General features: G+C 54.8%; 1 protein-coding gene across 5 annotated transcripts; it reads right to left on the reverse strand.

Moving 5' to 3' along the window:
• Positions 1–5,045: 5,045 nt before the first annotated feature.
• Pde5a (phosphodiesterase 5A) lies at positions 5,046–100,493 on the reverse strand. 5 transcript variants are annotated; one of them, XM_047566450.1, is made up of 21 exons: positions 100,069–100,493; positions 86,566–87,154; positions 78,010–78,099; positions 68,691–68,762; positions 67,241–67,330; positions 65,796–65,933; positions 62,923–62,987; positions 55,259–55,367; positions 54,340–54,427; positions 47,980–48,155; positions 46,771–46,830; positions 39,832–39,978; positions 32,709–32,834; positions 31,151–31,245; positions 24,187–24,274; positions 21,438–21,538; positions 19,079–19,156; positions 16,750–16,813; positions 11,414–11,488; positions 10,750–10,833; positions 5,046–8,892 (listed from the first exon to the last, which is right to left on the reverse strand). In XM_047566450.1, the coding sequence occupies exons 1-21, from the start codon at positions 100,185–100,187 to the stop codon at positions 8,755–8,757; spliced, it is 2,592 nt and encodes an 863-aa protein (XP_047422406.1). In that variant the 5' UTR covers positions 100,188–100,493; the 3' UTR covers positions 5,046–8,754. The 5 variants fall into 5 exon arrangements, with proteins under 5 accessions (XP_047422406.1, XP_047422409.1, XP_047422407.1 ...); XM_047566453.1 differs by lacking the exon at positions 100,069–100,493 and adding an exon at positions 99,556–99,609; XM_047566451.1 differs by lacking the exon at positions 100,069–100,493 and adding an exon at positions 99,552–99,602.
• Positions 100,494–141,822: the final 41,329 nt, after the last annotated feature.

Below are 141,822 nucleotides of genomic sequence, written 5' to 3' on the forward strand. Positions count from 1 at the left end.
AATTATCGTTGTGGTACTAAGAAGTGCGGCCGTTGGGAGGCACTCTCAACGAGGACTCTGGCCTCTCAACGGACTGGCGCCCTTGGAAAACGGGGAGAGGCTGTCCAGAGCACTCTCTCCCCATGCCCTCCACCAGACCTCACCAGACACAGATGCTGGCTGGCACCTGCGTCCTGAACTCACAGCCTTCAAAGCAACGAGAAATATGTCTCTTTATAGAGTCTCCAGTCGGTGGGATTTTATAATAGCAGCACCGATGGACTGAGGCAACCAACACAAACTGCTCTTAGGAATTAAAAACGTGATGGGCTGAGTGAAAACTGAACGAAGGAGTTAGAAGACAAAGCTGGAGAGAAGCAACCAAAGGTACACAACAAGCAGAGCTCGGAAATATGCAAGAAAAGAAATTAGAGGGCCAGTCCAGGAAGGAGGCGCGACTCGAATAATGAAAAAGTTTCAGAATGTGAAAAGAGAACGTGGAGCACAGGGAAGTACTTGTCCGATAATTTAAAAACCTTTCCCCAGAATGAGCAGCAGGAAGCACGTGGCACAGTGGTGAGAGGGGACTGCTAAGGGACACGGACCTGACACTGCTGGGGACCAGGACACCAGGGGCCAGCAGTTCCTTCTCAACTTGACTCCCTCGGGGTTGTCTGGAGATGGTCAGTGTGTCCAGGAGCACAAGTTCAAGCGTCCAGTTGTTTACAAGAACATTCCTTCATCTGCAACAAATCCTCAGGAGGCCGTGGTCCAGGGAGTCACCCCGGGAGGCAGGAGGCAGCAGTGATGTCCACCAGGCAATGCTGGCCCCATCCATGTCCTCTAGGGCTCGGAGATGTGGGGCCATGGCCCTTCTGCCAGGAGCAGCCTTGCCCTGGGCTCAGGGCAGGTGGGCCCCGGGACTGGACAGCTCCCCACGCTCTGCTCTTTCAAGAGCTCTTCCGTGACTTTCTTCCTGTCCTAGTGGCAAAACTAGCAGGCCAATCTCAGAAAAAGCAGGACATACTGAAAAGTAAAAACGACTAAATCATGAACACTTTTTTCCAGAGACTGTTGTTAGTAGCAGCTTAATGTCTATTCAATCATATTCTTTACAAAATATTTAGTCCTATTAATAGAGTTTTTAAATCTATTTTTAAGCTGAATACATTCATTTCAACAGAATTATTTCTGAATTATATTTTTAAGTGGCTGTGTGGTATTCTTTTGTAGAAGTGTATTATAATTTATTTAATTGGTTCTCCAAGAGACAGATATTTTTATTGTTTGCTACTTCCATTATTAGAACATTGTACGGATTTTAAAACACACACCTTAATTTCCTTAGGAGGAAATTCCTGAAGTAGAAACATTGGAGAAACAGACCTAGTGAACTTGCACTTGAGAAGGTGTGCTCCTGCCCTGGTCACGTCAGCAGGCTGGGCTGCCGCAGACGCTGTCCTCCTCCTTGGGCCAGCCGCCAGCTGTGGCCCGGCCCAGGCCCCGCACGGGCTCTGTATGCACCGCGGTCAGCGTGGCCAGCCTGTGAACCATGAGCTCAGAGGCCTTGTTTTGACCGAGGCCATGCCGACACATGACTGACGGGCGGCAGATCCTCGAGGCCCCCAAGCCCCTCCAGGGCATGTGAAGGAGGGCTGGGTTCTGCTGAAGCAAGCAGAGGCAGCAAGTGCGCGGGGACAGCTGGGCGACCACTGCCCCCTCAGCCCCTTTCCTCAGGTGAGAGGGAACTGAAGCACGTTCGCCAGGTTTCTGCTGGGATGTAGGCACCTCGTGGAGAAAGAGGGGTGAGAGCAGGAACCACCGTACCCGAGAGAGCAGCCCCCTGGCAGCCTTGGTCCCCGGCCCTTCTGCAGGTGGCGGGAGACACCACGGGAGTGTCCCCCAGGAAGGCACAGGTAGTGTGGCGTGTGCACTCTTGTCTCCACTGGCCTGTGGGTGACGGGGCTGGAGGCGACGTTGCTCTCAGAGACGGGTGCCAGCACTGTGGGGAAGGGCGCCCGGGCCTGGGGGCTGGAGCGGCCCACCTCCCAGCTCTGTGGCCTGGAGCCAGGGACCTGGCCTCCTCTGCCTCCTCTCCTCCCCTCCCATCGGCCCCGTGCAGCACTGTGAGCAGGACTGAGCTGCTGGCACGCGGTCCCGCTCCAGGCGTCCCTCCTTGCCTGTGCTCTGCTGGAAGCTCCTCAGGCAGGGAACGGCGGGCCAAGGGTGCTGAGAGTAGGGCTCCCCTGCAGCGTGGGAGGCAGAGGAGCAAGCAGGGCCAGGCCACTCGCCCTCCTTCTGGCCAGGGCGGCCTGCTGCCCCTCAGCTGGAGTGCTGTGAAGAGGCGGGGAAGGAGGGCAGCAGGAGGCCGAGGCCCGAGGCCCAGCCCACCCTGTGCTCCCGCTGAGAGCTCCCGGCCTCGCCTTCTCACCCGTCTCTGGAGACACGATGCACTCAGGACAGACGGCTCTTTCTCAGGGTTTGCCCAGCTCCTCCCCAGGGCCCCTTCCAAAGCTGGACTACTGCTGTGTCCTGTGAGGAGCAGTGAGTGCCACTTCCTCCCAGTCACTCCCAGTGCATCAGAACGCAGCGAGGTGAGAAGGGCGCCTTTGTCCTCTACTCCCAGGTCCCAGGAACCGTGAGCCACTGGCGGCACTATCAGCACCAGGAGAAAGGCAGCTCTCTGCCTCTGCCCTCCCGGCCTGACTCGCGCGCAGGCTGCGTCCCGTTTGCCTTTTCTCCAATCGTGAGAGACTGACTCTCGTCACTCTGGCCATCTGCAGTGAAGTGACCTCCAAGGACGAGACCTCTGGGGGGAGGAGGGCTGGCAGTGCCTCTGACCCCTGCAGGAGCCGGTCCAGAGGCCTCCGCTTCCCTTTCTGTCCCTGCGTAAACAGACTCTGCAGTGTTTTTGTTGAGATGAAAAATCCAAATAATTTGAGAGCGTGAGCTTGCTGTTGAACCATGTAGGAGTCTCTCTGATAAAATGTGTCCTCCTGCGATCACCTGGCCCACTGAGTGGGGCTGCGTCTCAGTCCTCTTTACTCCAGGGATCCCAAGGAATCAGAAGAAAACCGCCGCCTCTTAGGTCAGGGGCTTCTCGGAGCGCAGACTGCAGCCCCCTCTGGTGGGCCTGGGGCTTTTAAATTGCTCATTCATGTACCGAGACCCTGGCCTGTGGGACCCTCAGGTGGGGGCGCGGTTTTGTGACAGTGGACCCGTTAGTTAACGCAGGAGACTGCCAGGAATGGCCGCAAGGTCGATGCCTCGCAACCGCTGAGATCAGGAGGCTCCTGGAGAGGTGTGCGGATGGCAGAGCGCATTCCACCTGGAGCGGCTTCCAGACGCGCCCTCCATGGCATGGCAGCGACCCAAGAGCAAGCTTGTACTGGAACCCGGGACAGAAGCCCTGACCAGAATTAGCACCACAGAAGGACGTGCCCCATGCTGCAGGTCTACTCTCTGCTTTCAGCTGCTCTTTCTGCACTGAAAATGTAAAACTTTTTTTATAGTATTCAAACTCTCCTGAGATCTATTTTATCATGTATATTCTTTACTTACTTAAAAGGAGTGTACTGAAAGGATGGAAGTTTTCTTGAAGTCTCCAGGCAGCGGAACCTGCAGGGTATAAAGGGACTCCATCTAAATACAGGATGAAATGCAGGAAAGTATGTTACCCGTGGTCCAGCACACCACAGAGCATTACTCACTGCTGAACAGAAACCCGCTACCAAGCCGTGAGCAGACGCGGAGGAGACCGAGTTTACTAAACGAAAGAAGGAAGGAAGGAAGTCCACTGGGGGGCGCTGCTGTCCCCATCCAGCCACAGGGCCGCGGAGGGTCAGCAGCATCGGGGATTGGAGCGGGTGGAGCACAGAGGACTTCCAGGCAGTGGAACTGCTCCCCGCACTGCGTAGGGGTGGACACAGGCTTTGTCCACTGGTCAAGACCCACAGACCTCCCCACGGGCAGAGTGGACCCTTCACCACGGGCACAGTGGAGGGGGCGGGGAGCTGGGAGAGGGCATGCCAGGCTCCCTGCCAAGTACCCTGCACTCTCCAGCCAGTTCTGATGTGAACCCAATGACTAAAGATCAAGCCGATAACAAAACCCCACCAACGGGTGCGCAGGCAGAGGCTGTGCGGAACGTGCCAGCCTGGGGCAGGAGGAGTGGGCTGGCACAGGCGTGGGCACAGGCTGCGGCTCGCGGGCGTTCTCGGACGCTCCGGCTCCTGCGGGAAGGGCTCAGAGAGTCCACGTTCCCCACATGTAATTTCATTCTCCTTGGATTCTCTTACTTCCTTCCCTTCTCTTTTCCCTTCTTTCTTTCTACCAGAAGAGTTCCTATTCCTTCTTTAGGGCCAGGAACACAACTGGAAATCGTGCCTCTGCTGGTCCTTATTGGAAACCGTTCCTGCCTGGAGGCACGATGTCCCCCAGCCTGGACCTGGAGCAGCCTAGACATCCCCCAAAGGCCTGTGCAGCAAACGGTGAGCTCACAGACTCCGCGCCGTCCTACCTGGAGGGGAGAGTCCCCGGGCGCAGCACCAACGCTGGTGACGCTGGTGTCGGATGGAGGCTGCCACTCACCAGGCGAACAAAGTTGAGGAGTGGTCTGTGAAACCAGTGGAACCAGACCAGGTGCGGAATATTCAAGAAGCCCACCTGACCCGGGCAGAGCCACGTGGGCCCTCTAAAATCTAAAGCTCAGCAGGAGAGTGAAGTGGAGTGGCACCTGCTTTGAAACCCTGAGGGGAGGTCTCAGCTCCTGAGCCTCAGCTCCTCAGGTGGCAGGAGGCTGGAGATAACTGAGCCAGGGTGGTGTGGACCTGAGGAGTGGAGGCAGGCACAAGAGGCTGTCCTCAGATGGGCAGCAAAGGCCCTGCCAGGAGGGAGGCCACCATGGAGACAGCACAGGGCGGGGGCAAGGGCCGGCTAAGCCACGTCCTTCTTGCTGGTATGACTACAGGTGAGTTCCACCTGTGTCTCAAACCACTGGTCCATTTCCCCAGCCCAAGACCCAAAGTCCCCGTCAGTTCTCAACTCGGAAGATTCCGAGTCCCCTAATAATCACACGGCACTCCAGGGACCCATTCATTCTTTATTCTACCAAGCACGGCAACTCCAAGAAGCAGACAGGTGAGTCTGCACAGTGCAGGGACCTCCCTGGCCGGCTTGCGACTGCACAGTGCCAGGGGTGGGTGGGTGTCACAGAAGAGCCATCGGGGGCTCTTGGTGGGAGAAGGCGGCGATCGACTTTCATGACGATCACTGTGACTGCAAAGCTAAATGGTGAGGTACACAGTGACTCCTTCATCCTAGTATAAAAATAGTGCCAGAAACTATGTATTTGTCCAAACATATTGAAAAGGTATAAGAATACAAATAGATTTAACAGTGGCTAGTGGTGATTCACAAGGTCTCCTTTCTTAAGCTGTCCCAGAAATTCCTATTCCCACTATTTACATGGCTTCCAGCTACATTCACAGGATACGGCCACACAGGCTTTGGAGGGGTGTGGAGGGCGCCCTGAGCACGGGGGTCAGCACTGCCCAGTTCACAGCCCCAAGAGTCACACGGGGACAAGGGACGCGATCTGACGGATCCCGCGGGAGCCTGGGGCGAGGAGGAGGCCTGGTGTGCAGGCGGCGGGGAGCGGGCAGGCAGCTGTGTGCTGGCCCCACATGGGGCGGGTGGGCAGCCCTTCCTGCACCTGTGCACAGGCTCACCTGCCTGTGGCAGGGCCACCCTGCCCCTCCTCCCTCCCAACTACCCCGCAGCTCTCAGGAGGAGACCGCAGCTGCCTTTCCCCTCATCTCAAATCGGTCCCGTTTAAAAACACAACAAAAAACAAAGCAAGCGCATCACGTGAGGCGGCCTGGTGAGCTGCGGGGCCACCTGGAGCCCTGTGGCGCCTGTGCCACCTGCTGAAATGAAGGCACTTCCCTGCTGGCCGAGCCTCTGGGGCCCTGGTCCTCCAGGAGCCCGGCCCTTCAGACTGTTCTCACTCTTAGCTCCAGGCCTGCATGAGAGGACCCCGGTCAAGGGGAGGAGCGAGGGACAACGCATCGCCTCAGTCTGTGCCCCGGCAGGGCGCTCAAAGGGCCTGAGACCACACCCTGCAGGACCCGCCGTTTCTCCTTCTTGGAAACTCAAGTGCCAGGACCTGTGGGCTCTGAGCTTTCTCTGGCCCTGTGCTCCGTTCCCATGGGTCTCCGAGGCCCACTGGGCACCCCAGGGCTGCATCCTTGTCCCCCCTAACTCTGCACAGGCCTAGAAAGGGTGCACACCCTCTGAATTCACATCATGGTGACTAGAAAGGCCAATACTCTGAAAAACAGGAGGCCAGAAGCTGTGCAGACTCTTCAAACCAGTCAGCAAAGTACTGGGGCTTTTCTGGCTGAGAACTGAAGTTAAGTGGTATCACATTCGTCTGCTATTCCCAACCAGCCAACCTACCAGCCTAGAGCAAGAACAATTTCTTACAAGTCGTGGGTACTATAAGTACAGGGTGGGGTCAGGAAGGACTCTGCTGTTTCCCAACGTGAAGGTCCTGGAAAGGAAGCATTTGCAGAACAGAATGGATCTGGGCCCCTGGCCCACGGGTAGCAATCCTAATCTGCAACGATGCCCACCAGTCAGGACAGCGGAGCCAGCCAGCCCCGCAGACACCTGGGTTCCCTCTGAGCTGCAGCGCCAGCATCAAGGCAGAGCAGCAGGCCCTGCCTGACTTCTTTGCTGTCCAAACCAATGAAATAAAAACTGCTATCTAAAAACAAGCCAACGCCTTACCCAAATGCTTGCTGAAACACACACACGAGTCCTCCGCGTAGAACCTGTCTCAGTAGCACACGTCAGGGGGGTCTGAATAAACTGCCCGAGAGTGTGGCTGTGTATTTTGGCATAACTGGTAGATCATGGGGGTGTGACGGAAAGAGCTTATCAGAGACTCTACTCTAGGGAATTGTGCAAGCGTGCACAGTGTGTTCAGTATGCAGGCACGACTGTTGCTGGTGAATCTGTGTAATTCACACTCCAGGGCCACCAAGAGGCAACCTTAGCTTTCATCTGTGTCATAAAATAAAGCCACATGCTGAAGGTCCAGTCGTGTAGCAACACCAGTGGGGGCTTCCTGGACACGCCCCCCACCAGGGACGGCCGCGCCCTTCGTCCTGCCTCCTCTTGATTGAAGGGCAGGAATAGAGCCCGTGCCTCAACACATGCACCACTCAGAGGGACATGCCGAGGCCTAGGGAGTAAGAGGATTGAACGGAGCCACAGGCCCTGGAAGGCTTGAGACAGCGGCACACCCCTGCCCAGGGGGCCTGGCCCGCCTCGGTGACAGCCTCCCAGAGCAAACACCTCTCCTCTCCTCACAGGAAGGTGGGAGAGCGTGCTGTGGCTGCATGTGAGGTGTCCCCAGAGCTCCCGTCGGGGCAGGGACATGCGGAGGAGAAGTGGATGGATGGCAAGAGGCCCGAGCTGGAATGGACCCCTGGGGTGGTGACTGGCAGGTGGGGTGTGGGGAGGAGGTGGGTCACGGGGGCTGCCCAGGGGTGCTCTTGCCCAAGGCCCTTGCCGCTCTTCCCAGCTGCAGGGGGCCGAGCGGCCTCCTCCACCATGATGCTTGCCCCACACCAGGCCCAGAGCGGTGAAGCCGTCACCAGGGACTGAACCCTAAGCCCGCTCTTCCTGGGTCTTGTCAGGTGTCTTGTCACAGCGATGCACCTGACCAAGGCAGGGTGCTGGGACAGACCAGACTTCCTGCTCCCCCGATCTGAAGTCTGCACACATGGAGCAGAAGTCCTTTCCAAGGGCGGCTTCTCCACCCTGCTTTCCCAGCGCTGGGCAAACAGGAACTCAGGGGCGCTGCACTGGGCTCAGACCCCAGGAAGGTGTGCACTGTGCTGGAAGCCGTGGGGGGGTCACCCGCACTGTGGCCAGCGGGGCGCCGAGCCTCGCTGGCTCAGGCCGGACTTGCCCTGTGAGCCAGAACACGCAGCGTCCCAGTGCTGCCGATCTCATTTGGCTGAGGCTCCTTTCCTGTTCCTGCAGCTCCTGTCTGGAGAGTGTCTGCTGCTGACACGAATAGGACTTTCCTCCAGGCTGCACCTGGCAGATGAAACGAGAGACAGGCTCCGTGCTCCATCATCGAGCCACGCCTCCTCTAGGTCAGCGCCTAGACCACTTTTCTGTTGAGATCTAGGACGCTGATGTACAGACTGTGGTTTTAAAGGAGATGAAAGATGAGAAAATTATTTTCAAAAAGTTCAGAATTCAAACCACTGCTTCTCAGAAGGACCTCCTGTGGGCATTCCTCTGGCTGGTTGCAGGATCGGGCCCCTCCTCACTCCCCTGCTGACCTCGGCCAGTGAGGCTAGCATGCCCTTGGGGGTCGTGGGGTGCATGCCCCAGGATGCAGTCAATATGCTCCTAGCCTCCAGTGGAGAAAAGCAAGATTCCAAACCTTGTTGAAAGACTGGCAACTCAGAAAACACAGGAACCAGTTATTATAAACCCGGAGCAGGAAACAGCTGCGGAGCAGCACCTGCACCCCAGCAGGGGGCCACCACGGCTTCAGTCCAGCGGCTCGGACACGTGTCCAGAAGCTGTGGAAATGTCCCCTAAAAGCACACCATGCTGTGCTCTGGAAAGTCGTGCAGAAACAAGAATACAGCAGTGGCCGCGTGTGGACAGGATGTCTGCACGGTGCACAGGGGGACGGGGGCTCCGCAGAGGTGCCCTCTGACTCTTCCACACCGCGCCAGCGGCCCCTCAGTTCCGCTTGGCCTGGCTGCTTTCCCCGTTGACCAGCGTCTTCTCCTGCTGCTCTGCCAGGGCCTGCCACTTCTGTCTGTTCCTCCTGCAGCCCTCCAGCAAAGGCCAGCAGTCCTCCGACACGTGGGTCAGGGCCTGGAGAGAGAAGAGAGCAAGCAGTGGGAGGAAGCCGGGTGGAAGCCGCCAGGGCCCGCGCCCTCCCTGGTTGTGAGCCCACCCAGGCTGCGCTCACTCCTCTCTTGGGGGCCCTGACCTTCCCAGCGGGGTGCATACACAGGAGCCGGTAGTGAGGGAGGCCCCTGCGACGCCGGGGTGTGGACCAGGCTGAGTGGGGCCGGCTCTCTGGGGTGCAGATGGCTCTGGGGTGGGACCTGCGGGCCTTCTTGGCTGTAGAGATTTCCTGCAAGGTGATTTTATGCAAGGCACGGCCGGGGGTGTTCATCGAAGGCCACGGTCAGGGTCAGTTCTCACTCAGTGAGGCACCGCTGTCTGTGTTGAGCCACAGCAACGTGCAAGGAGGATTGCCTCCTGACAGGGAGAACCAAACATGCCCAGCACCTGGTGGCGCGGCAGGGCTGGGCGCTGCGCATGCCGGCGTGGCGCTTCCTCACTAGAGACATGGTAGCGGAGACAAGGTCATGGCCAGGACGCGCTATGGGCCCTGCAGCGCGGCCCTGCTGGGGAAGCGCGGGGTGTGCACACAGCTGTCACTCTGCTTCCGGCCGCTCCCCGCGAGGGCCGGGTGGCTGTGCGACTCGCCGCTGCCGCAGCAGTGGACACGCTTCAGCTTCACACCGCGTCTTCTATCCGGCCTGAACGCAGGGGTCCCGACAGTCCGCGACACACGGGGACGCATGGGTCCCGCACGAGCGTGACGCAAGGCTGTGAAGCCTGCCATGGAGATCTGACACGTTCCCACCACCTACAGGGACTGGAGAGATCCAGACAGCCCGTCCATATTTTCAGCTGGGAACTCTACCAGCCAGCAAGGAGGTGGCAGTTGCGCAGGGTGCCGCGCTCAGGTCGCCTGGCACTCCCAGGACTGGCAGGCAGGGCGGCAGGCAAGCAGGAGGGGCGGCGCTGGTGCCCTGGAGGGCTCCTCTTCCTGGCTGGCCACTGCTTCCCTACCCCATTCTCTGCTTGGACCCCAGATGTGGTTCAGGGGTCCCTGCCTGGGGTGAAGAGTCCATCTCCCTGGAAGACGCACTTCAGAAATCCAGTCTCTGAATCAATCCCGGCAACGCCCAGGTGGAAACCTTCCAGGACTCTTTTGGTCTCGACATGCTGTGGTAACTCCATGCTAAACACTCTTTTTCCAAATAATTAAATGCTAAAAACAGTTTTCTGTTTGAAAGATGAAGACAGAATCTAGTTTCTGCACTTGGGTCATAAGCATCTAAACTGGTAAACTGGGTTGGGGTGGTGGACCTTTTCACGTGAAAACTAAGCAAAAATCCCCAACTCCTAAAAGTCCAAAGAGGCCAAGCCAGCTAAGTGTGGGAACAGGAGCCTGCAATACCCTTAGACACTTCCTTCCTGTCCTCAGAACGAGTCTCTTAATATCCCAATCCGGCGTGGCAGAGGGAAAAAGTCCAGAGGCACTTTCCTCATGGAGGCCCAGGGTGGGGGTGTGGGCGGCGAGAAGAACCCTGAGCCAGCTCAGCCCCCAGGGGCAACTCCACACCCTGCTCCAAGCACTCCCGGAAGAGCTCGCTGGAGCCCAGCACACAGCAGGTGCCAGTGCGCTAGCACACAGTAGGAACCCGTGGGCCTGCACACAGTGGGCATTTAAGCTGAGTGAACTAAGGTTTTCGAGAACAGCGAATATAAAATGTGTTCTGTGCTCCGTGCAAACATTTATCAGCAAAAGAAGCAAGACTACTAACACTTTCATTTCTTGTTTCTTGATTTAGAACAAAAAATACGTGCCTAGTGCCAATCTCTCTGATTTACTTAAGGTTTTAGTTGACAGCATGACGTAAGCGTAAATACCTCGTAGAGCTGCAGGCAGACGGCGTCGATGAACCCAACCTGCATGCTGGGGATTTTGTTTTTCTTCTCTCTGTTCATCAGATCCTGGAAACACAGACAGACAGACGACCATTTATTTGCAGAACACAATGAAATTTGGCTCTAAAAAGATGAAACGGGCCAGCTTAGGAAGTCAGGTAGCAGCCTCATGCACGCCCCACCCAAGGACGGAGAAGACCGGGTTGGTTTCTCGTGGTGGGAGCAGCTTTCCGTGGTTTGAGATCCGTGCTTGGTATAAAAGACACCCCCAGTCTCGTGCTCCCTTCTGGGAACGTCCTGACGGTGAGAAGGGCAGGCACACGCTCAGCATCTGCTCTCATCACTGTGCCGCAGGCGACGCGGACTGCGCACGTCCTAAGTCAGAGCGAGCGTGGCGGCGGCTGTAGGTGCTCCACGCAGCCACGAACACCAGCGCCTGGGCATCTGAATGGCAAGCTGCTAGCAAGCCGGAGGGACAACTGGGACTGCAGGCGTCCCCTCCCTGCTCCCGCCTTCTGTGTGACATTCATGCTTCTAATCGGACAAGTGCCGAGCAACCTAAAGAGCCACCGTGTAGCCCAGGGAAGGCCCCACAGAAGTGCGAGAAGGACACCCCAAGGGCAGGACCAGGAGGCGCTGTTCTTACCGTGGGCTCGATGTTGAGTTCCTTCCTCTCTCTGTCTCCTTGGTCAAAAAATTCAGCTGCTACCAGTTCTGCTATCTGGAACAAACAAAAGACTGAGTTTAGGCCAGGAGAAGCACGCGGGTCTTTAAAACAGAGACCCGAATGGAGAGAACTCCCGCTGCCACGCCTGTTTCACCCACACCAGAAACCAGAACAGAGCGTGGCAAGCGACGCAAATGGCACGTGACTCACTTTACATGAGGCTATCACTGGACGAGCCATTGGGACTCTGTAAGGAAGCATTAAAGCAAGACGCGCTTCTGCTCGGCCAGCTAGAGGGAAGCGGGGCCCCTGGGCAGGATGCGGCAGCTGCTCACTCAGCACCTGCTACCCCAAGGTGCGGCCAAGACACAGCACCAGCAGGCCGTGGATGGTGGGGGGTGGACAGACCCCTTACGCTACTTCTCATCTACAGGTCCTTCTCTGGGGTTTCCTCAGTTTCTCCTTCCGTCGATGGGTAAGCTGGGTTGCTGTCCTGCAGTTCCCTGCAGACTGCACTCACTGATGTTGCTGGCAGGTCTGGCCCCTGCGTCTCCTTCAGGGCCATGCAGTTTGGAGGCCGGTGGGCCGAGACCAGCTCTCCCGGCCTGGCTCCCGCGTGGGCAGTGCTGCACTTCACCCGTGGCTCTAGAAAGCCCAGGTGCTTCTCTTTCTGTGACACTGGCGATCATCACGCTCTCTGCCCACATTCGTTGGTTCAGGGGCTGTGGAAGGTGATGGTCAGAGCCAACACTCCTTTTTGCTTTATTAGTTAAAACAGGTGAGGCTTCCCATGCCAATTATGGAGTTGTCCTGAAGTACGGTTCATGAAGAGAAAGGAGAAATGCCCGATTTCCCACTTCACCACTTTAAAAATGCCTTTGCTCTCAAGACCACCGTGGAAGGCTTTGTTTTCAGTACCTTAGTGTTACTTTGAATTCTTGGGTTGAAACATGTTTATGCACTTCCATCCTGGTTCCAGGCTGGCAGCTGGGGCTCACTGAGCTGGGTCCTCCCTGGGTCTTTGGGGCCCCCTTGCTGGTGTGAGAAGATACTCTCCCAGCTCGCCCGTGAGCTTCCTGTGGGTTCCAGCCCGCATGGCCATGTTCAGCCCTGCTCCTAGAGGACAGCAGTTTGGAGGTCTCAGCTGGGCTCCAGGTCTGCTCATGGCTACTCAGCCCCCAGAGGCCTGAGTTCTATTCTAAGCCTAATTTGAGTTCTCCAACTCAGATTCAGGACAAGAGGGTTTTAGCAAGCCGCAGACTGTCAGGTCTCTCCACCAGCGCTGGTCTGTCAGGTCTCTCTCCACCAGCGCTGGTCTGTCAGGTCTCTCCACCAGTGCTGGTCTGTCAAGTCTCTCTCCACCAGCGCTGGTCTGTCAAGTCTCTCTCCACCAGCGCTGGTCTGTCAGGTCTCTCTCCACCAGCGCTGGTCTGTCAAGTCTCTCTCCACCAGCGCTGGTCTGTCAGGTCTCTCTCCACCAGCGCTGGTCTGTCAAGTCTCTCTCCACCAGCTCTGGTCTGTCAGGTCTCTCTCCACCAGAGCTGGAAGTCCTGACTCACCACTGGTAAAATCCCTCCTTTTCCTTTTGCCACCTTGCCCACACTGTGGTCATCACACAACTGCCCCTAACAACATGGCCACTCCAAGGTTCCTGATGGCTGTTTGGTTCTACCGCAGCAGGTCTAATGTCTCTTGGAGTGAATCAGTACTCCCCAGAGCAGGTCAGCACTAATACTGAGTTTGCTTCATTTTACTTCCATGTTTTTGTGATATTAGAAATATACTCACTTTTATGTTACAATCAGGAAAACTGCTGACACGGTCCCAGAGTGTGACCAACGTGACCAGCAGAGCCCTGAGCTCTGGGCTCTGGCTAGGACACACTCCCTCCATCCTGCCTGGGAAGCCATTCACTTCCCTTTGTGGATAAACCTGGTTTTGTGTTTTTTAATATAAACATTTATATAATACAGATATTAGCATTTGCTCCTTCTTAGGTGATTAGTAGCGTAACATTCACATTTTTCTCCAGCTTGCTTTTTTCACAAGTACAAATCTGTCTTTGTACTCACTGCAGAGAGAGAATCCTCATTTCTATTCACAGTTGCATGGGGCTGGTTGTGTGAGATGGGCCACGATTCATTCCATCACCACTGACGAGTACGTGGGCTCTTTCTCGACTTTGCTATTACAAACAGCAGTAAAATAAGCACCTGCATAAGAGACTTTTACGCTCTCGCCAGTGTCCTTGGGATAAGATGCCCACAGCAGTGGAAAGGGCACAAGTCTGAACACTCCTGAAGGCACTGTGCATTTGGTGTCCCCAGCTTCCCCAAGTGAGCATGCTGTGAAACTTACGGAAGTTTGTCAATCTGACTGCTGAAAAATGGTGTCTGTGGATTTTCACTGATGGAGGAGCAGCTGCGTAGAGCTGAGCGCAGAGTTCACATGTTAGCAAATGCATGGGGTGCGCACACACACCCCGCCTGAGACAGAAGGAGCCCAACGCGGCTTCCCAGTGGTCCTCTGCCCTTCCTTTCTTTCCCTCCCAAACCACCATGATGATTCTCTCACCTCACCAGTTGGCCTGTTCTAGAACTTTCTACTGATGAATCAGGTGTGTCTCCTTTGCTGGGCATGTTTCCAAGTTATCTGGGATGCTGCTTTAATCGCCTGCTGGTTTTCAGGGCTGCACGGCACCCCACAGTGTGATGGGATACCTCGCGACACACTGATCCACTCTCATGCTGTTTCTAGCATCTGAGTGTTGGGAATGGCACTCCACAAGATTCCGTGCAAGTCTGCTATGTTGGTGTAAGTTTCGCTTTATATTTTCTCTTAGGATTGAGGTTCTGAGAACCTTCTCAAAAGTAAAGGTGGTTCCCATTCTTTCCTATTAACTCTGTTCAAATCTTCAGCCCATTTTTCTACAGGGTTGTTGGCCTTCTTCTGCTTTTAGTTCCTTATCTATTAAGAATATTAACCATCAGACATACGTGGCAAGTAGTTTTTCTCCTTTCCATGCCCTGGTATCTTTGGATGCACGTGCTCTCTCCTTGTGGGATTGAGTCTGTTGGTCATTTCCTTTGCTTCTCTGCACACTGAACCCCAGTTGTGGACAGGTCCACCATGTTTTTATCTAGTCCTCACGTGGGCTAATTCCCTGCATGGAATTCTCTGCTTCGTCTGGAGTTTACACGTGTGGACTAGATCCAGTGTTCTCTTCTTCCACCTGGTTATTCACTCATTCCAACACTGTTTTGTAAGTCTCTTTCCCCTATTTGAATATCTCCCTGTATGTGAAATGCTATCTTTATTATATAGTAAACACTATGCAATTCTAGATTGTCTGCTCTTCTGTGTTCCACCGATCTGCCACTCAAACCAAACTCTTCTGATTTGGAGATTTTGTAGTTCTGTTTCTATATTGGAACAATGAATTCCTTCAACTTTTCAGGAATTTTGGGGGTCTTTTTGCTTTTACTCCCTCTTAAGTGAATTTTGAAATCAATTTTTCTTGCTTGAGAACAAAAGTTAGTGTGATTTTTATTGTAATTGCCTTAAATATAAAAATCGGCCTACAGAGGGAGAAACCATACCTTTCCACGAAGGATTTTTTCTCTTAAGAACATGCTATACCTTCTCATTTATATCAGTCTCATCTGTACTTTAGCAACACAAAATGTTTTCTGACTTCTCTCATATGGTTTTTGCATTTTTGTCTATTCTAGGTATTTAATAATCTCATTTACTCTTCCCCATAATAAACAGTCTTTTCTTCTGTCTTACAGCTGATTTGCTCATTTACCTTTCCCTTGCTTATTTTGGGCTTTCCAGATGTATGATAATTTCATCTGCAAATGGAGACAGAGGTTTTACCTCTTTATTTAGAATTCGCATGATTCTTAACCACTTTTGCCTATTTAATTCCATTGGCTACTTGCTCAACACAAAGTCTCACTCCTTTTCTGTCTCTTGGAGTAAACTATTATTTTTCTTTTAAGGAAAGTGTCCGTTTTGAGTGAGAGGCTGGTGATCCTGACACGTGTCGTTGCTACCTTTGTGGGCAGGACCTTGTGTCCTTTTCCTTCTGATGTGGTGGAGGTCCCGTCTACAGGTGGAGCACTTCACACGGCTGTGCGCTCAGCGCCAGGAGCAGCCATGTTGGGAAGAAGGACACCACATGGGCAGAGCGGCTGGAGAGCCCGCGTGGCTCCACTCTGCAGAGCAGTGGAGAGCACGCCTGTGCCGTGTGCCAGGCTGGCCCCGCCGTCCAGGCTGGGACCATCATGGGGGGGCCTGCATCTCCACTGGACAGATGGGCACACAGTTCCAGGGTCACAGCTGCTGAGGAACCCCGAGACAGAAGGAGGTGCGCCGCCCAGGGGACTCTGCATGAGGACGTTAGCCTCTTCCCACTACCAGCAACCTCTCTCCTTGGTAGCTGCCAATGGTTCTTTTTATTTTATTTTATTTTAAAAAAACACTTTCTTATTTTGTTTTCCTTCAACAAAACCCCAGGTAGTTTCATTCAGAAGAAAGGATAAATGGAAAGACAGACTCCCCTCTTCCACTTCCCTTCTATTTGGAAAAGGGCCTGTAATCCCATTTCACAAGGGCAGGGTGGTGGTGACCACAGCCTGTCTGAGCGCCAGGGCCTGCCAGTGCCGACACTCACTCGGAGGGGGCGTCGCCTTGCTTCTCAGCGAGCTGCACTGCATGAGCCTGCTCTGGCTGGGCTCCAGGACCACGCAGCCGGAGCTGGACACACAGAACATCCACTCCTTCCGTGTGCGCCAAGACTGAGCACACCCTGGAAAGACGAAGCCACCACGTAGACAGCTCTGCATCCCAGTGATTATCCTGAGCCTTCCCCACCTCTGCAAAATGCTACGGCAGTTATGCTCACCTGGAGAAGCAGGTCCTGAGGGCTCCCTCCTGACATCCTGCGTCAGCACTTCCCACATCTACAAGCCCCAGGAACACACTCCACTCGCTAAGCCCACTGAGAGCAGAGGGTAGCCTAGTAGGCGAACCATAAGAAAATTACCTTCCTTCTTGTAATTTTCAATATTTTAAAAGGATGTGCTTTTAAAATCCCAAAATGAGCCCAAATAGTGCTGAGACTAAGCCTCCCCAGCAGCCAGCTTTGGCTGTGTTGATACAGATGCTTTCTCGACATCTGAATCTTCTAGAAAGGAAGGGCTTCCCTGTTCAGTGATCTGCTTTACAGTGCTCGAAGCCCGGGGACATGTGCCGTGAACGTGCAAAGGCTCCTTAGGTGCAGGCTGCCCTGTCACTGCTGAGCCACGTACCCGCTGCTGGACGGGCCAGGGTTTCGTGATGGCAGAGAGGTCACAAGCCGTCATCAGCATGGCTCTGAAAGGCAAAAGAGACGGGCTTCTGTTGCCCTTCACAGGAACCCAGCCCGGTACTCAGCACAGAGGGGCAACGCAGGGCCCTCCGTCAGGAACGACAGAGCAGTCACACGAAAGCCAGCGTGCCCATGACAGCCCAGCCACTGCGTCCCTCTACCCTGCCTCCAACAGCCTGGCCAGCATGGAGAGAGGGGTTCACCTCTGGGGAGAGCCTGCCTGTTGCTGCCACCACCTCTGCCTGGCGGCCGCCCTTGGTGACATCATGAGGACGGCAGTACCGACAATTACCGCCAAGGGTGACCGCAAGCCCCGCGTCAGGAGTCGGGCGGTCCTAACCCCTGCTGCACCTGACTCCCCTGAGCGCGGGGCCGCCCGGCCTCTGACAGACGGCTCTCCCGGCAGGTGGGGGCAGCACAGGAGCTCCTGGGCCTTCCCCACCGCAGACCTGCATCCCCACAGCTTCTGGAAGAGTGGCAGGTGACGTGGAGGCACTCCTGTGTCCAGCACTGTTCCCGTGCTTGCCGCTGGAAGGCACAGGCAGAGGCCACTTCTGCAACAGCCACCGCAGGCAAGGTGTCCCCAGTCCCTTCTAAGCCTCCACAGCGCACCTTCCGCCTACCCACACCAGGAGGAACCAGTGCGCCGGAGGTATCTGGGCCACAGAGGACCACGGTCAGAGGCCTGCCAGCACCACAGCCTCCCCAGAGCGCAGGGAGGACCTATGTGAGCCCAGCTGCCAGGCAAGGGCAGAGGGTGCTCAGCGCCGGGCCCAGCGCCTACTTCTCCTGAGTCCACCTTAGGAGAGGCAGCACAGAAGGCTGCCTGGCCAGGCCTGGTGTTTCTGCTGTGCTGCTGAGCATCCCTGTCACAGGCTGCAAGCTTCGGAAGATGCTGGAGGCGGCGAGGTGGGGGACTGCAGCACAGAGAGCCCCGGGCGCCCCGTGTGCAGGCTGTTGTCTGTCTGCAGCTCACCACCCTCAGCTGTCTACGCGACGCACGCCAAGCTGCACCAGCTCCCCTCCCAGCACCAGGGCTGCCATGCACTGTGGAGCCTGGGCGTGTTCAGTGACGCCGTTCCTGCCACTCCAAAGCTGGCAACAGTGGCCGTGAGGGTGGCACCAGGCTGGGAGGAGGGACAGGAGGTGACATGGAGACCAGGACCCTGGAGCAGTCAGAGTGACAGTGAGGGTGGCACAGGCCAGGAGGAGGGACAGGAGGATGACATGGAGACCAGGACCCTGGAGCAGTCAGAGTGACAGTGAGGGTGGCACAGGCCAGGAGGAGGGACAGGAGGTGACATGGAGACCAGGACCCTGGAGCAGTCAGAGTGACAGGGTGGCACAGACCAGGAGGAGGGACAGGAGGTGACATGGAAACCAGGACCCTGGAGCAGTCAGAGTGACAGGGTGGCACAGGCCAGGAGGAGGGACGGGAGGTGACATGGAGACCAGGACCCTGGAGCAGTCAGAGTGACAGGGTGGCACAGGCCAGGAGGAGGGACGGGAGGTGACATGGAGACCAGGACCCTGGAGCAGTCAGAGTGACAGGGTGGCACAGGCCAGGAGGAGGGACGGGAGGTGACATGGAGACCAGGACCCTGGAGCAGTCAGAGTGACAGGGTGGCACAGGCCAGGAGGAGGGACAGGAGGATGACATGGAGACCAGGACCCTGGAGCAGTCAGAGTGACAGGGTGGCACAGGCCAGGAGGAGGGACAGGAGGTGACATGGAGACCAGGACCCTGGAGCAGTCAGAGTGACAGTGAGGGTGGCACAGGCCAGGAGGAGGGACAGGAGGTGACATGGAGACCAGGACCCTGGAGCAGTCAGAGTGACAGTGAGGGTGGCACAGGCCAGGAGGAGGGACGGGAGGGGGACATGGAGACCAGGACCCTGGAGCAGTCAGAGTGACTGAAAGGGTGATGCCAGGGGAGGAGGACAGGTGGGTGACGTGGAGGAGGAGCCCTGCCAGCCCGGCTGTGCTGCCTGGCTCAGGGTTGTCCTCTCAGCTCCTATACCCACAGCAGGGAGGCCAAGAGCTGCCCCATCTTGAGCTGAACCCTGCTCCTCCATCCCATCTGACGTCTGTGCAGAGCAAGGGGACAGGTCCTTCCCTAGACCCCACTGCTCTTGGTCAAGGGGATGTCCTTGTCCAGCTCCCTCTCTGTGCTGCAGAAGGCTGGCCGCCTCAAGGAGCATGATGTGGCCACAGCTGACATGGAAGCTTGGGCACCGGGTAGGACACCTGCTGTCAGGAAAGTGACTTACAGAAACAACTCCTTCTGATGAGGGTCTTCCAAGTTGAATTGATTCTTTTCTATCAGTTCAAAAAATTCTCCTCGCCTCCTTGAAATTCAGAAAAAATGAGGCTGTTACAAAGGTCCTTGTTCCTGCCCCCATGACCTAAAGGTTCATGGGTGTATCCCTCTTGTGACCCAGGAAAAACCACCATCTGAAAATACTTCATTCTCCCCTTTCCCTCTGCTCATGTGTTTGGGAGGAAAATTAAACTTCTCCTGATTTTTAACCACTCAACAGAGTGGCCGTTTCAGTTCTGGAATATTTTAATTAATAAATGAGTGAAAAGTGTGACATCAACTATGATTTAAGCTATGTTAAGTGGGGGTAGAAATGAGTCTACAGGCGTTCCTAGGTACTGAACGTGGCGTTCCTACGTACTGAACATGGCGTTCCTAGGTACTGAATGTGGCGTTCCTGCGTACTGAACGTGGCATTCCTAGGTACTGAACGTGGCTGTATGGAACATTGCTGAAGTGAACCAAACAACTCCCATTTTGCTTTCTGACCCCATTTTGTGAAACTTATGAAAAACATGTTGTTTGCTGTGATAGATCAAAACAAAATGTGTGTGTAGCGTTAAGATAAGTAAAGTCACGAGCAGTGACGCACACAGTGACTATGCAGTCACTGAGAAAAACATTTGGCAGTTTGTTTACACCAAATTTACATTAGTTTTAATGGTAAAACTGGTAAAAATATTTACTAGATGAATTTGCAGAATTCAGGACTTGAAAAACAAATGAGGTAATGTGTGAACTTGTTTTGATGTGACTATATAAACTGGAGACTGATCAGGAGCGAGCGGGCACTACTCCACCGACAGAGTCTGTCACTATGTCCCGCTGACAAGTGACAAGATAGTGCTCCCCAGCTCGAGGCCCCTGGTGTTACTCCGATGACTGATTGCCGTTTGCTGTGAACCAAGCATCAATAAAACCTCATCTGAGGACCAACGACCGGCTACGTGAGTGTTATCTTATTCCTACCCGGTTCCCGATCCAGTACAGGCCGCAAGTGTTACGACGTGCTCGTGACAGTGGCGTTCCTAGGTACTAAACGTGGCGTTCCTAGGTACTGAACGTGGCGTTCCTGCATACTGAACGTGGTGTTCCTGCATACTGAACGTGGCGTTCCCAGGTACTGAACGTGGCGTTCCTGCGTACTGAACGTGGCGTTCCTAGGTACTGAACGTGGCGTTCCTGCATACTGAACCTGGCGTTCCTGCGTACTGAACGTGGTGTACCTACGTATTGTGAAGTAGGGTGCAGGAGCGCTGTGTCTGGAGGGGCTCGGGAGCCAGGAGAGGCCCAGCCGGGTCAGTGTGACTCTGGCCTCTCCGTGGGCTGGCAGGGTTCAGCTTGCCGTGCTGCCTGTGTGCCCAGCACTGCTGAGGTCGGGCAGTGCTCCGGGTCCAGCTGGACACAGCTGGACACAGACTCCAGGACAGGAAGGCCATGTGACAGCGCTGACTCTACCTGCCCAGAACCACAGCAGGCAGGTTTTATGGGGTCAGGGTGAGACCCAAGGCCCGGGAGGGTGGGGAGTAGTGAGGCACAGAGTCCTTCAGATTCTTGGCCACATGGCGACCCTTCCTCAGAGGTTGTTTGAGTGAACAGAAGTTCACTGTCTTTCCTTTTGTTCTCCTTGACTCAATGTCCACCCTTTGCACAGCGGGCGCTGCAGGTGCTGCTGGGCACGGGACACGGGCCATCTGGCCTAGGCAGCTGCGGGCTTGTTCCTCTGCTTGCTTTCCTAACAGTGGCTCAGACTATGCCCGAGAACCCTAGCCTGCACGGGGGCCCTCTGACGGTCCAGCTTGGGGATGCGATCTAACTGTGCAGACGCGTGGCCACCAACACCTTTCATGCACAATCTCATTTTAGAATCGGCAACTTCGAAGTTGTACATGCATGTCCCCTTCCTCAGCCAAAATCTAATTAAAAGAAACCCAAGCTGCTCTTTTGGCTCTGACCGCTTTTCCCACCCCTGGGCTTGGATGGTGGTAAGGAGGAGGCTGGTGGCAAGACAGGAAGGCCACGGCCCCAGAACCTTCTGCTGGGCCACCTTGGAATGACCTTGAATCGGAGATCTGACGTGAGCACAGCTTCAGAGACACAGCGGAGATGAACAAGGAAACGGCTGTGTATTCTGTGAGTTTCAGCACTTGGTGAGCCACGGGGCAGTTCTCTGGCTTCTAAAATTAAGCTCCCCCACCTGAGGGCAGCCCTGCTAGGCGTCTGTCCCCACAGCAGGAAGGCTCCCCGGAGGTGCCGAGGCCAGAGCAGCACACTGCAGACTTACCTGGGAGGACATTTCCTAAACTTACTTGACGTACAGCGCCAGGTCTGTGGCCAGGATCGCCTGCTTGATCATCTTCAGCGTGGCCTTGTATTCTTCAACCGAGAGTCCACTGAGAATCTGGTTGCCCTTTGCATTAAAAAAGAAAAGAAAAAAAGCAAAAAAAAAGCTTCATTAAACACTGCAGAGACGCAGCGGAGAACACGCCATCTGGAGCTCAGCCACGGTCTTGGCACGGGCTGGAGTTTCCTTGGGAATGCCCGCTTCCCCCGAGTGGCACGGGAGATGACGTCCCCTCTGCTCTTCCCCACCACCTTGGGTGACGTCCCGCTCGCTCCCTGGGCCTCAGCTCAGGCAGAACACCTGCTGGCGACCTACTCTTCCTTCCCGCAGGCTCACGGCTACAATCTAACAGCAGGAAAAACCAAAACGTGAAGAGATGTCAAGAGCAGTGCTGCAAGGATCAGACCGGTTTTCCAGGTCACGTCCTTGTGGCTTCCGCGAGGAACCCAGAGGACTCCTCCTGTGAACTGACACACCTTGGTAGCTCTCTAATGTCGAACTAGGTAAACACTCAGCCCAGGCCCAAAACACGCTCAGAGCATGTGTGAACCGAGTCAGATGTGTCATTAGTCAGGGCCAAGAAAAGCCCAGAGGTCTGGGAATGAGCCAGGAGGCGGAGGACTGGGCAGCTGCTGGCCACCCAGGCCAGAGAGAGTGCACTGGCTGGAGAAGGCTGAGGCACTGCAGCTGTGGCATGGGCCAAATTAATGGTGAAAATGGGTCATTACAGCCACAGACATAGACGTCACCGAAATACTAAGTGGTTTCAAACTGTGGGCCAAGCAGAAAATTACCCAGAAAAATGTCAGATACTTGTATTTGAGATAAAACAATCTCAAGCACCACAGGAGGTGTCTTTGGTGCTACATTCTTATTTTTCCTGCCCAAAGCAGAGACTTTACCATTTTGTATAATGTCCTTAAAAGACAGACTATACAGGCCTCACTGTTGGAGCCAACCATACGTATATAAGCAGGTCCCATGTGTTACGTGACAACACAGACACGGTGACGTGTTATTGAGTAAAGGAAGGCCTGACAAACCACTACAGACGACTTGCAGAGAGCTCGCGTGTCTGCGTGCTTGGGGCCTGGACCTGTAAGGATGCGCAGAGCCTTCCGTCTGCTGAGAGGACGGCACAGGCCTCCCACTACCGCAGGACACACTGCAGAGCCTGGTCCTGGACAGCTGCACACTGAGAACCACCTGCTCCCGGGGAGACACCCACGCGCAGAGCCAGCGCTCTGGAGGTAACTGGGTGCCTCGCCGCTCCTGAGACCTGAGAGTGCACAGAGACCAGCAGGGAAGTGTGGCCCTGGGCCCTGGGGGGAGGTGAGGGGACAGGGTGGCCGTGGAGCCCTGGGGCTGCCGTCAGGTGGAGCCAGGCGAGCACCGTGGTCCTGTGCTTCATGTTCTTAAAACAGAACCTGCCCGCGGGAGCCAGGCCAGCTGCAGGGGAGCCCGGGGGGGCTTCCTTCTGGGCTGAAGTCACAACTGTGGCTCGCTGTATAAGGACAGCTTGTGTAAGAACTGGCACAGCGTCTGCAGCACTGGGCCACCCACAGAGGCGCCTGAATCTTGGCCTCTGCCACAGCAGGTCACCAGGAGGGCACGGGTCCTCGCCCTCAGGTGAGAGCCTGAGGCCCTGTGCACGGTCCAGCAGGTGAGCAGGACTCACCAGGACCTGCGTCCCACCCACCCTGGGAAGGGCCAGCAGGCGGGCTCCCACGCTGAGGCCACCATGGCAGGCCACAAAGGGGGCACTCTGCGGGAAGAGCTCAGCGGGACATGGCCTGGCACGGAGGCCGGCCATCAGAACAGGCAGCTGCGAGCACTGGCCCCTCTGCCTGCTCTCCACGCTGCAGAGGTAGGACAGTACGGGCGGGTTTGGGGAGGAGGGAGTCAGCAGAAGCACACGGTGAGGAAGAGAGGAGCCCCTGTGCAGCAAGCGGGGACCGGAGACTCCATGTCAAGTTCCCGTCACCCAGGACTGGCCGACTTGGCTTCTGAATCGAGAACCAGGCACGACATACTGGGACCTAAGGTGCCCAGAGCACTTTTAATCACAGGAGGGACAGAAACCATTGTGGGCTCTGAGTCTGTCCCCAGGCTCAGGGCGCACTAGCCCGGAGGCCAGCTCAGATGGGGCGGTGTGATGGCTGTAGGGTCCCCCAGGCCAGCGCTTGTCCAGGACAGACCGCGTCTTCTGTCATGTGGGCGACACATGCAGACAACAGAAAACGAGAACCACGAGCCAACAGAAACGGAAAGGGGACATGCCCTGACAGCCTAGGCAGACACCACCGCGGACGCTCGTTTCCGCGCTGGGGCTGGAGGCTGCGCCGCAGGGCACAGGTCTGCTCACCAGATCGAGGTCAGGGACCAGGCCCGTGAGCGGCTCTCCTCCTTGACAAAATGACTGTTGATCGTGGAGAGAGGGCTGTGGTGCTTCCTGGTGGCACAGCAGTGCTCCACCGCGTAGCCCACCGGCGCCCAGCGCCACGAGGGAGCAGAGCTGATTCCCAGAGCAAAGGCGCTGCAGAAGCACAGGCAGCCCCGCCGAGGAGCCAGGGCAGCACCCAGGCCTCCCTGAGGAGAATCTGAGGCAGCTGGACTGCCAGGCCCCAGGGGCCCATCACCTGGCTCCGCTGTCCCTGCCCCAGGAGCCAGCAGGGTGTCGGGCCGCGGCCAGGCACCTCGGGGTGGAGACTCACCGGGCTGTTCAGAATCATCAGGCACTGGTCGAAGTGGTGGTGCTCCATGATGGAGTGGCAGTAGAGCTGGGCCAGCGGGTGCTCAGTCCTGCAAGGTGGGGACAGTCCTCCATGTGGCTGAAGGGACAGCTGCTGCACACAGTAGCCAAGCCCCAAACCACCCTCCCCGCGGTCAGAGACCTCCAGGCAGACAGACCGCCCCACAGAGCGGGACTGCCATGGATACCGAGTGTGAACAGCCTCGGAGTTTTCAGCACTGCGTGGAACAGCAGGGTCAGGAATGTGGAGAGAGCACTTCCCTGGGGGTGCAAAAGATCTAACAGGGAGAAGAGACACGCTGGTCCTACCCAACATTCCCTCCTCTAACAGTGGAGAAGAGACACACTGGTCTTACACAACATTCCCTCCTCTAACAGTGGAGAAGAGACACACTGGTCTTACCCAACATTCCCTCCTCTAACAGTGGAGGTGAGCCTCACTGGTCTTACCCAACATTCCCTCCTCTAACAGTGGAGAAGAGACACACTGGTCTTACCCAACATTCCCTCCTCTAACAGTGGAGATGGGCCACACTGGTCTTACCCAACATTCCCTCCTCTAACAGTGGAGGTGGGCCACACTGGTCTTACCCAACATTCCCTCCTCTAACAGTGGAGATGGGCCACACTGGTCTTACCCAACATTCCCTCCTCTAACAGTGGAGGTGAGCCTCACTGGTCTTACCCAACATTCCCTCCTCTAACAGTGGAGATGGGCCACACTGGTCCTACCCAACATTCCTTCCTCTAACAGTGGAGGTGGGCCTCACTGGTCTTACCCAACATTCCCTCCTCTAACAGTGGAGGTGGGCCACGCTGGTCCTACCCAACATTCCCTCCTCTAACAGTGGAGATGGGCCACACTGGTCTTACCCAACATTCCCTCCTCTAACAGTGGAGGTGAGCCTCACTGGTCTTACCCAACATTCCCTCCTCTAACAGTGGAGGTGAGCCTCACTGGTCTTACCCAACATTCCCTCCTCTAACAGTGGAGATGGGCCACACTGGTCCTACCCAACATTCCTTCCTCTAACAGTGGAGGTGGGCCTCACTGGTCTTACCCAACATTCCCTCCTCTAACAGTGGAGGTGAGCCTCACTGGTCTTACCCAACATTCCCTCCTCTAACAGTGGAGGTGAGCCTCACTGGTCTTACCCAACATTCCCTCCTCTAACAGTGGAGATGGGCCACACTGGTCCTACCCAACATTCCTTCCTCTAACAGTGGAGGTGGGCCTCACTGGTCTTACCCAACATTCCCTCCTCTAACAGTGGAGATGGGCCACACTGGTCCTACCCAACATTCCCTCCTCTAACAGTGGAGATGGGCCACACTGGTCTTACCCAACATTCCCTCCTCTAACAGTGGAGAAGAGACACACTGGTCTTACCCAACATTCCCTCCTCTAACAGTGGAGGTGGGCCACACTGGTCTTACCCAACATTCCCTCCTCTAACAGTGGAGATGGGCCACACTGGTCTTACCCAACATTCCCTCCTCTAACAGTGGAGGTGAGCCTCACTGGTCTTACCCAACATTCCCTCCTCTAACAGTGGAGATGGGCCACACTGGTCTTACACAACATTCCCTCCTCTAACAGTGGAGATGGGCCACACTGGTCTTACCCAACATTCCCTCCTCTAACAGTGGAGGTGAGCCTCACTGGTCTTACCCAACATTCCCTCCTCTAACAGTGGAGATGGGCCACACTGGTCCTACCCAACATTCCCTCCTCTAACAGTGGAGATGGGCCACGCTGGTCTTACACAACATTCCCTCCTCTAACAGTGGAGGTGGGCCACGCTGGTCCTACCCAACATTCCCTCCTCTAACAGTGGAGATGGGCCACACTGGGCTTACCCAACATTCCCTCCTCTAACAGTAGAGGTGGGCCACACTGGTCCTACCCAACATTCCCTCCTCTAACAGTGGAGATGGGCCACACTGGTCTTACCCAACATTCCCTCCTCTAACAGTGGAGATGGGCCACACTGGTCTTACCCAACATTCCCTCCTCTAACAGTGGAGAAGAGACACACTGGTCTTACCCAACATTCCCTCTTCTAACAGTGGAGATGGGCCACACTGGTCCTATCCAACATTCCCTCCTCTAAGAGTGGAGATGGGCCACACTGGTCTTACCCAACATTCCCTCCTCTAACAGTGGAGAAGAGACACACTGGTCTTACCCAACATTCCCTCCTCTAACAGTGGAGAAGAGACACACTGGTCCTACCCAACATTCCCTCCTCTAACAGTGGAGATGGGCTACACTGGTCTTACCCAACATTCCCTCCTCTAATAGTGGAGGTGGGCCTCACTGGTCTTACCCAACATTCCCTCCTCTAACAGTGGAGAAGAGACACACTGGTCTTACCCAACATTCCCTCCTCTAACAGTGGAGATGGGCCACACTGGTCTTACCCAACATTCCCTCCTCTAACAGTGGAGGTGGGCCTCACTGGTCTTACCCAACATTCCCTCCTCTAACAGTGGAGAAGAGACACACTGGTCTTACCCAACATTCCCTCCTCTAACAGTGGAGATGGGCCACACTGGTCTTACCCAACATTCCCTCCTCTAACAGTGGAGGTGGGCCACACTGGTCTTACCCAACATTCCCTCCTCTAACAGTGGAGATGGGCCTCACTGGTCTTACCCAACATTCCCTCCTCTAACAGTGGAGGTGGGCCTCACTGGTCTTACCCAACATTCCCTCCTCTAACAGTGGAGAAGAGACACACTGGTCTTACCCAACATTCCCTCCTCTAACAGTGGAGAAGAGACACACTGGTCTTACCCAACATTCCCTCCTCTAACAGTGGAGAAGAGACACACTGGTCTTACCCAACATTCCCTCCTCTAACAGTGGAGAAGAGACACACTGGTCCTACCCAACATTCCCTCCTGTAACAGTGGAGATGGGCCACACTGGTCTTACCCAACATTCCCTCCTCTAACAGTGGAGGTGGGCCTCACTGGTCTTACACAACATTCCCTCCTCTAACAGTGGAGAAGAGACACACTGGTCCTACCCAACATTCCCTCCTCTAACAGTGGAGATGGGCCACACTGGTCTTACCCAACATTCCCTCCTCTAACAGTGGAGGTGGGCCTCACTGGTCTTACCCAACATTCCCTCCTCTAACAGTGGTGAAGAGACACACTGGTCTTACCCAACATTCCCTCCTCTAACAGTGGAGATGGGCCACACTGGTCTTACCCAACATTCCCTCCTCTAACAGTGGAGGTGGGCCTCACTGGTCTTACCCAACATTCCCTCCTCTAACAGTGGAGATGGGCCTCACTGGTCTTACCCAACATTCCCTCCTCTAACAGTGGAGAAGAGACACACTGGTCTTACCCAACATTCCCTCCTCTAACAGTGGAGATGGGCCACACTGGTCTTACCCAACATTCCCTCCTCTAACAGTGGAGATGGGCCACACTGGTCTTACCCAACATTCCCTCCTCTAACAGTGGAGGTGGGCCTCACTGGTCTTACCCAACATTCCCTCCTCTAACAGTGGTGAAGAGACACACTGGTCTTACCCAACATTCCCTCCTCTAACAGTGGAGATGGGCCACACTGGTCTTACCCAACATTCCCTCCTCTAACAGTGGAGGTGGGCCTCACTGGTCTTACCCAACATTCCCTCCTCTAACAGTGGAGATGGGCCTCACTGGTCTTACCCAACATTCCCTCCTCTAACAGTGGAGAAGAGACACACTGGTCTTACCCAACATTCCCTCCTCTAACAGTGGAGATGGGCCACACTGGTCTTACCCAACATTCCCTCCTCTAACAGTGGAGGTGGGCCTCACTGGTCTTACCCAACATTCCCTCCTCTAACAGTGGAGATGGGCCACACTGGTCTTACCCAACATTCCCTCCTCTAACAGTGGAGATGGGCCACACTGGTCCTATCCAACATTCCCTCCTGTAACAGTGGAGATGGGCCACACTGGTCTTACCCAACATTCCCTCCTCTAACAGTGGAGGTGGGCCTCACTGGCCTTACCCAACATTCCCTCCTCTAACAGTGGAGAAGAGACACACTGGTCTTACCCAACATTCCCTCCTGTAACAGTGGAGATGGGCCACACTGGTCCTACCCAACATTCCCTCCTCTAACAGTGGAGGTGGGCCTCACTGGTCTTACCCAACATTCCCTCCTGTAACAGTGGAGATGGGCCACACTGGTCCTACCCAACATTCCCTCCTCTAACAGTGGAGGTGGGCCTCACTGGTCTTACCCAACATTCCCTCCTCTAACAGTGGAGAAGAGACACACTGGTCTTACCCAACATTCCCTCCTCTAACAGTGGAGATGGGCCACACTGGTCCTACCCAACATTCCCTCCTCTAACAGTGGAGATGGGCCACACTGGGCTTACCCAACATTCCCTCCTCTAACAGTGGAGATGGGCCACACTGGTCCTACCCAACATTCCCTCCTCTAACAGTGGAGATGGGCCATGCTGGGCCTACCCAACATTCCCTCCTCTAACACTGGTGATGGGCCACGCTGGCCTGGCCCGTCTCCTTCACAGCACTCAGAATCCACCTGCTGAACCAGGCAGGACTCAGTAGATGCCCTCTGCACTGATCGTCATCATTTGCGGGGACTGTGGCCTGAGGCGGAAACCACACCTCGCCTGTGCAGCTCTTCCTGTGAGGCGTCTGCCACCCTCTAGTGAGCGCTCACTATCCTCGGCCTGCCGCTCCGGATAGGTGCCCTGTAGCCTTTCATGGTCACCGACGCTGCATGCAGTCAGACACCTAAAGCAGTCCTATTGTGCTGATGCAAGCCTACTGCAGACATTCTCTAACCCCATGTCACACCCGTGCTTTCCTAGCAGAGGCCTGTACTTCACGCCTGTGTTCCTCCTGCTGTTTTCCAGTGACGATTCCACCTGCACTGGACCTCTTCCCCTTACCCACCCGTGCTGTGGCACAAGCAGGCACGAGCAGTGACTTCTTTCCCCGTACTTCACTGGTGCCCTGCAGGCCCTGCACCGCTGACTTCCTAACCATGGAATGTGAGACACAGTGTCAAACAGACTCAGGGACAGCCTGCCTGCGAGGACTCCCCTGCTTCAGAGTGGCCTGCTGCGTCGGCCCCAGGAGAGTGGCTCCCTGGGCTCGGGTCCCACACGCACCGAGCTCTTTCTGCATGTGCTGCTGCCTCTGTGCCTCTTGGGACTCTGTCTCTGCAGAGGAGTCGGGATGCATAGCGGGGTCTGCACACGGTACCCCTGGAAGACAGGGCTTCCTGTGGGAACGTTCATGTGCTCTTCCTCCCCAGAGTCCCTGGAGGAAGAGCCGACTTTAAGTACCGCCCATCTGCTAATAAGGAAGGAGAACCCTGGAAAATTCTTGGTTTCTTCTTTGAAATCCATAGGGCTTCAGGAAGAGATGAAAGTCTCTGAAACTTTTTTAAGAAAGCTATTATTTGGTCCTGGTCTGCTCTGTGGTGTGAGAGCAACATCCTGCAACCTACGACTTTTTCCCAGGATTTTTTGTTGTTGTTAAGAGAGAAGATGACACTTCTCCGGATGTTTATCCAGTAATTATTTTTAAATAAACAAAGAAGAATAGTTGAGTGTGTTTTCTTCACTGTCAGGCAGAGCAGCGGGGCACCGTGGAGCGCTGTGCCAACAGTCGTGACGAGGAGGAGAGGCGGCCCGGTGGGGGGGCGGGCGCTCACAGCTCACGCCCGCTGCTCTGCCCTCACCGAGGCTCGGCTATGCTGGGATCTTTTCTTGTGCACGTTTCCTTTCGCAGCTTCTCTTCACTTCAGGATCACACCCAGGATGAAGCACAGGGGACAGAGGACATGCCACCCCTCCAGTTCTCCCAAAGCTGGGTTTTCAAAAGGGACCGGCCTGCCTGTGACTTTCAGACCAGAGCACGTGATCTTTCCCCACCTCAGGCCAGCTCAGGACGTGGTTGCCACGTCACTGACTCTCCACGGGAAGCTTTCTGGTTATGCACTGAGCTCAGAAGCCTTCTCAAGACGTGGGACACCTGGAATTCCTCCACTCGCTCCATCCCTCGGACACTGCAAGATGCTCATAGAGAGGCTTTGCCATCAAGATGTGGACTTTTCAACCAAGTTGCTGCAAGAACATGACGGCATCACAAGGGCTCCGACGTCTGATGACAAGTGAAGCCACTTCCCCATCTGGCCTGCAGCTGGAGCACCACGTGCCCGCAGCCTTGAGGTCAGCAGCTCCCGTCCCAGGCTTCCGTCCTCTCTCAGGTCCGCCAGGGAGCAGCTTCTGGTGCCACTCGGCGCCTCCAGCATCTGCTGCTGGACTCACGTGACGTGCCCTGGGCCCTCCCCTGGGTCTGGAGCGGTGGTCTCTCAAACCCAAACCACCCTGTGGTGGGCCTGCATTCTGTCCATCTGCAGATTGGGAAATTGAGGCCCGGAGAGAGCAGCCCCCTGGCGCAAGGCCTCCAGGGACTGTGCGGTGGAGTGGAATTTGAACTCAAGTCTGGCCACAAAACCCTAGCTCTCCAGAACCGCACCAGGTGCCGCCCCTGACCCTGACCCATAGCTGCCTTGTCCTGAGCAGGGCGAGCTAAGAGTGAAGCACATTTCAACACTGTCCTTTCTGCTCAGGGGGACCTGCCCCCTGGGCATCTAGAGATGCTCCTACACCAGGCGGGCACACACGGAGGCACGGCTCCTGGCTCTGGCTGATGGAACAGATCCTCACAGAAGCACCCTGAGCCTGAGGCTGGGGAGCCAGCCAGCAAGATGCTATACCTTGTTGCTCCCCTAAATGCAGCCCGAGTGTGCAGAAGGAGCTCAACCAACCGAGACTCCCACCACCAATTTCTTTCTGTGGCCGTAACTTTGAAAACACGCCCCAGAGTCAGGGAAACACCTCCGTGGGGCCGGGCAGCCTCTCACCGCTGTATGTAGGAGTTGTTCACGCCGCGGTGATCCAGGTCGTGGCTGAGCGCGGCGATCAGCAGCGCCAGCACCTCCAGGTCCGTCAGCTTGTTCTGTGGGGTGTGGGGGGAGGAAGAGAGAGGCAGTGAGGGCGCTGCTTCAGCAGGACCCACCCCATCTCCTGCCCCTCGGGGAGCAGCGTGCTGCCACCCGCCGTGGGGTGCCACCAGTGCCGCTCAACAGAACTCGAGATGCCCCGAAACAACCATCGGTCCACACAGAGGAAATGCCGTCATTTTGGGGGGCAGTGCTGGGGAAGGATCCTAGAGCCAGCCCAGAGCTGGAGCCGGCTCCACGCGCTCAGTCCCGGGCCGTCCCCTCCGTCTACGGGTATGAGGAAGGTCATGAAAGCATTAAGTGCTCTTTTCCTCATTTAGCTCCCTGCAGACGGCCCTCCTTCTGCTATCAGATGCTGCCCATTAAGAAATGCAGACGCTGAGAACGCAGGGCAAACAGCAGGAACGAGATGACCAGGAAGGAAACCTGGCTTTCACAATTTATAAAGTTCCCAGGCCGAGAGCGGGTCTGTCCGCGCCTGCCGGCTGCCTGCCCGTGGGCCTGCCGCTGCTCCCAGAGGCGAGTTAATGTGCGTGGGCGCTCCTGCAGACAGGCTCAGCACTAGGAACCGGTCTCAAGCATGCCCAGAGATCTCAGCTGTGAATACGCTCAGGTAAGTGAGTCCTACGTCTCATACGTATCTGCTACGCAGGGCGAGCGCACCCCGCATCGCGCACGGCCTCTAGGACAGCAGTCACTTCTGCGAGTATGCTCTGCTCCCTGGCGGTGCTGGGGCTGGAACGGGGCCTTGCGGGGGCTGGGCAGGCGCTCCACCACCTAACTGCAGCCCACCTCTCCTGCTTTCAGATCTCGCCAGTTAAAACGTGGCCCCATGAAAGCAAGATCAGACGACATCTGCAGGCTTTATTAAAGCAGAATGGGGATGCTCTGAATTACAGTAGGCGTGGGATGGATGCGGGAATCGCCCAGGACTGAACCCTGCTGGGCGAGGATCTAAGCACAGAGAGCGGTAAGATGCTGCGGGAAGGCGCCATTGCTTGGACGGCTTCTGCACCTTCTTCCTCCCAGTCCCGGCTCAGTGTAGGAGGCAGAACCCTCTCTACACAGTACCACTCAGAGAATCATCTGAGTGCTCCGAGGAGGCTCCTCTAGGAGGCCCGTCTCAGACGTGGGTGGCCCCGGGGGCCCTGCTCTGCTCAGGTGGACGGGGGCAGGAGGATGTGAGACTGTCCTAACCAGGGTTGCCTCTGCAGATGTTTATTCTCCTAACAACCCTTCTGGATAACACGAGGCTGTTCTGAAGGCTTTAGCACGTCATACACATGATCTATGAAAGAACACGAGCAACTGGGCTTTTTGCCACACTAGGCTTTTCAACAAACGCTGCTCTCTAAGTGGCAGAGAACAGGTCTCGGTCGCACTAGTGCATGTTAACACAGCTTGGAAGAGTCTGCTCAGCCTCACTACCCTGCCGTCCCGGCCGGGGCGGACTGCGCACCTGGAGCTTGCCGGCCCTCAGCGCGGCGAACATGCACTGGGCGGTGTTGAAGGCGTGCCTCCAGTTGTGGTAGGCCACGTTCTTCCGGTAGTTCTTCTTCACGCTCAGGATCCACCTGCACAGCACCTTTGGGAGAAGCACAGGGGTGACAACCACCCAAGCACGGGCACACGCTGCGGTGCCGGGCTCTGGAGGCCAGCCGGCCCTCCAGAGAGGGGAGGTGACCACGCCCATCACCCCAGCAGGAGGACCTGCACTGCAGAGGCCAGGCCTCCAGAGAGGGGAGGTGACCACGCCCATCACCCCAGCAGGAGGCCAGGCACTGCAGAGGCCAGCCCGCCCTCCAGAGAGGGGAGGTGACCACGCCCATCACCCCAGCAGGAGGACCTGCACTGCAGAGGCCAGGCCTCCAGAGAGGGGAGGTGACCACGCCCATCACCCCAGCAGGAGGCCAGGCACTGCAGAGGCCAGGCCCCCAGAGAGGGGAGGTGACCACTCCCATCACCCCAGCAGGAGGCCAGACACTGCAGAGGCCAGCCAGCCCTCCAGAGAGGGGAGGTGACCATGCCCATCACCCCAGCAGGAGGCCAGACACTGCAGAGGCCAGGCCCCCAGAGAGGGGAGGTGACCACTCCCATCACCCCAGCAGGAGGCCAGACACTGCAGAGGCCAGCCAGCCCTCCAGAGAGGGGAGGTGACCATGCCCATCACCCCAGCAGGAGGCCAGACACTGCAGAGGCCAGGCCCCCAGAGAGGGGAGGTGACCACTCCCATCACCCCAGCAGGAGGCCAGACACTGCAGAGGCCAGCCCGCCCTCCAGAGAGGGGAGGTGACCACGCCCATCACCCCAAGCTCGAGGAAGCTCCTGGCCAGGGTCTGCTTTCGCGGCCAGGACCCAAGCTGGACAGTTCCACGCTGGGGCACGCTGACCGCCGGCTAACCAAGTCAGACGTAAAGGCACCTTGGCGGGGGCTCTGCTGGCCGGCGTTCACTGTTAACACATGGCCCTCGTAGGCCACAGTGAGTTCACACAGGCACCGTTTCCACGTCCCCGTACTTCTCCTCTCCTCCGCTCCCCCTCCCCCAGATCTCGTTCCTCTCTGGTCTTCCTTCTATGACGTTTATCTGCTGCATTACAGATACACATCAAGCGGACTCCACTGCCGTCTGGTCAGAGATGGACACAGCCCAGGGTGGTCAGTCCCCTTTCCTTCCCCTCCCCCCACTCCCCTTCCTCTTCTGCTCTCCCTTCTATTTTCTTGGTATTTCCCATTTTAAAATTCCTATTTCTCTATAACTTCTGTACATGAGAGAGCTCACCCCATCCTTGACTTTCCAGTCTGGCCCTCTTCCCTTGGTATGATGTTCTCCTGGTCCACCCATCTACCAGCAAAGGCCTGATTTCCTTCTTCACGGCTGAGTAGAGCTCTACTGTGTATATATTCCACAGTTTCCTTATCCATTCCTCTGTTGATGGACACCTGGGCAAGTTCCCTAACTTGGCTACTGTGAGTGGTGCTGCTATAAACACTGATGTCCCTGAATCACTACAGTATGATCACTTTAGATCTTTCGGATAAATACCAAGGAGCGGGGCAGCTGGGTCTTGTGGTGGTTCCACCCCTAGTCTTCTGAGGAATTTCCACGCTGCTTTCCAAAGTGGCTGTATTAACTTGATGCACAAGTGAACCTTTTCCCCACAACCTTGCCAGCATTTGTTGTTATTTGTAGTCTTGATCATTTCCATTCACACGGGAGTGAGATGAAATTTCAGAGTTTTGATTTGCATTTCCATGACTGCCTGGGATGATGAACGCTTTTCATGAGCTTGTGGGACACTTGCCCCTTCACAGAGTGGGCTCTTTGCATTTTTGGTGTTGAGCTTTTTGAGCTCTCTGTATTTTCTGGATACTAATACCTTGTTGAAAGAGCAGCTAACAAAGATTTTCTTAATTCCGTAGGCACTCTCCTCAGGCTTGCTTCCTTTGCTGTGCAGAAACTTTTTAATTTGATGCCATCCTATTTATTGACTCTTGGTTTTGTTCTCGAGGTTTAGGAGTCTTATTGAGGAAGCTGGCGTCTGGGCCAATATGGTGGTGTTGACCTATGTTTTCTATGGCAGTCAGAAAGTTTCTGGTCCAATTTCCAGGTCTTTGATCCACCCTGAGTTGACTTTTGTATGGGGTGATAAGCGGGGATCAAGTTTCATTCTGCTGCATATGGATTTCCAGTTTTCATTTCCAGCACCATCTGCTGAAGAGGCTCTTTTCCCCTCCACGTTTCTGGCAGCTTCACCGAGTGTCGGATGACTAAGTAGATGGGTTTGCCTCTGTCTTCTCTTCCACTGGTCTTCACGTCTGTTTGAGGCTAGTACCGTGCTCTTTTATTTCCACAGCTCTGTGGTATGATCTGAGGTCAGGTTTCATGATTCCTCCACCATAGTTCTTGGTGCTCTGGATTGCTTTTGCTATTTTGGGTGCCTTATTCTTCCACATGAATTTTAGGGCTGTTTTCCTACTTTTGTGAAGAATGTCATTGGCATTTTGATGGTGTTGCACTGAATCTGTAGACTGCTTGCTAAGACATCCCACTCTGGGCCAGCAGTCAGGAGAGCCTAGGGGCCACACCTGTGTGAACTCTCTTGCAGAGAGCAGGCGCTTCCTGGCTCACATGCTGTGTGCATCTGCAAAGGCAAGAGGTGCCAGGCAAGCCCACGTCCAGGGACACACTGGAGCTCCAGTCCTACCACGTGCCGATTATCTCTGACCTTTCAAACTCTGCCTGAGTCTCCGGCAGAGACTTGCTTAGCTGCCAAAAGCTAAAATTCTAAAGACAGCATACATGAAATAAAGCTCTGGGTCCAGAGGAAAACAACAACAACAACAGCAAAGTGGTTTAAGAGAGGGGGGAAAGAAGGCTTGACTTTGGAGCAAGTACCACAAACTGCATCTGATCAACTTCAGGGGGCCTGGAACAGAGATGCCCAGGGACCCGGGCCCTGAGCATGTTATTCTGGGTTTGTTGGCGTCAGAGTCTGCCTGTCTCCAGATCTGAATGATTTACTGCACTTCTGGGGATCTGTAAAAATAAACCGTGTGCTTCTCCCTGCGTGTCTCACTGGGGACACTTCAAACGCAAAGAGCACGGCCCAAGGGAGGAGGATGGGGAAGCGCTGCCCCACTGCTCAGCACAGGCCAAAGGGCTCCCAGCTTGCTCCTCGCGGTGGAGATGGCCTGCGTGAGTGCCTGGGAGGAGCCCTGTGCTCCCGGTTGCCTGCCTGGCCCCTCTCTCCTCTTCCAGGGCTCAGCTCACAGGGAGCTCCAGCCTCAAAGGACCTGCAGTCTCCTGACCTGCTGGCCTCCGAGGACTTCTGCATGCCAAAGAGCAGCGTGCTCACCCCACGCCATTGTAAGCCTGTTTGCAGGACCACTTCGGAATCAAGTTCACAGGAACGTGATAGAGCAATCTTACCAGCAGAATTTTATGAAGAGCTAAAAGTTTCTTCGATATGTTTAAAAGGCATGTGCAGAAAATTACCTGTAATTAAAGCAGCAAGGAATGACCAGAAATTAACATTTGGATAGATCTTTCAATAATTGTAACTCAAGATGCACCCAACAGAACTGCATCGCCTAATGGCTGCAGGGGCTGGTGACTAGATTTACAGACAGTTTTGGATCCTTTTTCCAGAATGCTCTCAGCAGCAGACAGGAAAGTTATGGTCCCATCTGGAAAGTCCTTGGTGTGTGCTTGGCAACATACAGATTTGTACGAGCATTTTGTACAGGGCTGTTGAGCGGTCACTTGCAGTCCATGTGACGCTAGAGAGCATGCTCGGCACATAGAAGGAGCCTCCAGTGACTGTGGAAGGCTCACGAGGCCGAGCAACTCCAGCCGCTCAGGACAAAAAGAGAAAGGGAGCAAGCAGCTCAGCAGCCACCTCCAAGAAACTCACCCAGGGAAATCAGCAAACACTCCTCTATGAATACTCAGTAAATGGGCATGAACCCAGAGCAGGAGTCCATCAAATGCCCCGGGCAGCAGTGCACGGGCAGGAAGTCAGGCCCAGAGCTCCTGCAAACAGGCTCCCGGCCCGGCTCCAGGGAGGAGCAAGTACCGGTGCTGGCAGCTCAGAGCAGAGTCCTGTGAGTGACAGGAGGGAGAGGGAAGCACAGCCAGTGGATCTGTGGCTCAGAGGCAAGACTCTGAGATCAGGAAGAGGCCAGGAGGGACGGGTGAACTGAAGATGCTGGCCCTGGAGGTCATCTTCCAGGATGGAACACTGCTGTCAGGGCGGCTGCAGGCCAAGGCCTCTCCAGCAACAGCACTGCACTGTGATCACCCTCAAGCTGCACTTCCAGCAGTCCCTGCACCTGGGGGCTCCCAGGCATGGGACCACCAGAGGAACTGCGCTGCTCAGGCCGTGCTGCGGAGGGCAGCACTCAAACCCGGAAGGGAAAGCAGACGAGTCAGATCGGAGGGAGCGATGTCCTAGGCACAGGACCGCGATTTCTCCTGGGACCTGCGCCCAGCCTGCAGCGCCATCTAAAGGCAAAGGGGTGGAGTGGCCCACTTCCGGCCCAGCCCTTTCTTTTTTTTTTTTTTTTTTTCCTTTTTTTTTTTTTATTATAAAATTGTAAACAAATGGGATACATGCTGTCTCTCTGTCTGTACATGGCGTAAAGGCATACCATTTGTGTAATCATAAATCTACATAGGGTAATGTTGTTTGATTCATTCTGCCATTTTTTCCCTTCCCCCCCTCCCCTCCCACCCTTCCCCTCCATCTATACAGTCCTTCCTTCCTCCATTCCTGCCCCCCTCCCTAAACCCAACTCCAACCCCAACATTAACCCTTCCCACCCCCCATTATGTGTCATCATCCACTTATTAGCGATATCATTCTTCCTTTGGTTTTTTGAGATTGGCTTATCTCACTTAGCATGATATTCTCCAGTTTCATCCATTTGCCTGCAAATGCCATAATTTTATCGTTCTTTATGGCTGAGTAATATTCCATTGTATATATATACCACATTTTCTTTATCCATTCATCAATTGAAGGACATCTAGGTTGGTTCCACAATCTGGCTATTGTGAACTGAGCAGCTATGAACATTGATGTGGCTGTATCTCTGTAATATGCTGATTTTAAGTCCTTTGGGTATAGGCCGAGGAGTGGGATAGCTGGGTCAAATGGTGTTTCCATTCCAAGTTTTCTAAGGAATCGCCACACAGCTTTCCAGAGTGGCTGCACTAATTTGCAGCCCCACCAGCAATGTAAGAGTGTACCTTTCTCCCCACATCCTCGCCAACACCTGTTGTTGGTTGTATTCTTGATAATTGCCATTCTAATTGGGGTGAGATGGAATCTTAGGGTGGTTTTGATTTGCATTTCTCTTATTACTAGAGATGTTGAACATTTTTCCATATGTTTGTTGATTGCTTGTATATCTTCTTCTGTGAAGTGTCTATTCATTTCCTTAGCCCATTTGTCGATTGGATTATTTACATTCTTGGTGTAGAGTTTTTTGAGTTCTTTATAGATTCTGGAGATTAGCGCTCTATCTGAAGTATGATTGGCAAAGATTTTCTCCCACTCTGTAGGCTCTTTCTTTGCATTGCTGATAGTTTCCTTTGCTGAGAGAAAGCTTTTTAGTTTGAATCTATCCCAGTTATTAATTCTTGCTTTTATTTCTTGTGCTATGGGAGTCCTGTTGAGGAAGTCTGGTCCTAAGGCCCAGCCCTTTCAGCAGAGGCACTTCTAGCTCCACGTGCTGGTGTCCTCCGGAAGAAAGGGTCTGCGACCCTGCCAGGTCTGCAAGGCCCTGCAGCTAGCAAGAACTCTCGCTGAGCCCACAGCTGGGCTGCAGAGGCCTGGTGGTGGTGTGGCGGTCATCTGCTTGGGCGGGACAGCTAAGCTGAGCTGCACCCTATTCCTGTGTGACATGGGCCACCGACGTCAGTCCCACGGGGTGTGCAGATGCCCTGATGCACACACGACCCCCAAGAGACTTCCAGGGGCAACACCATCACCCTGAACCTGGAGGGTAGAGACGGATGGCCCAGGTGGCTCTCTGGAGGGCTGCGGGGTCCTCCCCGACGCTCCTCAGTTGTGCATGGCCAGTCCCCCGGTTGTGCCGTGGGGACTGGGGACAACCAGAAGCCCTTCTTGAAATCATGGGTGAGAGGCAGCCCCGGCAGCCCGCAGCAGAAGGCAGCGGGCGAGTCTGTGGGCCGTGTCCCCGCTCTCCCCCGACACAGTGACGCGGCAGGACATGTTCCCTCAGAGGACCAGGCTCAGAGCTCGCGGTGTCTGCCCACCTTCCTCCCCAGCTGCAGGCCGTGAGGGCCGGCCGTGCACAGGCGCGGAGGGCATTTCCACGGCGGCGTTAACAGGCAGAGAGAGGTTGCGTGGCGCAGATCTCCAGGAAGGGCAGCGGTCCCCGCAGGGGCGATCACCTGATGGGTGACTCTGGGGTGGACGCCTGGCTGTCTCCAGAGGCCTTCTGGTCGCTCGGCTTCCCACAGCACCATGAGCAAACAATCCTGGTATCTCCAGAGCCAACGAGAGGTCCTGATTGGAGTCTCGGGAGGCCACACGGACAGGTCAACCGGCTCTTGTCCTCACCCACAGGTGGCCGTGGTCGCAGCTGGCCTCACGTGAGTGCCCGCACCTCCGCTGCAGACGATCTCACGACTGTCCTCCTCGGGGTGCGGCAGCCGAGGGGCCCGGCCATCACCCCTCCCAGGCCTCCTCCCACACCGCTGGCTCAGGACAACGGCTCCTGGGTCCCGCACCCGGCTCCTTACCCTCTCTCACCCATCTGCCTGCCACCAGCCTTCTGTATCCCACCCACATCCCGAACATTATCCCCTGTCCTCCAGCCTGGAGCTGGACACCTGATAGGGGCACACTACAGGTCTTTTGATGGACAATGGCTTTTCTTTTAAAAAACCTAAGGAAATCCCAGTGATTTGGGAGGCTGAGGTGGTGGAATTTTGAGGCCAGTCTCCCAACCTAGGGAGACCCCATCTCAGAGGAGACGCACGCCTCTTGGGACCTAAGAGGCCCCCGGCCAGGCTAGTACCCAGCACCACCTCCCTGATCAACACTCCCACCTCATGCTTCATCTGGAAGCTCTGCACGAGGCTGAGGTCCGTGAACATCCGGATGGTGCACAGCGCCGTCTCCAGATCCGACAGCTCGAAGTCACTGAAGCCAAAGTCTGTGATCCTGAGGGTCTGAGCAGACGGCACCACAGCAGCCTGGGGTGAGAGAGAGGGAGAGAGCGGCTGTGGGCTGCGCAGCAGCAGCTCACAAAGCCTTTGCACTTCACTCTAGGGAAACAGGACACTGTGTTTACTTTTCTCCTTTTTGGCACTGGGGCTTGAACTCAGGGCACTTGGCCACTGAGATGCATCCCCAGCCCTACATTGTATTTATTTAGAGACAGGGTCTCATGGAGTTTCTCAGCACCTCACTTTTGCTGAGGCTGGCTTTGAACTTGTGATCCTCCTGCTTCAGCCTCCCGAGCAGCTGGGATCACAGGCGTGGCTACCTGCCCAGAAAGGCTAATTATTTACTTATTTTAATATGGCTACAGTTTGGATTATGAAATGCCCCCCAAAGGCCCCTGGATCAGTGATATTAAATCAAAGCCAATTGCTCTAAATGCCGTCTGACTAATAAGGAACTCAATATCGGGCTGACCACCAGCTGGCCAAGGTCCACCATACCTGCACTGCAGCATCAGCTGAAGGTCACAGGAGCTTAGGGGTGGAGGGAGCCTCCGCCGCTGGGGATTCCAGTCATCCCGTTGCCTGGGCAAGGCGGTCACCTCTCAGTCCACCTGTTCCCACTTGCAAAGCCAGCAGGCTGGAGTGGACTGAGGGTCCACGTTCCCAGAGCTCCAGGACTTTAGCCTCTGTCCACAGCCCTCCACACCCCTCTCTACCGCCTCACTGTGGGGCCGATGCAGTACGGCGAGCTGCGGGGGCCTTCCCGGGAGGACCCACGCTGCCCCACTTGTCCTGCTCTGAGGAGGTGGGTAGGCGGGTGCAGCCTTGGCCAGAGCCCTGCCTAGAGGGACCCTGCCCGGTGTGTGCTGGGCAGGAGGGTGGGCTGGAGGGTGCAGCCTCCCTCCTCTCTGCAGGAAGGCTGGTTCACACCCAGGCTGCAGCGTGGCTCTATACATGGAGCCCACATGGGAATGAGCCAGGCACAGCCGTGCACAGGGCTCGGGAAGGGCACCCTCCCTGGGGCTGCGCTTCTGCTGGAGGTCAGCCACCAGCACCAACACTACCAGCTAAGGCGAGCGTGCCTAATCAAAGCAGCAACAGCCAAGCGGAGCTCTGGAGCCTCCCAGCCGGAGGCAGAAGGACCCAGTCACCGTTGTGACTGCCAGCGTAGCCCATCAGTTGGTGGCACGGCCCACGGTGCAGGGGCCAGCTCCTTGTAAGTCACCTGCTCTAGGCTTCTCAGGGTAGGCTGGCTGCCCACAGAGGTTCTCCTGAAGCAGGGGCAAGAGTGTGACCTGCCCACCAGCACTGACGTGGCCAGAGACCTGGGCCACTCTGGTCCTTTTCAACACTGTCCCCTGCACTGTCAGGCAGCTGGATCCTCACGGGCTGGTGCCACGTGGCTTGGAAGGTGAGGGTCAGGAGGCCAGCCCTGTCTGGACACCCTGCCTCAGAGCCCGGTTTCTGCCCTTCTTGCTCTTGGGCGCGGACCTCTCTGGACCCCTGGTCTGTCTGCTCTGGACGCACCACCAGTGGCTACAGACCCCGCAGGGAAGCGCAGGCAGCAGTGCAGTGGTGTGGCTCTGGGGGGAGCCCGACCAGCGTGCTTGACCTCACTGCTTCTCAGCTGGGCAGGCGCAGGAAAGGCAGGCGCTGGTCAGGCCCTCGCGCTGTCCGGCAGCTGGACAAGAAATCCACGTTGTCTCATACCCATGTCTTAACTATTAACTCTCTAGTAACCAAAGCAGGGCAGCAGGTTCCTCCTGTCACTCCAACCGCTGGCGACTGAGGGTCATTCAAAGAGAGCCAGCAGAAGGCTGGGCTTGAGGTCCTACTTCCATCACACCCACTTCTACACCCAGAGACGGCAGGCTAAAAACGGGATTAAAAACTCAAGTACAGCAAGGGAAAAAAAAAAAAAAGGATTCTGAATTCCTTTTCAACTAATGATTTCACCCAAACTCGAGAACGTTTCTGAACTCGGACATGAATGTGTAGTATATCTCCACACGCTAATTCTCCTGAGAAAAAATTCCACCAAAAATAAAAGTGAAGGAAACACTGGACGGCCTTTCACTTTAAGTTTTAAAGAGAGATCCACAACGACATCACGGAGACAGCAATCTTGGCAATTCTGTGGGCGGGGGGCAGACACCTGTGAGGTCGGGATGCAAAGGAGCTTCACTCAGTCAAGCGACAGAGTAGAAGCCAGTTGTTGAATTTCAACCAGTTTCAATGAATGACTTGCCCTACAAGTGCTGTGACCCCGAGGTCCTCGCTGCAGCTGCCAGAATCCACTTTCCCAATGGAACAACAGATGGTTTTGAACAATACACAATACAGCAATTTTCAGCTATTCCAGAGTAATTTCTCTCTTGCTAAAATTATAAACATAATTGAGGAAATGTTTTTCAGATTCTTGTGAAAGACTACACTACTTTCAAAATGAAAAGCAAAGTTTGGTATTCTGGTGGTTTTTTTTTTTTTAACATTGTCCTTTTTAAAAAAGTCTTTATTTGTTTTTAATTAACTTTTAAAATTTGTTCTAATTAGTTGCACATGACAGTAGAATGCATTTATACTTTTGATAGATCATACATAAATGGAGTGTAATCTCATTTTTCTGACTGTACCTACTGTAGGTTCACGTCGGTCATGCAGTCACGTATGTACACGAGGTAACAATTTCACTCTCCTATTTACTCATTTTTTAATGCGGTGCTGAGAATGGAGCCCAGTGCCTCACAGGTACGAGGCAAGTCCTCCTCCACTGATCTACAACCCGGGCCCCCTCCTTATCTTTACAAATTACTCCACTTGGCAGGGAACCTGGCCTGTTTCACTAACCTGTAGTTTGGGACAAGCACCCCGCTGTGTCCTCCCAAGGGGTGGTCCTAGCTGGCGCCTGCGCTGGTGGACAGCTGCCCCTTGGAGGAGCAGGCAAGTGGCCCAGCCAGCCGGGCAGTGATCCTCCAGACCACGGCACCTTCGCAATAGTGGAAAACTGCCCACTAACTCCAGTGCTATCGGGGGCACCCTCCATAGAGGGCCCGTGCCACCCAGAGCCAGGCCCGGAGGCTGTCCTTCCAGAGAAGCCCGCTCCGCCAGACTCTCTCCTACTCACTCACGGTGTGCTCCAAGGCCTCTGAGTCCGCCTGCCCCCGCCTCCCAGCACTGGGCGCTGCGCCCTGTGGGCTGGAGCCCCGCTACGTGGCCCGGGAGGAGTCTCCCGCTTCCCTAGGCACCAGGGCCCCTCACAGCACAGCGTGCAGTGTCCATGAGAAACGGGCAGAAGGCTCAGCCTGTGGAGACGATAGACGCGGAAAAGCCGCTCCCTCCACTCCCCAGGCGGCTGGTCACACCTCCCCGTCTGTCAACCGCACGGACATCAGAAGGCCTGAGTGCACAGGTTCCAGGCCCCCACCCAGGCAGTGCCGAGAGGACCCCGAGCATGTCCACGCCCCCTTCCCCCCGGTGGGCTCAGCAGCACTGGCCAGCGTGGGCCCTGCTTCACACACAGCAGGCACAGCCACAGGGTCAGACGCTAAAGCCACGCAGCCCTCGATGCCATGGCAGACTAGAAAGCCTTGCCACCGTGCCGGTCACTGACTGCCCCGGGGCTGCCCGTGCCCAGCGCCCCGAGACTGGAGACTACACTTGGCTTTGGCCTAAGCAAGACGTACGCTGGCAGCAATTGCAGGAGAACCCAGCGTAACAGGTGCCACAAAGCCAGCTCATCCTTAAGGCTGCTCTGTGACACGTGACTGCCCGGGAAGCAAGCAGAGCTGAGGAAGCAAGTGTCTTCCGCGGCTGGCGCAGGCGTCCACCCTAGCGGTTAAAGTCAAGGCCGCACACGTCCCACGCAACCTTCCACCCAGGGGTCAGAGTTGAGGCCCTATGAGTCCCTCGCAAGCGTCCACTCAGGGGTCAGAGTTGAGGCTCTACGAGTCCCATGCAAGCGTCCACCCAGGGGTCAGAGTTGAGGCTCTACGAGTCCCGTGCAAGCGTCCACCCAGGGGTCAGAGTAGAGGCCCTATGAGTCCCACGAAACCTTCCACCCAGGGGTCAGAGTTGAGGCTCTATGAGTCCCGTGTAAGCTTCCACTCAGGGGTCAGAGTCGAGGCTCTGCGAGTCCCTCACAAGCGTCCACTCAGGGGTCAGAGTCGAGGCCCTACGAGTCCTGTGCAAGCTTCCACTCAGGGGTCAGAGGAGAGGCCCTACGAGTTCCTTGCAAGCTTCCACTCAGGGGTCAGAATCGAGGCCCTGCGAGTCCCGTGCAAGCGTCCACTCAGGGGTCAGAGTCCAGGCCCTGCGAGTCCCGTGCAAGCGTCCACCCGGGGGTCAGAGTCCAGGCCCTGCGAGTCCCGTGCAAGCGTCCACCCGGGGGTCAGAGTCCAGGCCCTGCGAGTCCCGTGCAAGCGTCCACTCAGGGGTCAGAGTTGAGGCTCTACGAGTCCCGTGCAAGCGTCCACCCAGGGGTCAGAGTAGAGGCCCTATGAGTCCCACGAAACCTTCCACCCAGGGGTCAGAGTTGAGGCTCTATGAGTCCCGTGTAAGCTTCCACTCAGGGGTCAGAGTCGAGGCTCTGCGAGTCCCTCACAAGCGTCCACTCAGGGGTCAGAGTCGAGGCCCTACGAGTCCTGTGCAAGCTTCCATTCAGGGGTCAGAGTAGAGGTCCTACGAGTCCCGTGCAAGCTTCCATTCAGGGGTCAGAGTAGAGGCCCTACGAGTCCTGTGCAAGCGTCCACTTGGGGGTCAGAGTCCCCTATGAGTCCCTCTCAAGCGTCCACCCAGGGGTTAGAGTCGAGACCCTATGAGTCCCATGCAAGCGTCCACCCGGGGGTCAGAGTCGAGGCCCTACGAGTCCCGTGCAAGCGTCCACCCGGGGGTCAGAGTCCAGGCCCTGCGAGTCCCGTGCAAGCGTCCACCCGGGGGTCAGAGTCCAGGCCCTGCGAGTCCCGTGCAAGCGTCCACCCGGGGGTCAGAGTCCAGGCCCTGCGAGTCCCGTGCAAGCGTCCACTCAGGGGTCAGAGTTGAGGCTCTACGAGTCCCGTGCAAGCGTCCACCCAGGGGTCAGAGTAGAGGCCCTATGAGTCCCACGAAACCTTCCACCCAGGGGTCAGAGTTGAGGCTCTATGAGTCCCGTGTAAGCTTCCACTCAGGGGTCAGAGTCGAGGCTCTGCGAGTCCCTCACAAGCGTCCACTCAGGGGTCAGAGTCGAGGCCCTACGAGTCCTGTGCAAGCTTCCATTCAGGGGTCAGAGTAGAGGCCCTACGAGTCCCGTGCAAGCTTCCATTCAGGGGTCAGAGTAGAGGCCCTACGAGTCCTGTGCAAGCGTCCACTTGGGGGTCAGAGTCCCCTATGAGTCCCTCTCAAGCGTCCACCCAGGGGTTAGAGTCGAGACCCTATGAGTCCCATGCAAGCGTCCACCCGGGGGTCAGAGTCGAGGCCCTACGAGTCCCGTGCAAGCGCCACCCGGGGGTCAGAGTCCAGGCCCTGCGAGTCCCGTGCAAGCGTCCACCCGGGGGTCAGAGTCCAGGCCCTGCGAGTCCCGTGCAAGCGTCCACCCGGGGGTCAGAGTCCAGGCCCTGCGAGTCCCGTGCAAGCGTCCACTCAGGGGTCAGAGTTGAGGCTCTACGAGTCCCGTGCAAGCGTCCACCCAGGGGTCAGAGTAGAGGCCCTATGAGTCCCACGAAACCTTCCACCCAGGGGTCAGAGTTGAGGCTCTATGAGTCCCGTGTAAGCTTCCACTCAGGGGTCAGAGTCGAGGCTCTGCGAGTCCCTCACAAGCGTCCACTCAGGGGTCAGAGTCGAGGCCCTACGAGTCCTGTGCAAGCTTCCATTCAGGGGTCAGAGTAGAGGCCCTACGAGTCCCGTGCAAGCTTCCATTCAGGGGTCAGAGTAGAGGCCCTACGAGTCCTGTGCAAGCGTCCACTTGGGGGTCAGAGTCCCCTATGAGTCCCTCTCAAGCGTCCACCCAGGGGTTAGAGTCGAGACCCTATGAGTCCCATGCAAGCGTCCACTCGGGGGTCAGAGTCAAGGCCCTACGAGTCCTGTGCAAGTGTCCACTCAAGGGTCAGAGTAGAGGCCCTACGAGTCCCGTGCAAGCTTCCATTCAGGGGTCAGAGTCGAGGCTCTGCAAGTCCCTCGCAAGCGTCCACCCAGGGGTCAGAGTCGAGGCCCTACGAGTCCCGTGCAAGCTTCCATTCAGGGGTCAGAGTAGAGGCCCTACGAGTCCCGTGCAAGCGTCCACCTGGGGGTCAGAGTAGAGGCCCTACAAGTCCCGTGCAAGCGTCCACTCAGGGGTCAGAGTTGAGGCCCTACGAGTCCTGTGCAAGCGTCCACTTGGGGGTCAGAGTCCCCTATGAGTCCCTCTCAAGCGTCCACCCAGGGGTTAGAGTCGAGACCCTATGAGTCCCATGCAAGCGTCCACTCGGGGGTCAGAGTCAAGGCCCTACGAGTCCTGTGCAAGCGTCCACTCAAGGGTCAGAGTAGAGGCCCTACGAGTCCCGTGCAAGCTTCCATTCAGGGGTCAGAGTAGAGGCCCTACGAGTCCCGTGCAAGCGTCCACCCGGGGGTCAGAGTAGAGGCCCTACAAGTCCCGTGCAAGCGTCCACTCAGGGGTCAGAGTTGAGGCCCTACGAGTCCCTCACAAGCGTCCACTCAGGGGTCAGAATTGCCTCCACGTCACGAGTCATAAGCCTCCACCCCACAGGGTCAAGGTCCAGGCCCCCACTCCAGGGGCCGGTGTCCAAGGAGCAGTCCAGTAGGACCAAGGATGCAGCCCTGGTCGCAGGCTCTGAAGGAAGGAGCGCTTACCGCCAAGGCCTGCAGCTCCCTGGTCTCCTCCTCGGCCGCCGAGGCGTGATAGGACAGGACCTGCGGGGAGGAGGGCAGCGTTAAGCAGGCGCACCAGGGGAAGGACAGGAGTCGACTTGGGGCCTGCTGGGCCTCCTGGGAAGGTAACCGGCTCCTCGGAGCACCAGACCCCAGCGGCTGCCCACTCCATGGAGCGAAGACCACTGCTGGGTTCCCAGCTCACCTCGGAAGCCAGAGCTGCGCTCCTGTGCTGCATGAGAACCCCTGAAAACCTTCTTGACTGGCTGACGCAACCACCACACGTGCGGGTCACTGCAGAGTGACCCCTGGCTTAAACTGGGAGGATTTATTTTGAACTGGTATTTTAAAAAGCAAAACAAAACAACAAAAAAAATCACTGATTTTCGTTTTTTTTTTTTTTTTTTTCCCTTCTGTACAGAAATTAAGCAAAAAAGACTGCATAAGCTGACATTTTAAAGTTGACATTTGCAATGAACAGGGCTTTCGAATGGCCCTCTGATGGCCCTGTGAGGATGTGAGGCTGCAGAACTCACAGGGCAAAGCCGCATGTGGACGCAAGGGTCCCTCACCTCGCTAATCAGGCCAAGGGCACAGTGGACAGCAAAGCAGCCCCGACATCGCGCTCAGGCACTCCCACGGAGAGTCTTGGCCAGAGGGAGGACCAGGGCCTGGACACGGCTCTCGCCTACCCACTAAGTGTCCCCCCACGACAGTCAGGCCCACTCTTCCCTACTGACCTCGAGACTTCTAGCTCCTTTTCCACCAAGGGAATGGTGTCCTTTAGAACGTCTAATGCGGTTTTTAAAATAACAGTGCTGAGGTTCTGTTCTGATGAGGCCACAGCCCCAGCGCCTCCGCAGACTTGCTGAATCAGAGCCTGAGGCGTGGGGTCCCGGCTCTACCCCGACAGGGAGACTCTTCTTCCCCCAACCCTTCCCTCGTTCTAATGCTCAGGCGTGCCTAGCAGTGTTGCTGTTTGGGTTTTTAAACACTTTTCACAAGTGTCCCTATGGAGGGGCGGGGTCAGCTCTGGGCAGGGGACAGGCCATGGGGTGGCAGACCCTGTGTTGGTGGCCACATCAAGGGACCCTCTGCAGAAAAGCCAGGTTGGTCCAGCACAGGTGGCCCAGGCCCTCAAGGGTCCTGGAAGGCTCTGCCTGAGTGTCCCTGGCGCGCACTGCGGCCCACCTCCAGGGTGACCATCTGCTTGGCCATGGCTCTCTCCACCGCCTCGTACATCTGCGTGTTCTGGATGCCCAAGCCACAGAAGATGACGAAGGCCTCCAGGAACTGCTCGTCGCTGCGGCTGAACGGCTGGGTCTCGCCCGTGTTCTCGGCCCTCTTGTTGACCAGCTGGCAGACCCCTGTGAGAAGGGAGTGCAGCGCGTCAGGTGTGGCCAACCTGGGCCACCCGGGGCCCTCTGCTTTCTTAGCAAGCCTGCATCTCCCTCCACCAGCAGGGGCAGCTCCGTTTCCACAAGGGCTGCTCCATGCAGTCCCAACCACACTGCTGTGTTCAGAAATTCTGAGGGCTATTTCCTTCCAGCTCGGCGTGGAATTTAGATCAGTCGAGTCCCCAAAGACAATCTGTCCTTTAGAAACTAATTGGATTTTTGAGCACTTGCCAAGGGAACGATTCTGATGTACACTGGAATTCTGGGTCACAGACGGCCCTTCTCACCAAGACACCAGAAGCTAAACTCAACAGCACACAGAAAGGGTGCCGAAAACAGGCACCTTGCACAGGCAGCCTGCAGTCTCCAGGATGCCCTGGAGCATTCGGGAGGTTTGCAGATGCCATCTGATACTGCAGATAAACGCAAATAAAGTACCATCTACGCAGGAACAGCAGATCTGACCATCGTGGAAGAGATCATGACCTCCCAAGTCCTGACCTGCCTCGAAAGCCAAGCCTGTGGGAATGGAAGCCTACGTCAACGTCAGGAGTCTTTCCTGAGCTGATCACGGGAATCTGAGCCTGGGGTGTCTCCAGGAGACACTTGGTGACGTTGCCTGGGTTTGTTGTTCTCACTCTGTGTCTGAGTGTATTGTTAGACCTCTAGCCAGGAGTGTAGCATTGTCTGTAATCCCAGAGGCTGGGAAGGCTGAGGAAGGCACCAGAAGTTCAGAGCCAGCCTGAGCAACTTAACAAGGCCCTCAGCGTCTCTAAATAAAATATAAAAAGGGCTGGGGATGTTGCTCAGTGGTCAGGCACCCCTGGGTTCAATCCCTGGTCCCCAAAACAAAACAAAAACCTCTACCAGTTTCCAACATAGACAGGCCCTGTCTGAAGTGCTCAGATGATACACATCTCTGTGTTTCAAACATCCACTTTCTCTGCATTTTAATATTTTTGAAGTTATCTTACAATCAGTGGCTTCTCATAGTTAACTGAAATCATTTTTTTTTCCCTTTCATGGAAATAAATAAAATGTCAGTCAACCAATGGCATCAAACAATGAAATGTGTTCTGTTACCTACAGCAGCCCAATTAAACACTCCAGACTGGGGTCTGCACTTAGACACTCTCCTCTTCCATGAGTCCTGCAGTGTCTGCTGCCAGGTAAAGCACACTAATTATGTTACTCTGACAACTCCATTTGAAGTTTTGATAAGGCAAGTCTGCATCCATCAACTCTGATTCTTTTATATCTTCTGGATGAAATGTTGTGAATATTGATAAATATCTTACAAAGGCACTTGTTAAAATCACTGTAACTCTAACGTGGGAGAGTCAGGATCTCAGAGAACAGGTTCTGAACTTTCAGTCATCGCACTTGTTACAGATCTTTAGTGCAACTCACTTGTTTCAATGTAGACAGTACGTATTCTGCCCAAGTTCACTCCTTGACACTTTGTAAGTGGGAATCTTTGCATTATTGTCCTCTGACAGGCTGGTCTTGGCCTGTATTCATGCTGTTCATCTTCAACTGCTGACACCAGTCCCTAGGCTCCTGACAGGGCCCTCCAGCGGCCCCTGTCACTTCACAGCCACGTCACCGCAGCGCTACATTAGCTCCTCTGGGAGGGTCCACTTGGCCTCATCTCTTCTGCTGCTTGAGGGGATCGACTTTCAGGCAGCTTCACCTTCAACAGCTCTGAATGTGGCTTTGTCAGTGGCCGCTGTGGACACAGTTAAGCTCCTTGATGGGTCTAGCGTTGCCTAGCCTCACAGCCCCTCTCTGTTTGAAGGACCTTCCACGGCTCCTCCCCCTGTCCTGTAGCCCCTCCCCCTGTCCGCCTGCTGCCCCTCCCCCATCCTGTAGCCTCTCCCTCTGTCCTCCTGCATCTCCTCCCCACCTCCTCCTGTGGTCTCGCCCCTGTCCTTGCTCCCTGCAGTTTCTCTCCTCAGCCTCCGGGCAGGAGACCTGGTTGTCACCGGCTGCCCTGAGCTCTGGTCACCTCTTCCCATGTCCCAAGTCCACTTTTCAGCTCCAAGCTGTTCTCCCTCTTCCCGTTTATGCATTTTGGAGAGGCTGCACAAAGGCAGGAAAGAGGAAGGACTGCCCTGGGCCTTCTTCCCGTGAATGCCGTGACAATGACTTCAGAGCTCCTTGATCAATGACACTCAGAGAAGACGTTTTCCTCTGAGCGTAGCTTTATGTGACATTGAAATGACCATTAACTTTCTGAAACGGCATAACTTGCTTTGCACTTCTGATTTCCTTTTCGCCATCAGGGAGATGTTTCCAGTTCCATGTGAGTCTCTTCCCTGCAGCAACCCTTCAACACACACTTCCACCTAAGCATGCTGCAATCCAGAGACGCCCCTGCTCCATTTTCCAGGAATCTCGACTCCTTTGTGTGCGTATGTCATCAGCATTTAATGTCAGATGGACGCGTGACAAGAATTCACATTTAAACTGTGCAACACAGGTGCAGAGCCCCCTGTGCCCACCAGATCTGTTTAATTCCTAATACTAACCAGGAGTCTCTGAAGGGCCGGCTGGGTGCTTCCGTTTCTCCTGCTCTCTGAGCACTCTGGGTTTTCGCCATTACCTCGAGTTCTACTTGTGTCATGTCCACGCTGCCACCCGACTCAGTGTCTGCCCATCTGTGTACAACGCGCTGGGAATGGTCCACACTCCCTCCCACAGGAATTCCTCAGTGCCTGGCTCGGCTCTGTTCCACGTTCCCAGGTCCCAGGGAGGTTCTCCTTGGTTTTCTGTTTCTTTGGTCAGTTCCGGAAGCTGCAGCCCCATGTCTACTTTCCTGTGCAGACTCATCTTATGGCCTTTGGCCATGACCTTCGTTTTATCTTCTTCCCGCTGCTTCTGCCCCCACAGCTCCATTTCCTGGTGACCTTGTCCCTAGGCACCATTTACGATTCTCTAACCAGGAAGACACTGGGGACTTTGGTAACACAGCCACAGCACTGCGGAAGGCGACCGGGATTGAATACTACTTGCTTCAGGAAAACGCTGACGGATGTTTCACCAGCAAATAAGCAGTGATACCACCAGGGACAAAACTGGATATAGGAAAATCAAATGAGGGAGTGGTTCACAGCTGGCAACTCGGGAATGCCTGTTGACGCTGCCAAGGCAGGTGAGCAGGTCACCGCCCTAATGGTCACCATCCGAAGCCCACACCAAGTGCCCAGCAGACAGGAAGATGCAGCGTCCGAGGCCCACGGGAGCACTCTGTGACATGCCCGGGCTGGCTAAGCAAGGCATCCTCCACAGTGTGGCAAAGGGCAGGGCTGGGGCAGCCCCACAGGCCAACACACATGGCCGCTGACCCCGGAGTCGGCCTGCGTGAGGCGGCCACGTGACACTGCGGGTGCACTTTCGCTAAGGTGGCCGCGATGACCCGTAACGAGGCTCACTGTGGGTGCAGCCTCCTGTGCAGTCTTGGCAGTCAGCGCCTGTCAGACGCAGTAGGAAAGGTTGCGCAGCACCTTGCTGTCCTGAGGGGAGGAGGTGGCAGCCACCTCAGTGGCACACCCGGAGACGGATGCAGGTCCCCGCTCTCTTGCCACGCCATGGCCGTGTGGCCGCTTGACGCTCACTTTTGGACCTCTTCTGTGTGCTCTGCCTTCTGCAGCAGCTCCACGGGCCCTGAGTCACCCAGGACGCTGAACGTCAGACCCACTGGTGCCACCAGACTCCCATCTTCACCCCTCTCCTCAGTTTATAGAACAGCAGGAAGCTCTCTCACACTCGGGGTCAACCGAGCACCCCTCCTGCCTCCACACCCACCATGGAGAGGATTTCTCGCTTTCTGTGTACGGGGACTCTTCCCTCTGCATGCCAGGCCTGCTCACTCTTGGCTCTGTCACCAAGCAGACTGACAAGCCATGTGTGCCTGAGAGAACACTCCACTGCCTTCTAAAACCACTGTGCTCATCTGTCTAAACATGGGCAGATCTCAGATGTGAGTTCTTTGCAGAGACCTAGAAGTCACTGAGTTCCCTCCGCAGGGGCCACCCAGGACCACTGCAGGGAAAGGGTGCGGGGCGGCCTGCTGCGGGTCCTCTGGGGCCCTGCAGCTCCCAGCCAGTGCCTATCCAGGCCCCGCTGGGCAGAGTGAAGGGGTGGCTGGGGCAGCAGGCACCTGTCTCCCCTCTGGCAACTCCTAGGGAGCAATGCTTCTCCAGGGGTTCCATCGCCCATCTTCCAAGGTCAAAGGCAGCTTCCAGCGAACCTCCCCACTCACAGGAGACGGGTCTCTAGAAGGGAGGCACAACATGACCAGCCTTCCTCTCTGCCTGGCGGTTGACCGTGTTACCCTGCCCTGGTGTCCCTCTGGAGGCCTCCTCCCTCGTCCCTCCAGAGGACTTGCGGTCTTCTTGAACCTGCTGTGCTGGGGGTCTGGTGGGTGTTAGTTGCCTGCTGGATTCTGAGCATGGCAACTGAGCAGCTGACCAAACAGACCCTCAGGCATTGGTGGCAGCGTCCAGCAGGCTGGGAACATGCCAAGTTAAGAGGGACGGGCTTCCACCCTGGCCTAGATGCCAGACTGGCATGCTGATGACACGTCCGCCCTGTGTGGAACGACAATGATGAGTGGACAGGACTGATTTATGAAACCATCATCGTCTCTGTGCACGACAAAGAAAGGTCGTTCCCAGCCTCGCCAGGTCCAGTCCACGGGCTCAGGAAGTGACTTTCAGAATGCCAGCAGGTGGAGGGCACATGAGGCTGCGTTCTCTCCAGTGCACCCCCGACGGGCATGTTCCGTGGCAGCAGGCACTACAGGGAGGCAGACCAGCCCAGGGGCTGGAGCTGAGGAGGCCACTGTCTGCCCTGCCCACTCCCACTCCACCAAGGGGGCGCGGGAGTGGGGCGACGCGGAAGGGCGGGGCCGCGGAAGGGCGGGACTTAGGAGCCCTGCGGGGGCGGAGCCGCGGAAGGCCGGGGCTTAGAGCCTGCGGGGGGGGGGGGGGGGCAGGGCTTAGAGCCCTGCGGGGGCGGGGCCGCGGAAGGGCGGGGCTTAGAGCCCTGCGGGGGCGGGGCCGCGGAAGGGCGGGGCTTAGAGCCCTGCTGCCGCGACACTGGAGCGGCACTTCTGCTGCTGGCCTCCTCCTGCTTTCATCAGTGGTGCCTCTGACCCCTCCTTCTGCAGATGCTCTGCTCTAGTCACATCCCAGGCGAGTCTTGCACCCAAACGAGTGGCGCTTTCCCGGGCGAATTTACTAAGTGTTGCTCCAGTTAGGGTTTCGGTTCTGAAGTTTGCTCTTCAAGAGGCACTTATCTTCCTTTGCCTCCAGGTCCTTGAGGGAGACTTCTCACCAAGTCAGTCATGATGACTGGCATATAGAATCACATGCCTTCTGCCCTACACTGAATATGACCTAAAATACCAGGGAAATACCAGGAGGCTTCACAGGGCCACTTTTGGGCATGCGCCTCCCACCATCCTGAGGTCCAGGTTTTCCTATAACCTCTGCATGTGCACGCAGGGTCCCCAGGGCAGGGATTTCTGCTCTGCTCACTGAGCTATTCTGAGTGCTAGAACAGCCTATAGCTGTTATATATCTACTGAATGAATAAATGAATACAACCTATAATCTAAACTACACATTCAAAAAATCAAGACTAAGAAGCAGGATTAAAACACACACATTCAACTTGCTTTCTCTCTCGCTTGGACTACTAACTTTCAACACATTGCTTTTAAACAATTCTGATGAAACTGAATTATAATAATTACAAAAATGAATTTTTTCTCTTGTACTGGGATTGAAGTTGTAGACCTCTGCCACTGAGCTATACCACAGCCCTTTATTTTTATTTTTGGAAGTTTGAGACAGGATCTAGCTAAGTTGCACAGGCTGGCCTTCAACTTGCAATCCTCCTGCCTCAGCCTTCCAAGTAGCTAGAAGTGGTGTGCACCACTGTGCATGGCCAAAGACACATTATGGTTAACAAAATACCTAATAAATACCTTGTTGGCATTCATCAACACAATTATGTCAAGATACTTATATCATTCCAACTTTTACAGCTTCTCAGACACTTTATTCCTTAAATTTACATGAAGAAGTAGCTGGAAAGACATTTTTTAAAAGCGGGTGCAGAGAACAGGTTAGTGGAAAGACTTTACCTATGACTTTATTCTTCTTTCCATTTTTTATAGGTGTACACAGCAAACTTGTAATGCGCCGCTGGTTCACACTTCCTGTGTTTTCATTCTAGGTAAAAACAGAAGTGAAGCAGCCAACACGATAAGAGGTCAACCTCCCGCTCGAGGACCCCAGAGCCACACGGCTCCCTCGAGGCCACGACATTCTTATCCCTGAACTGGAGATAAACATGGAGCAGGAAAGGTGCAGACTGCCTTGAAATCACACATGAAGCGGCGGTCTTACTACAATCACGTACAAGGTGTCCCGTTACTTTAACTTTCCCACTACTTTGCAGCAATTTAAGTAAATATTTCCTCAGATCTGTGAGACTGTGAGGCTCACGTCTCAGTTTCAGTAGACCTGCCGCGTCCACATGCTCTGCCCGCCCCAGACGGCCTGCCTCCCACTGTCCCGCTTAGCAATTCCCCTGCTCCTGCTGCCTGGGTGGCCATCTTTGACAGGTGTCCTGGGTGGGCAAGAGCACAGGACACAGGCGGCTTCCTCAGAGCACAGGTCCTGCTGAAACGCGACCACAGAGCCACCAACGTCTGAGACAAGGTCTCTGCTTTCCTGTCCACAGAGATCTGCGTCCACACAGGGCGGCTCACCAGGGTGGGCCACCGACTGCAGGACTGGGAACCAGAGGGGCTTCGTGTTTGCGTGTGGAAATGGAGACCTCCAGCCATGCTCCCAGGAGGCCACAGGTCTGAGGGACGGCTTCAGGCCTGCTCTCTAGCAACCGACTGTACGTGTTGTAACAACGAGCACGCAGAGGCAGCCCGGCCTCGACAGACGCCTGGTCCGCGCCACCCGCCCTCGCAACGTGGCTGCAGGGTCTCCGGAGGAGCCGCCAGGCCGACCGGCAGCAGGCCAGCCTGAGTCGACAGCAGTACTCACCGTCCAGGGCAGCCTGTGGTCCTTGGTGACGTCGGGGACATTAAGTGGCTCCATGGTGTTCTTGACATACTGAGCGTACATGTAGTTGATTTTGCCGGCATCGCGCTCCCTGTGGAAAGGCAGGCGTGAGCGCCTCCTCCTTCCACCCAGAGCTGGGGGACCACAGCAGCGCGCCCACCGGGCAAGAGCTGCACCCTCAGATCAGGCAGCCTCGCCCCCACTGGGATCTAAGGTCTGGGAAGCTCGAGTGGCAGGCTGCTGTGACACCTGTGTGCACCGGGACACTGGGACACCTGGAGGGCTCACTCCACCCCGCAGAGCGCCCGGAGCCAGGGCCGAGCTGGAGGCCCCCGTGGTGGGCAGCCCCAGACGCGTCCCAGACTGCCTTCGGGCGGGAGTGCAGGGTGTGCACGCCCTGTGTATCTGGCCGGCTCCCCCAGGATGCGATCACTACCTCTGAGTGCTGGGGACGGGCGAGGACCACTGTAAATGCGGTGATCACGGCTGGGTTTCCACAGGACCAAGGCCTGGTGCTCCCACCTCCCCAGTTACCCGCCTCACAAGTGGCACCCCAGCAGGGCCACGGGGACGCCTGGGAACACCTCTCCAGGCTGTCCCCTCCTGCCCCTTCCCAGGACCTCCCCTCGCCTCAACCTCTCTCTCTCTTCTTCTTTTTATGCTTTGAGGTCTTTGTGACCTTCGTTGAAATTTAAAAATCATCTTCTTCAAATTTTTTTTTAACATAGATATTTCCACTGGTGTTTTCCAGTCTCTTGCTGAACAGGTTGACCACAAAGACTCACCCAATGGGGCGATGCAAAGGGACCTGCAAGTGCTGGGAGGGACAGACAGAAACACTGTCTTCAGACAACGGCAGTGTTCTGGAGGAGGCTGGGGCTGTGGAAACGGATCCCTGGCCTCAGGACCTGCCCGTCGCCCTGTGGCCTCACAGCTGCACACGGGTCCTAGCAGGAGGGATGTGCATACGCCACAGTCCAGGACGGGAGGAAGGCCTCTCGCCCCCATCCTCCCAGCTCTAGTCGGCCTCTCTGTCCTCCACACCCGGCCCACCAGCTGCCCCTGGGACAGTGTCACTGTGTCCCGGAGCCCTGGTGGCTCCTCTGCAGGGCTTCCCAGTTGCTGGCCTCTCTCCTGGCCCAGGTGCGTTAGCCTTCCCTCCCCTGCTCTGACTCCAGCTCAAACCTAGTGCTCAGACCAGCCAGGACCAGGACCGGTGTCAGTGAAAGAAGGAAAACGGAAGGACAGTGGACCTGGAGCAGATGCACACCAGACGGCTGCTGCTAGGGACAGGTTGCACCTGGGAAGGGGAGTGACCAGGGCCCCCTCTGCAGAAGTACTCCTGACTCTGCTTCCCATTTGCCACACATGGCAAATGCTCAAGAAAAGTTCCTGAGTGCAGGCTGAGGGCCAGAAGCAGTGTGTGAGACCACCACCACTTTACAGCAAGGCCCTAGGGAAAAGGTGACGAGAAGCAGCCAAAGATCAGATGCAAAGGCAAGCCAGGTGTGGTGGCCACACCTGTGATCCCAGCTACTTCAGAGGCCGAGGCAGGAGGATCCCAAATGCAAGGCTGGCCTCAGCAACTTAGGGAGACCTAAGTTGTCTCAAAATAAAACACTAAAAGGGCTGGGGGTGCAACTCAGTGATTTAGCACCCCTGGGTTCAATCCCCAGCCACCACCACCCCCCGCCCTGCAAAAAAGAGAAGAAGAAGAAGAAAGAAAAGAAAAAGAATAAAGGTGGCCACCAGGAGAAAGTACACTGGAGAAGCAAGAAACCCTTGCACACATCTCTTGTAAGCAGATACGAGTTGCAGTAACTGATACTACTGTGTCATCGCCATAGTGACTCGGGAGCCAGGAGACGCTGCAGTGGTCACTTCAGTGGAAAATGTTTATTAACACTACACAACACCAAGTTCACCCTGGGCTCTGTAAGAAACGCTGATAATTCCCAGATCCTCACTCAGTGGATTTGGTCTGACCCACTCTGAGAAGCCTGTGTGCTCCGTGGGAGAGACAGGGGACAGGCTGAGCAGCCAGCGTGGCCACCAGGGCTCCCGAGCCTGCAGGAGCTCCAGGCGTCCTTCTGTCTGGGTCTTAAGAGCAGAGTGCTGCTGTCCTTGGAAACTCTCCTCCTTTCCCAACTACAGTGAGCGCCCCGTGGGTCGGTGTCGCCAGGGCCTGAGTGCCATCGGTAGCAGCAGTCCCGTAAGAGGCAGTGAGGTGGCCTCCGACCCTGCCCCGTCCTTCGTCTGCTGCTGAGAACATGGACAGGATGGCTGCGGCTGCCCCTTAATCCCTCAGGCAAGGCTGCAGGCCAGAGATGCCAGGCAGCAGCTAGAGGTGCCCGGGGCCCTGGGCCTTGCGAGTGCCCACTGGCTCTCCCAGGAAAGAGGACACGGTGCCTCACCTGGACTTCATGACTCAACCCTCCTAGCTCAGGCAGCTCGTAACAAAGCGACCCCACAGATGAGGGGGAGATGGCCAGAGCACCTGGGGGAGGCCAGGAGAGGGACAGCCCCGCACGGCTGGTCGAGACTGACCCAGGAGAGCGCGTGACCTTGCAGTGCTGGTGCCGGCTCCGCCAGAGGGCACACTGAGCAGCAGCGGCTGGCGGGGCGAGTGGCGGCTGCAGCCTGCAGATGCCAGGCCGGACGGGGCGGGAGACGCAGATAGGGCAAGCACCAACGCGGACTGCGCCCTGGCGATTACCAGGCACTCAGGGCCCTGAGGAGGAGCCTCTCGGAGCACGCCCACCACGTCCGGGCTCTGCCCTGGGGCCACACCCAGGGCTGCTCCTGCAGACTGAGCTACAGGGTAGGACCAGGACCCCACCACTGGGAAGCAGCCTGGGAACCTCCCAGCTCCTGCTGGGGTCTCCACACTCACAGTGCCTCCCCGCTCTCCCCTCTCCCACAGTCAGCGTCAGACTTATTTACATAATTTGGTGCTCAGGATTGAACCCGGGTGCGCTACCATGAGCCACATCTCCATCTTCCTACGTTTTAAACTTGAGACAGGGTCTTGCCAAATTGCTGAGGCTGGCCTGGGACTTGCTGTCCTCCTGCCTCAGCACCCGAGTCTGGGATCCAGGTGTGGCCCCGGTGCCTGGCCTGACCGGCATCCTGGCCCCCAGCCCCGCCTACTCTCTCAGGCCTCCTGTTCACTTCTGCACATCTGGGCCAGTCCTGGCATCTGCTTCTTGGGAGCCTGGGCTGACTCAGGCACCAATGGTCTCGCGCGCACAGGAGACACAGAGAAAGGCTCCAGGGGATTCTTGGGTAGATGGTCAGGACCGGGTGCTGGGGAGGATCAGCACCTCCATGCTGTGAAGCCACGCGGGGCTCACTCAGTCCTTCCCACCGTTCTGCCAGCACCAGGGGGAAGCTGCAGCTTTGGGAGGGTACGGTTTGCATGAAGTCCTGTCTCCACGAAGGGACTTGAACTTACAGAGGTCAGCTGAATTTATTCCCTCTTCTCTGTCCACGTTTGTAAGTACTGAAAACCCTTTTACTACTTTTCAAAGTCATAGTCCTTATTTAACCATAATCATGTTTTCTAATACAATCGTTGGTAACAAGCATCAACTGGTGTCTCCTCCCAGGGGGTGCCCGAAGAACAGTCCACGTGTGGTGCTTCAGGACAGCCCGTGCACTCAGGAGGTGCTGAAGGACAGTCCACGTGTGGTGCTTCGGGACAGCCCGTGCCCTCAGGAGGTGCTGAAGGACAGTCCACGTGTGGTGCTTTGGGACAGCCCGTGCCCTCAGGAGGTGCTGAAGGACAGTCCACGTGTGGTGCTTCGGAACAGCTCGTGCACTCAGGAGGTGCTGAAGGACAGTCCAGGTGAGGTGCTTCAGGACGGCCCGTGCCCTCAGGAGGTGCTGAAGGACAGTCCAGGTGTGGTGCTTCAGGACGGCCCGTGCACTCAGGAGGTGCTGAAGGACAGTCCACGTGTGGTGCTTCGGGACGGCCCGTGCACTCACGAAGACCACAGAGCCTGCTGGCATGCAGGATGGCACACACTGCTGCTCAGAGCCAGGGCCACCCATGGCACTGCCTGTGTCCCTCCAGTGGCTGGTCCTCAGCCGCAGCTCGGAGGCAAGCCCCGCCTGGAGCAACTGCCAGTACCCCCGTGGGGATTCCCGGCCCCACCCCCAGGGCCCACTGTGCTTCACGCTGACAATGGGGATCTAACTCCGATGTGCAGTGCGCACCCAGAAAACCTGCTGGCTCTCCACCTGACGCTGGCAACCATCTTCCATGTATGAAGTCACAAACCCCAAGAGCCTGGCTCGTCCACCGGTAGCCTGAGATGGCCAGCTTCCACCCTGCGCCTCACCCAGGGCTGACTGAGGGCATTGGTTCTGTGGGTGAGCAAGTCGGACATGAACCCAGACTCAGAGATGAGCGAGTGCCACTGCTCAGCCTCTATTTCGAAATGCCGAAGCCACAGAATGCTACGTTCAAGTCAGTTTTCACGCCATTCACCCTGATACCTAGATTTTACTAAAAATTAACGTCAAACAAATTTTTACTGCATGACTAATGGGTTTTTATGGCAGCATTAGAATAAAAGCTACCTTTAAAATACTTAGCAGACGTAGCCATTTGCATCGAATGATTTTTACTGCTGTAAAATCAGTGAACACGCCGGTTAAGATTGGTCCTTTCAGGTCACCATCTGACCCTCTGTGCTCTGTACAAACTCTGCACGCCCAACCGTCCTGGAGCGACTGAAATCACCGGCAGGCCCCTCCCGCTGACCAGTTGGGCGGGCTTCCTGGGAGGAGGCACAGGCCATGGACTGAGAACGCATATGCACCAGCAGAGGGCACTGTGACCCCAGGTCGCGGGGCTGCTGGGTCACCTCCAGACACCAGAGGACCTGCTGGATCTGGGAGCAGATGGAAATGCTGAGACACAAAAGGCAGTGACGCGGACTGCGCCGCTGCATGGAAACCACGGGCAGATGTAGCTGTCTCGCCACTCAACTTCTAAGTCCTGTGGAGACAAAGGCGAACGTGTGCGCCGATCAATACGCTCACATTTACATAAACCACCCGCAGCTCACTCTGGTCAAAAAGCAAGACAGTCCACTCCCCACAGTCACAGCAACTTGCCGAAGTATTTCTACAGCACCATCCAGGACGCTTTAGATTCCTGAAAGCAAGGTGACGTATCAGCATTCCTGCTAAGATGCGGATCCTCCTGAGAGCGGCCACTCGCTGACCAGGCAGCACCTGAGAGGCCACCACCCAGCGGACGGGAGCACCTCACACGCACAAAATGACCCAGGACCAAGCAAGACGCGCCACACGTGCAAACACATGCCAACACAGGGCACAGGAAGGACAGGCCTGGGTGGACGCAGGCATCAGCTCACTGCCAGCGGGCCAGAGGGCAGCAAGGGACAGGAGGACAGAGGGAGGTAAGGACAGCAGGACAGAGGGAGGCAAGGGACAGGAGGACAGAGGGAGGCAAGGGACAGGAGGACAGAGGGAGGTAAGGGACAGCAGGACAGAGGGAGGTAAGGACAGCAGGACAGAGGGAAGCAAGGGACAGCAGGACAGAGGGAGGTAAGGACAGCAGGACAGAGGGAGGTAAGGACAGCAGGACAGAGGGAGGTAAGGACAGCAGGACAGAGGGAGGTAAGGACAGAGGGAAGCAAGGGACAGCAGGACAGAGGGAGGCAAGGGATAGGTGGACAGAGGGAGGCAAGGGATAGGTGGACAGAGGGAGGCAAGGGACAGCAGGACAGAGGGAGGTAAGGGACAGCAGGACAGAGGGAGGTAAGGACAGCAGGACAGAGGGAGGTAAGGACAGCAGGACAGAGGGAGGTAGGACAGCAGGACAGAGGGTGGCAAGGACCAGCTCATGTGAACTATGACCCCTGGATCTAGGCCCCAGGGCAGCAGCTCAGCCTCTGGCCACCCTGATCCCCCACCACATCCGGCTGGGTCAGGTGCCCCTCAGAGCCAGAGGTCCTGGGGCTCCCCAGTCACCTTCCAGTGTGTGTCAACCCCATATTCCTTGAAAGGAAGGGAAGACCTCTCAGGTGCCATGCTGCTAGATCCATGTCCAGAACGGTGGTTTGACTTAAGTGCAGCCACTTAACAGCCAGTGAGTCCATGTCATGGCTATGACCCTGCGCTGGCCAGGGGAGCAGGGAGGGCAGGCCTGGACAAAGGCAGGCGCAGCCGGGGCTCCGCAGCCCCCGCGGCCCAAGGGCAGTGCCCCGGGTCTGCTTCCTTCATGCCACTGTGAACTCGGATGTCTGCTCTGAATGATCTGGAGGCTTCACGCTGTTTTTCACCTTTTATTAAAAACATTTTCTCCACATCTTTTAGATGAATCATTTTGAAATGTACAGAAAAGTCAAAAATGGAATGAAGTGACCCCACGGTCGAGGGCGCTCATCTCTGGCCACACTCGCTCCGTCTACACCCGTCCATGCCTGTACGGAGCTGCGTTTGCTCACGTAGCCAGTCTCATGTACTCGTCTGCGGCTGGCCCAGCCATTTACAGTGAGCTGCAGCCCCCGGCGCTGCCCCTGGACACAGCTGCAGGAACTCCGGAGCCGAGCTCCCACCCATGGCTAACCTCCTTCATCAGGACACCCAGGGTCCAGACCGCGTGCGGGTCTCCAGCTGCGCCCTCGTGGGCTCCTCTGACGGTGGGCTCCTCTGACCGGGGACCTCTGTGGGAAGCCCTGTGCGGCTCTGGGTCCCCAGCAGGGCACCTCCCCACTCTATTCGAGGACAGCACGTGCTTACAGAGGGCGCACTGCCTGGTTTGCGGGGAGTGGCTTCCAAGTCACGCGGCCGAGGAGCTCAGCACCGACCCTGGACTAGCGGCCACCCCACCCACTGCAGGGACAAGTCTGAGAAAACCCGGAACCTTAACATCAGAGAAAGTCAGAGCAGCCTCTGCTTCCGCAGGAGGCCTTGAGAGGAGACAGCGCGGCGAGGGACGGAGGCCGTGAGGAGCAGCACCACTGTTCCCAGGTGCTCCTGCAGGTGTGCAGTCCTGAGCGTCTTTCCACCTAGGAGAACAGGGAGGGCTTGGCTGCGGGCGAGGAAACCACTGGGCCAGGCACGACTGGCCGTTTACCCTGAATCTGCTCCGAGTTCTTCAGAGGACAATGGCATCTGTGTCCTCCACCCCATAAAAACCTCACGTTGCTCTGAACAAGTCAACAACTAAGAAATGAACACAGATTTGAAAACAACGAGAAACACGGAAAAGAACTGAAGGGCAGTGGAGAGCCGATCTGTCCAGGCCCGAGGCCTCCTACTGCTAGATCCGAATCAGAGCAGAAATCTATGAGGTCCCCAGAGAGGGCAAACAGGCAACAAGCAAAGGTGCTCAAGACACAGTACTCCTGGGTCCTGATGAGCTCGTGCACAGTTGCTCTACTCCGAGCCACACCGAGCCCCCCTGAACTCCCGGGTCACTATGAAGAAGTCCTCAGGCCAGTGCCAGGGAAAATCTGGGAGTCCAACATCAAGTCCAGTGTCCTGACAACACTGTCAGTGGGGAGAAGCCTGACACCTACTTATCTTAAACCAGGCTGGCAACCAAGTAGCCATTTAGCCAGTTCAAGATACCTGTGAAGAGAGAGACGGGCGGTGGGTCACTTTACCTTGTTAGGGTGTCTGACGAGCCTCCTTCTTCACACTCCATGTGGAACACGCTGGAGAAGGACTCCTGGAACAGAGGGACAGCAGGCTGAGACTTGGCCGGGCTCACCAGCGGCTCAGCACCTCCAGGCACGCTGTCCCGGGACCAGCGGGCTCAGGCTCACTCAGAAGCTCTCAGGCAGCTCCCTCTGTTCACGTCCCGTCTGGCTTTCACTTGTGAGAGAGCCCCAGAGCCCCGGCTGGTCCACGGCTGTCCACCAGGTGTTAGGGTGTATCAGCGTCACGACGGCTCTGCGCTTGTTCAAAACCCTGCAGTCTGCACTCGGCAGAGTGCACTGACGGCTGCTGCTAAACCAGGCAAGAGTGCCACAGGGTGGCGCAGTACGAGTTCATCCTCAATCAAATGACACCAAGCCTCATAACAGAGCCCTTCTGAAACCACCCTAAAATGCAAGGTGCACCTCTGCACCCGTCCCTGGTGACAGCTGGAGGAGGAAGAACCGGAAGCACAGACAGTGATCTGAGAAGTGGACGTCTGGAGAGGCTTATGATTCTATTTCTGCTCATGTTGAAATACTTTCATGTTCAAATAAACAGAAATGAACCAACAAGCCACCTAATTCCTTTTGTAAACCCAACAACCTAAGTTGCAAAAAATTAAGTGAAATGGGCTTATTTTTAAGCTGTAGTCCAAGGTACCACTGACCCAAACCAGTTGCTAGCATGACGGGTGTTACCCGGCAGAAGCTGCACCGAATATTAACTAAAGTGATATTTAAGTTGTCTAAAAATAAGTGCTTTGTGAATAACCTCCAAAAATTAAATGCCACAGAGGAGGCCACAAAGCAAAACCTCGACATACAGCATTAATGGATTCTGACCTGAACTTTAAAGGCTAGCCACCATCTTGCCATCACCTCCACGTCAAGGATCTTATGACCCACTGAAAACTATGAAAATGCTGACTTCTTCTTAGTGCAGTGAATTTTCACCTGCTGTGCTCCTGTGTCACTCAGTACACCACCGTGAGACACACAGGACTCAGAGGACAGTGGGTCCCGCAGCCTCAACACCTCTTCAATCCAACTGGACGCCTTCCTATCCCACCTCCCCGACACCACTGGTGGCCCTACGGACCCTCAGAGGCAGTGCCCCACTCTTCCCAGTAACCCGGCAACGAGCAGCTGGTCTTAAAGGAAGAAGGAAACAAATTACATTGACAGGAAACATCGCAGAAGCAATGGCTCATGGGTCCAGGAGGCTCAGAAACTGCACGAGGGAAAGCCACCAGGGCCCGGCTGCGGGCAACTCCAGGCCACCGCTGCCCATGGGTGGCCAGCACTGCTGTGAGCACGCCTGTCCCCCAGCCCTAGGTAGGCCCTGGGCCTCCACCACCCGTGGAGGCGAAGCGGACCTCAGAAGGGTGGACACTGCTCAGAGGGTCAAGCCCTGACCCTGCTCAGGGCGCCAGTGAAGGAGTCTCATCACGTGAGCCCCATGGGGAGGCAGCCTGCCCAGGGCCTCCCGCTAGTGGGGCAAGCCAGGACTCACAAGTCCTGAAAGGCACCGGACAGTACCAGCTCAGCTGGGCATGCCTCTGGTGTGCACGGACCTCCCAGGAAAGATGGCCTGTGGTCCGTGCGGATGAGGCTCCCGTGCTCAGGGCACCCAGGCACCTCCAGGCCAGGCGTGAACACCAGCACACAGCAGTGGCCTGCTTTCCCCCTCCAGACGGCGTGCCCATGGCCAGGACACTCACACCATGGACGCGGGTGGCCATCTCCGTGGTCACTATGCAGTGGACACAGTGTAGCCATAGCCATGGTGACCATGCAGTGGGTACAGTGTAGTCATAGCCATGGTGACTATGTAGTGGGTACAGTGTAGCCATAGCCATGGTGACCATGCAGTGGGTACAGTGTAGTCATAGCCATGGTGACCATGCAGTGGGTACAGTGTAGTCATAGCCATGGTGACCATGCAGTGGGTACAGTGTAGCCATAGCCATGGTGACCATGCAGTGGGTACAGTGTAGCGCTAGCCATGGTGACCATGCAGTGGGTACAGTGTAGTCATAGCCATGGTGACCATGCAGTGGGTACAGTGTAGCCATAGCCATGGTGACCATACAGTGGGTACAGTGTAGTCATAGCCATGGTGACCATGCAGTGGGTACAGTGTAGTCATAGCCATGGTGACCATGCAGTGGGTACAGTGTAGCCATAGCCATGGTGACTATGTAGTGGGTACAGTGTAGCCATAGCCATGGTGACCATGTAGTGGGTACAGTGTAGTCATAGCCATGGTGAGCATGCAGTGGGTACAGTGTAGCCATAGCCATGGTGACCATGCAGTGAGTACAGTGTAGTCATAGCCATGGTGACCATGCAGTGGGAACAGTGTAGCCATAGCCATGCTGACCATGCAGTGGGTACAGTGTAGTCATAGCCATGGTGACTATGTAGTGGACACAGTGTATCCATCGCCGTGGTGGCTGCAGTGGACACAGTGTAGCCATTGCTATGACATCTACACAGTGGACACAGAGTGGCCGTTGCATGGTACTAAGGAATGGACACTCGGCAGCTGTTACCATGGCCCTTAAGCAGTGACAAAGAGCAGCCACTGCCATGGTACCCGTACCATGGACAAGATGCAAGGGGCCTGTCAGTTCACAGTGCAGCCATCGCTGGGTAGTTGTCACCATGGTTGAGCAGTGGTGGGGATCCAGGGAAGGGCACCCCACTCACTCCCCAGCTGGACAGCCAGCACTGAGGGATAGCCACAGGGACGGGGCTGGCGACAGGGTTCTGAGACGTGCTTCCAGGGACCTGTGCTGGGTCCGTGGGAGTGGAGAGCCGCGCTCGGTACTCACGGGGCAGTCTTCGTCCACGATGAAGATGGTGCAGCTCTGCACCTGCATGAAGGAGATGATGGTGGCTGCTATTTTCTTCAGAATCACTTCTAACGACTGCTGCTCCTCAAAAATCAGGCTGGCCAGGTCAAGCAGCACCTGGACGGGAGGGACGTGCAGCCTGAGCATAGTCGCTGTAGCAACCCAGCACTCCACCACGTCCCCGCAGCCGTTCACGCCGTGCGGCCAGAATGACGGACCACAGGGCCCGCTGACCACACTCCCCACTGACGGTTAGGATGGCCACACAGAGGCCGAGGCAGCAGGTGGGGCCCGAGCCTCCAGCTAGTCCTGACAACCCCTCCACTAGCTTGGCGACCGGGAAGGAGCTGCCCACCCACAGGGGTGCGCGCAGCAACGAGTGGGCTGCTGTGGGCTGAGCCTGGGTATTCACAGAGCGTTCTGTGCAGTGTCCCGCATGGGCACCTGGTCGCTGCCCCAGTGCCAAGTTCAACATCTAACAGCCTGCCAGTCTCCAGAGTGCCCCGCTCTGAGCACAGTGGTGTTTAGGAGCCCTGTGCCTCCCCTGCAAGGCTCTCTGAAGGACGCGAGCTGACTGAGACCCTGCTGTGCCTCCCCTGCAAGGCTCTCTGAAGGCCACAAGCTGACTGAGGAGACCCCACCCTGGCTGAGGCCTAGCGGCAGGACGTGCAGGTGACAGGGTGGGGGTCAGGCAGCAGGAACCGAGTCGAGCAGCACAGTGAGTGGCAGGCGGGTGTGTGGAGAGGACAGCCAGCCGGGGAGAACGCATGGGAAGAAGAAGTACGCACAGTGGACGGCAGAGGACAAGCAGGCAGCGTCCACAAGGAGCAGGCAGGGCGCAGCATGGGCACGCGCTCTCCAGAGCTCCTGGCCATTCACCAGAGGCAGAGGGTACAGTGGGTACTTCCTCACGCACATGGACTCAACGCCTACCTCACTCGGGCCATTTCTTAAGCACTTAAATGAGAATGTGCTGGAACAAAACAAGTCACGGGATCTAGAAAACAGGCGGACTTTCTAGAAGAGCAGGAGGAAGGTTCCGTGGGACCTGTCGTCAAAGTGGTGATGGAGAAAGAGTCCCGCAGGGGAAGCAGGTGAGCAGTGGCGGGAAGGAGGGTGGAGGGAAGCGGGCACGGGATGTGCCTGGAACGCAGTGCCAGCAGGAGCTAAGCATCACTCAACGGCACCCGCCAGCAGCGGGACACGGGCTCACGATGCGAGTGAGGGCAAGGTCGAGCCTCGCCTCTCCAGTCAGCAGCCCTGCAGAGACGAGCCACCAGCAGACAGGCCATGGAGGTGGCCGCCCGGGGCAGCGCCGGAGGCGGCCTCAGGAGCTGCAGTCGCCTGAACGTCGGACCAAGCGTGTGCTGCCATCTCGAGTCTCGCGCACGCGCACCTCCGCCCTGGTGGGCAGCCGCGCTCACCTGATTCCTCCTGTTCTCCAGCAGCGAGGTTTCGTAGAGCTGGGCGTTGTGAAGGACGATGCCACAGAAAGCCAGGTAGGCAGCAAAGTCCTGCAACACAGGCGGCAGAACCGTTGGCCCGACCCAGACCGCCACCCCAGGGCCGCAGCGGGGTCAGCACCACCAGCCCGGCTGCAGGAGGCACCCGCGGCCAGCGAGGGGTGCGCAGCTGGTAGGAGCCAGCGCACTCGGGTCTCCTCCGCTCAGAGGAGCGCAGGGCCTGGGAAGGCGGCCTCACACAAGACCAGCCGCCATCTGCTCTGTCAGCACCCCACGGGCCCTGCACGGCGCTGAGACGGCCTCTGCCGAGACAGTGGGCAGCGTGCACAGGACGGTGGCAGCAGGCGCAGGGCGCCTGCCCGCCCAGAGGACAGCAGCAGCACAACAGTCGGACGCAGCTTCGAGGTGCGCACGGCACTCCCAATGGGCTCTGTGAAACGTGGGTCCCTACAGCACCCTCACCTGCCGGGGTTAGTGACCAGTCCGTGTGCATCTTGAGATGACCGGCTTTACCCACACTGTGGACGCACTGTGCCAAGATGTGACAGAGGCTACAAGTGTGCACTCACTCAAGAGGGCTTTGCCTTGAAGGACGTACACACTACACCGGAATCGAAAGCCAACCCAGACTCTGCTTTCCCATGAGCTGCTATCAGGTGTCACCTGCAGAAAGGAGGCCAGGTGTGCTGTGCTCTGAAGCACGAGGACATACGGCCTCATGCATGGAGTCGAGAGATTCTCCCGTCCTGTCCGAATGTCTTTCAAATTCAAAAGCTCCTATGAATCTTCAGAGGAGCAGGTAAACAGCAACCTTCTTGGAGGAGGGAGGCACTGGCTACGATCCGCATAGTCAAGTGTCCCACAGGAGGACTGATACAGCCTCCTGCAGGGTGAAGGTAAGAACGGGTTTGAGACATGCTGGAGGGGACAGCATGTCACCATGGCCTGGGGAACAGGGCCTTCAGAGCAGATGAGGTGGGCCATGAAGTAGCCGCCAGCCCACACCACACAGCCTGGCCTGGCACCTGGCACTCAGAGGTGTGTGTGCAAAGCTCGTAAAGGACTGGTGCACCAGAGAGCAGCTCCCGCTGGCCCACCCTGGAGGCCAAACCTGGGGTGGCCCTGGGGGTTCACTCAGGGTGAGCCTCTGCAGCAGTGAGCAAGGGTCAGCCAGGCCATGAAGGCACGTGGGACAGGCCTTAAGGGCCCCAGAGACACTTGGCCCAGGAAGGACAACTGCAATTCTGCAGACTTAACGGCTCCGCTCCTCCGGGGCCAGACCCACACTTCAGGGAGCAAAGACAGCTCTCAGCACTCGGGGTGCTGCCTACGGCCGTGCGGGGCCTCCCCAGGGCTGGCTGTGAGTCTGCATGTGGTAGAGGCCTCTGAGCAGGCAGCGTGGACACAGTACCTTCTCGTCCTTCTCCGTGAAAGTCCCGCCACTGGTCGACTTCTTGTTGATGGCCTGGGCCACACCAACGACCTGGCAAAAGACAGAGAGCAACAGGGTTTTCAAGACTTAGTTCACGAGCAAGAATCCCCCAGAGTGCACGTGCTGAGAAAGAACAAGCCGCAGAGCAGAGCAGGCCCAAGGTCCAGATGAGCCCCGTGGCCACGGCTTGCACCTTCCTGATGACGCACTGCACTGCAAGACTCTGGCCCCCTGCAGACCGAACAAACTGAGTGCTATGACAGCTGAAGTATTTTCCACAACCATCTCTATGCTTAAAATAAATAAACAAAAGTGAACATTTTATGTTGGCTTTAATATTTCAAAAGGGCAAACCATTCTTTTACTAAAAATGAAACAGAACCCAGGGCCCAATCACAGAAAGAGTGCATGAGGATTAGTGGGGAACAAAGAATTCCTAATGCAGGGAGAGGTCCACATTTTGGAAACTTCAATCCTCGAAAATTATTTGACCTTCAACAGAATTATTTTAGGGAAAAAAGACTACTGAAAAGTCAAAACACAAATTAATAGTCGAGTCTAATCTCAAACAGATCAGAAGGCCCTAAAAGGCAAATAGGATTGAAGGACAGCAAGAAACAGGCCTGAGACTTGGCCAGAGTCCAAGAGGGCTGAGTAGGATAGCACGGAAGCTCAGCTATCAGCCAGAGCTGACGGCAGCCAGTGCTGGGCAAACAGCGAGGGTGAACAGAGAAGGAAGGGCCGCCACCCTCCTGCTCAGTCCTCCAGTGAGTGTCCTAGAGGAAGGAAGCCCACCTCCTGCTCAGTCCTCCAGTGAGTGTCCTAGAGGAAGGAAGCCCACCTCCTGCTCAGTCCTCCAGTGAGTGTCCTAGAGGAAGGAAGCCCACCTCCTGCTCAGTCCTGCAGTGAGTGTCCTAGAGGAAGGCACCTCACCTCCTGCTCAGTCCTCCAGTGAGTGTCCTAGAGGAAGGCACCTCACCTCCTGCTCAGTCCTCCAGTGAGTATCCTAGAGGAAGGCACCTCACCTCCTGCTCAGTCCTCCAGTGAGTGTCCTAGAGGAAGGCCCCTCACCTCCTGCTCAGTCCTCCAGTGAGTGTCCTAGAGGAAGGCACCTCTCCTCCTGCTCAGTCCTCCAGTGAGTGTCCTAGAGGAAGGCGCCTCACCTACTGCTCAGTCCTGCAGTGAGTGTCCTAGAGGAAGGCCCCTCACCTCCTGCTCAGTCCTCCAGTGAGTGTCCTAGAGGAAGGCCCCTCACCTCCTGCTCAGTCCTCCAGTGAGTGTCCTAGAGGAAGGCCCCTCACCTCCTGCACAGTCCTCCAGTGAGTGTCCTAGAGGAAGGCCCCTCACTTCCTGCTCAGTCCTCCAGTGAGTGTCCTACAGGAAGGCACCTCACCTCCTGCTCAGTCCTCCAGTGAGTGTCCTAGAGGAAGGCACCTCACCTCCTGCTCAGTCCTCCAGTGAGTGTCCTACAGGAAGGCACCTCACCTCCTGCTCAGGCCTCCGGTGAGTGTCCTAGAGGAAGGCACCTCACCTCCTGCTCAGTCCTCCAGTGAGTGTCCTAGAGGAAGGCCCCTCACCTCCTGCTCAGTCCTCCGGTGAGTGTCCTAGAGGAAGGCACCTCACCTCCTGCTCAGTCCTCCAGTGAGTGTCCTAGAGGAAGGCCCCTCACCTCCTGCTCAGTCCTGCAGTGAGTGTCCTAGAGGAAGGCCCCTCACCTCCTGCACAGTCCTCCAGTGAGTGTCCTAGAGGAAGGCCCCTCACTTCCTGCTCAGTCCTCCAGTGAGTGTCCTAGAGGAAGGCGCCTCACCTACTGCTCAGTCCTGCAGTGAGTGTCCTAGAGGAAGGCCCCTCACCTCCTGCTCAGTCCTCCAGTGAGTGTCCTAGAGGAAGGCCCCTCACCTCCTGCACAGTCCTCCAGTGAGTGTCCTAGAGGAAGGCCCCTCACTTCCTGCTCAGTCCTCCAGTGAGTGTCCTACAGGAAGGCACCTCACCTCCTGCTCAGTCCTCCAGTGAGTGTCCTAGAGGAAGGCACCTCACCTCCTGCTCAGTCCTCCAGTGAGTGTCCTAGAGGAAGTCACCCCACCTCCTGCTCAGTCCTCCAGTGAGTGTCCTAGAGGAAGGCACCTCACCTCCTGCTCATTCCTCCAGTGAGTATCCTAGAGGAAGGCACCTCACCTCCTGCTCAGTCCTCCAGTGAGTGTCCTAGAGGAAGGCCCCTCACCTCCTGCTCAGTACTCCAGTGAGTGTCCTAGAGGAAGACACCTCACCTCCTGCTCAGTCCTCCAGTGAGTGTCCTAGAGGAAGGCCCCTCACCTCCTGCTCAGTCCTACAGTGAGTGTCCTAGAGGAAGGAAGCCCACCTCCTGCACAGTCCTCCAGTGAGTGTCCTAGAGGAAGGCACATCACCTCCTGCTCAGTCCTACAGTGAGTGTCCTAGAGGAAGGAAGCCCACCTCCTGCACAGTCCTCCAGTGAGTGTCCTAGAGGAAGGCACCTCACCTCCTGCTCATTCCTCCAGTGAGTATCCTAGAGGAAGGCACCTCACCTCCTGCTCAGTCCTCCAGTGAGTGTCCTAGAGGAAGGCCCCTCACCTCCTGCTCAGTCCTACAGTGAGTGTCCTAGAGGAAGGAAGCCCACCTCCTGCACAGTCCTCCAGTGAGTGTCCTAGAGGAAGGCACATCACCTCCTGCTCAGGCCTCCAGTGAGTGTCCTAGAGGAAGGCCCCTCACCTCCTGCTCAGTCCTCCAGTGAGTGTCCTAGAGGAAGGCCCCTCACCTCCTGCTCAGTCCTACAGTGAGTGTCCTAGAGGAAGGAAGCCCACCTCCTGCACAGTCCTCCAGTGAGTGTCCTAGAGGAAGTCCCCTCACCTCCTGCTCAGTCCTCCAGTGAGTGTCCTAGAGGAAGGCACCTCACCTCCTGCTCAGTCCTCTAGTGAGTGTCCTAGAGGAAGGCACCTCACCTCCTGCTCAGTCCTCCAGTGAGTGTCCTACAGGAAGATTCCTCACCTCCTGCTCAGTCCTCCAGTGAGTGTCCTAGAGGAAGGAAGCCCACCTCCTGCTCAGTCCTCCAGTGAGTGTCCTACAGGAAGGCACCTCACCTCCTGCTCAGTCCTCCAGTGAGTATCCTACAGGAAGATTCCTCACCTCCTGCTCAGTCCTCCAGTGAGTGTCCTAGTGGAAGTCCCCTCACCTCCTGCTCAGTCCTCCAGTGAGTGTCCTAGAGGAAGTCACCCCACCTCCTGCTCAGTCCTCCAGTGAGTGTCCTAGAGGAAGTCCCCTCACCTCCTGCTCAGTCCTCCAGTGAGTGTCCTAGAGGAAGTCCCCTCACCTCCTGCTCAGTCCTCCAGTGAGTGTCCTAGAGGAAGGCACCTCACCTCCTGCTCAGGCCTCCAGTGAGTGTCCTAGAGGAAGTCCCCTCACCTCCTGCTCATTCCTCCAGTGAGTGTCCTAGAGGAAGGCTCCTCACCTCCTGCTCATTCCTCCAGTGAGTGTCCTAGAGGAAGGCACCTCACCTCCTGCTCAGTCCTCCAGTGAGTGTCCTAGAGGAAGGAAGCCCACCTCCTGCTCAGTCCTCCAGTGAGTGTCCTAGAGGAAGGCACCTCACCTCCTGCTCAGTCCTCTAGTGAGTATCCTATAGGAAGATTCCTCACCTCCTGCTCATTCCTCCAGTGAGTGTCCTAGAGGAAGGCACCTCACCTCCTGCTCAGTCCTCCAGTGAGTGTCCTAGAGGAAGACACCTCACCTCCTGTTCCGTCCTCCAGTGAGTGTCCTAGAGGAAGGCACCTCACCTCCTGCTCAGTCCTCCAGTGAGTGTCCTAGAGGAAGTCACTGATTTTCAGTCCATGGTAAATTGAAACACTAGGGATTTTTGGACAAGGTTCTACCATTAATTTTTATATAATCCGATATCTTAAAATTTGTTGGATATTATGTAGAGGGTTCGGTAAAGGGAAGACATAGTGGGTAATGAAAGTGACCTAATTTTGCTGCTATGTGTTGTGCTTATGTGAATACATAACAATGAATCCCACCATTATAATGTATGAATAAAAAGAAAAAAATTGTTGGATTTAAAAAGAAAGAAATGTAGATTCTTAAATATGACATTTAATCTAAAGAACTGTACAGAATTTCAGGTCTTATATGAATGCAGACGTTCGTCCATGTACGTATAAGAGTAGCAATTTAATTGACAAACTTCTTGACCAGTTAAGAATGCAGTAAAGCAGAATTTATTTAAGTAGGTAAAGCTTGTCCAAGGATCTGATGTGGAGCTGTGGGACATCACACAGAGATGTTAATATGCCTATCTGCTGCTGGTTCTAGATCCCTGTGTTCCTGTTCAGACCCTGCAAAGCTCAGAGTCACACTGGGAAATGACGTATGAAGTCTGAACCGGGTCACTCCAACAAGCCAGTGCTCGCCCTGAATGGCTGTCCTGAAGGTACAATGAAGATAAACCTCTGCTGGCAAAATGGCACTCTTGTGGACAAGCCTCCTGCTGGCACAGAGCAGGGTGAGTCGACCTCAGGTGCCCAGTGGCCGTTCACTCAGGCTGCAGGACGGGGCGCTGACCCACGCCGTCCCCTGTCAGGGCCAGTCTTATCTGCTCCTGAGGAAGGCCCATCCTGGGGGAGGCGTGATGGTACGTCCTCCTGTGAGACAGGCCTGCAGAGGGGCAGGGGAAGGGGCGAGGGGCCACCGTCACCTCAGACCACACAAACGACGCCCAGGACCCTCTGCTTCTCCAACACAAAGCCACCACAAGTGTGTCGGCGGGGAAGGACAAAAGGGACAGCTTACAGGTGTCCACAAGCACAGAAGTCAATCTTGAAGACCAAAAGAGGCCAACTGACCGTCCCCCGCCAAACTCGGCTTGCTTCTGCAGCGTGTCTGGGTGTTTGAAGAGAGTGGACAGGTCATGTGGAGAGCTGTGGGTTACTCTCGCTGGCTTCACCTGTCAAAGCCATCAGCCCTGGGGCAGCAGGCAGAGCCAGGGGCCCCGGACCTTCCACCCACCCCAGGGAGCAAGCACTGTGGCGGCTCCTCCTGGGGAGCTCTGAGCTCCCAACCTGGGAGCTGACCACCAGGCCTGGCCGATGCTTTTCTACCCTCCTGTAGACACTTACCTTCTGAGCAAGAGCCACCTCTTCAAATTGAAAAAGACTTAAAAGCAGTATATTCCTTGCTTCATTAAAAAAAAAAATCTGTCTTTTCTGGCCAGCACTCTACATATTTCAGTGATTCAACAACATCTTGTTCAAAATAAGATACTTCAGGGAAAATAATCACTTATTTTCTCACAAATATTGTAAAACGAGAAGAAACGATCATGAAGCTTAGATCTAGAAAACATTGGGATGACATCTCATATTCCTGCCTTATTTGTGACTTTTGACAGATATAAAATGGCTTTGATTGATCAAAGTTTTTATCTCATATAAATCTCATTAAAAATAGCTGATATTCTTGAATCTTTTGAATTTTTTTAAAGGAAGATATAAATAGCTAGATTTTTAGTTTAAATGCTGGGTTATCATATTGCCAAAATTCATCATAAATCCTCCTTTGTAACTTCTATGTTATATTTGCATCAAAGAATTTCAAGAATATCATCCATTATGATAACACAAAAATAAGGACTGGAGAGGAAGTGGTGAAGGGACACAGCGGAGCTGGCAGTCCCACCATGACTCAGGACCCTGGCCGGGATGACCTTCAGGAGAGCGGAGCGAGAGCCACGCGCAGGCGGACTGCGCTGCGGGTGTGCGCGGCCTGAGGCTGCGCAGGGCTCCAGGTGTCCCCGGACACCTGCGCACTGCAGCCACACCCCAGCATGCCTGCTGGGCTTCCCTTCCTTCCTCTCTCTGGAGACGTGACTCTCACCGGATGCCATCTCACACTGAGCTGTGCCAATCTGGGAGAGCAGAGGACGGGGACAGGAGGCGGTGGGCAGCGGAAGGAGCCGAGGGGACCTCCCTGACAGGAGTCACCAAGCCCCCCGGGAGGTCGCCCAGGGCGTCCAGCCCACGAGTGGCGTGGTGAGAGTGGACGATGGCGGAAACCAGAGAGGACTCCAGGCTCTGCACCAGCTGTCATGAGCAACGTAGACGGGGCAGGAGGCCTGGCAGCAGGGCCAGGGAGGAGGCTCAGGGTCCGCAGGCCACCCAGACCTGCAGCAGACCCCAGCTGCGGCGGACCTGAGAGCCGGCAGCGGCGAGGTCGAGCAGGGTCACACACTCAGTAATCAGGTTTAAGTCCTGCCCACAGAGTGGCTAGTGCCGCAGGCCCACAAGCACACTCCGCCAAGGGCGAGGAGCCAGGGCTCTCGAGCACACACTGCGGGAGGGAGGGCCACAGGGACCGCCACCTGGAGGGGTGGCACACCGGGACGCTGACCTTCATCTACACGGGACCCAGCGCGTCCCGGGCCTGACACACCCCCACGGAGACAAGTCCACACGGATCCGTGCGCAGACAGGTAGCAGGTTTTCCAGAACTCGAGAATGACCGAAAACGCCCCACTGTCCACCAACCAGGGGATGGACAAACAGCTGCCTCAGGAGGATGCCCTGCTGCCCCGCCTGCCACCCACGCGGAGTCTCCAGCAAGCCGGCAGACACCGAGGCCCAAGCCACATGGCCCATGCACAGGGCACGCTCTAAACAGCAAGCAGTCTCCAAAGCAGACCAGGAGGCGGCTGCGTGGAGGTGGATAGGCGCAGCTCTGGGGCGGCAGGAAGGAGGGGTTTCTCCACTGTGTCTCATCCACCCATTTCATCAGCAGCACTTAAGGAGGGGGGCACCTTGTATCTGAGTCCTGCCTGGACGCAGCTGGACTTGCTGCTGATAGCTGACTTAATATCCTCCCGGGCAGCCGGCGGGTCAAGAGGAAGATGGGCCCTGAGGACATTTCTAAGCAAGGAGCTGCCCTCACTCACCCGAGTAATGGGGCCAAACCTTCTCCTGGGCTGCCCTGGACCCTGCTGTTGGAGAGATCGTTCTTGCTGCCCAGAAAGAGAAGCCGAGCCACCGCAGGGTTGGGCTAAATCCTTTCACCAGCACAAAGGTCTCTTCGGGGCCAAGTCTTTAGACTAAAAGCTGCACGTGGTCTTCTAGAGTGTACAAAATCAGTTGCTGGCCCATACCCAGGGCCAGCAGATAGGACTGGATACACTTAAGTTCAGATGCACAACAAACAGGCTTTCGGCTTGGCGGTACCCGTGGTCCTGCGCGGGCACACGTCCCTACCCTCCCCGCCTGGCAACCTCCTAACAGTTCCACCACTGGTCCACATACGGCCTTCCAAGTTTATTCACTCATGTCGCGGCTGCAGGAATCTTTAGTAACCTGTGCAGGAGCTTCCCTCTTGAGAAACGGCGGCAACACGCGGTGTGGGACACTTGGACCACTGAGCAGCACCTGCCACAGGACCTTACTAACCATGGGCGACCACAGGCCAGGGCACCAGCTCATTAGAAAAGAGCCCGGGTTCCACGGGACGGACGGACGTAGACTCTGCACTTGAGCAGGGTCTCCAGGCGATTCCTGGCCTCTGCAACCACAGAGGCACTGACTCCAAAGGTGGTGTGCTCAGGGAATTCCCAGGGCAGGGACACGCACCGAGGGGCAGGGCTGTGGGCCTCACCCCTCACAGGGCCGTGCAAGGCACCCCGAAGGAAAAGGCGGAACCAAAGGGAAAAATGCCATGGAAAAGCCAGCACGTCCAGCATAGAGGGGACAGAGAAGTCAGAGCCCAGCACTGGTGGGGTCGGGGATATCGGAGCCCAGTACAGATGGGGACAGACACCCTGGACGTGCCACACGTCAAGTCAGTGACCCTGACGTGTGAGGTGCCTCTGTGGATCATGCACTGGATGCACACGGGCCACGTGCAGCTCCAGCTGCACCCGCCGGGCCCCTGGCCTGGCTGCTGGGTGCTGAGGTCGCACACTGCCCTGCCTCACCAGCACGCGTCCCTCGGGCCGGGTCTGGGGAAGACTGAAAGTCAAAGTCTGGAGCGCACTTACTTCCTGCCAAACGTGCGCAGCTTCTGCACTGTGAGTCGGAGGCCTGTGGTCAGGGGTGGCTGGTGGACTGCACGCCCCAGGACAGGCGTGGGCCCGGTGTGGGACACTGTAGTGCCAGGAGCTCTAGGAAGATTGACATTGGGAGGGGGCACTGGGACCTCTGTGGGCCCCGGGGCTCCAGGGAGCAGCCTGCTGACCCGCGTGCTTCCAGGACACAGGGCTCCTCAGCCCTGGCTGTGCACACCAGTGTCCAGACCCCACCCTAGGACCTGGTCCACTGGTGTTAATGGGGAAGTCGCATGTCCACCTGCCTGGGATCAGGGCCGCGGGACAGCTGTAGCATCACCTGGGTGTATCTGGAGGCTGCTTCCAGGAGGAAGAGCCCTGGAATCCGGTCTGCCTGGGGAAGACCCTCCCCCCCGTGAGGGCGGCACCTCCAACCCACCTGGGGCCCAGAACAGCAGAGGAAGAGCCCGTGCTGTCCTGCAGCCGGGACCCTCAGGCTCTGGGGACGGGGCCTGGACTCTCACCAGCAGCCCCGGTCCTCAGGGCTAAGCACACAAGCAGATCACGCTGCCCACCGCTGGCTCTCCAGCCTGAAGACGGGGCACCCTGGGCGTCTCAGCCTGACCACAAGAACAGTCCCGTGACAGGTCCCCTCCTGCATGCTAGAGGCACCGGACTCCGTTTCTCCTGAGCACCTGACTAACAGTGAGCCCTCTTCAGGATCCCGGGAGGCTGCAGTGTGCAGGCCGGGCTGGGAGCGACAGCTTAGGACTGAGGGCGTATGAACTTCTTTTTTCAAGTAGATATAAAATGAAGAGGCCTCTGAGTATTGACAGAATCCAAAGCTTTGAATTAGGTGAAATAGAAACTAATTCACACTGAAATTTACACAATGGGAATTAGCTACAATATCTGTTTTTTCAAAATCTCAATTTGAATCCAAAGATCAACTAAAAATCATTACAACTTGAATGATCATTATGAGGAAATAACTCATTCTAATCCCAGCTTAATGACGTATTCCACGGTAGAATAAGGTGCTCGGGAGAGGGCAGCAGGAGAGGGCATGCACAAGGCCATAGCGAGGCTCTGTCAGGACTCAGCCTGGTGACCGCGGTCTCCATGAGAAACATGGAGCGGGACACCCAGGGCTTTGTATGCACATGCCTGTCACTGTCATGTGAGTCACGTGTGTGCAAAGTAAAAACAAATTCAGAGAGAGAAGTCTTTCCAAATGTCCTTTTATAAAATGAGAAATGGTCTTACCTCCTCCCTGTGATTTTTAATTGGCATACAAAGGATACTTTGTGTCTTGTAGCCTGTGATTTGGTCAACTTCGGCATTGAACCGGGGATCCTAGGAAGGAAAAAGAAATTAAATTTGATGACTGACCTGTACAAAGACTGATGGGATTTTGCTAATTTATTAGATCAGAGAAATCCAGCCGTGGACTTGGCTGCTGCAGGGAGTAACGACATTATCATCACAGCAGGCTGAAAATCTCATAAACACTGCCATTACCTGACAAAGATGAATTCAAGGGCTTTTTAGCATCTAGTGTGTATAAGAAACCAACAAGAACAAAATTTAAAACAAAGACTTTAAAAAAGAAAGGAAATTAAAAATATTATTTAGATAGCCTCACAATCCAGGAAAAAGGGGCAGCTGTGACACAACCTGCTGTCCCCACCCGTCACCTGTGTGACAACCTGCTGTCCCCGCCCATCACCTGTGTGACACAACCTGCTGTCCCCGCCCGTCACCTGTGTGACAACCCGCTGTCCCCGCCTGTCACCTGCGTGACAACCTGCTGTCCCTGCCCGTCACCTGTGTGATAACCCGCTGTCCCTGCCCGTCACCTGTGTGACAACCCGCTGTCCCCGCCCATCACCTGTGTGACAACCCGCTGTCCCCGCCCATCACCTGTGTGACACAACCTGCTGTCCCCGCCCGTCACCTGTGTGACAACCCGCTGTCCTTGCCCGTCACCTGTGTGACAACCCACCGTCCCCGCCCGTCACCTGTGTGACAACCTGCCGTCCCCGCCCATCACCTGTGTGACAACCCGCCGTCCCCGCCCGTCACCTCTGTGACAACCTGCCATCCCCGCCTGTCACCTCTGTGACACAACCTGCCGTCCCCGCCCGTCACCTGTGTGACACAACCTGCCGTCCCCGCCCATCACCTGTGTGACACAACCTGCCGTCCCCACCCATCACCTGTGTGACAACCCACCGTCCCCGCCCGTCACCTGTGTGACATAACCTGCCGCTCCCGCCCGTCACCTCTGTGACACAACCTGCTGTCCCCGCCCGTCACCTCTGTGACACAACCTGCCGCCCCCGCCCGTCACCTGTGTGACAACCTGGCGTCCCCGCCCATCACCTGTGTGACAACCCGCCGTCCCCGCCCGTCACCTCTGTGACAACCTGCCATCCCCGCCTGTCACCTCTGTGACACAACCTGCCGTCCCCGCCCGTCACCTGTGTGACACAACCTGCCGCTCCCGCCCGTCACCTCTGTGACACAACCTGCCGTCCCCGCCCGTCACCTGTGTGACACAACCTGCCGTCCCCACCCATCACCTATGTGACACAACCTGCTGTCCCCGCCCGTCACCTCTGTGACACAACCTGCTGTCCCCGCCCGTCACCTGTGTGACAACCTGCTGTCCCCGACTGTCACCTATGTGACACAACCTGCTGTCCCCGCCCGTCACCTGTGGGGCAACCCGCTGTCCCCGCCTGTCACCTGTGTGACACAACCTGCCACCCCTGCCCGTCACCTGTGTGACATAACCTGCTGCTCCCGCCCGTCACCTGTGTGACACAACCTGCTGTCCCCGCCTGTCACCTGTGTGACACAACCTGCCGTCCCTGCTGTCTCGTGGCCTGGCTTTGCTGTGCTGCCCACAGAGAGCGTGGCTCTGGAAGGCCCCTAGGACCCGCAGGCTCCAGAGCCAGCCCTGACCTCTTCTGCAGAGGCTGCTCTCGCTGGCCTTCCGGGCCTCTACCTCAAGGGCTCATGAGAATCAAACTTTCTGTATGTGCAAAAAAAAAAAAAAAAAAGTGTGGACTCGTTAGTTAAACAACTCTTCAGAGTCCCCTTCCCCTTTCACAAAGCACATGGTGCACCTCTGAGGATGACCAAGACCTCGTGGTGGTGTGAAGTGCTGCATGTGGGTCAAGGAAAGGGAGGCAGAAGTCATTCTCTCCATTAAGCTTCAGACTGGGAAGACCTAAAATTTGGCTGCAGACTCTGGGAGGGAATTCGCTGTCAGACGACACTATGGTTATCCAGTGCGATCACTTTGAGCTCATCAGGCCAAACCAGTGAAGGAAACCCACAGATACACAGGCATGGGTGAGAGTGGAACAGAAGCAGACCTGCGGAACACAGCCCCCCGCGGCCCACTCCTCAGCATGGCCCTAGAAGGGCTCCCAACTCTGCACCTGCAGTTTCTCCCAAGAACATGGCAGACCCACGCTGGGAAACCTGGTCCTCTGAGGGCCACTCCCGTTTTCTTTATCTTAATCTGAAGTCTTAATCCAGACAGAGCTGTGGATGGGGTGGGCCAATGCATGAGCATCCACCAAACAGGGTCAGAAATGAGGTCAGTTTTCCTCCGAGAGGCCACGCTAGGCTTTAGAGATAATTTCAAAAGAAAAGTTATAAAATCACAGAATATTATACACACTTCGCTTTTGCTTATTTTTCAAACATGCTCAAGATTATATTGATGAAGACACACAGAGGCCTCAGCTAAATATTTCTTATAAATTAGTTCTTATTTATCTTTAGATATTGAGACATCTTCAGATTGCACGGGGAAGGAAAGCAGGTCCTGGGACGGAGGAATGACAGAAGTGAACGATGACTGACCAAGAGCAGATCGCTTTACAAACTGATAGAATGAGGATGAGCATGCACCTTCTGCAGTCCACTGCAACCGAGACTGGAACCGTGAGACCACTTTACAAGCGGAGACGTAACCCAATCAAAGCAGCAGAGCTGGACGTGGAAATCAGAACGACACTCACAGCTTTCTGTGTCAACGGCAATCCTGATGTCACCCTTCCCCGGGGTGGGGGGACGAAACACACCCATCAAGTTCATTCTCAGTGACGTTCCAAATTCCCGGCACTGCAAGGGAGGGTTCCCCTAACAAGGAGGCCAGTGCAGAGGCAGGACACACAGGGATTTCTCACTCCTCCAGGTCCAGGGAAAAGACAGAGAAAGCGGAACATGACTACCATCGTCGTCCCTGCTGTGACCGTTCGAGATCGCAGCAGACAGGAGCAGCTGGATGTCCACTTGCCATGCCAGGCTGCACTCACTGGTACTGGGCTTGCCCTCCTAAGAAGACGGCCACCATCCTCCACAAAGCCACAGGGAGGCAGAGGGGCAGACACGTGCTCACCTGGTAGCACCCAGCTTTGTGCCTGGGCAGCTTCCTGTCCTGGAGAAAGTCAGTGCTGCCCAAGTGGACCAAGGGTTCCAAAAAGAACTTCAGAGCTCTACCCTCTGAAGTGGCTGGAATTTGTAAAGCAGAACAGAAATGCCGAGCTGAGGCTGAGAAATAATAGGGCAGGGTAGCAGAAGCATGAGTGGCTACTCCCCTTGGATACGCAGTGTCCAGCACACCATCAAGAGTCACGGTCCACGCGGAGAAACAGGAAACCACAACCACACAGAGAGACCATGAGGCAACAGAAAATGACCCCGGGACCACCAGATGTCAGACTCCACAGTCCAGGGCTTTGAAGCAGCCATGTGAGCGCATGTAAGGACTCAACCCAGAGCACTAGTGAGCACGTGGGAATCTCTGCAAAGAAAGGGAAACGAAGGAAAGAGCTGAATGGAGACTCTAGGACCAAAAACAGAGTGTGTAAAACAAAAAGTTCACTGATGAATGAGCAGACTGGAGACAGAAACGGGGTCCCGGGGCTGAAGGCAGACGGAGAGGAAGCACCTGTCCAGAGGGACCTCGCGGGACGACACGAGAAGGGTAGGGCTCGGTGCTTCAGGGGCAGGATCAAGTGCTTTGGAGTCCCAAGAGAAAGCAGCCAAAGGGTACTCAGACAGCGACAGAGAAGTCCCCAAAGCTGGTGAAGACCTTCAACGTGTTCGCCTGGTGTGAGAACAACACACAGGGAGAAGCCCGCAGGGCACATGATACAAAGGAGACTGGACACCCCTGAGAAAAACAGGCAGGAACAAAGAGGAAACCCTTTCAAAGTACTGACTGACAGAAATGCCATCAGCTGAGAACTGTGGGCAGTGAAAATGTCCTTCAAAAACACGGGTAAACGACGGCACTTTCAGATAAATGGAACCTGCGTCTGTTGGCACCAGGTACCAGACGTCCTAAGGGTTCTACAGCCTGAAGGGGCAGGGGCAGGGCCCTCGGAGGGCAGGGGTAGGAACTGGCTTGTGCAGAAATGTGAGTGCATGAGAAGGAGGGAGCCCCACCTTCCTCTGGAGAGGAGGAGGAGGAAGGGACGCACCCCAGGCTGGGCTGCAGTTGGAGGCATTGGTGTGGACTGGCCGTCATTCACACAGTGAGCAGAGACACAGGGGAGAGACACAGTGTGACTGGAGCTTCATGTCTTTTTCTAGTGTCAGCAGACACACCCACAGTGGTGAGCAGGAGCCAGGAACCACCAGCACGTCTAGGGCCGCCATCTTGGTCTCCCCACACCATTCCCTGCCCTGACGGAACCAGGTCCCCTGAAAACAAAGACCAGTTCCAGGGCTACAGAGGGAAAGAACAAGACAGGCCTCAAATGTCTGCAAGAGCCAGAAAGCGGGGAAACACCCAAAAGGAGGAGAGAACTGACGAGGACACCGGAGCCAGCAGACCTGACACAGCTGGGCTCCACAGTGGACAATGGCCATCAGAGCCCAGGTCATTAAAAGAGCCATGAGTGAGGAGATGGGTGGAGGCCCACACATGTGACTCCATGGCCAGATCCGACGTCACAGGTACCAGGTACACCTTGTACCTCTGGAGAAGACGCGCGGAGGCCCACAGAATGCCAGAGAAGAGCCAGCCGGGCCTCGTCCCGTCCGCAGAGGCACAGACTCCTTCTGCGCTGCGGGGACTGCCCCGTGAAAGGTGTGGTTCTGTATTTTGGCAACTCTCTTCCAACCAGACCCACGTCCATGCTGAAGAGATGACTCACTGGGTGCGGGGTGAGCGGAAGCCTCAGAGAGCCTTGGCATGGGGCGGAGTACCAGGAAACCCCGCCAGGCAAGCCGCGGCGTGGAACACCCGGTCTGCCCCGGCCGCTGGGGAGGAAGGCGGCCGGGCTGCAGACGACCTGGTGGCCAATGGTCTAACCTGTCACGTCCGGGTCATGAAGCCTCGGTGAGAACGCAGAGTGGGCTGGGAGCCGGGGGCTGGCGAGTGGCCGGGGAGCCCTGTACCCTGCGGCCACCTCCTCCACCTGGCTGCTTGTCGGCACAGCCTCTGGGACAGCACTGCCCCTGCAGTGGACAGCCTCCCTGAGTTCTGCGAGCCGACCCCAAGGGCCGTGGGAAGCCCCGAGCGGCAGTCAGTTGGGGGGCCGGTAGCCTGGGGATCCCACTTGGGGAGAGGCCTGGAGACAAGCAGGGTCTCCGCCAACTTCAAGGTGCGTCAGAATTGAGAATTGGTGCTGGAGAACCAAACAGGGTCTCCACATCAACATCCATGGCCCAGCTTGAGTCTATGCGCGGAGGACGTCCCTTGAAACAGCTGCCGGCGCCCTCTGAGAGGTCCCAGGAGAGCAAGACAGAGACGCTGGGGCGCCGTTCCCCACTGACAGGTGACCAAGAGGCAAGACAACGGGCACGCGGTCGAGGTCCTCGCTGAGAAGGAAGCGTGAGTCCACCTCAGTCACTCACTAGTGGGACCCTGAGGCCGGGACCTCTGGGCGGCTCAGGCTCCGCGCAGCGGAGAAGGCCAGGCACGCCTGCCCCTGGCTCCCCGAGAGCCTCTCCTGCGCCTGACACTGTCACCATCCCGTCGACAAGCTCAAAGGTCTTCTCCCTGCAGTCGGCCCTGCCACAGCCAGCACTGCCCAGCTGGTGGGCGGTGGAGGGGGCAGTGCACCCACTACCACGGACTCAGACCGAGGGGTGGATCTGGTCTGAAGCTGCTGCGATGTGTGTTATTTTATCAGTAATATAACAGCTGCATTTCCAAGTCTGTGCCATTTTATATCATTTTCTGATATGAGCTTGAAAAAGTGAACCAAATATTGATAATTTCTTACAATTGATCTGAGACCATTTCTTTGATTCTTGCCTTCAGTCTGAACACTATTCCATTTCATGGTCACTTCTTGTTTTTCCATTGCTCTAGCACAACCTTTAAAAGGTTCTATGGTCAGGTAAGTTCAAGGAATACTGCTACAAAGTGCCCTTGTACAGCTGCAGGTCAAAAGAATTAGGGCTCAGAATACTTTAGACTGTATTTTCATAATCTGACAACTCTCACGAAAGACTATGAGACTGGCCGGACTTGGTGACCCAAGATCATAATCCCATTAGCTCGGGAGACTGAGGCAGGAGGATTGTAAATTCAAGGGCAGACTCAGCAACTTAGCAAGACCCTGTCTCAAAATTAAAGAATGGAGAGGACTGGGGATGCAGCTCAGTGGCAGAGCTCCCTTGGGTTCAATCTCCAGTACCAAAAAAAAAAAAAAAAAAAAAAAACCCTCAAGATTGTATTTTGATTATTCAAGTCGTGGGTGAGGCTCAGTGACTTCCCCACAACTTGCCAGCCTGGGGCACAGTAAGTCAAGGCCACAGTCCTGTTAGATGGCAGCACCATTATTGGCCATTATGAATTGCAAAACAAAAAGATGCTGTCAAAACTTCAAAGATGGTGAACAGGTTAAATAAAATGTATGTGAGTGAAGACCCATCAGGGCTGGAGACGTGAGGACCAGGAAAAGAGTCAAAGGCCTCGTCAGCAAAGATGGAGAAAAGGTAAGCACTTCTGGCGCCCGCAACCCCTGCACTGGAGAGTGGAAGGGAATTCTCAAACCTGCCAGTCCTTCAGCTGTGTCCTCCATTCCCCTCCTGGATTCTGCCACACCCCAGAGGGGTCAAGCAGACGTCTCGGGAAGACCAGAAAGTCTTCAGGAGAACGGAGGTGCACGACAGCTGCTCAGCCCCTGAAGACCAGCAACTCTTCAAGAGAACGGAGGTGCACGACAGCTGCTCAGCCCCTGAAGACCACCAAGTCTTCAAGAGAACGGAGGTGCACGACAGCTGCTCAGCCCCTGAAGACCACCAAGTCTTCAGGAGAACGGAGGTGCACGACACCTGCTCAGTTCCTGAAGACCACCAAGTCTTCAGGAGAACGGAGGTGCACGACACCTGCTCAGCCCCTGAAGACCAGCAACTCTTCAAGAGAACGGAGGTGCACGATAGCTGCTCAAGCCAGAGGGAGTCTGAAAACACCTGGTGGGTCCATCACACCAACCTGCCCTCAGCTCCCAACGGCTCTACCACTGTACTTCAAAGTCCAGCCGCCCCATCCTTTCCCCTCTCTTCTCTCTCCCACCAGTGGCCATGGCTCCCCCCTGACCTGATCCATTCCCACGGACCTTTCAGGCAGCACCCAGGTCGGATCCCTGCTTCCTCACCTTGGGGCTGTCCACTGTTCTCATGGCTTCTAGTATCCTCCTAATTATTTCCTCTTCAGACAGGAAAACTCATCTGGGCCCCTCCAAAGCATCTCCAGCCTCTCCTGTGGACTCTGAATCTGTGTTCCTTCCTCCGCCCGGCTGTCCAGACCCCAGCCCCCACAGGCACTTAGGGTCTCCTCTGCAGGAACCCAGCATTTCCTGGCACCACGTCCCTGACTCTCCCGCAGCTTCTCCACCTCTGGACCAGCAGGCACATGGCCCCTTACTAAAGTCCCATGTGCTCTCCGGGCCCACGCAGTGTCCATGAGGAACCGTTCCCACGGCTGCAAGGCCCTGCGATGCTTCTCACACCTTCTTTGCCACGTGAAGCTGGGACTTTGCTAGAAATCCTGTTTATTCCACCCAACCAGTGTAGTAGGACTTATCTGCAGGCACGGCAGGAGGCACCAGGGCTGCAGGTAAGAGCAACCATCTGAACCCTCGAATCCACAGGGCAGCAGGAGGCCCCAGGGTGACCTCAGAGTGTGCACAGCAGAGAGATGGAACCTCCTCCACCACGCTGCACCATAAGCAGGCAGTGTCAATCAAGAAGCCCTGCTCAAGAAACATTCCTCACAGGGACCATTTTCAATGGGAAATTTGACAACTCTTAGCCTTTAATCTTTAAATCCATAAAGGTCTGTGAATTGCCATTGCAAAATCAGAACTATCAAGGTTTTTCATTGAAATACCCTAGAGCAAAAATCTCTATATTCAAAAAGACATTCATAAGTTTGTTTAAAAAAAATAAAGGAGTGGAAGGAAAGAAAATCAGATCAGATTATCAACAGGGCTTTGAACGGATGGATATGATCACTTGAACGAATGAGGAAAGACCCAGGGTGGGCTGGCGGGTGGACAGTGTCCACACCTACCACGTTGGAACCTCGGGAGAATCTGAGTCAGGTAGAGACGGCACAGAATCTGGTAAGCGGGAGGAGACAACGACAGGATGCGTCCCCTCTCGCTGCCCCTAAGAAGGACAGGTCAGTTCCCCTCAGCCCAACTCTCCAGACACCCTGGGAGGCGCTCTGGCACTTGAAAGGCGGGCAGTTCCTGCCCCTGGGCCTGGGCGGTGGGAAGGCCACCACCTGCTGGCCGCCCGCAGCCACGCCCCTCCCGCCGCCGCCCGCCCACCCACCTCGTAGGCGTCCTTGATGTTCAGGGGCTCGCCCAGCGCGGCCACGTGCCCCACGATGCCCTTGTTCCACTCCAGGCGGATGCAGCTGTTGGAGGCCTCCTCCAGCGTGGACCCCTCCGCCACGTCGAAGAGGCGGCTGACCAGGAACTTGTCGTTGCCGCTGTCCTCGCACACGAGGAACAGGGAGTAGCGGTCGGCCGCGATGAGCCCGTGGATGTGCAGGAAGATCTTGTGGCACAGGGCCGTGACGTCCAGGTGACTGGAGATGTCCTTCACCAGCTCCAGCAGCCTGGAGCACTGGTCGCCGTCGTCACTGTCAAAGCGTGGCGGGGTGAGAGGCATCTGCTCCGGCTTCCCCGAGTCGGACAGGAAGCTCACGGTGCCCTCGGAGTCCTTGACCAGGATGGGCCTGAGGGGCCGGTCGAACTCCGAGGCAGAGATCTTCCTGGCGGGCGTCCCAGGGGCACTGCTGTCTGCACGCGGGCTCTGCGGCGAGGGGCAGGCGCAGGACTCGGGGTGGCCTCGGACGCCGTCCCTGCACACCGGGATGGTGTGCACTCTCTCAGCAAACCACGCGTTGACCATCTCCCTGGGAAGGACAGGCACACACATTAGGCTGGGGGAGGGCGCGGCCAACGTCCTCAGATCCGGGCCTGGGGAAGAAGGGCCCTCGCCCCAGAGCCTGCCCTGTGAACAAAGCGCAAGGCAGGCCCTGTCCGTACAGCGACGAGACCCGGCACCTGCCCCCACGGGAGGCCGGCTAACCCCTCCCACCCGGAGGCCCCCCGGGTGGCTGCCGGTCCGACCTGCCCAGTCTCCACAGGTGGACAGAGCATGTGCCTAGGGAGGGCAAGACCAGGGTTCGCCCAAACATGTCCACACAAAGGAAAAGGAACCGGTGGGATTCAAGAAACGGCGGGGAAGTTCTGGCCCAGTGGTCACTGCTGTGCCTAGGACACACTGTGACTTTCCTTCTCTTTTTTGACTTGAGGGAGCTCAGAAAAACATGCCACTACAGACACTGAAGAAAACATCAGCACGTTTCTAACTCTGGAGAGGCCAACCCTGACCCTACGGCTTTCTGAATGACCAGGCTGACCTACAGGGTTGAGCCAAGCCCTTCTACAGCGGGAGGGCAGAGCAGGACCACAGCAGAGTCCTGGGCCCGGTGCTGAGAACAGGAGGTGCACGTTCTGGGGACACCAACACCAGCCACGAAGATGGCCCCCAGAAACCCACTGAACTAGAGCCAAGATCAGCTGGGCAGAGGGCCTGCAGGGGCAGGGCCAGCCACACAGCCTGCTCCCACAGGAGACATGGCAGCAGGTCCCCAAGGATCAGAGAGCAGGGACTCCCCAGGACGGTGTCCTTAAGTGACCGCCGTGCTCTGAAACTGGGTTGTATTTTATATATCGAAGGCACTGCGCTGAAAGGAATGTAAAACGAGCGTCGAGAGTCGTCTCAGGCCGTGGGCTCAGCGCACAGCAGAGCAGGACGCGAGGACTGGGTTCCAGGTATGTGGGATTCTCAGCTTAACTGGGGCCCTGACCTGTACGACCTCTGGCCACTCCAGTCTTCTAGCTGGAATCCTTGGCTGACAGACAACAAAGAAAAGGTACGTTCCACGTTCCCCGCAGCACACCAACAGCCCCAGGCGACCACGGTACTACTTTATCACGGAGAGCAGAGGCCGCCCACACTGTGATCCTGCACACGATAACCAGAGCTCTTCAGAGTTCTTGGTTTAGTAAGTCATGGTAAAACTAGAGCATAACATTTCTCTTTAAATCCAGTTCTTGTATTTGGCCCTCAAAACCCTACCGTATAATAGATTCCATAGCTGGGCATGGGGGTGTGGGCTGGGGAACCAAGCCGCCCTCTTCTTACGAAAGGGAAAACGGTGAACTGCTAGAAGTGCCTGGGCTTTCCCAGGCCTGGTCGAACCTCAGCATGAGACCAGTGCAGCAGTCTTCCTCCGGGGAGGATAAACCGGGGAAACGCTGACAGTCCCAGCCCTTCAAGTTCAAGGCACCGGCCCTCCTCAATCAAGAAAACCAGGCCAGTGAGCAGGGCTTGCTAGGCTGGCCACGGAGACCCCAAACAGCCGCACTGTCACAAGCCAGGAGTGGCCTCCAGCAGACCACTCAACCTCCAAGCACATGGACGCCTTTCAAACTCTTCCCTAGAAGTCACGATCAAAGCCAGGTGGAGACGGCAGAGAGCACAGGCTCACGACTGCCAGGTCCTGCCATCTCCCGCGTGCCCACTCCCTGGGGGCAGAGGGCTGGGTAAGGAGCAGAGGCTGTCTGCTTACTCCTGAGGCTCGCCCAAGAGATTCGGGATCTCACGAGCCCCAGGCAGAGCGGACTACCGGGGCCTGGTGTGAGCTTGCTACACACCACGAGCATGCAGGTCACGAGTGACCCTTCCCACAGGAGCATGACCTCCCAAAAGACGCGTGCAAGTCCAGGAAGGGAAGGAACCCAAGCACGGTCGACCTCGCATCTCGACTCTTCCGAGCTTGGGTCCGATCCGAGGGCTTGCCCGGAGGTTCCACTCAGGGAAGACTCCAGCAGCTCGACCCTCTCATTTGGTAAGAACTGTGTGTGGACACCTGCCCACTGAGAATGCTCACCACGGTCTCTTCCCCAGGCTCCCCACAGCACAGCAGCCCCGGCGCCCTCAGGACAAGGTCAGAACCTGGGTGCAGAAGCCAGGAAAGCCAGCAGGTGCCCACACTAGCTGCCCCAAGCTGCAGCAGCTCCAGCTGCCAGTGGACATGGGGTCTTTCATACAATGAGGGATGACCTGGCCAACTGTGACTGGTAACACTGGATCGAGGGAATCCGGGGAGTGGAAGCTTGAAGGGTTTCAACGAAGAACAAGTCGAGAGTCCACACACGAAGGAAATAAAACACTCCATGTCGCATCCTCCGCATGCCACTTGCAAAGTGCATGAAAAGGGTCTGCATTCTTAAAATGATGGAATCACTCAATCAATGATCAAATTATATGGTGCCCAACAGCAATCATTCTACGGGTATTGGCACAGTGTAAGTTCTGCACACTGAGCTTCTTCATCTTGCATTCTGTAAACTTCTTGGAAACTGGTCGGAAGTAACTTTGAAACAGTGAAGGAACTGTAGGGCACCCCTGAGTGAAGAAGCAAAGTGTCCCTGGCCAAGTTCTCAGTTTGAATCAAGATGTTATGACCCCATCACAGAAAAGGAGGCCACAGCATACAGTCTGTGTTTTAGGAACATCCTCAAATCTGGATGACTCAGTACCTCCCCATGCTGATTGTCCAGAGACCTTGGAAGAAGCACTGAATAAAGCCCCCAATGGCCCTGGGAAGCCAGCACCACAGCCACACAAGTGCCACACACACCGACAACATGCACAGTGTGCACACTGGCGTTTCTGTAAACACTCTTGCACAAGCACCGCATGAACACCCAGACGTTCCTGTGAACACACACACAAGTGCACACAACCATGTGCACATGCACACACACAAGTATTCCTGTGAACACACATGCACACACATGGGCATTCCTGTGAACACATACCTGTGTGCATGAACATATGCCCACATATGGGCACACACACACACAGGCATTCCTGTGAACACATGCCTGTGCACATGGCCACATGCACACACACACGGGCTGTGATTCCTGTGAACACACACCTGTGCACATGGTCACATGCACACACGGGTGTTCCTGTGAACATACATGCACACACACATGTGCACTGTGTCCATAGGGTTCTGTTTGCAGTAACTGCGCTTTAACCAAAGTCGACCTGTTTGTGCTTCTTACAAAACGAGACTTGGAAGAGACAGAAATGCCTTAAAGTACCCCTTCAATATTCTAGATGCCTCAAAAGGGAAAAATAACTCTGAGAGGGAAAAATAATGGAAATATTTTGTCTAAGTTTAATAAAATATCTTGGCTTCCAGAAAAGCAGGAAAAGAAAAGAAAAAAATCACAGAGCAAAGAAAAATTCTAACATAAACCTAATAACCCTTGTGAGTTAAAAATATAATTAGATGGAACCAACTAATTAGATGGAACTAGTTTAATGTGCCTTGTACCTTTGCCTAAAATAATCCATCAAAGGATAAGAATTCTTTGAAAATATACTGTACTCAGGGTATTTTTGTTCTAATACTAAAAATACAATTGTAATGGCCCAGTACCTGGGTGTTCAGCCACTCTATTTTAAGATGTCATTTGAGATTTCCCACTTTCTACACTCTAAAATTACACGAGGAAGCTACGCTTGCTCGGGCAACATCTCCAGGCACATCCTTCGGCAGCGTGCGAGCACCTGAGAGGCCCTGGGAGAGGCGAGTTCCTGCACCAGCATCCCACTGCCGGGTCCACTGGCCTGTGCCTCTCCTGCGTGAAGACACCCTGAGCACCCGCCCAGCACAAGGGACAGAGGCACAGTGCAACCCCAGACCTCTTCTCTCCAAGAAATGATGCTGGGTACCTTATTCACACTCTGTAAAATCAGGCACGGCATCACCCCAGGGGTCCTTAAAAGTGCTAAAGACAAAGATGACCACCAAGTACCAGCGTCGAGTCTGCCTGGAGCGCTCGGCACCATGTGTCCATGCATGAGATGCCCAATTACTGAGTGTGACCTAGCTGTGAAATCAATTGCCTTCTCAATTAAGAGAATCTACTCAGTAATGTTAGCCACTGCTTCCTTTAAGACACTAATTTAAAAGGACCAATTTGACAGAAGCCCTTCATACAGTAAAAAGAGTTGTTTCGACATAATTTTTTCAAATTAAAACTGAGAAAACAGGGACTCTCCACACAGATCACTGTACTCACACATGACATCATTTTCTGACCCAGAGCTGAAGGTTTGATTGAGAAACACAAATGCCAGAATGCAACGTATTTTTCTTTTAAGTTTATTATTTTACAGAAATAAATTATGTTTGGGGACCTCTCCCCCCAAACCATCAAAGACAAAGCTAACACCAAAGTGAGGAAACACCAACAGGCCCCTGGAGGAGAGCTGTCCAGGAAGAGAGCCACCCACGTGAAAGCTGTCCACGGGAGAGCGGCCCACAGGAGAGCCACCCAGGACAGAGTGGCCCATGAGAGAGCCGCCCACAATGAGAGCCACAGTGACATTTTATGGCCGGATTCTGCACTGCAGCGTTTCGATCTTGACGAATGGACAGGAACGCGCCACAGGCTGCCTGGAGACTCAGTTCACTGGTCTCCTGGGGAAACTCCCAGGCAGGCAGAAGACACAAGCGTCAAGGGTGCACAGAGCAAGGCCCCTTGGCGTTGGGCAGAGATTCCAGGGAGCCTCAGCCACACCAGCCAAGGCTGGGCAAAGGCTGCGGCCTGAATAACCCACAACGGTGAACTCAGGTCCTCAAGCGCACCCCTGAAATGCTACCACGTTCCTCCCTCGTCGATGCCCCTCATCAGTCACAGGACCCAGACTGCAGAGTGCACTACATTTTCTGACCAGAAGGAATGGTCACATGCTAATCTGCTAAAATTATCTATAGAAAAACACAAAAATAACTCACACAAAAAATGTTGGCTAATCTTCCTGCTCTGGATCCTTATTCTACTCGGTGTTCATTATGTTGTTTGCATGATTTGACTTGGCTCCACATTCACGTTTGGAAAACCACTTCCCAGACTGAAACCCTTCAACTTGAGAAGGTGATACTCTGCTCTCCCAGTGAGAACCAAGAGCTGAACTTGAGGCAGTTCTAGAACTCGTTCAGGAATCCCTTGGTCTGCCTTCCCCCTCTCCCCCATCTTAAAGCTGAGGTTGGCTAACTTGGGCCGGACACAGGCTCTTGTGGTAGCACAGCTGGGAACACACTGTCGGGTCTGCATCCCCATTCCAGACCCGTCCAGCTCCTCACACAAGCCCCCAGGGGCTCTCTTCAAACCACTGATAAGAATCCATCTAACCCTGAGAAAGATTCTGCAGGTCATAAAATCTCTATTCCGTTGTTCACGTTCCCATTTACCAGAATGAGTGAGTGATACCAAAGTCGCTGACTGTACTGCAGGCGCCATAGATTCTCAAAGCAGGACACAGCATGTCGCCACAAACCAAGTCACGCTCAACAGGTAAGGGAGGTATGGGAACATGCGTGGTTCCTTTAAGTCCTAAGATCCCAGGTGGAGAAGGCCACCTGCCATCGTCTCGGCCTCCAGAGGGCAAACCCGAGGCTGGTAGTCCTCCTAGGAGGGTGGTTCTGGACGTGCAGCTGCGCTCTGTCCAGTCTGGTCCTTAATCACCAGAAATAGAAGCAAAGCCTAAGGCTTCGGGAGAGGGGCTCCCAGCACCAGTGCCAGTGCTTGGGGCGTCTGGAAACACGGGCAGAGGCACCCTCGGGGTCGTGAGGGCACTGCTGGCACTTAGTCCTGCAGGGTGGCAGCCTGTCGGGCAGAAGCACCACTGTCAAGTACCAGCTTCCTCTTTCGAGAAGCATGGTTTAGACGAACAGAAGATTGGCGGTAGGTGGGCACTGAACAAAACCTCCTGAACCTCCAGAGTCTCTGCCTTGGTGTTACAGGGAGTGGTTTCCTGGGTCTGGCACAGGGAGGAAGTGAGCGCGCTGCCCGAAGTTATTTAGTATTTCGAGTTTTCTCCAGCTGAGAAAACATCTGAGCAGCTTGCTGGGACCAAATATAAACCAGACGCAGAACGGCTCACATGGGCTTAGGGTGATGATGCTACTGGAAGTCAGGAGGGCCACAGGGCTCTGTTGTTTCTGTTCACAGTCACGTGGTGTGAAAGACGCTGCCGAGAGGAGACCTACTGCCACTGAAAGAAAAGAGTAACTAAAATCGATGCAGCAAGTAAGGGAGTCGATTTGCTCTGAGTTTAGAGGTAGGAGAGGCAGGGCTAGATGGGCCTCCCTCCGCCCTATCCCAGGAGTCCAAGACACGGAGGTTCTGAAGATCCAGGTGTCATTTGTGAAGACACTTTACCTTTGTGCTTTCAAACTGGTGGTAATCAAAACAACAACAGGTGACAGAAGCATGCCGTGAATGGCTGGGGTGGCCGTTAGAAAAACGGCCCTCATCTTTGCACAGGGGCTGACACTGCTCGAGAGAAGATAAAACATGCAGCTGTGCTGCCCACCCAGCAAACCCCAAAGCCGGTCCGCCACGCTGCAACAGCTCCGTGATAGTCCAGACACCCGCGGGAGAGGCTGGTCTCACAGGCTAACCCACAAGGCCCTCGGACCCCACAGGTGGGACCCTTACCCTGCCAGGGAGGCAGCAAACACAGGCCGCCACTCTGCTCTCAGCTGAGGTCTTACCACCGTGTTCGTAATTAACTTAAAATTTATTTTGGCATTAGAGTTGCACAAATGCTGTAACTATGACTAAATTATGCCTACTTTTATTTATTCTAAAAATTCCACATGCAACTAACAGTAAAACAAAAGGAAGTCAGCCCTGGGTACAGAAGATATCGGGAACTTCTGGGTCTGCCTCATGGCTTTCTTCTGGGAATCCCGACCCTACCCCTGATGGACAGACCACACCACAGGGGACCGGCCGGCACAGCAGTCCTTGTCACAGGGACTGGCACAGGGTGGGCAGCTGACCCAAGCAAGGCCGGAGTCATTTAGGGAGTATTGACATGAATAAGAATGCACCTCTGATACCAGAGGCTTAATGCTCACCTAAGCTTGCCAAGAAGAAACCTTCCCAGCACCTGAAGAAAGCAACAGAATACAGCCAACACAGAGCAGGCCCCAAAGATGGATGGATCATGGATGGATGGAGAGACAGTGGACCGCAGACAGACAGGTAAGAGTACACAAATGGACAGACAGACAGGTGGGATAGAAGATGGGTGGAAGGAAGGGCAGAGGGTGGATAGATAGAGGCAGGCAGATAAAGAGAATCTTGACAAGATTATGTGATCTGCTGAATTCACAACCAAGTCAATTCCAGGAGACTTCAGTGATATGAGTCAATTTTGTATGGTTCTGTCACTTACGACCAAGAGCTTCCGACTGCTCTACTGGAGATAATAAGAATGTCTTTGTTCAACAGAGACGGGTTGTTAACTTTGAGAAAGTGGATTGTATGCTGTCCTTTGACTCTAAAGTCAAAGGCCTCGCGTGTGTGTGCATGTATGCATGCATGTGCACATGTGTGTGCATGCGTGTGCATGTCTCTCTGTGTGCATCTATGTTCATACGTGTGCATGAGTGCACACATGTGCACGCTCTACTTCAACAGCTCAGAAGACCAGGATCTTTTCTTCTTTCTTTAGCATAAGTGTTCAACAGAGAGGGATTACTATTAATTTGTATAATCTCACTTGGAATATGAGATCAAATGGGGATCTTTTCTCTCCCAATTATTAAGGTATAACAAAATTGTTCCAAAAAGATAATTCGCAAAAATTGCTTTGTGATTCAAAATTAAGGGAAGACTTCCTTTTCCCAAAGAATAAAGAAGTTAACAATTGCAAACAAGGCTTCAAAAAGTGTGTTCACTACAAACGAAAAGCCAGAGAAATCTTCGTCTTTTAAAAAGGCTTCTAAAACCTTCCTGGAATATTTAACAAAATGATTCTGATCAGCTCAACACTCAGTTTGTTTATGTGCCTTAAACATTTGTTTGGCAATAAATATAAATTCCTAACATTCAGAGAAAATGGACAACGCAGTTACATTATTAAAAAATGGTAATATGATTCAAAACACAAGGAGAACACCAAGAGGGTGAATGAGATTTCAAAGCTAAATATCAAATGAGTGACTCATGTGGAAATACTTCCTTCAACTTATTTCCCAGTTATGTAGCTCACAGGCTTGCCCCTGAGAACCTGAGATGTCCACCAAGGTGACACCATCAAGGGAACCACAGCCGAGCAGTGGTCTAGCATCACAGAAGGGCCTGCGAGGAGCTGGTCTGCACCCCGAATGCAGAGCAGTTGCTTCTCGGTCCCCGCCACCGGTCAACGCTAAGCTGGCTGAGCTGACCGCGCTATGCCTCCTGCCTCCTGCCCGGGAGGAGCTCTGTCCTTCAGTCACCTCCGAGAGCAAACAATTGCTACTCAGTCAGGACAGGCTTACTAGATGACTAAGTCCAGAAGGGTTTGCAGTATAAACTAGGAAGTGCCCAGGAGTTCTGTTTAGCCTTCCCACCTACAAAAGCAACCCGCTCCCAGCACATGGGCATTCGCTCAAAGCTCCAAGCTGATTGGTGTTCTCAACTCTGGAGAAGCCAGTGCTTCCTATTAAGATACACGCTTTCATCAGACCAGGGGTGGAGGCACAGGCATCAGGCAATTTGAAAAAAGTTTCAGGTATTTTAAAAGAAATGATGTTAGAAACCAGAGTCAAATTTAGGTGGAATTATTCAAACAGGAAATTTTGTTGCCTAGCATAATCAAAAGGCAAAAAGTTCCCTGATTCTGAAGTGCTGTGCAAACTACCCCATGAACACGTTGGCAACTTCTACAGATCTTCAGATCGCAGCCAGAAAAAGGAGCTCTTCGTTTTACAGCAAGCCTGTCTAAGTCTGCTGCGCCGAGGAGACGGCTGATCCCGAGCTCCCATCCCTGTCAGTGGCATCCCACTGTGTCTTCCAGTTTCAAGGACCATGCTCATGCAGGGTCAGGCTCCAAAACCAGCCTGAATCTGGAACTTTGAAAACACTAGAGGCAAAGGGCGATGGGAAGCCTACTTCCAGGGTGCCTGTGGATTCCTCTACGCAGGAAGAATCACGTCCTCGGTCATGGTCGGAAGCCATCGAGGCAACTTGGAGCTGGCCCTGTGCACCCTGCTTATTAAACAGCATAGGGAGCAAAGGTCATTTTGCACCAGAATGGTCAGCATAGAATGTTATAAATAAGATCAACCCTTCACAAAAGCCTTTGCCTAACAGAATGTGTGTGACCGATCATTTGTCTGAACACTGTGGAAGATGTTTATATTCCTATCTAATTATAGAAACAATCATTTTTAAGAAGGGAGGGCAATATTTATTGTATATCCATCATCTGAATTTAATGTAAATGCCTTCCAAATAAAAATGCTACAACTTTTAGAAATGAGAAAAGAATGACAACGAAAAAAGAAAGAAGAATCCCAAACGCAGGGCCTGTGAACATGACCCAGTCGGCACAGCTCTGCAGCACCAGGTAGAACGGAAGCCACAGAAAGCTGCATGCGAGTGGAGAGGTTCTGTTTCTGGACTTCGACCCAAGCTGTCATAAAAGCTGTCCTCACTTAGTATCTCCTACTTCCATTATGTGTCAAATACTCTTGAGCTTTTGCCTGGTACAAAACAAAGCAATAAAAAGTCAACCAGGTCACTGCACAGTGCTACTGACCTAAAACTTCACCCACGGTCACAGGGCTGTTCATAACTCGGGGAAGGTGAGGCCACTCTCACATGCTGTCGAAGTCAGAGCAGCTGCTGGCTTCACTTGAAAGTGCAAGGCCAGGTGGACAGTGCCAGACCCCAGGACAGCAAGCTGTGTACAAGAGCAAGCCTGGCGCCTGCCAGATGCAAGTCACTAGAATCGAATTAGTTTTTATGCCAAACAATTAATGCTATGCCCTATTCAACTGACACCCTCAAAGTCACATCTACAGGTTGTGATTACTTAAAAACATCTATTTCCATGCTGGAAGCTATAGTTTTTAATGAGCTGCTTAGGTCTGTATTTCAAGATAATTACAGGAAACAATGTAATTACACAGCATGACTACTTTCAAGGACAACCAAAATTCACAGGTTTTGCAAAGAGTTCAGGAATGCCAGAACCCACTGGAGGCAGGTCATTTGGTCTGCAGATAGCACAGAGGTATGTGCAAATGTCAAAGACAACAATTAAATAATGCAGAGATAGTTCTGCGGCAAGCCTGGGTACAGATGGACAATCCGAAAAAATATAAATTTATTTTAAATCTTAAAATATTCCACAGGTTTCTGCAGAATTGTTCAGTTTCATCAATTTCCCAAACACACATACAGTTCTTATTTTACCAAGCATAAACAAAGTGATCTGCACTTCTAACTTAAAAATTTTAACCTCAACGTGCTTAGTAGTTTGCATGTTTATAACCAGCTAATATTCAATTTCTTATTCTTATTTTAAAAGTCTGCAGTTAATGACATTGAGTATAAAGCCAAACTAGAATACTATTTCATGAAGGTCTTCTGCCTACACCAAAATCCTTAGATTGCATGCTTTATGCTGATAACTCTCAGCATTCATAACTCCTAAGGGCCTGTGGGGCTCTAGAATATCGCAGGTTTCATTTTCCAACATGTATTCAACATGAACTCTTCTATTAAGACCCCCCCAACACACACACAATGTCTGCCACTGCCAACATCAACTGTTATTTAGAAAACCTAACTGGGGGCTGGGGGGGGGGGCGGCTGGAGTGTCAGTGATCTAGATTTTACAGTGCGTATCCTAATTTTGAGAACTGGGATTTTAATCCTATACCACTTGGAAGAAAAAGCATCTGGAGGAATCGTAACAACGCTGCGACATTTTCAAAGTGTGGTGGCTCTGCTGTGAGGGGCCCTCATCTATGACGAATAACACACCACAAAGCCCGGGTCCGCGTCTTCAACTCCAAGAGGTAAACAAAGACAGGGACCCATGCTGATGTACGGCCAAGGGCAAACTGGTTTCACTCTCGGCACTGCCGATCATCTAACTAAACGCCTCCCACACGCTCTACTCAGCCCGGCTCCTGGGCCCCTCTAAGTCTTCGAGCTCCGCTCGAAGTGACTACCGCAGCTGGGAGTGGGCAGCGCTGACCCGTCAGGGACAGATGCCTCGGGGTAGCAAGTAACCCCTGAGAACTGCTGGCTCACAGCAACTGATGGTTCCAGATGTTGGGGGGCTCAGCCCCCCGCCCCCAGCTCGCAGAGAAGTGCCATTTAAAAAGAAACCACTTTCCTTTCATGGTTAGTCTCTGACGGATCTAGATTCAGGATTCTGGAGGAAGAAGGAGAAATCAGGAAAGAGGATCAAAAAAGGAGGAGACTTGGGCACTTAGAAGGGTGTGAGATCTGCTCCCAGAGGGTTGTCTGTCCAAAAAGAAAAAAGAAAACCTAAAGATATTAAATCGACCCCAACTCTGAACATTCTTCGGAAAAACAGGATTTAAGAAGGCTCTAAGACCCCAAGCAATACATCCGCAGCAGTACAGACAAGTCACGCAGTCCGTTTCAACCCGGCATCTCCCTGCGGTGCGCCCCAGGCGCCCCACCCGCGCCGGGGGAGAGGGAGGGGGCGCAGCCAATACCTGGTCCTGTCTCCGAAGGGCAGCATCGCGGGCGCCGGAGGGCCGCTCTCCAGGAGGCTCGCGGGGCGGCGCGCCCAGGTGCGGCCGCTGCGGGGCTCGCACCCCCGCCCTGTGCTGGCCGCCCAGGAGAGGGAGCACCCCGCAGCGTCGCGACCGCGGGGGCCCGGGAGCACGCGCCCCGCGGGCGGCCGCTCCAGCATCGCCGCCGGCCCGCGGGCCGGCACTGGGCGAGGCTCGCGGGGCCTCCCCCAGAGGGGCGCGGGCCGCAGATACCCCGATCCGCGCGCGGGAGCCGCCCGCGCCCGGGTCCCGCGCCGCCTCCGCAGGCTCGGGGGTACCCGCCCGCCGCGCGCTCTGCCCCACCCTTCTGGCCCCTCGCAGCCAGGCTCAATTCTTCCAACTCCTCGGCGAGCGTTTCCCACGCGCGCCACTGCCCGCTGTGCCGTCGCCTCCCAGCGCGCAGGCTCCCGCCCCGCCCCACAGGGCCCCAGCGCTTGGCCCGGGACCAGGCGGCGGGAGCGCGGGTCTCCGCGGGGCCCAGAGCCCCGGGTCCGCTGCCGCGGCGCCGCCCTCCCGCTTGTGTGCGCGCCGCGAGCCCCCGCGCTGCCTCCGGCGAGCAAGAGGGAGAAAGGAAGCGCTCGGGGTAGCAGGGGACAGGAAGGGGCCAAAGGCGACGCACTCACTCCCGGAGGACTCCTGCAGTCGCTGCCGCGGGCGCCCGGGGCGCGTCCCCACCCGCTTCCCCGCCCCGCCGCCAGGACAAGGGGCGCGGGGGAGGAGCGCGGCCGCAGGGCCCGAGCTGGCAGCGCTGCTTCCGGAGCGGGAAAGGGGTCAGAAACCGTTTTGGTTTTGCTAAAAGGATTTAGGGGGACCCGGGGATGGGGTGCGGAAGGAAGGGCCTCGAGCGCTATGCGAACAAATGCTCTTGCTTCGGGGAACGCCAGGGTCTTGGGGACCGGGGTCGCAGCACATTTTTGTGTTGGAACTTTGTAAGCAAGTTGAGTGGAATCCGACGCTTTAGTTTTTCGGCCGAGCGGGCTTCAAGTGGAGTTTGCGACCTACCATGGGGCTGAGGACCTGCTTCCCGAGACTGGGGCCTGGGCGGGGGTCCCGGAGTGGTGAGCGGGGAGAAGTTCAGCCGCGAGAGACCAGCCAGGCCACGCTCCAGCCCGGCGAGTCTCTGCGATCATTCTTACCTGGTGGCCTTTCTAACAAAGTAGGAAGAGGTGAAGTCCCAGTGGTCGTCCAGCCACGCTTCGACCCAGTCGGGGTCCGGCCGCTGGGGCCGCCCGGAGCCCGGGCCCGCGCGGTCCATGGCGCTCGGCACTGCCTTCCGCCCTGTGGGGTCCTTGCAGGAGCCGCGTGCGCGCGCGACCCTCCCCGGCTCGCTGCGCCGGGCCCTGGGGAGCGCTGCGGGACACCTCCCGCCCCGCCCCGGCCCGCGGGCCCAGGTGTGGCGGGCGGGGCCGCACAGCAGCCGCGCCCCGGGTGTGGCGGGGACCGGGCGCCGCGTGCCGGTCCCGGGCGGCGGCGGCGACTGCGGGCTCTGAAGGCAGCGACTGCAGGAGGCGGCGGCCGCTGGGGTGCGCCTGTGCGCCGGCTGCTGGGCGCGCGGGTGTGTCGGCGAGGTCCTGCTCAGGGCGGGCAAGGTCACCGAGGGGCACCCCTTCGGAGCCGTGGGCGGAGGTGGCGAGCCCACGCGAAAGTGAGATGCCGCTGCTGCGGCTGCCCCGCTCCGGGCGCGGGCTACCGGGCGTCCCGCCGCTGCTCTACAGACCCGCGCTCACAGGAGCACCGGGACCGAACTCCTCCGGAGCGCAACCAGCGCAGCCCCGGGAGCGTTGGGGAGGAGCGGGCGTGTCCCACCACCGGGACAGAACCGCGGGGCAGCTGTGTGGCTCCAACAGACGGTGCCCTGCTTAATGCTCACAGTAACAAGGATAATTACAAATTAAAGACATTTAGTGTTGCATCAAACACCCTGCTCATAACTGGAAAAGATTTTCTGGAAAAAAAAGGCAAACAAAGCCCGGATGACGGACGAAGTTGGGAAACAAGGACACCTCTGCAGAGTTAGGTCAACTGGAAAGCCCAGTGCTGCCGGGTAGTTCAGAGCAACAGCTCGATTTTAAACTGATTCATCAGTTCTATTTAACTGGAATCAACGCTGCCCCAAAAATACTCAGTGGAAAGAATTCAGCCTTCTTACTCTATTTTGTCTAAACCTATTGTGCTTCATATATATATATATATATATATGTGTGTGTGTGTGTGTGTGTGTGTGTGTGTGTGGTTTTTGTTTTTTTAAGAAATGCAGAGCTGGTTTCTTTGCTTTGGCTCATCCTGATCTTCCTGTTGTGGATTTGCAGTTTAATATGGCCTTTTGCAATGACCTAATTTTTCTGGCAGAATTAAATCTGGAGAGTACGTTGCACAACGTGTGAATGACACCATTAGCCGTGATATACCAGAGCGACTTAGCTGACATACTTTTAGCAAACTCCCTTCAAAGTGTACTTGGCAAGAATGTAAGACATTACTCACTTCATAGAAACACATAATTAAATTGATAATTTGGGGACTTGCAGAAATGCCTTCCATACAGGGGCTTATTTTCCTGCACCTAATGATAATCCCTTTGTAATTCGGATTTCTCTGAAACTTGAAAGTTGTATGCAAGTAAACAACCAGCCTATGAAGGTGAGGACCGACTCCCTGTGGTGACAGTGGCCACAGTGCACAGGAAAAGGCAGCTTTCTCCTCCCCCTCAGCCTAGTGGAGGTCCATGCCTTCCTTCTGACTGGACATCAGTTCATTTAAAATTGGACTTAGAGACTGAAGACTGAATCTTTGGCTTGAATTTATGGCTTTACTGGCTGCTTTGGTTAAACAAACAGGTGTGATGGCTTGACTTTAATCCCCCTCCAAAGTTCATGTAGGAAGGTCAGGCTCAAGGCCCAGACCCAGAGGCTCTGTCCTCATGAATGGGCTCATGAATGGGCTCTAGGGGCCAGTTTGCCCCTCCCACCCCTCCACCATGCCAGAGCAGCCTTAGCCCTGCAGAGGCCCAGGGGGCCCTCTCTATACATCAACTCTGCTGTGCCTTTGACTTGGCTTCCCAGCTGCCAGAGCGGTCTGCCATTTCTTTGTGCCCCAGATCATAGTATTTTGTTATCAGAGTTCACTGGACTGAGACAATGGTGAACCTCAAATGTCCCTTTTCTCCTGAAACCCGAAAGCACTGCATCATCAGAACAGGAAGTTCTCTGAAGCACTGCAGCAGGTGACCCGGTCCATGGATCCTGCCCTCGGTGAGACCCAGTCTTGATCGGCCTAAGTGCTGAGGGTGGGGGCAGGGGGTTACCGTGAAGGCCTGTCGCCTGAAAAGCACACCACAGGGCTTGGGATGGGCATTTCAGCCTATTCTGGGCTCCAGGAAGCACAGGCAGAACTAGCGATACCTCCTGTAGCACGGCTGCACGTCCTAGAGGTGAGCCCTAGTTGATTGTTCTTCCCAGTTGGCTCCGTTACTTTGTCTTAGCTCGTTGATGTACATTGCTCTAAACATCTCAGATCTTGTTTTGGAATGAGTGAAGAATAAATAACAATTGTCACCAGGAAATAAATTGGAAAATGCTGTTGATGCTATTTATAACAAATAAACGTGCGATGACTTAACAAAAAGCCCTACAATGCACCGTATTCCCATTGTAGCAGAAGGAAACTCAACTCCATCGCGATGTCAGCTTTCCATTACTGAACCAAACACCTGAGACAGCTTAAAAAGAGGAAAAGCTCATTTTGGCTCAGTTTTGGAGGTTCGGCCCATGACCGTCTGGCTCCATTGGTGGCCCACAGCACATCATGGTGGGAGGACATGCAGAGGAGGCCCATCCACCGCATGGCTGGGTGCAGAAGGGAGAGGGGCGGAGGTTGACTCCCAGAGTCCCCTTCGCATACCCAACATGGCCTAGCACCTCCGCCAGGCCCTTCCTCTAGAAGGCCCACCACCTCAGTGGTGCCAGCTGGAGGCTGAGCCTTCAGCAACAGGCCGAGGTACACTCCAGCTGCAAGGGACGGCACATGGCTGGCTGGTCAGGTTGACATCTCTTGGCTTTGCCTACCTCCACTGGGGTCAGTTTTGGTCTGCAACTGGAAAAGCAAACAATCAAATTCCTTTTCCCAAAAGGAGAACCTAGTGGCAAGGGTCACCGTGCTGTCCCTGCCTATTCCCACACCACATACTGCCTCTGTTCCTGCTGCATGAAGTGGAAATGTACACTAAGCAACTTAAGCCAATAAAGTCAATAATCAAGACCAAATGGACAAAGTCTTTTGGGGAAGAAGTTAACCCAAAATGATTCAGGATGAAATTAGTAATTTCACTGAAATAGAATTCAATAACTGATTTTAACTACTTAAAATACTTTCTATAAGAAAATCTTCAGGTGAATTTAATCAAATGTTTTAGGTAAAAGTAATAAAATACCAATATTGTACCAATCTCTTCATTAAACCAGAAAACCCTGATACTGGAGCATGGCACATGGGTCAAAGGGAACCATGTCCCTCATGATCTGGATGTAAAATCCTTAAGTCTTTAGTACATTGAACCCAGAAATATATGCAGTTTTTAAAGGATGATCTCCAATGACTACGTGCACTCATCCCAAGTATATATTGTTGGTTCAACATTCGAAGGTTGTTTAAGGCAGCATACCATGTTAACAAAAATAAACCAATGTCCATATCCGTTGATGCATAAAAACCCATCTGATAAAATTCAAGAGTCATTCTTGATACAAAGAAATCATCAGCAAGCAGAGGAAACACACTTTCCAACTTGACAGAGAGCAAGAACCCCACCTAAGATGGGAAGGGGCCAGCACCCCCGTACCATTTCTGCACAGTGTTGTCCTACAGTCCTCGCCAGTGCAGTAAGTAGGAATGAATAAACAAACAAATGAATAAATAGAAAGGAAAGGAAAGGAACACGAAGCACAAACCTCGAGGAGAAGAGTGAGACTTCCCTGCAGATGTGTCTGGGAAGACGCCCTTAAGGAGCATGTGGATCACCTGCAGGAGTTAGGGGTGATTCACCAGGGCCACAGAGGGCCAACTCACAAAGTTGGTGTGCTTTCTGTGTACAAGTGTTTCAGACCTTCATGCCCCCCAAAGTCCTGTGTTGAAGTCCCAACCCCAGGACCACAGAATGTGGCAGTATTTGGAGGCAGGCCGCTTGGAGGTGCCAAAGGCCAGATGAGGTGAAGTGGAAAGCCCTAAACTGGGCTGACTGGGGCCCTTGCAGGAAGAGGAAATCTGCAGGCAGTGAGACCCAGACCTCTCAAGCAGAGGGACTGAGGGAGGACCAGGGAGAGGTAGCAGAGGACAGGCGTGCACAAGCCAAGGAGGGAGGCCTCTGGACACCAGCGTCCCTGGCACCCTGGTCTTGGATTGCTGGTATCCAATACTGTGGGGAGTGACTCTGGGGTTTAAGTCACTGCTCTATGACACCCGGTCGTGGTGACTCTAGCAACATAAGACAACTAGCAAGGAACAGAAAGTAAGACCATTTTTTGTGTGTATCTAAAAGAAATTAAATATTTGGAGATGAATATGACATATTTATATTTACATATAAAATATATGTAAGATATACTGCTGGGAGAAATTTAGGTAAGAAGACCTAAATAAATGGACAGATATATTAGGATCATTGATTGGAGGACTCAATATTATTGTAATTTCTATCCTTTTCAAAGTGATCAGTACAATTCCAACCATGAGCTCAGCAGGTATTTTCATGAAACAAGAAAATCAGATGCTAAATTTTTATATGAAAATGTAGCAGACAGAGTGCGGAAAAACACTTGTGACAGAGACGGATGCCAGAGAACTGGGGCCTCCTGAGGCTCACTAGGCAGCCACCACCTTGGAGGTGTGCAGTGCCCGCGTGAGGCGGGTCAGGTGGCGCAACAGGGCAGAGGAAAGAGCTCAGTAGCTAATGTGCAGAATCAACTGAGTTTCACTCAGAACAAGCAGCCCTTCCCACCAGTGCTGCTCACACAGACGAATCATGGCACAGACGTAATCAGGAGCAAAGACCTGAACACCCAGGCCGGCTCTGGAGGGCAGAAGGTCTTTCCACCTTGGAAGCTCAGTGGCCTCAGGGACCAGGAACAACAACTTCCAGATTTCATGAAGATCTGTTCTTTGAAGGACATGACCAATAAACGGAAAAAGCAACTTATAGATTAGAGAAAAAAATTGCCAAACACATCTGACAAAGACTGGTATCCAAACATGTAAAGAGCTCCCATAATTCACATACAAAAGGACAAAGACCCTGGTGGGGGAAACTGGTAGAAGTTTTAAGCAGCCGCTTTGCAGAGAGACTAACTGCCACCTAGGCACAGGTTAATGTGCTCAAGTCAAACCTCCAGGGAGATGCAGGTGACGTGAGCCACCCTGAGACAGACCACCCTCAGAACACTCAGAGGAGACCTGTGGACATGCTTGGACTTGGGTGGGAGCAGCAGGACTCCCCTGTGCTGCTGGAAGAAGTTGAAACAGTACAGACACTTGGGAACAAGTTTACATGTTCTTATTAGGTTGAGCTGGACCTACCCTTCCCCTATCAATTCCAACCCTAGATACTTCCCAAAAGAAATGAAGACTTATATCCAAAAAGTTCTATAAAAATGTTTGAAATCTTTATCCTTAATAATGGAACATCCCCAATCCCAAATGTTGTAACAGGGAAATGGATAAGAAAGGTTTAACATAGTTGCTAAACTGAGTGAGTCACAGGGCATTCGAGAACATGGTGACTTCCATAAACATGCCATGTACACAGAACAGCACATAAACATGCTGTGTACACAGAACAACATGCAATGTGCATACAGTTCTAGGGCAGGTGAAACAGACCTGCAAAGAAAATAACAAGACCATGGCTGCTCTGGCAAGACACTTCACTGGGGATGGGCGGACAGAATTCCATGTCTTCAGAATGGTGTGGGTTATTCCCATATGTGTCTTTTTCAAAACATCAAATTTTACACAAATGAAGTTATTATTTAAATTTTGTCTCAACAAATTATAAAGTATTAGAATCTACTTTTTTTGTGGGGAATGTGCTAGTCATTCTGAAACTACTTTCTGCCCCCTCTAGGCATGAGAAAACTGAGTAGCTATGTTTGTGCATATAATGAGATCCAAGCATCATGGTGCAGAAGAAGGGAGTTACACATATGGATGAAAAAGGACAGTGCCGTGTTGAAATAGAATTAGAGGTTAATTTTTCTTATTTTAATTAAAAACTATGAGTCCCATAAGGAAAGTTCCATGACAAGGAAACACAGGCATTTTCTAGGTGCTACAGGTAGCCTACCAGGAGCTCTAGCTGGCCAGAAAATAAATTCCTACATCTTAGGAACTGAATCTGCCAACAACCCCAGTGAGCTCAGAAGTCCATATGTTCCTGTCAAATCTCAGATGAAACTACAATTCCAAGCAATTACCTTATTTCAACCTATGAGAAGCTAAACAAAAGCTTACTAATTGGTGAACTAAGAACAATGAGTCTTGCAATCCATGAACATAGTATATCTCTCCCTTTATTCAGACCTTTTAAACTTTTTCCAGAAACCCCTTGTAGTTTAGGAGTACATGCCCATGCATTTTGTTAAGTGTATCTCTACATATGTGGTTCACTCTTCCTCTCACACTGGGAAGTGCTAGAGCAATGGCATTCCAGCAGTAAGGAGTACACTTGGTACCAGATTTTGTTTCTAAATACCATTCTCCACCAAAAGAAATCAGGAACTTTTAGAGAGGTCTGGGGCAGGCAAAGTACAGATATGCCTAGAAAATCTTATTTTTTCAGAAACTAATAAGGCCTTAAGGAATGTTATGAACATATTAAGAGGACAGAGGATATATGATGACTCCTAAGAGACTCCTAAGAGACAAATATGGAAAATTGAACATGAAAGCATGTAATAGTGACAGATCAAACAGTATTGACTGAAATCAGGAACTGTTACTCTGCTAATGTAAATAAATAAGTAAATAATAATTTATAATATAATATAATAATCATTTTTATAGAAGAAGTCCACCTAGTAAATATTTAGATCCTTCAAGGCGGCTAAAACCTAAGAGGCTTGATGGTAGATGGGATATTTAGGTAGTCTTGAGGCATCTCAACACAGGTCCCTTACTAGTTAACAATGGGGAAATACTTGCTTTATGGTGGGTTGAGTTTTTGGAGGCTACCACAACCAAGTCATTGATTCAAAACCACTGTTGGGACAAACTAGAATAGCTGCCTTTAACCAAATGTACTGAGAAGCTCACAATATCATTTCTGCTATCACTGCTCAAAACACAGTCTGAATCTAATCATGAGGAGACAGCAAACCCCACCCCCCCAGATCGAGGGACTTTATACAAAACAATAGGCCTGGAGTTTCAAATTTTTCAAGAACAAGAAGGACGAAGAGGTGGAGAGGATGTGCATTTGCTCTCTATTGCTGGGTAACAATCTCACCGAATCTCCATGGCTTAAAGCAACAAGCATTCGTTACCGCCAGGTCTCTGAGTGGGAGTCCAGGAACACTGGACTGGATTCTCTGCCCAGGGCCAGTCAGGGTGCTGCCCAGAACTATGGTCTCCACCAAGGTTCGGCTGGAAAAGAATCCACATCAGACTCCCTCAGTCCTGGGTGGAATTCAGTTCCCTGTGATCAAAGACCCAAGGGACTCTCTTTATCACCAGGTGCAGACTCACAGGCTGCTGTCTGCAGTCTGTGTGTCACTGGAGGCTGGGGACTGTGCAAACTGCTGGCTAGAGCCTGTTGGGGGTTCTGAAACCACCTGTGGTCCCTTGCAAGGTGGAGCTGGCCATCATGGCTGCTAGCTTTCTTCAAACCAGGAGCAGAGACTCCAGCGTAACAGGTCCTTATTCTTATGTCACACGTGAAATGCACCCTGACATCTTTACCAAATTCTGTTTCCTGCAGCAAGTCAAGTCCTGCCCTCACATGAGGAGTGGGGATCACACATCACACTGAGCAATAGGGCACCATGCCTGGGACGTGGTGCATGCTGGGTGGACGCCTGTTGGTCAGGGTGAAAGGCCTGGGTGCTGGCGTGCCTGGAGCGTTCCCGTGGGCACAGTCTGTGCCTGCACCAGCACCTCCTCAAAGGGAAGAGTCTCGCCACACTTCACTGTACGACCCTCTACGCTTAGCAGCGCTGGGCTCCTGTGAAGATGTTTCTTCTGTGGACAGTGCTGGGGTGGACAATGCGAGTTGTGACACAGTAGGCTGAGTGACAGCCGATGCTTCAAATGCAGTCTGATGTTCTAAACCTGCAAATTTAAATTAGATCCTGATTCTCCATTTAAGTACAAAGTCAACTGAGGGATGAGAGCACCGTGCTGTGGTGCCGATCCAAGAAACCCAGGGCATTCTCTCTCCTGTATCCACAGCAGCTTCCGCCCAGGTCTCCTGTAGCAAGAGATTTGGTTTGTTATACAGAGGCTGATGGGAGAGAGCAGCCCCTCCGCCCCCGCTGGGGCATGGAGCAGCTGCTCTTCATATCAACACAGGTCACAGGCAGGGGAAGTGAAAGAGGGGGTGGACAGACACTCGACACACTGTCCCAAGGAACAGACGAGATGCAGATGCACTCACAGAGCAACACGGCTGTGGGTTTCCTCAGGACGTTCACAAACAGGTGGACCCTATCAACGGAGGTCACTTGCAGTCCTGTCCAGCAGCAGATCCACCCGGCACCTCCTGTGGTGGATCTGCTGCCCACCCCATTCTTCTCTCTTACTCCTTCCTCATGCCAATGAGGGGTGGCTCAGGTCTGTCTAGGGCTAAGCCCATCCCTAGACCCAGAATCTGATGCAGAAGACCACAGGTGGCCCAGTTAATGTGAGACAGTCTCCTGTGATGGTCTAGGTGTCCCCTAAAAGCTCATGTGTGAGACAAGGCAAGAACTTTCAGAGGTGAAATATTGGGTCATGAGAGTCTTATCATGTAGATTAATCCCCTGATGTGATAACTGTTGGCAGGTAGGGTGTGAATGGAGGAGGTGGGTCCCTGGGAACATGCCTTTGGGGTTTATATTTTGTCCCTGGTGAGCAGAGCTGTCTCTGCTTCCTGCTTGTCATGTCCTGAGCTGCTTTTGTCTTCCACACCCTTCTGCCATGATGCTGTAGAGCAATTGGATGGGATGACTGTGGACTAACCTCTGAAACCATGAGCCAAAGTAAACTTTTCCTCCTCTGATTGCTCTTGTCAGGACTTTTGGTCACAGCAGTACAAAGTTGACTAAGGCCACCCTCAAGGAGCTCCAGGGAAGGACTGGTCACCGTGAGTCTTGGAGTTGCTGGGATCTTCTGCAGCTGTTTTGCTGGTACCTGTTAAGATCGGGGAAGGAACAACAGCCTCAGGATGAAGTCACCCAGGACTGCCTTTCTCTTCTGGTTAATTAGCCAGTCATATCTAACTGTTTAAGTTGGCTTGAGTTGGGGTTTCAGTGAGCTTTTTCACTGCCGTGACTAAATGACCCAACCAGAATGATTGCAGAGGAGGGAAAGTTTATGTAGGTCTCACAGTTTCAGAGGTCTCCATCCTTAGACAGCTGGTTCTATTCCTCAGGGCTTGAGGTGAGTCTGAACATCATGGCAGAAGAGTGGGGTGGAGGGAAGCAGCTCACTTGATTATCAGGAAGCAGAGAAGAGACTCCACTCTCCAGATACAAATATACACACCCCAGAGCCAGGACCCAATTCCACCTCCTCCAGCCGCACCCCACCTGCCTCCAGTTACCACTCAGTTCCATCAGGGATTAGTTCATGGGTTGGGTTAAGACTCTTACAACCCACTCACTTCTCCTCTCACCCCTCTCGCATTGTCCACATGTGAGCTTTGGGGGACACCTCGCATCCAGGCTGTAACCGTGGGGTTTGTCCACACTTTGTGAAAATCAGAGGCTCTGCTGCAAATACAGTTGTGTCGAGTCGACAGAGTGAGTGGAAAGACGGTCACCCTACAGAATCCAGACCATGGGGGTCCACACGTGGGGCTGCCAGACCAACACACACGCTCTGGAGACTGTGCCCGTCCACACGTGCCTGTCCACATGTGCCCGTCCACCTGTGGTCATCCAGGCCCACGCCTGAACATCACACACTGTGCACTCTGTGTAAATAGCTTCCTGCGATGACCACAAGCCCTCGCCATGACTTACCTGGAGAGGAAAGCGAGGTTTGGACGTGAGTGTGTGGTCCACGTGTGGATTCCTGCACAGCCTTCGCTTGTTTTAACACCACATGAAATGATCTCAGTGCAAAGAAGAGGGCTTCACTTTTAAGACCCAAGGATTAAGCCAAGTCCATGAACTGCTTTCTGTGCACACTTGAAGAGAGTCACAGAGTCAGCCTTCACATCTGTGAAGTTGCAGTGGTACTTTCTGTCTCAGAGAACATTGGCCCCAGAGTAGATGGTGGCAGCGTAGGGAATGGGAGACGGGCATCTAGGTTAAGCCAGCTTCCGCTGCGGGGCTCCAAACTGCTGCACAACTAGCAGTACGGGTTTTAAATGGAGGCTGTCCTGAGCCGGTGACCTGAAATAACGTCTCCATTTTGTTTAAAGACCTAGGATGGAGGAATCATTAACAGTCTACGGATTAGCATTTTGCCTACACTCAAATACCAAAAGCAAGTTCATGACTTACTAAATATGCTCTGGAATATAAAAATAGGAACTAAATTTGCTTTAAAAGTTTAAAAATTTTATTGGTTAAATAGTTATGATGACCTTTAATCAAGTTAGTATTTGTTTTTTTAAAAAAGCAATTACTTTTTGTCTGAGGGCAGAGAAAGGTCCTTTCTTGAGTGTGCGTTTCCCCTCCCAGCTAGCATGTACGATACGTCTATCTGGAGCACAGCAGCAAAACCAGATCCAAGCTAGTATAAGCTAGAGGTTGGCTTTTGAAGCCTCAGAGAGATTTCTCCTTAATATTTTTGCATATACTAAAATAAACAATAAATCTGTTTTAAAAAACCAAGTAAGTCGTAGGGTCTGACCTGTTGGTCAGTGTTGGTTGGTGCATAATCACCGTATAGGCCCCCACAGATCCCATGTTGGTATTTTCCAACCTGTTCTTGAATTCATCCTTTGTATGTTAAACTTCAGGTAGTGAAATAACTAATACTGAAGCCACATTAACCAACGCTTCCTGAGAGTCACCACGTGCCATGTGCTGTATTTAAATATTATTACTTTCCCTGTGGGACACAAAAATCCAGGTTCTTTAAGCCACATTGTCACCTCTTAAGGCAGAAGCAGAACCCTTCATTTTTATTTAAATGAAACCTAATCACTAACTGTAAAGAAAACACAAGTCAGTGGAAACAAGAACAGCCAGGATGAAGGCCAAATCCGTTACTTGCTCCAAGTTAAATGTGGAAATAAAATATCTCCTACAAGTCCTTTGAAGTCTCTGTCACCTCCGGTTCCACCCCTTTCCAGTATCTAGTAAAAATGTAACTCTGGGATAGAGCTCTTCCTTATCTTGTCTTTGCTGTAGAGCTGCAGGAGCTAGGGTTGGCAGCTGCAGAAGGGCAGGCGAGTCCTGCAGGAGAGGCCGCAGAGACTTCTGGGCTCATCCCTCCGTCTGGGTGTGCAGGACAGAGCCTCGAATACCTCCTATGGAAAATAAACTGTAACGATTTAAAAATGGTTTGTGAAAATATACGGTTGCTGGGAAGACAGCTATCAGAGCATTTATTTTCCATTTGCTTTGCAGGGAACTGTATCCCTGCGAGACTGTTTGATTTGGATATTATTCCTAAAGTAAACATCGCTGGGCCTGCTTCCTGCTTCATGTCAGCTGGTCAGCTGGCTGCAGAGATCTCCCAGTGTGGTGCAGTTCCTTCACAAGGATTCTAACAAGACACTTTAATGGTAGTGGATGCATAAAAACCAACTACCTCCTGAATTCAAACTTTCATAGGGTTTCTTCCTTCCATTTACTAAGAAACTGGACCTGCTGCATAAAAGTCACAGCTTCATTTTGCAATAATGATACTATGTCCCACTTACGTCAGCATCTATTATGCCGTATTAATTTGTAGATAGGAATTAAATTAGCTCTTCCGGTTTCCTGGTTGTTGGGAAGCTATTTAGTACTCTTTTTTACCTCCTTAACTGCAGAATTAACTCCCACCAGTCTATCACCCTTCCTGCATCTGCACCCACACGCTGCCTTTCCTGCCGCTCAGGGGATAAGCGAGGCCCTGCTCCCTCTGGGAACGCCCTCCCTGGCCGCGCCTCCCACCCAGCCGTGCCCACGCCTGCTCTCCGTCCTCACTCCTCCTGAGGCTGCTGGGCCTGGCCCAGCGGCTCTGTCCTCTGATCCCCCTCTGAACTCCCTGCTGTTCTGCCTCCTCTCTCCACTCCACAGGAGCGTGCTCAGCAAGGCCACACAGGACCCTGCTTGGGCACATCCTGCCCTCGGTGCCGACCGGGTGCCACCCCCACCTGCCCCCGTCTGGTGTGACGGGCAGCCCCACCTCTTCATTGTGCGGGGCCTGGTGCTCTGCTCCCCTCGCTGTTCTTACTGACTTCCTTGGCAAACTCCTCTCGGGGCTGCAAACTCCCAGATCATGTGTCAGACAGCGGTGTGCCGGGCTGGCTTTTATTTCTCACTGTGATGCAAACACATGGAGGAAGAAGCCCTCGATTCTATATCCACCCTGCCCTCTTCTGCTCTCCTAGGGACCAAATGGGATGAGTTTGTCCCTTCATTTGAGGAGAACTTACTGAGCACACATGGGAACCCCATGCCGCGCTACCCACAGCCTGGGCTTCCGCAGCTCTGTCTCTGCCCTGGGCCTCCCTGGCTGTCTCCTGGGCAAGCTCATCCTTTCCCATCATTCAGGCATGCTCCCGTGACCCCCCAGTTCCTAAGCCCAGCCCAGACCTTCTACCCTGAGCTGCAGACTTGAAACACTGCCTTCTAAGTTTCCATGCCTGGAGCAGACACTCAGGTTCAGCATAACCTTTAATGCTGTTTTGTTAGAAATGCAAACAGCACAAACAGACCTTGATCTTCTTGCCTAACCCAGGCTGAGTCATGCTGAATTCCTCTCCTCCCCCTGCTCACAATGCCCAGGCTTCTCTGTAACTGGTCCTCTTTCCTCTGCTCCTCGTAACAGAGCTCCCTCGTTTCCGGGCCTTAGCCATGTACCCTCTGAGGGTCTGCACTCCAGCCGGGATCCTCCCTCTCCTGCCCCACAGTTCTGCAGGTGTGATCTATCTAACTAGAAGTCTGAAGGTCTCCCTTCCTTGGCTGCTGTCCTGGGTGCTTCTCCACCTGCGTGGAATGGAGCTTCCGTGTTCCTTCACAGTAAGGACAAGACCTCTGCAGGCTCCCTCGCTCTTCTGCAGAGCCTCTCAGGCCACGGACCCCAGGATGACGGGCAGGTCTGCAGAGCTGGCCGCTCTCTCAGACCTCTTGGTCTTCACCTGTGTCCCTACGCTGACACTCCTGGCCCCCTGTGTGTGAACATGCACCTCACATCAAGGCTCAGCAGGAACTGGCCTCTCCCAGGCGACCCGAGACTCCATTACGTGTGGCCTCCTGTGTCGTGACATGTGTACCATACCACCTTGCGTGTGCGCAGGGACGTGTGACGTGCACCATCCTTTCCAAGAACATTTTACAAGCCGTAGGAGTTTGGATTATAAAATGCTTTTCTAGAACCTGGCACCTGTTTTGCTAATGTTGTCTCACTCTTGTGTACGCAGGTTTTCCTTCAGATTGAAACAGAGTCCACCTTCCGCAACACCCGTCCTCCACCAGCAGCGGGAGCAGGCATTGTCCCTGGTCCCAGCGTGCTTCATTGCCTGGAAGGAAAACCTGAGTCCACTGCCACGCTCCCCACGGCTTCTGGACCAAGACTGCTGTCCACATGGGCCTGCCGTGCTGGACTTCCCCACGGTGGAGCTGTGACAGGTGGCCCTCTGGTCTTCACACAGCAGGTTCCAGGGTGTTCCCACATTGCCGTGTGGCTTATTCCTCTTCGTGGCCCCACGGCACCTGCCCTGAGAGGTCCCCTAGCTGTCCACCCTTCGCTTGAGGGACATGAGGGTCACCACTTTGGCCACAATGAGCAGGGCACCCGTGGATCTTGCGCATCTCTGGGTGGACGTGATGTCAGTTTCTGGGTATGTTCGGGAGAAGCTTCCCTGGGTCGTTCGGTGAACACCACACATGGCTTTTCGCGAGCCGTGCCCAGGGTTCAGGCCCCCTTCTGCGATGCGTCCTTGTGACAGCCATGGAGAGGACAGCGGCTCCTGGGATTGGTGCCTCCTCCCACAAAACGCTAGAGTTCCATCTTGTCTAAAGGCAAACACAAACATCACTCTCTGTTGAGCTGGACTTAGAGGGGGCCAGCCCTGCTGTCCTCTTCCTTCAGAGGGCTGTCCACCTTGTAACGCTTCCTTCTTTCAAGGTTCTCTTTTACACCCCGCCTTTTCAATTGTGAAGTCCCCTAGTGCAAAGGACTTAAGGTTCGCATCACGTTAGTTTGGGGGGAAATGCTTTCTAGCTCCATCCATCTGTCCTACCACGAGTGTCACGTGGCCTTGTGGGGACGGGGATTATGAGTAACTTGTAGTTCCCTGGGACTCCATAGACCATTTTTTTCTTAGGTTCTTAACCAGCCTTTCCTGGTAACTAGTTCTTAGCCTTGCTTGTGTCTATAATCCACCCACCTGACTCAGCACTATTTGGAAACTCAGGCACCGGCAGGTCCCTCTCTGCTGCCAGCATGGTGCTCAGCGTCCGCAGTGGGTTTAGTAGTTGGTGTGTTTGCTTTAGCCTGGGCAGGTGGAGCACCCTTCGTCACAGAGCTGGCTGCTCCTGGGCGCGCACCTGGCTCGGTCGCATCCTGTGGATGAGGTGACACACTGCCCTCAGCATGCCAGGCTCTGGATGGCAAGAGCTCTGCCCGGCTGGACTCCCATGTCAGCAAGGCAGGGCCAGGTGCTGCCAGCCCCTTCTGCAGGCGGGTCTTTCTCCTCCAGGTGTGCTCTGAACCTGTGTGTTCTCCAGGTGTGCTCTGAACCTGTGTTCTCCTCCAGGTGTGCTCTGAACCTGTGTGTTCTCCAGGTGTGCTCTGAACCTGTGTTCTCCTCCAGGTGTGCTCTGAACCTGTGTGTTCTCCAGGTGTGCTCTGAACCTGTGTTCTCCTCCAGGTGTGCTCTGAACCTGTGTGTTCTCCAGGTGTGCTCTGAACCTGTGTTCTCCTCCAGGTGTGCTCTGAACCTGTGTTCTCCTCCAGGTGTGCTCTGAACCTGTGTGTTCTCCAGGTGTGCTCTGAACCTGTGTTCTCCTCCAGGTGTGCTCTGAACCTGTGTGTTCTCCAGGTGTGCTCTGAACCTGTGTTCTCCTCCAGGTGTGCTCTGAACCTGTGTTCTCCAGGTGTGCTCTGAACCTGTGTTCTCTTCCAGGTGTGCTCTGAACCTGTGTTCTCCAGGTGTGCTCTGAACCTGTGTGTTCTCCAGGTATGCTCTGAACCTGTGTTCTCCTCCAGGTGTGCTCTGACAAGTGGTTGCTGTTGTTTCTGTCTCAAGTGAAGGTTCATTGGAGAGCTGGGTTCAGACCCTCCAAGTGCCGCTCAGCTTCCTGTGGAGGTGTCTGGCTTACTGGCTGTCTGGAGGTTTGTTCACTGGTCCACTTGCTGTTTACTGGTCCAGGGACCATCGCTGTGTGCCTGAGGTTTCATTGCTAGTAGTAACACCATCCCCACAGGCCTCCGAGGCCTCTTCTTCAAAGGCCACGGGTCTCTGTGGCCACACGTAAGCCAATCCACGTCCACACAGCCCACCACCCGCCTGCCCCTCGCAGCCTCACGTGTGACTTGGCCCTGGAGCGTGCAGAGCTGCAGGCTGTCGTTCCTGTGTCCCCACACAGCTTCTGTCAGTCACCATCTACGGCATGTTTCTGATTATGTGCGATTGTTAATTGCGTCCTAGAATTCAGAAGTAAGAAGCATCCATCTCTCTGCCTCTTAACACACTGAGGGAAGGACTGGCCCTGCGCTGCGGCAGGCGTGGCGGTTAGCGTGTGTGTCCCAGCCAGGACCAGGTGGTGTCCTGCTTGCCCTTCCCAACCTGGATGTCACGCCTGGCTCGCTGCTTGCAGTCTCCCTTGGTGGCTTTCCCTGAGGACCAGGCAGTGGGCGAGGGAGTCCGCTGGCCGCTGCTCCTCCAGCCACTCTTCCTCCCAGTCGCACTTCCTGCCTCTGTTGCCTGCATCTCTAATGAGATCACGCTTGATCTGCGCCACTGCAGCACTGCGGATGGACCACATGGAGTCTTCTCTCCACCCCCTCTAGGGACCTTAAGCTCCCCCGGCTATGGCTGGAGGGAGCCGGTCTCTCAGGTGCAGGAGGCATAGTGCCTTCTGGACCCGGGTTAGGAGCAGTGCTGCCCAGGGCACGCCCGTCAGGGGTTTGTGCTGAGCCCGGGCTGCTCCCTCAGCAGGCGCCTGTCATGCCAGGCCTCCAGGGCTCTCTCTAGATGCCAGGGTGCGCAGGGTCTCCCGGGAGGGTGGATCGCCGCCTGCCTTTGTGCGAATGGATCTCAGGCACCAGGGGCTCCAGGCCCTGGTCCGGGTGCTCTCCAGTCCTGCACATTTGATTACACCTAGTGATCCTGAGCCGCTTTAGAAAGCATTTCCTGTCGGGACCAGTCATTCCACTCCCTCCCTGGCCTCCGGGTGGTGGATTCAGAGGCCCTGCAGGCCCGTGCTGAAGTCGGGGCTTGAGGCTCCCCATGGCCTCCGGCGTGTGGTCCTTTGGTTGCTGTCTTGCTCTGTCACCATTATCTTCTTAAGAATTCCTGTGACCAGAGTGCTTCTGGTGCCCTGGTTTTGGAATTAACCCTTCCTAGGCACCAAGAGCGCATCTTTCCAGCCGAGTGCCTGCCTGTGACCTTGGCCGTGTTGTGCAGCCATTAAGTACTTAGATTCCCATGTATAAAAATGGGCAGAAATACAACAATAAAGGCTCCTCCATGAGTGAGTTGGACACTGGGAGAAAAGCCAACTTAATGAATCTACTTCAAGTAGCTTCGAATGGGTATAGGAAGTTGTAACAAGCTCAGAAATCCATTTCTAAGTATCCAATCTAAGCTGTGTGAGAATGAATGCATCCTGATTCAGAGTTAGCATCTCAAAGTCATGCTATTCTTAACATAAGTAACGAATCAGGTATTAATTTTGGCATATTTTCCTGGGGTTCAGTTACAGGATGGCATGATTGACAAGCTCGGTGGAGCCTCTGCTTTCAAAGTGGCTCACACTCCTTTGATATTTAAATCAGCCTTTGAAGAACTCTTGTCAATAGCTGGCGATTCCTCTGCTCCAGCTGTCAGCTGCTCTGGTCTGTCCTCTCCTCAAGGCCTGGCCTGTGATTGCTGTGATTGGCAGGGGTTGCAGCATGCCTTCTGCCCACTAGGGAGGATCTGTGAGGGGTACCTTCCTCCTTGGGGCATCCCTGCAAGCTGGAGACAGAGAAGCCCAGGGCAGAAACTCAGCTCTCACCCGCGGCAGATGCTGTGCTAGCAAGGGCACAGGAGCAGGAGTGGGAAGCCACTGCTGAGCAGGTGGCCAGCCTCTAGAGACCTTCCTGTGGTGGCGACTTTTACTTTCACCTCACCACAGGCACACCGTGGACAAATGCCACCTGACCACTGGGGGAAAGGCCAGCATGGGAACACACTGCACACTCCTCAAACCATGCACTAGTGAGGGCCACTCGGTCTTTGTCCCACGAGCTTTCCCTGGAGGCTGCCAACCTCACACATGAGCAGAACAACTGTCCATCCAGCAGCTGGGCCTCCAGGCCCAAGGATCACTACTGTGCTCTGAATCAGCCTCATGCCATCTGACTCACCTGGGTCACGACACCAGGTGGGAGTCCCTTCCAGGAGCTCTGCACCCAACTGAGCTCTTCTTCTCTTCAAGGGAGGGGCCGGGGTGGAGGACCCAGGACCCCAGGAGGCCGAGGAGAGCCGGGGGTGGAGGGGCGGGCGGCTGGCAGCACAGGCGGCATCCAGGTGGCTCCGCGGTGCTTCCTGCTGGCTCTGCCTCTCTCCTCTCTGTGGCCCGCCACGTCCTCCTTCGCAGTCCTCTTCGAGCAAAGATAGAAATCAAAAGTCAAAGTCTGATGTCATCATTATGATGTCTAATTAGAGGCTGTGGAGAAAAGAGCCACAAAGCAAGATAAGAAAAGGAGTGGTAGGAAGGATAAGAGCCCGTGGTCCCTCCCTCTCTGACGGTCTGTCCTCACTCCCACCGCTAACTCCGAAGCCGTGGGTCAGGGGGTCAGTAGGCATCAGTGTCTGGTCCGGTTCTTTCCCAGGTCAGTGTGTGGGAGGTTCGCCCAGGGCTTCTGCTGAGCTGCTGGCCCTGGCTGGGTCGGCCTGGGGAAGCTGTTCAGTGGTGTGATGCTGCTGGCCCTGGACTGCCCGCCTGGCAGGAGCCTGGACCCTGCGCTCCCAGGAGTGCTTGTGGGTGCTCCAGGCCTTTCTGATGAGTTAGAGCATACAGGTGCGGGGCCATCACCCTGGGGTGGCCGCTCCACGCACCAAATAGAGGTCCAGCCAGGAGCCAGCACACGCCACACCTTCAGACGGCTTCTGGTTTGAGTGTGATTTCCTCTTTCCAGTTTTTCTCCTGGATAATTGACCAGAACTGACAATTTTCAAAGAAAATAAAATCCCACCCTCACATAAATTGATTTGAAGTGGCAATGGGATCTAAGTGTGACGGGCACAGCAGTCAAGTCACGGGGACAACCCAGGGCGCGGTCTTCATGAACTCTGAGAAGGAAAAGGCTGGGGAGAAGAGACACTAATCACAACGGCAAATACAGGCTAGTTGACCTACACCAAGCTTCTGCTGATGAAAACATCCACCGTATGAAGGAAGTTAGGAAACAAGCCCCAGGGGAGGTGCGGGCAGCCCAGGACTGACCCAGGACTCGGCACCCTAGAAAGAGGGAAGGGGAAGAGTCAACAAATCAGTAAGAAAGAGAGAAAACGTCATAGAAACTGTTAGAGAGGACTTGGAAGGCGCCTGGCGAAAGGGTGTGTGGAATTGCCACTGGGCAGGGGTTTCCTTCTGCTCCTTGATGTCCTGGGGGGGCAACCTCTCCCCCGCACCTCGGCCTGGAACTCACCGACCCCAGGCCCAAAGCAGGCGTTGGGGCGGCCCCTGGGCTCGCAACCCCTGCCGGGGGAAGCAGCAGCATTGGGAGACCCCGTGGCCGTGGCCGTGCAAACCACAGAGGGGCGGATGCCCACCAGGACCGAGCAGTTCCACCCAGGCGTCTGGCAGGGCTGGGCAGCAGGACCAGGCTCACCACACCACCCTCCACGCCCTGGCCGAGCTCAAGGCGAGCAGCGAGCCCGCGTGTGCACGCGTGGACGGTGCGCTCGCGCACACCAGCGAACGCTGCGTCCAGCCGCCGCCGGGCCAATCCGCGGACGCCACGTGGGCAGGGACGCCACGTGGGCAGAGACGCCAGCCCGCAGAGGCGCCAGCCCGGCAGAAGCGCACCCTGCCGCAGCCTGCTCTCGGAAGGCCAGGTGCGCCAGCGCGGGAGTGCGAGCCGAGGCAGCAGAGAGGGCAGGGACCGCGCAGGCCCAGGCTGCCTCTGGCCTCTGGCCTGGGTGCCTTCGCTCTGAGAGCTCAGCAAGCTGTCTGCGTCTGCGGGAGGCGGGCGCTGTCCGCAGGCGTCGCCTTCGCACACAGCAGGGCCTGCCAGGACCGGCCGTCCCGGTCTCACGCCTGCGTCGCAGATGGAGACCCTTCCCGGCGCACGTCCACCACACCCGCGGAGCACCCTTCCCGCGGTGCCAGGTCCCGGACCCGTCCTCTGGTGAAATACACCCTATGCTCTTCCTGCGGTTCCACCTGGCGCTGATTTTCCTCGCCCTTCCGTGCTTCAGTGCAGTGCTGGTAACGACGTCCCCCACCTAAGACAGATGCACCATTGCCATCACGCAAAGCCGGTGCCCGGCCTCCAGTGTGACCTCACCCATGGGCCTGGAGGCCAGCTCAGGCCCAGTGAGTGAGCGCCCTGAGGGTGCAGCCTGAGGTCTGCCCGTCTGCTCTGAAACAGAGCCAGCAGCTGGGAGTACAGGGGTGAGGAGGCAGCCAGCTGTCACCCAGGGCCACCTCCAGGTGGCTGTGGCAGGGCGAGGAGAGAGGAGACAGACACATGGGTCCGGGTGGTCAGAACCCACGTATTCAAACTCTGGACCCCACTAACACCCTATCCAGGGGATTCCATCTCTGAACTTCAACCGACTTTTCTATAAAAATGGAATAAAAATAGCTAGGCCACAGGGCCACCGCCAGGGTCTGAATCACACAGATGTATCATAAATGCCTAATGTGATACTCAACACGGCCAGATGTGTAAAAGGTGAGCTGTCTTCCCTTCCCATCCATTTCCTTTTAAGGCAAAAATAAGTCGTTGCAGCAGCTTGCAGTCTAGATGTTTGATCCAGCAGTCCGCTGTGGAGAGCACGGCCGTAGTGTGTTTACTTCAACAGCACATTTGGATCCATAATCTTTTCCTATCACGTTTTTCTCTTTCAGTTTCCCAGATGAAACTCGGATTCCAAATGGGATAAGGACATCATAAAGATGTTTACAACATTCTTTGCTAGGAATGAAGACACTTGGTCTATTATCTCAAAGGAATACATGGAAATCGCATAGATGGGAGTTTATTTTTTTCTGTATGTGAAGTCATGCCTTTGGCCAAACCTCTGCTAGAGACCTGGACATAATTATAATTTTAAAGAGATGCATACTTGGCCACTTTTGATAAATATCTGTTGAATCTGACTTTTCGGAATGTGGTAGCTAGGGAAGCTGTAAATGGAACAGCTGGAGAGGACATTTCCAATGTCCTGTCTCCTTAGTTTCCCTCTGAAACATTTGGGCAAGGGAAGCCACTTGCTCAAGAGGCCACTGGAAGTTGGAATGGGTGAACCGCCTTCCCTTCTCTGCACAATGACCCCCCCAGTCATCCCCTGCACAATGACCCCCCAGTCATCCCCAGAGCGTGCCCTGTGGGTCCCCAGATAAAAGGCCAGGGAGTCTGCATCTTACCTGCTGTGTGCTCAGTGTTCCTACCCAGAGGGCCTGTGTAACCCTGTGTCCTACCAGGGAAAATGTCAACTTAGTTCCTTCCAGATCATCACCCTGCTGGGTTTGATACCGCTCTTTACCGGAGTTCTGCTTCCTCAGGTGTTGAAGTATAACGCCAGAGAAGCACGCCGAGGCAAATGCAGAGTGGAAATTAAGCTTTATTAAAGAAAAGTAAAAGCAGACTTCTCCCGGGTGGAAGAAGGGGATCCAAAGGTGGAATCCGTGGGATGAGCAAATCTTGTCCTTTTTATAGGTTTTATTCTCCCATTCTTCCCCTTTATCTCTTTCTTTCCTGCCTACAGGATTAGGCCCAGTTTTGCAGGTGAGATGTAAGAAGTGAAAAGTGAATGGGGCAGGAGGAGGGCCAAAGTGATTCAGCCAGGTAAGGGCCCAGGGGGCATTGATGAGTATCTCCTTGCCTGTAGTCTCTGACAAGGGCAGGTAAATTTGGTTATCAATGGGCTCTGCAGGTCCTTGACAGTCCATTCTCCCAGGGCAGTCTCCAACTGCCAGAGGCAGATGGCTTTCATGGCCTCCATTTCCTCGATCTGACCTGATCCCCTATTTCTACACTAACTGCCTGTCCCCAATTCTGGCTTCAGGTTTTCCTCATTGTTCAGTAGATCTCTCCCTCAGTCACCAGCCACTGGTGCCCTCACCTTCCAAAGGCCCTGACGGCGCAGCTTTGCTCACTGAGATCTTTCGGGGTACAGGGTACGTTCTCTGGCAGTTCAAAGCATTCTGGTTCCCAACCGTGAAACTGCTCCTGAAAACTGCAGCCGAGAGAGAGAGAGAGAGAGAGAGAGAGAGAGAGAGAGAGAGACAGAGAAAAGGAAGGAGGGGAGGAAGGAAGGAAGGAGGGAGGGAGGAGAGAGGAGGGAAGGAAGGGAGGGAAGGAAGGGAGGGAAGGAAGGGAGGAAGGAGGGAAGGAGGAGAAAGGAGGGAAGGAAGGGAGGGAGGTGGGCCGGTCAGTCCTTAAGGGCTAAGGACGACCAAGGTAGTGACTACAAAATCTGGCCAGGCGAGCTCCTGGCAGGACTAGCAGGTCACCCCGGAGGCAGGAACCTAGTGGTGAGACAAAGCTGCCTCCTACTAAGTCGCCCCACTTAGCAAACCCACGGGGCCAGTGGGAGTGACCACAGGCAGGTCTGAGGACAGGCTGTGTTGATTTGGCTTTTTATGCCCCACTGTGGCACAAAGGGGTCACAGCACCTGAGCCATCTTTGAAAACAGGACGACTCTTTTCCAGGAGCAGGTTGAGGGCAAGGCACAGTTCACATGTGGGGTCCAGATTCCTCAGTCCTGAGGGGGTGCTCAGGAGAGGGCGCTGGGCTCCCGAGGGGTGTCTGCAGGACTGTGCTCCTGAGCCAGGCTCCCAGCTTCAGCCTGGACTCTTGCTGGGCGATAGTCGGACTACGTGTGTGATAGCTTCTTGTTAATGAAAAGACACAGAAAGGGGTTCTTGTTGCCGTTTCAAAGCAGGAGAGTTCGGGCTCGGGGATGCAGCACAGTGCTCCAGGGTGCTCCACGGTCAGTGACAGTGGAGCAGCCAAGCAGGGCCACTTGCTTCGCCTGACAGCGACACTCGATTGGAGGATAGCTTCTAACACACCTGCTAGCCATCACTGTCCCACAAAGACAACTGTTTACATTCGGTGTCAGAGCAATGAGCCTGAAATATATGCCAGATCTCGTATTTATTTCCCTTTCCGTGATTCACTTTATCAAAGCGTGCACTGCTGTGGTTAGCGTGGAGTCTATAAAAGGAGACTCAGGCGAGGCTGGGAAGCCTGACCTCGCCTTTGCCCACAACCTTCTCTGGGCGTCCTTCCTTCCTATCAAACGACTGCAGGAGGGTCGGCCCCACCGCTGGCTGTGCACAGCCCCACCCCTAAGGGGGCCTGGCAGAGAGGCCGGCATGTCCCCAGCAGCCCAGCCGAGAACACAGCTGCTCTCTGGCTAATCCACTCAGGCAGGAGAAAGACAGACTGACTGTCAAGTCTAAACTGGTTAAAGGCCATTTAGTGCTCAGCCTGCTGCCTGGCCTGATGGTGGACACAGCCACACTCCGGCTGGAGGGGCAGTCTGCCTGCTGTTCCCCGCTCACTGCCAGGCTGAGCTCTCCTGACCATCTTGTGTGGTGAATCTGTCACAAGAAGATCCAAGAGCTTTCCAAGCCTACTGCCACCATCTCCTGCCCAAGTCGGGATGGACTAACATGCTTTCCACATGACCTAGGCTGGGCTCCATCCCACCCAGAGTGAGATGCGGCAGGAGAGGAGACCTGTGGGGTCAGGCTACCTCCCCCCAAGGAAGAGCACCAAGGGCTGTCCACTAGGTCCGCTCGGTCCACTCTGGAGATGCCAGGGAGACCAAGGCACTGGTGTCAAGGGATGGCTGCAGACTGCAGAAGAAATCATGCAGGAGCAAGTAGGAACAGGCGGGAGGTGACCAGGCCACCTGCCCTGATCAAAAGTGAGAACAGGCGGGAGGTGACCAGGCCACCCACACTGATCAGAAGTGGGAACGAGTGGGAGATGACCAGGTCACCCACTGATCAGAAATGGGAACAGGCGGGAGGTGACCAGGCCACCCGCACTGATCAGAAATGGGAACAGGCGGGAGGTGACCAGGCCACCCACTGATCAGAAATGGGAACAGGCGGGAGGTGACCAGGTCACCCACTGATCAGAAATGGGAACAGGCGGGAGGTGACCAGGCCACCCACTGATCAGAAATGGGAACAGGCGGGAGGTGACCAGGCCACCCGCCCTGATCAGAAGTGGAGTCAGATGGGAGGTGACCAGGCCACCACCCTCGTCACCAATTCCTTGTGACAATAGTGTTCGTCCATGCAGGGGGCGGAGCCCTGGATACCCAAACGGCTCCAGAGGTCTTGCCTGGTGGCAGTCACATTCCTGCCTGGGTTTTGGAGCGGCTGCCATGTCCTGGCTGCTCTGGCGGTTGTGGTTTCTTTCCGTGGTTTCTCGGTCTCTCGTCCCTACGGAGTGCTCCCAGGAGACCTTGGTGTGGAGCACGCCTGTGTGTCCAGGCGAACGCAGACAGTCACGGCCTTTCCCTTCTTCTGACTTCCTACCCCTTTTTGGTGGGGTAGCTGTCAGCAGGAGGAGCGCAGCTCTCTGGTCCTCGGGTGGTGGGTGGCCCCAGGGGAGGTGCGGTGCAGGGGAGAACGTGGCCACTGGGGACCCTGAGCCGTGTGGCGCTGGCAGGTCTTAGCTGGTCTAGCTGGTGGCAGCCCAGAGCCCACTGCTGGGAGGCGCTCCTTTAGCGCCACGTCCCCTCTGCCGGTCCACAGTGTCCTGGCTGCTGCGGTGAAGTGTGGCCTACCCCCTCTGTTCATTTTCAAGATTGTTTTTGCTATTTTGCAACCATTGAATCTCCCAATAAAATTTAAGAACAGCTTGTCGACTTCTGGAAAAAAAAAATCCAAACATCTGGAGAAACAAGGGCTTCGGCAGGCGTTTGGACGGTGAGGGCACAGCATCCCCGTAGCTCTGTCTGGGCAGTGCTGCCCTCGAACACGCTCGTCTCCTGGGCCGTGGGGGCCCTGTGTCTTCCCACACCCTGGGGCCTCGGTCCACTGCTGACTGATGGATGCCTCGTCCGTCCTCGGGCCCCCGGCGCCTCGCGGCCTTCATTCCGGGTGTGCTGTTCTTGACCTGCGGCCACGGGACCATTTCCTCCAGCTCCTCCTGCTCAGCTCGCTGCTGGAGGCTGGCAGTCTGCTCTCCTTTCCCTTCCTGGCCTGTGGCCTGCCTGCTGCCTCGGTGGTGCTGTGTGGACGTGATGGGACCGTGCGTTCCTCTGTGGACCGATCCTGGGGAGGGGTCAGCCTTCCCCACCGCGTGCGGTGTGGGCCGTGGTTCTGTGGAGGTGTCCCTCCCCAGGTCTCCCTGTTCATGGAAGGATTCTGGACTCGGGAAATGCCCTGCCGGCGTCTGCTGCGACCGCCGTGTGCTTTCATCCTGCAGCCACCATGGTTCACGGCAGCCACTGCTTTCTGCGGGTCAGAACCTCACTCTGAGTGTGGTCACTCTCGGTCAGGCCCACCACGGCGTTCCCCAGGCGGGCCTCAGAGCAGGGTTTCTGTGGGATGCTAGCCTGGCTTCCTTTAAAATGGTGGGGCCGTTCAGCTTGGGAAATGCTGGGTACAGTTACACAGGCTTCCTTGGTCTGACCAGCCCCGAGGGCCAAGCTGCTCTGGCGAGTCTGCATCATGTATGTGCTCGCCAGAGCCTGCGACCCCGGTGGGGTGGAGAGACCCTTCGGCCAGGTGCTCCCCACTGCTTGGCGGAGGCCATGCCTAGGCTGCACTGTCAGCTTCCCACCAGCTGTGAGGAAGGTCGCTCAGAGGCATGGCAGAGGAGTGACTTCCGTGCGGCTTCAGCGGGTGGACGTGTCCTTCTGCGGCTATGCCAGTGCTGAGCTGCGCCTGGGCTCGGCAGCTGGACATCAACTGTGGAGGGAAGCTGGCACACACGCAGGGCCAGGGCCCCTCCAGGCTGTCACAGCGGGCAGGGAGCTGAGGCAAGCGCTCGGTCCTTTCCTGCCCTTCCTCCTGCAGGCTTGGGGGGCGGGAGCTTCCTCCTCTCTGCAGCCCGCTGGCTGGCTCTCGGCTTCTAGGTTTCCAACCACCACACGGCTGCTCCCCTGGGGTTCCTCTCTCAAACCGAGTCCAGGAATGATGGATACAGCCGGGTGGGTTTCCTGGTAGCAGTACGTCGTCCGCTGTGCCCTCCAAATCCCCACTGCCCGCATAAGCGCCCTCACTACACCTGTGACAGGGCGCAGGTCTCTCAGTCACCGGCTTCTCTCTCTTAAGCACCACTTTAATGTCTTTTTTCAAATGCAACTTAATAAATATTAGATTTCAAGAATTCACAAGGAGAAGCAGAAACGTGGCTGCCACCAGTGCAGAAGCAGCTCAGAGCAGCCCTCCCGCTGCCCGTGTGACAGCTCGGTCTGGGGAGAAGCCCGCGGGGCCCTTGTGCTTCCGACCCTGGCTGCAGTTCTTCGGCTCCAAAGCATGTAGCCCAAACTCCCCTCCGGCAGCGGAGCCCCAGTACCTGCTGATTCCTTCACACGCTGCCTCAGTGCACCAAGTCTGCCCTCCACAGAACTAATGGAGAATATTTACGGGAGCGTTTCAGGAAGATGTGAATCATTTTGGTGCCTCAATTGAACTGAGCAGACAACAACAAAAGCATTGAAATTGCAGCTTCTCAGGGTGGCCTCTTAGGCCTCTGTCCAGTCACCTGCCGGTCCTCACCTGGCACAGGCAGGCCAGTCAGGGCAAAATCTGAAGTGCTCTGGGCTTTTGGGGAATTACCTAATTTCTGGCTCAGAAATAGGAGGGCCTTGGTGTTTCCTAGAGCTGGGGTCTTTCTGCAGAGGAGAGCTGAAGGCCACCACGGTTCCGGAGAGTCAGACTTGGGGCCTCTGCGCCTGCTGGACCTGGGGGTGGCTACGAGGTGGGTGTGTTGGCTGGGGTGCCTCTGCTGAGTGCTGTGGACTTCCTGAAATCTGCCTGAAGGAAGAGCAGGAGACCCTCCGGGACAGCCATCGTCTGGGGTGCAGAGGGTCCAGGTGCCACACGTCTGCCCTGGAGCCAGAACTCACGAGTTCAGCTTAACCTGTGACTTCTTGCGGGGGGAAGTGCTCTCTGCTCCCTCTGCTGGGTAACCGAGGTTTCTGTGGGGTGCTCTCCCCTCAGCCGAGGCCCTGAGGTCCACGCTGGGCACTGTTGCAGGGCTCCCCTGTGGGCAGCCTTCGGCTATTCTTCCACACTGGGACATCTCTGAGTGACGGCAGACACACGGGGGCCCTTCATCTGCCCAGCAGGAGGGGGTGGTGGAGAGCAGTGGCCTCCTCTGGAGAGCAGGTGGGCGTCACAGTTATCAGTGACCAACTGGGAGACTACAGTGCTCCAGCTCCCCACCCATCCACGTCCAGCCGGACCAGCCTCAGCATGCCCCTTGCCTGGCTGCCCTGGGCGGGAAAAGCCCCTGTGGCACTGTGTGCAGGGCACAAGTGTGGGAGCAGGAAGCAGCTCCAGGCACTGTGGATGCCTTGCCCAGGGCCCGGTGCTCTGAGGTCCCCTGGGCCCTGCTCTGGCCAGGCCAGACGTGCGTGTTCCATACCTCCAGCCCCAGGGCTGTCCTTGGATTCCTGCTCCACCCATTTGCACCTGTCCACCTCTGGGGTAGCCTCGGGTGGCCGGGCACAGGCTGTGGTCCACACTGGACCTCTGCAGGTACAGTCTACGCTTTTTAACTCCCCATTCCCTTCTGGCTGTGGCTCCTCGTTGCTGAACCCCCAGCCTGGTTGTGACAGTCAGGCTGCAGCCCGGCTTGTGCTCCAGCCTCTGCACAGGAGGGCCCGCTCAGGCCACAAGGCAGCTGCCCAGGCAGAGGGCAGCCAGGCTGCCTGCTCTCCAGCTGCACATGGACACTGCTCCTCTGATGTGTTTGTCTAGAACTACTTTTATTTTTTATTATTTATTTTGGCCTCTTAGCAAAATGCTAATGAAAGTATTGGAGACATGAACAATTTTTTTTTTTTTACATTTTGAGCAAATCAAAAGTATTCATTGAGGTTTGTAAAGATTTGTGCTCAAGTGTAATGTATGCAGAAAGCATTTTAAATAGTGCAAGTGTTCTACACGTGTTTATGGCTCTATTATTTTTTAGTAAAGCTGGTTGTCTTGAGATAAACCAGGATCTTAGCTCACAGCTAAATCCCTAGTTGGGTCAGATTTCTGCAGGAAGCAGATTTTTCTCTCATGTATTAATGTCTCAATTAGGACATAATTTTGTGAATGCTCTCTACAAAGAATAGTATCATAATGAATCATGTGAATGAATGTTAATTTCAAATATGCTTACTTTATTTTTTAGATTTGCTAATATGCTGAAACTACCTGGTAATATTGAAGATCTGATGGGGAATTTGGCACTTTGAACACCCCTCCCCATACCTCATACCAAACCATCTTCCTTTCATTAATTTTCCTCCTGATGGGACACAAGGGTCGAAGGCCATCTGACAGTCACATGGCAATTACCCTGGAGAATAACGTGTCTTTCTACATCTTGAAAGACAGGCAAACAGGGAACTGTGAGTTTGTGTGTGGTTCACGTTATTCCTGGGGAGGAATCTGCTCTTCATGACATGGTGAGTTGAGCTCACCCAACAGATTTCTGACTTGCTTGGGACAAACAGTCATGTCTAGAGCTCAGCTTGCAATCCATGTGGGAATGTAGTCAATACATTCAGCTTTGGTTCTAAATAGGATACACTTAAAAAGTCACTGGAAAGATCTGTTCATTCTATGCATTTTTCTAAACATAAGCCGACAAACATGCTGAAATCTGTCACATCAGAAAAACTGACCCAGAATAATTTGCTGGAGGGAAGTTCACGTGACTCAGCACTGGGAAACGCCAGTGTGGCTGGAGACGCGGTAGACAAACCCCCGCGCACTACAGCACGCTGGAGGCTGGAGGCTGGAGGCCTTCAGTACAAGCACGATCAAGGCGTGTGCCCGACCTGCTGCCTTACGTACGGAAGGTTTGGGATTCAAAATAGAGCCAAGTCCGCCCCCGGAAGCCTAGTGGGCAGATGAAGATGCCCATCAGTGACGTGATGTTGTAAAGGACTGGGAGCTACAGACCATCCAGGACGTCCCCGTGGTGCCTGCTGGAATGCGGCTGCAACTTCAGTTTCCAGGCTTGGATGTCACTGGAGTTTAGGGGAAAGCCCACTGCCCACTGGGTGTCAGCGCACAGGGGTCTCATTAGGCCAGGGATGCGGGGAGTCCTCAGCGTCACGCATGCCTTTGTGCATCCACTTGTCTTAGAGAAGCGAGTGAACTCCACTTCCTCCAGCAGAGCAAAGAGCACCTGCTGAGACCCACGTCGTGGGCTCCAGGGTGACCGTGCGGAAGGGCCGGGGGGCCAGGGGCTCCTTTCCAGAGTGGGCGGTGGAGCAGAGGCCGGAGTCTGCGTGGAGGGCCTGGGAAGGGGCGGCACACACGCGGTGCCCAACAGAGGGGGCTGTCCAGGCAGACCTGCGCCTCATGCTCTTCCCTCCCAGGCGTCAGGTTGCCACGTCCCTCCTGTGGCCTGTGCTGCCGGTTCTTCATTGGTTGCCATTTGCAGAAGCACCTCCACAGAGAAGGCCGGTCTCCCCATCTCCACCCCAGATCCCTGAGGGCACAACCCGAGGCTCCTTGACACAGTCTAAGAATTGAGACGCGTGTCTTCTCCAAAGACCTCCCGCCCTCCTTCCTCAGCGCCCTGTGGAAGGCACGGCCTTTTACGTCCACCTTTGGAAACCCCTCCACTGAGGAACAGGCCAGGCTCAGCAGGCCGACTCCCTCCCTGGACTCCTGGCCATCGTCCATCAGTAACCCATGACCACAGGGAACAGGATGACTGAGCGCGGCTGGCCGGGAAGGCAAGGTGACCCTGCCGTGTGACATAGCCTCTGTGAGTCATCTCAGCCTCCATCTGCCCTGGTATTTTATTACCAGAGAAAACCAGAAGAGTGTGGCATCATGTTAAAATTTAGGGACACCCAGCTCCTCCTGGTCACACTCAATCACAGCCGCTGAAGACAGAGCAGACTTTTATTCTCCATTTGGTCCAAAGCCCTCGGCTGCCTTAGAAAGAAAACAGTAAGAACAACGACTTCTGGCGTAGGCGAAGTATTTGACTTCTTCTGAAATATTCCCTCTGTGTGTGTTTTATATCCCATAAACCCTTTGACAACCATCAAACCTAGAATTGTTGTCTCAATTTATAGTAGAGTCCCTGATGCTCAGAGACATTATCCAGATTATGAGACTGTGAAGAGTCAAGGAAACACACTTGAAAAATCACTCTGGCCAGGTGCAGTGGTGCACGCCTGTAATCCCAGCAGCTAGGAGCCTGAGGCAGGAGGATCGAGTTCAAAGCCAGCCTCAGTAACTTAGTGAGGTCCTAAGTAATTTAGTGAGACCCTGTCTCTAAATAAACAATAGAAAGGGCTGGGGATGTGGCTCAGTGGTGAAGCACCTCTTGACTCCATCCTTGGTATCAAAAAAAAAAAATTACTGATTGTATCATAGAAAAATTGTGCAGGGTATGAAAGTAGATGTGAGAAAACTGGTTGCTCATTGCATTAGTCTGAGAAGGTCACAGAGGGAGCCCAGGTCTGTCAGGGCTGCGTGGGAGTCTAGCTGTGGCCCTCCAGACAGGTCTGTTGTGGGAGGCGGGGCCGGAAGGCAGCCAGCCCGTGGAGCTGGCTGAGGTGCAGTCCTGGGCAGAGGCAAGAAGCCCTGAGGAGAAGCCTGTAAGCACAGGTGAGGAAGGGTGGGAGGCCGAAGGCAGAGGCCAAGCAGAGGCCGAGGGCAGAGGCCGAGCGCGGGGGCCCGATCTGCTTGGGAGGCCATGGGACACACCCACATTCCCCAGGGGCCTTCCCCTGCCCTCACCCACTGACAGCCCAGACAGCGGGCCCTGGGTTTGGGAATGTGGGTGTCCCCTCTGGTCTCTGGACAGCAGCAGAGCTGATGTCTAGCAACTGGCTCGAGCTGAGACCCAAGAGCCCCTTGGCCTGAGCTGGACTGGGTCTGAGGGGGGCGTGCATCTGGGAAGACTCGCTGTGGGCCGGGGGCCTCGCCTCAGTCTGCGCGTGTTTGACGAAGGCCCCGGAGGCTGCGTGGCCGGTGACTGGCACGCTGTGAGTGTTGTCGGGACGAGGTGCGCGGGGACAGAGGCCCAGGGGATGTGGGCCGAGAAGCAGCTGTACCCTTGCTGGCACGCCTGTGGACTGGTCCGCAGGAAGAGCCGAGGCCTCCCTCTACACTGGCACAGGGTGTCCACCCAGGCCTGGGGGCAAGACGGGGCCGGCGGGGCAGGAGCAGCGCACAGCATGGTTCTGACGTGACGTCTGGGCTTGACGTGTGCAGCTGGGCCCGACCAGGACCCAGCAGCCCTCTGGGTGGGAAGCAGGTGGGTGCCCTCTGCAGCACCTCTGCTAGCAGGGCCTGGGCAAGGGGTGCCAGGCAGCAAGACCGGGAGTGGGGGCCACTTCCCGGTGCACTCGGGGACCACGGAGGCAGGGGGCGAGGCCGCAGGCTCCTGCCTCGGAGGCTGTGGGCTCTGGGCGGTCGCTGTGGGCAGGTCACGGGGTGGTAGGCCGGGGAAGTGGGGCGAAGGTGGAACCGCAGCATGCCTGCCGTGCCGGGAGAAGGCCCGGGTGGAGGAAAGGGCCCAGGAGTGACTGACCAGAGCCGAGTGCAGAGAAGCGCCAGGGAAGCGCGGTGCTGCCGGGAAGGGCTCTGGGCTCGCCTCCTCCCGCCCCGCTTCCCTGGTCTTCCCAGCGGCTCTTCCAGGGCTTCTCTGGAAGACTACGAAGGGTCAGCAGCCTCGGACTCTCAGATCCTTCATCCCTGGACTGGGATGAAAAGAAACCTAAGAATGTAAACATCCTTCCTTTCCCTAGATGCAAAGGGCCTGCGGCCTGGCTTTGTTGGGTCAGCCCGATGCTGAACATCTGTGTGAGTGTCCTCCTCGAGAACTCGTCCGCTGTTTCCGAGGCTCACCCTGCTCTTACTTGTTTGTTTACTTATTTTTTGCTGAAACGTTATCTGTGGAATTTGGGGCTTGGAGTGCCTTCCGGCCCAGGCTCGGAGCTGGCTCCCCCTGGAGTCTCGACCACGGAAGGCTCCAGTCCACCTGCCTGCCCGGGGGCCAGCTCAGCCGGCCCTTCTGCAGAGCAGTGGTACGTGAATGAACTGGGTAGGTGGCCTCGACTGGTTCAATGGTTCCTTTGTTCCCCAATGTCCTTTGGGATCTTCGAGCCAGTGGGATTCTCTGTGTTCTTGAAGAAAGCTATAATGACCACAGTGATTTTCTTTTCAGTGTGAAAATTTCCAGTGCCCATTCTATTAATTGAGAAAGTAAAGGTCGTTACGTCAAACACTCTCCAGTGGCGCCCAGGCCTCAGAGAGGACAGCAGAGCAGGCTGCAGCTCCAGGGAGCCAGACTCTGTAGACTGGGTTGTGTCTCAGCAAGGCAGCTTGGTGCTGGGGACAGAGTGGAGCAGCCAGTGGCCAGCTGGGCAGGGGGAGAGGAAACGAACGTCCGCTCTTGATCACACTCTCGTTCTTTAACCTCTCAGCTTGTTTGGGTAGTAAGGTGGAAAGAAATCCACTGTTCTCTCAGTTTCCTGTGGCAGGTGACTTTAGGTAGTTGATTTCCTCTCAGTTGCAGCTTGTTTATTTGGAAATTAAAAATAAACAGTACCTACATACTATTATTAAAGAATGGGTTTTGAGCTTTCTTTGAGACTCTAGGTATGACTTAGCTCGTATTCCCGTCTCCGCGGCTGGCGATGCCCCTGCGGAGGTCCCGGGCGAGGCCCGGCCGGTCCTGAAGACTCTGTGTCTGTGTTGCTGGAACATGGGGCAGAGGTGCCTCGGATTTCTCAGTCCCTGTCGGCTCAACCTCAGGCTGCCCGCCTTTCCCAGGGGAGGAGCGGGGCTTGACAAGAAGAGGGAGGTGCTCGGCCTCCCTGCCTCCCGGCCGCCTCCGCAGGACCCAGGGTGCCTGTTTTCACTTGTGTGAAGGCGGCCTTCCGAGACCTGAGACCTGTTTTCATACTGGGTTTATCACCTAAGGGAGGCGGTCCTGGAAGCTTCTCCGCAGCGCGCCCGCACACCACGCAGTGCCTGGGACGGTTCTCAGTCTGCAGAGGGGTGGCGTCGCTCCCACAGGACAGTCACGGGGACTCAGCAGAGTGCCGAGGCTTGCAAGTCACTTCCCCCTTCACTGGACCCTGAGGCCTTTCTGTCACTGTGGCGGGCCCCTCGCAGAGGCTCAGTGTCACCAAGGCGCTAATCGCCAGGCACGGTGGAGAGAGAGGGCTGCGGAGCTTCACATCCAGGCCCTGACAGAGGCTGGGACTTCCAGGGTCACCAGGGGCGTCTGGGGGAGGGACACGGGGGGTCACCAGGGGCGTCTTGGGGAGGGACACGGGGGGTCACCAGGGGCGTCTGGGGGAGGGACACGGGGGTCACCAGGGGCGTCTGGGGGAGGGACACGGGGGGTCGCCAGGGGCGTCTGGGGGAGGGACACGGGGGGGTCACCAGGGGCGTCTGGGGGAGGGACACGGGGGTCACCAGGGGCGTCTGGGGGAGGGACACGGGGGTCACCAGGGGCGTCTGGGGGAGGGACACGGGGGTCACCAGGGGCGTCTGGGGGAGGGACACGTGGGGTCACCAGGGGCGTCTGGGGGAGGGACATGGGGGTCACCAGGGGCGTCTGGAACCAGGGGCAGGAGTTGGGAATATGTTCTGTGGTTTTGAAATAACACCTGCTTGGGGCACGGAGCTCCCTCTTGAAGGCCCGCTCCCCCGGGACAGCTGGCCTGTCTTGAGGAGCTGCCACAGACCCCTGCTTCAATGCCCAGCAGCAGGAAGCGATGCGGCCACCTCGCCTCTTGCTCTCCTCTCGGTGCACACCGCTGCTCGGTCATGGTGTTCTCCAGTTCCACTGGCGTGACTCTCCACATTGCCATGCGAGACCTGAGTCTCCAAATTCCAACAGTCACTGGCCTCTAGGATTTCAGACAAGGTGGGGTGGGCCTCCAACAACGGCCAAAGCTCATTTAGCACTGGCTGTCTGCCAGGCTCTGTTTCAAGCCTCGACTTACGTTAACTTATTTTATCTGCAGAATAATCGTCAGAAGCAGATGTTCACCCTCCTTTCTGTCTTATGGTCCAGGCAGCTGAGGCACAGAGAGGTCAAGGAACTAAAGTCACCAGATAGTAACACAGAAACTTGAAATATGAACCCAGGCCATCTGGATCTGGGAAGACTCTGCTTAATTATTACACACGGATCTTGCAGTCCAGTCCATACGTTTTAGATGCTGCTATCCATTACACCTGGGCCACTTGGCTAGTAAGGAATAAGGACAGGGTCAAGGCCAATTCTCATGCAAAGAGCTACCCCAGAGGAGGCACAGGGATCCTATTTCCAGCTGCAGGTCTGTGCTCTCTGCATTTGTCTACTGGTCCCTAGGTATCCAGTGGCTGCCCATTTGTGAATCAATGGCATTTATAGCTTTAAGGCAACATTGGTGCAGAACAAAGAGTTCTTTCATCTTAGAGTCCCCAGGCTGACTTTTTTTTAATCAACTTCAAGACTTTAGTCACAAAGCCACGTTTTGTTTAAATAAGTGATTTTATAAATTCCAATGCTTCCCTTTCCTTTCAAAGCCCAGGCTTGCTGCACTCAAGTCCTGGAGTACTGTGTTCACCAGAACCTCAGCTAAGGAGGCAGGGGCTGTGCTGACCAGGGCATTCCCTCTCCCTGAAAGAGCGGGATTTGGAAAATAGAGCTGGAGAGGTGGGAGGAGAAGCCTTGAGTGACTTGGGTACTCACACTCTTAGGCAGGGGTGTGTCTGCTCTTAGCAGAGCCCTGCACTTGGTCGGCATGGGCCACACAATCCCTAGGAAGAACAACATCGAAGGGAGGATGAAGCCTGCTCCAGGGTCCTGCACACTGGCATGGTGGAGAAAATTAGCTGCCGGCCTTGGGTCCCTCACAAGGTTCTGCCTCCTTCTGTCTGGAGGTAATTTCAGTCCTCTCTGCAACACAGGAAGAGAAATGCAAGCAGGGTTGACTGTAGAAAAGTTGAGGAGACTGGAGTGGAACTTTGGCGAAGCCAAGACAGCTAGAGTTTGTACAACAGATCATGGGGGAGGAAGGAGCAGGTGGAAGATGCAGAGGTCTTCTCAGGAGCCCTACACTCAACTACAAGGACGCTGGTGGGAATGAACAATTCCAGAGGAAAGAACAATCAAGAGATGCTATGAGCTGGACGATGTCTGGGAATTACGAGGCTCTGGGCATCATCTGAATTCCCAAAAGCCAAAGCTTATGACCTTCATGGTGCATTTAGCAGACACCTGGAATAGCTTGGTTTCCAAAGTGGGACTAAATGAGCATCAGAGCACAGGAAAACTGTACTGACCCCAAAGGCTGGACAAAACTCCCAGAGTGCAAAACCACAACCTAAGACAACCAGCGAGAAACCACTGCAGAAGGGAAGAAGCAGGGGGTGATCCACAGCAGGCGAAATCTAGCCAGCACAAAAGACCTAGCAGAGCCCACCAGAGAGATGGAGAGGCTGGCCAACGGACAAGAACTTCAGAACAGCACAAGTCACACACATACATGTAAAATCAAACATGAATAGAACAAGGAAAGAATTGGAAAACAAAGTAGACTTAACTGGAACATTTAAAGAAAAATAAAATAATATCTAAAATGAAAAATTGTGAAACAGATTTGGATCCCACAGAAGATAATACCCCTCAGCAATAGAAAGTATCCCAAGTGAAGCACAGAGATAAAAAGACTGAAGAAAAGTTTGTTTGCAGGGGCCTGTGAGACAAGATCATCTCACTTTACACCTGTGCAGCTGGAATCCCAGAGGGGAGGAAGCAGCTGAGTGAATAGCCAAAGAAACAGGTTGGGATTTCTAAATTTGATTAAAAAGAAAACTACAAACCCAGAAGGCAAAATGAAGTCCAAGTACAATAAGCGTACATAAAACCTTCCAAGATTCTTCACAATCCAACAGCTGGAAAGAGGTTAAATCAGCAGAGAGAACAGAGAACAAGGTAAGAGCTGCGGCAGACTGCTCACCAGCACTTCTGCTCTTCCAAGGACGATGGAGTTAGCTTTCTACAGCACTGGCAAGAAACCGGTGCCAACTTGAGTTCTAGATCCCGCAAAACACCCTTAAACAGTGAAGTCAGGTAGAAACTGATAGGCTCATTGCATGATTTACATGGAAATGCAAAGGATCTCAAATTTCCATACAACTTTTATAAAAATAAAAAGTCAAAGACTTGTACCATCTGACTTTCAGGTGTGCAAAGCTACAGCAATTGAGGCAGCACAGCTGGTGAGGACAGATGACTGACTCAAAGCAGTGCCAGCAACAATCCAGAGACATTCACAGTAACCATCCAGAGACAGGTACCAGCACTCACAGTGACCACCCAGAGGTGGGTACCCGACGCTCACAGTGACCATCCACAGACAGTTACCAGCACTCACACAATCTATTGGTCTTCAAAATAGGTGTTATAAAACAGTAAGTTGTGCTGGAATATCTGAATACTTGTATGGAAATAATGGCTCCCAGGTTTTTTGCTATACCATATGCAACAAATAATCTAAAACAGGGCGTAGACCTAAATGCAGGAGCCAAAACCATGAAACTTTAAAAGAAAACATGACAGAACTTTTTTTTGACCTTGGATTGGGTGAGAATTTCTTAGATAAGAAATAGATGAAAGTTAATGGTTTGGACTTCATCAAAATTGGAACTGCCTAGCCTCAGAATTTCTCATGTAAATACTAATGCCAGGTGCCTCAGTTGGCTGGGCCAGGGCCGTCTATTCCTGTAGGGGCGCTTCCTCACTGACGCTCTGGGGAGAACTTCAGTTGTGAATGGGTTAGTTAGAGGACTGGTCAGGTTAAGCCTGAAGATCCTCATCCCAGGGCCACGTCCCACAGAACCAGGTCCAAGGAAGGGGAGAGGACACGGGAGGATATGTAGAGTGGCAACATCATCATGGAGATGCATCCATCTGCCAAGGTGCAGCGGCAGGGCAGTCAGAGCCTCTTCCCACATATTCATTCAGCATAAAACTCAAAAGTGAGCTTTAGGAAGCATCCTGTGAGGTCGTCCTCTGGTTCACGGAATTCGTGGGTTGTGTTCTCATTTCTTAAGTTGCTTTACTAATGTTGTGCCAATTCAACAAAGTCCTTCCATCCACCACCTAAAGGGACAGGTCTGCATTAGTGCTCCTGAGTTCAGCTTTGGTAAAGTCTGCCACAAAGCAAAGGTGTCTGTGAACCAAATTACGAACTGAGTTGCCTATGATTTCTCTGTATTTCAGGTTTGTACAGCAGCTGAAGAGACCGGACTCCTGCCTGCTGGTTTGAAACTTGGGCCCAGCAGTTCTTCATTACAATTAATTTCCTTCTCCTTCAGGAGGAGGTCGTGTGAGGGCTCACCTGCTCACCCACACGCCCTCCTTACTCACTGTGTGGGGTCACACCTTCCTAACTCAGCTGTTTCCACCAGTGGAAAAAAATGCAGAACACCATCCTCGCATTTCACAGAAAGTCTGTATTACAAGAATAATACAAGTTATAATAATAACTTGTGATTCTCCTCCCTCAGCCTCGTGAGTCACTGGGATGATAGATGTGCACCACTATTCCCAGCACGTGTCACAAAACACTATTACTCTCACAAGTGAGAAATTCAATAGGAGGGACAGAAACGTACTTGGGTCAACCTAGGAGGGAGACAAGTGGCTGCCAAACTCGTAAAGTCATAGGGGATAGGGAATCTCTACAAGGGGTTCAGAGTCTGGGAAAGAGTGAACCAGAGGCTATAAAGAGCAGGAGTCCACTAGGACATGAAAACCCTGGCTCGTGGGCCAAGTCCAGCTGCCTGCTGCCTATGTATGTATGGCTGATGATATCGGTTCTTACATTTTCAAATGGTGGAAAATCACTCCTAGATTGTCCCAAACTACATTTCTGTCCCTCCTATTGAATTTCTCACTTGTGAGAGTAATAGTGTTTTGTGACACGTGCTGGGAACAGTGGTGCACATCTATCATCCCAGTGACTCACGAGGCTGAGGGAGGAGAATCACAAGTTCAAGGTCAGCCTCAGCAATGCAGTGAAGTACTAAGCAACTTAGCAAGACCCTATCCAAAAATACAGGATAAAAGGGGCTGGGATGCTGCTCAGTTGTAAAGTGCCCTTGTGTTTAATCCTCAGTAGCAAAAAAAAAAAATTTTAGATGTGCAAATGCTAAGATTAAAATTCAGGACCTGTAAGTGGATCCCATGGGATGGAGCCACGTCCTCATTCACCGGTTCCTCTGTCTACCTCAGGTGATTTTGAATGGCTCCATGGGATGGGCCACGTCCTCATTCACAGGTTCCTCTGTCCACCTCAGGTGACTGAATGGCTCCATGGGATAGGCCACACCCTCATTTACAGGTTCCTCTGTTCACCTCAGGTGACTCTGAATGGCTCCATGGGATGGCCCATGTCCTCATTCACAGGTTCCTCTGTCCACCTCAGGTGAATGTGAATGGATCCCATGGGATGGGCCACGCCCTCATTCACACTGTTCCTCTGTCCACCTCAGGTGAATGTGAATGGATCCCATGGGATGGGCCACGCCCTCATTCACAATGTTCCTCTGTCCACCTCAGGTGATTTTGAATGGCTCCCATGGAATGGGCCACGTCCTCATTCACAGGTTCCTCTGTCCACCTCAGATGACTGTGAATGAATCCCATGGATGGGCCACGTCCTCATTCACAGTGTTCCTCTGTCCACCTCAGGTGAATGTGAATTGATCCTATGGGATGGGCTATGTCCTCATTCACAGGTTCCTCTGTCCACCTCAGGTGACTGTGAATGAATCCCATGGATGGGCCACGTCCTCATTCACAGTGTTCCTTTGTCCACCTCAGGTGAATGTGAATTGATCCCATGGGATGGAGCCATGTCCTCATTCACAGGTTCCTCTGTCCACCTAAGGTGATTTTGAATGGCTCCATGGCATGGGCCACGTCCTCATTCACAGGTTCCTCTGTCCACCTCAGGTGACCAAATGGCTCCATGGGATGGGCCACGCCCTCATTCACACTGTTCCTCTGTCCACCTCAGGTGAATGTGAATGGATCCCATGGGATGGGCCACACCCTCATTCACACTGTTCCTCTGTCCACCTCAGGTGATTTTGAATGGCTCCCATGGAATGGGCCACGTCCTCATTCACAGGTTCCTCTGTCCACCTCAGGTGACTGTGAATGAATCCCATGGATGGGCCACGTCCTCATTCACAGTGTTCCTCTGTCCACCTCAGGTGACTGTGAATGGCTCCATGGGATGGGCCAATCTTTATTCACAGTGTTCCTCTGACCACCTCAGGTGAATATGAATGGATCCCATGGGATGGGCCACATCCTCATTCACAGTGTTCCTCTGTCCACCTCAGGTGAATATGAATGGCTCCATGGGATGGGCCACATCCTCATTCACAGTGTTCTTCTGTCCACCTCAGGTGACTGTGAATGGCTCCATGGGATGGGCCACATCTTCATTTACAGGTTCCTCTTTCCACCTCATGGGGGGCAGTCACATACTTGCTTAGATGTGATTGGCACGAGATCCACGTTTTCCCCTGATCCTTCACAGGAGTGGTTTGCTGGCCTTTCTGGGCCCCCAGAGCATTCCGTGTTGCCCTCAGTGTGCTTGGGACCTCGTGGGCGTCCTGAGGACACAGGACCCTGTCAGAGTCTTGGATTTCCCTGGTCCAAAGTCACTGCGCTTGATAACGAGGCTGTCCAGGCACCAGAGAGAATGGCGTCTGCTGTCCCCGTGTGCTTGGGAGATCTACCCAATGACCAAAGTTGCATTTGTCTTTCCAAATTCTTCGAGAATTTGTTTTCTCTTTCGTAGTTGCCATTACTGGAGCAGAGAAGACCGTGCCTCCGGCCTGTGATAGCATTGGACTTTAACCTTCAGTCTGTCCCCTCTGTGTGAGTCAGGGTTGGCAGGCGGGATGGGCATCAGCACTGCTCTGGCACACGGATCGACAGACACTGAGAATGACCTGCTGGGATACGGCTTGGGAGCAGCGCTGAGCATCTCAGGTGCAGTGCCCCTGGGTCCAAGATGACCCACAGAGAAGGACCATGTTGCTTTTGGGATCATCTGCTGAGCGATGGCGTCACTGCTGCAGATCAGCAAGTTTCACTTCACCGGCAATCTACCCTCCTGCCCTGGCCTCTCGAGGTGGAGGCTCTGACCGTGTGTGCTTGGCAGCTGCTGTGCAGGAACCACAGGTAGACTACCTAGTGGTGCACGGAGACCGGAGACACGCCTGGAGAGCAGCTGGAGATGCAATGGGCGGAACTGACTTGTCACATGGGGGTCAGAACATCCAGGGTTGTCCAGGACCTCAGTGTCCAGGAGGGCGGCAGGCCACACGCTCACTCAATGAGGGCTGAACAGGAGAGAGGCAGGTCTGACGCTATTTACACAATTTTATGTAGAAGGCATTAAAATGTGTTTTAAAATTCCCAAGATGAAATTAGCACATTTTAAAACTGCATGAAAGTGTCGAGTATTCCGTCAGAATGCTCTGAAGCAATCTCAGGGTTGTCCTTGTCAACTCGCGTGGATTAAGCTTACCCAAATGCTTCTGTGACCACAGCCAGTTTCACCACGTGGTTCTTCAGCCAAGGCCTAGTTATTTTAAGAAACTCGTCTATTATTTCTTAACCGGTTTCAGTTTATTGACGAGTTAGTGTCACCATCTGAGGGTGAGCATGGGAGCCAGGTGTTGATCGGGTCCGTCCCTCTCCGTGTGGGAGGAGTCTGGTCTCTGGGTGATTGCCAGGTGTTGATGGGGTCCCTCCCTCTCCGTGTGGGTGGAGTCTGGTCTCTGGGTGATTGCCAGGTGTTGATTGGGTCAGTCCCTCTCCGTGTGGGAGGAGTCTGGTCTCTGGGTGATTGCCAGGTGTTGATCAGGGTCCCTCCCTCTCCGTGTGGGTGGAGTCTGGTCTCTGGGTGATTGCCAGGTGTTGATTGGGTCAGTCCCTCTCCGTGTGGGTGGAGTCTGGTCTCTGGGTGATTGCCAGGTGTTGATTGGGTCAGTCCCTCTCCGTGTGGGAGGAGTCTGGTCTCTGGGTGATTGCCAGGTGTTGATCAGGGTCCCTCCCTCTCCGTGTGGGTGGAGTCTGGTCTCTGGGTGATTGCCAGGTGTTGATCAGGGTCCCACCCTCTCCGTGTGGGTGGAGTCTGGTCTCTGGGTGATTGCCAGGTGTTGATCAGGGTCCGTCCATCTCCGTGTGGGTGGAGTCTGGTCTCTGGGTGATTGCCAGCCTCATTGGAAGCCCCCTGGGGAAGCTGCCCGAGCCGTGATGTCCAGCAGAGCTTCTGGAATTCAATAAGAAAATATCAACTACCAGGGAGCATTCACTCCATGGCTGGACGTCCCTCCAGCAAGTCTCCCCTATGGTGAGGAGTTACTGCACCAGGGACCTGGTGCCACTCGGCCCAGGCTTGAGATGGGCTTATCTCTGAGCTTGGCAGCCTGGCCCTGGGTCACCAGTGTCACATTGCACAACGGCCATTAGCCGGCCGCGCTGAAGCACCTAACCGGCAAGCACAGGTCCTCGGTCTGGGAAAACCAGGCAGAAGCTGATGTGCCCTGTGCACTCTGGTCTCTCTGGAAAGGACCCAGGGCGCGGAGATGCTCCCCACCCTGCCTAACTGGTGACACATCTCTCCGTGCTGGGCACAGACGGGATCTACCCTGTGTGGTGGCTGTGCCACATCTCCCTGGGTGGCACATTCCAGAGCTGCTGTGTACTGGGTGCCCATTCTCCCTGCAGCCCCAGCCTGCCCCTGGGCACATCCCTCTGATCCCACCCTGGACGTGGACTCCCGGCCAGGGCATGGGACAGACCGGTGCCTGCTCCCAGACTACTGCCAGTGCATCTCCTGGACTGACATTGGCCACCCTTCAGAGGGACAGAGGAAATGCGAAGCTTCCCTTCAGCG

This window comes from Sciurus carolinensis, chromosome 10 (genome assembly GCF_902686445.1).
Source record: "Sciurus carolinensis chromosome 10, mSciCar1.2, whole genome shotgun sequence".
In the NCBI taxonomy this organism is placed as follows: domain Eukaryota; kingdom Metazoa; phylum Chordata; class Mammalia; order Rodentia; family Sciuridae; genus Sciurus; species Sciurus carolinensis.

Coding starts and splice junctions, on each gene's coding strand:
- Pde5a (XM_047566448.1), bottom strand. CDS start 99,072: ATGCTGGAGCGGCCGCCCGCGGGGCGCGTGCTCCCGGGCCCCCGCGGT. Junction 46,831..47,979: donor AGCAGATGGTCACCCTGGAG/GTGGGCCGCAGT, acceptor TCCTCCCCGCAG/GTCCTGTCCTATCACGCCTC. Junction 16,814..19,078: donor CATCAGAAGGAGTTGTTTCT/GTAAGTCACTTT, acceptor TTTGCCTTTCAG/AGCCATGCTGATGACGGCTT.